We start from the raw sequence: 144,179 nt of genomic DNA, 5'->3' as shown, positions 1-144,179 counted from the left end.
AGGACTGAGAAACGGTCATAGATCTGAGGAAACTAAGCAGCCATGATAACTAAATGCAATATGGTATCCTGAATTGGCTCCTGGAACAGAAAAAGACATTATTGTAAAAACTAGTGAAATCTGAATCAAATTTGTAGGTTAGTTGACTGCATGTTCCAATGTTGGTTTCTTTTTTTTTTTTTTTTTGGCGGTACACGGGCCTCTCACTGTTGTGGTCTCTCCCGTTGTGGAGCACAGGCTCCAGATGCGCAGGCTCAGTGTCCATGGCTCACGGACCCAGCCGCTCCGCAGCATGTGGGATCTTCCTGGACCGGGACGTGAACCCATGACCCCTGCATCGGCAGGCGGACTCTCAACCACTGCACAACCAGGGAAGCCCCAATGTTGGTTTCTTGATCTTGATAAATCTATGATGGTTATGTAAGATGTTATTATTGAGGGAAGCTGGATGAAAGATATACAGAAACTCTGTATCATATTTGCAACTTTTCTGAAAGTACAAAATCGTTTCAATATAAAAAGGTATAAAAATTGGCTATGTGTAGCATAATGAGCATATGTTAAAGGTAAATACAAAAACAGTAGCCTTAACAATAAAAAATATGATCCATGAGAGAAAAATAAGTTAGACTTCATTACAGTTAAAAAAAAAAAAAAAAGCTAAACTAAAATCTGCTCTGTAAAAAGAAAAGTGTTAAGAGAATGAAAATACAAGCCACAAAATAGGAGAAAAGAATCACAAAACACATATCTGATAAAGCATTGGTATCCAAAATATACAGTTCTTTTAAATATTAACCATAAGAAAACAACTCAATTAAAAAAATAGACCAAAGTTATCAACAGACATCTCACCAAAGAAGATATATAGATCACAAAAAGGCTATAAAATGTGTTCAACATCATATGTATTAAGGGATTGAAAATTAGAACACACCTATGAGAATGGCCAAAATTCAAAACACTGATGACATTAAATTATGTTGAACACTTGGAAAAATAGAAACTCTCATTCCCAGATGTAGGGAATGCAAACTGGTACAGCCACTTCAGAAGACAGTTTAACAGTTTCGTATGAAGTTAAAGATAGATGTTAGAGAGGAAAAAATTTTCCTCTACCCTTCTAGGTTCTTCTAGCTGGTCTAAGAATTAAATTGACATGAGACAGGTTAACAGGAGGAAATCAAACAAAGGTTTAATAACATGTATACAGGAGAAAGACTCAGGAGAATTGAGTAACTTGCCAAAACGGCCAAAGCCCTCACCTTAAATACCGTCTTCAGCTAAAGACAAAAAAGGATATTGGGGGGGGCGTGGTTTAGAAACTCAAAGCATAGGAAGGCAATTGACATGAAGATGGAAAAGCAAATGTTTGGTAAATAAAAGGTTGGTGGGCCATGCAGAGACAATGGGACACAGAGAGGAATTTTATAGAACAGACTTTGCTGGGTTCCTCCCTGTCTACAAACCTAGTTCATACTGTAGTTATCCATGGTGATAACTCCCTTCCTGGAACAGGTCCTCTATCTAAATTATTTTTAGACAATTAGGAGGTAGGTCAATGCTTGTTTCTGAGTCTTTTGGGCCTTGATTGTTTCTGGCTCAAAATAATCAGCATACTAAAGAGACATTTTGGCATTTTGAAATTTTGTTCCCCTACAGTTAATAATAATGAAGTTAAATTTCATCAGTTTTAACAAATGTACCATACTACTGAAAGATGTTAATGATAGAAGAGACAGAGTATGGGGTGAGGGAATTCATGGGAACTATCTATATTTTCTGGTCAATTTTTATGTAAATCTAAAGCTTTTCTAAGCTTTTGCACAGCAAAGAAAACCATGAACAAGATGAAAAGACAACCCTCAGAATAGGAGAAAATCTTTGCAAATGAAGAAACTGACAAAGGATTAATCTCCAAAATATACAAGCAGCTCATACAGCTCAATATCAAAAAAAACAAACAACCCAATCCAAAAATGGGGAGAAGACCTAAATAGATATTTCTCCAAAGAAGACATACAGATTGCCAACAACACATGAAAAGATGCTTAACATCATTAATTATTAGGGAAATACAAATCAAAACCACAATGAGGTATCACCTCACACCAGTCAGAATGGCCATCATCAAAACATCTACAAACAATAAATGCTGTAGAGGGTGTGGAGAAAATGGAACCCTTCTGCACTGTTGGTGGGAATGTAAATTGATACAGCCACTAAAGAGAACAGTATGAAGGTTCCTTAAAAAACTAAAAATAGAACTACCATATGATCCAGCAATCCCACTACTGGGCATATACCCTGAGAAAACCATAAGTCAAAAAGATACATGTACCACAATGTTCATTGCAGCACTATTTACAATTGCCAGGCCATGGAAGCAACCTAAATGTCCATCAACATATGTATGGATAAAGAAGATATGGCACATATATACAATGGAATATTACTCAGCCATAAAAAGAAATGAAATTGAGTTATTTGTAGTGACATGGATGGACATAGAGGCTGTCATACAGAGTGAAGTAAGTCAGAAAGCAAAAAACAAATACTCTATGCTAACACACATATATGAAATCTAAGAAATGGTATTGATGAACCTAGTGGCAGGGCAGGAATAAAGATGCAGATGCAGAGAACAGTCTTGAAGACACAGTGGGGGAAGGGGAAGATGGGACAAAGAGAGAGAGTAGCATTGACATGTATACACTACCAAATGTAAAGTGGATGGTTAGTGGGAAGGTGCTGCATAGCACCAGGACATCAGCTCGATGCCTTGTGATGACCTAGAGGGAGGGGATAGGGAGGATGAGAGGAACATTCAAGAGAGAGGAGATATGGTGATATATGTATACTTATAGTTGATTCACTTTGTTGTACAACAGAAAATAACACAACATTATAAAGCAATTATACTTCAACAAAGATATGAAAAAAGAAAAAAAAGAAATACATTGAAGTATTGTAGACTTACAGTATTACATTAGTTTCAGGTGTACATCATAGTGATTCAATATTTTTACATATGATCACCATTATAAGCCTAGGTACCCTCTGTCACCAGAAGAAGTTATGATGAGAACTGTAGTCAATATCTTATAATAACCTGTAATGGAAAAGAATCTGAAAAAGAATATATATAACTGAATCACGTTGCTGTACACCTGAAACGTTGTAAATCAACTATATTTCAATAAAAACTTTACAAATTAAAAAAAATAAAGGTTTTCTAAAAAATAAAGCCTCAAGAATAATAATCTTTAAACAAGAAGTAGAGTAATTACAATGGTTATTATTTCCCCTTGATCTTCTCAGGGATGGAGAGTGAGAGATTAAATAAGGTAGAGATAACATTCCTGGTAGCACTGAGAACAAGATGTGGGATTAGTGTAGTTCATTGTGGAGAGGAGTTTACAGGAGGACTTAAATGACAAATAAGGGTATAGTTTTATTGGGAACAAAATGTCATGAGTAGTGTTGCCTTTGGTGATGCTATTTTCCTGTGTCTTAAACAGCACTTGTCAAAGGTTATGAACAAAACCAGGTATAATATCTTGATTTAACTTTTATTTGAAAATTCAATGATCATTAAAGTATGGGACAGGACAGGTCCACCCAATAAAGAATTAGCAATATCCTACTGAATATACATGTAATTGAAAAAAATACTTTTTAGATTGCTCTCACCCCAAAATCAACTCCATCATTTATTTTATGCCAGTTTTGCATGGGTTTATGGTAAAGCTTTTGCTCTCTACAAAAGAACACACTTCTACTGAGCTATCGTTTACCACCTAGAATTACAAGAGTACACTTTCCCTCATCAGAGAAAAGTTCAAATTAAGCGCCATTGTGTGCTGTATTCCATTTCCAGTGACCCCCTAGAATCATGGTCATTGATACTGAGTTGGTAGCTTGAAATCTGGCATGGTGGGGGTATTTACACCATAGAAAATGACAAATATTATAAATTAGAGCATTATTATTAGTAATATTAGTATTTTGGAAAGCAAATTTTTAAGCATTTACTAGAATAACAATGTTTAAGGCTAGCACTAAAATCCAATCAAAAAACTCTTGTTTTTTTTTTTCTTAACTCTTTAAATGTTACAATTCCTTTAGCAATGAAAGGTGAGCCTCAAGCAAAGAAGTAAAGCTAAAAGGGTAATAGAAGATCATTACATACTCCTCTAATAAATTATGATCCCACTAGTAGCCCAGTTGCATTACCTCCTTGGATTTAATGCATCCACACCAGCCTCCTCCTTCCAGCAGATGAAGTAAGCAGAGAGGAAAACGGAGAAAAATGATGAGCTCCAGCTGGAAGCCAAATGCCTCTGTTTTTGACACCTGTTGTGACTGCCCAATGACTCATCAATATAATGTTACTGTGTTTTAAGGAGATTTCATCTGTGTTTTATGCAGGTATCCTCAGAGTTACAGATTAGAAAAGATATACCAATGCATACATAGAAATTTATTTACTTGTCAACTGTACTATCTCTTTTTGACTAAAAGTATGCTTGGTTCATTCCTTACATTTTCCAAAGAGACATATATCACCTAAACAGTAGTTTTCTCTCATTATCATAGCAATTACTGCAAAGCAGTATATGAATTTTAATAAGGCCACATTAATAGGAACATTTCCTTTCCTTCCAAATTAGTCATAAATATATACCTTAAATGGATTGAAGTATTTTTAAAGCTTAATTTTGAGGGGTTCTTAGGTTGTATCTGAATATGTCATTTGTGACCAATGATTTCTCTAAGCTGCTCTAGTGGCTGTACATCTCAGGAATGCAGCGAGCTTCCTGGTGAATCAATTTGTGTTAGCTGTGCAGTACAGATTTGCAACAGCATAATTCAGACTGACTTCTCCAAATAATAATTCCTCTGACAACACTTTTAAAGTGGCAAGATAGCTTGGAAAAGTACAGAAGTGTCTTGAGATATCACATCCCACAGCAAAATTCAAAATACTGTTGAAAGACTGACAAAATAGAACCTAAATTGTAATGTGATATAGTAAAGCAGCTGATAGATTGCACTCTGCACCAAAAATTGCTAACACAATGCCCAATAGGGAAATCGCAGGAGTGTAGCAACTGTAAAAGTCCTGACGCTACAGGGTAAAAAAAGCCAAATGAATATAAAATTAGTAAGTAGTATTTTCCAACTTTGTTAGACACATAATGATTCTCTTTTTAAAATTACAAACGTGACACAGAACATTGGAGAAAGTGTATGGATTACCAGTTGAAAATTTGAAAATGCTTTTCAAATTGTTTACCATTTGTTAAATATTTTGTGCAGTGCTAGGTTAAGCTTAAGGGAAAAGTGGTTTTAGCATGTGAATATTTAAATGTTGTATTTACTGTTAGTTGAAACCTATTGAGAATTTACACTAGATTAAAAAACCTCCTGCTTACTTTTGTAAATAACATTTTTTTCATAGTTAAGAATTCTCATGATAAGAGGTGTTAAGTGATCACAGAGACTTTTAAAAATATTTGAGTTTTTCCATATGTGTGATGGGAGAATGATTGCATTTTTGAATAATTTGGGAAGCAAATAAATAGTCCCATGAGATGGCACATCATAAATAAATGTTTTGCCCTTCAGCTAATTTTAGATTTATTGCAATCTAACACTCTACATATAAAGGCTTAATTTGAGTTTTACTCAATATGCTATTTATTTAGTTATTATTGACAAATATTTTATTGCTGTACAACTGAAGACGCTTTGGTTGCTGATGTAGACATGCTTTAAGATGGATGTTCCTGTAGTTGCTAAAAATAATGTTAGACACATAGTAGATCTTTAATATTGTTGATTGAGTCATTGATTGGCTTCTTAAATCAGGACATGGAAAAGAAAGTGAATTGTGAATCTCTAGAGGCTTGGCTTGTTTTGTAGAAGAGGCTAATGACCTTTACATCTCTCATTCTCATCTGTATTTCTTGAAGTTTTGAAAGTGGGTATTGACCACTGTTTTTAAATTCCATCATATATAGAGAGAATCAGAGGGATGAGAACGCTTGTGTTATGAAACGTGCTTGACAATTACTCTGCTGTTTCCATCTAAAACAAAGATTTTATTCTATCTTCTCTTGCTGCCCTCAAACCAGATCATCATAAAAATCAGGCTATCAAAATATAGCTGAATTATTTTTTTCCTTTTTATTTAAAACTCACTATCTCCTACTTTGAACAATGAGTGGTGAGACTTTATTCCTTATCATAAGGGATTTTAAAATTGAGAGGAAAAAACTCAGTGTCAGAAAGAGGAAAATCATGTTTTTGCTGACAGAAAAAGAGCTAAGTATTCTTATTTCTGCATTTTTAGCTTTCAGTATAGAGAACTTACTATATTTTTCAATAATATGCACAGAGTTGTGTTACACAAGGAAAACAAAGTTAAGAGGGATACACTCAAAAACGTAAATGAGTTGCAGACAATAAGAGAAACAGTCAGAGGCAAAAAATATCCAGATTGTCAAGGTAAAATAATTCCTGGGATGTGATTTGTTGTAATTATCAATAAAGTATGCTTTTTTTTTTCTTCAACTGGGCACTGTCCACACTGAGCTGGATGAAACTAAATTCAGTGCCATCCTACAAACTGGAAATTACCTTCTCTTGACTTAGACTTAAATCCATAATAATAATGGGCAGTCTAGGTATGTAATATTTTTAATGTGTTACCAATTTAAACAATAAACAACAAATAGAAAGTATATTCATTTTAACATTCTTATCGAGCCTTCTCAGAAAACTCCCTGTGGCCTTTTGCAAAGTTCGGCTATACATATCTGCAGATTCATTATTGTTGCAGTTGATACGTTTCCTTTCTGTTTTATCCCATATTTTTCATTTTAAGTCCATTATTCCCTCCAAAATTTATTCGTATAGAGACTCTGCAACATTATGAACACTTGCTGAAATCTATGATCAAGCATTTGTAATATTGTGTTTTTGTTAAATCATACAAATACCAATGTCTTCCTAAAGTAGTCAGATTTTCTAAGGTATCTCACTGAAAACTGGAAAGATAAAAGTTATCTGACTTTTTTTCCAGATGACCACTTTATTATAAACTGTATAAAACTTTATAGACTTACTTGCTGCAAGGACACATAAGTCAATACCTATTGAACTGTACCTGGGCACATCAGTTAAAAGAAGATGAATAGCATGGGTTAATTTCAGCTGGTCTGGACTGAACACGTGCTGATCTCCAGATCTGCCTGAAGCATGGTGGTGACCCTTGGCCAAGGCTAGAGAATCCACAAGCTAAAGTGAAATGTTCTGTAATCATGAACCTGTGAGTTGTTTTGATGGCAGGATGCATTCTCATGTCAGCATTGTTTGGTAATAACAACAGGATCTGTACCTGGATTTGGTAGAACTACTTTTAAGCCCGTGTGACAAGTTTACGCCAAGTAACCTCCCCAGCAAGGGATGACTTTGCTGTTAGTGAGGTGCTTCAAAATCTGGAGGCACAGTGTTCCCTGTGCAACCCAGTGGTAGGAGGAAAAAGTTTACACTTGACACCTCCAGACTATTTTCAATGCATGTCATTTTCTCACTGTTGCTGTTTTTTTTTTTTTTTTTCTTGCCTGTAATAAAGCTCTTCTGTGAGTAAAACCTGAATCCTGTGAGCCTTTTCAATAATCTAACACTTAAGGCAATTACTGCATAATTAATGCAGATGTAAACAAAAAAAGCTTAGTAAACAGCAAAAAGAAAAGGCAGCAGAGTATTAAAGTGGACCAATAATATGATTAAAGAAACTAGTGTGGATTGGCTTCAGGGCACTTAAAAGGATATGAATATTAACTGAGGTATATAAATTGAGGAAAGAAAATTAATTATTATAAGAAAAAAAGGTGTTACTTGAAACATTATGCTAGAAACCTTGAAGAAACAACTTGGTTGTATATCTCGGCAATGTGGTATAAATGCAACTGACAGAATAGTTTCATTTCTGGAATGAAACTAAGAGGTGCTACAGGTTAACGGTGGGTTTTCTAGAGCAATTGAACTAAAACAAATTTGACTATGTCGGAGGGGGTGAATAAGAACTAATTGGCCTTTTAGAACTCCTTCCAGCTAGTCTTCTGTAGCTCCTTTATTTTATTAGTGTGTTTTCATGTTTACCACTTTATGTACTCTTAATACCAGAATTACATATGTTCAAGGAAACCAAAGTGTTATTTAGTAACTGATAGTGCCATATGAAATTCAGTTTGGAGGACTCATTCTTTATTTATCATAGAATTATTAGAGTGTAACTTCTTCAACTAGGACATTTCCATGTTCAACCCTCACTGATAAAACCAGTTCCTTTGAATGAAGAGGATAGAGAGACTGCCTGGCTTACTGTGTCCAACTATGAATTTGGTCCTTGTTGGAAACTAAATGTGTCACCCCACAATTTTATATGTTAAAGCCTTAACACCAATGTGGTGATATTTAGAGATGGGGCTTTGGGGGCATTATTCGTTCAGCTTCATCCTGACAGCATATTTAAGGAGTGGACAAGGCAGTAGTGTATAATAATAATACCAATGAGAGAGGGTTTTGAAAACTAGTTTTCTAATCCACACTTACTGATACCTAAGAATCAGATTTTCTGGGAATGCAAAACATGAAACTCTTAATCAGGAACAGAGACATCTGAAATTAACATTGTAAAGTTGCATGAAAAGTGACCAAGTTACTTAGCATCTTTGTGGCTCAGTTTGTGCAACTGTACCTATTTCAGAGTGTTAATCTATATAAAGCACTGAATAAAGGTTAACTATAATTATGTCCCCTCATAATAACTATTTATTTCACCTGCACAATTATGCTTTTTGTGTGTGCTAGAATTTGTACCACATAAGGTCAATTTTCTAAACCTATTTGTATGACATTGTATTTTAAATGAAATAGAAGAAATCAATTTATTTTTCCTTCAATATTTTTTCCTGATTTTTATTGGAGTATAGTTGATTCACAATGTTGTGTTAGTTTCAGGTGTACAGCAAAATGAATCAGTTATACATATACATATATCCACAGTTTTGGGGTTTTTTTTTAGATTCTTTTCCCATATAGGCCATTACACAGTATTGAGTAGAGTTCCCAGTGCTACACAGCAGGTTCTTATTAGTTATCTATTTTCTGCATTGTAGTGTGTATATGTCAATCCCAGTCTCCCAATTTATCCCTCCCCCTGTCCTTATCCCCTGGTAACCATAAGTTTGTTTTCTACATCTGACAGAACAACAAGTACTCTTGCAGCTGGGATGGGTCTGACTTTATTTTTTCTTCAGTATTCTTAATGGTTCCTTTCTACATTTGTATTATATGTCATGAACACTCTACTCACTTATGTTCTGATACTACCTATTTTACATTATGCTACTCCCATTGCCTCTGAGAAAGGAGGCAAACAGGGGTTCCCCTCTGATTCTCCATGATATAAATTTTACCTGGGCAAGCTCCCCATATGGGAAATGCTCACCCCATTCTAGAACTGTGCAGCTGGGTAGATATCTCTGGCTAATCCTGGAATTTGTATGAGATAGCTCATTTAATTCTCAGACTAAATTGCCTAGAACTTTGACTTTTTCAAAAATAAAAGTGGTTTGCATTTGACATTCCTATCACTTCCCCCTTAATTTTGGATAGAGAAAAATGGGGGCTCTTTATTTTACTCACTTAGAGATCCAACTTTCTAATTTTGCCAATTTGATGATTGCAAGATGCATTCAATATTATATTAGCTCGCATTTCACTAATGTCTGGAGGGATCAAGACACTCTTCATTGTTTCATTTTTTTAGTACTTTTGAGTTGTCCTTCTGTAAATTAACTATCCTAACATTTGCACATTTATGTATCATTTTCTCTTCATGATTTGCACAAAATTCTTGTGTATGGTAGTTATTTTGTTCCGTCCCTGTTAGGCATTAAAACTATAAACTTCTACTCTTTTTTTATGTGCTAACTTTAAATTTTCCTTCTTTCTTTCCTGAAAAAAGAATCTTAATTTTCACTTAGTCAAGATCATCAAATTTTTGACTAATATTTTGTTTTGTTTGTGTATTATAATACACCCTTTGCTACTTCCAAACCACAAAGATATATTCCTATATTTTCTTCTATTAAATTTTTTTAATTGACCTCATTTTACACTTTTTTCTATAGGAATCTAATACACATAACTCACTTTTCTATGTAATGTTTATAAAGGAAGTTATGATACAGTTTTATTATTTAACATATAATAAGCTGTTATTTGCAACACCATCCATTAAATATTTTATTTCCCTGTTGATTTGTGATGTCATCTATATCATATCTTATATTCCTATATAGATGAATCATATCTTAGCTCTTTTATATCACTGTATTCTACCTGTGTTTTCCTCCACAGTAGCACACTTTTTGCTTTGCTTTAATTTTTGTAACAAGTTATCATTCCTGACATAACAAATTTCCCAAATTTGATCTTTTCCTTCAAAACTCACTTAGCAATTAATTAAAATGTATTATTTTATATAATCCTAGGATATGGCTTTATATATTATTTTAAAAATCCAGGAGGCATTTTGATTTGGATTGATTTTCATGAATGAGTTAATTGGTAATGTTACATAATCATGTTCATGAACATAGTTGATCATGTCCATTTTATTCAGTGCGTTTGCCCCACGTGTGAAAGAGTGCTTGACATGTAGTAGGCACTAAATACATGTTGCTTAAATGCATTTATTTTTTACATTTACTCACCCTGTTGCTATTAACATTCTTTTTTTCATAAAGTTCTTAGATGGTTAAATCTAGGAAAATTTAAAATTTTGGTTGCAAATATAAACATTATTTTCTATGCTGTTTTGTAGTATGCTGTTGAGGTAGAAAAAGTGTTGATATTTACTGGTTGACCTTATATTTGGCAGCCTCAGTTCTTTTATTTATTCTGAGAGTTTATTGACTCCATGGGTTAGCTACTTTTTGCAACATTTTCCCTTCCAGTCTTGATTCCTTTTATTTCTTTACTTTGACTACAAATTTTGCTACTTTTGATAATTGGTGACCTTGTCTTTTATACAATGTTTAGGAGATTATACCTAAAATTAAACATAAATGTCAGCTGTAGGTCCTCTTTTATTTTTCCCTTTCTCTTCTTTTCTTTCTTCATTTTTTACTTTATTAAAAGTAATTCCATTATAATCCAATGTGTTGTTTTAGTCATAACAGGAATTACATTTATCAAGTGTTTATTTTGACTCTATTGAGATAACTATTTTGCTTTTAATTCATTAATATAAATTAATTGTCCATTTCCATACTACATTTATCCTTGCATTTCTTTAATAATGTCTTCCTGAATTTATCTAGTGTATAATTATATAAATGTTTTATAATTATATAATGGATTGCTAGTTACTGTTGACTTATATTTTAGCTAAGTGTACTTTTTTTTTATTTTAATTTGTGAATTGAGTCTTTATTTTATCTACTCTTAATGTGTGGTTTCAAAACCAAGATTTTAGTAGATTCTAAACATGAAATAGGACAATTTCTTTTTTCTACTTTTATTATAAAGTATATAAAATAGAGATTTTATGGGTTTTGAAATTTTGAACAAAGTGATTCCTAAATCTGCCTAGTGTGGGGATTTTTAAGAAAATTTAACTTGTATTTAAATATTACTAATTATTATTGTTTTAATCAAAATTTTGTCATATTATTATGACAGCTAATATTTTTTCCAGAAATGTGTGTATTTTACCAGGTTTTATAATTTATCAATGTAGAGTGACTTATAAAATAATTACCTTTCAGATGCATATTTTCCTTGGTATTTTCCCTTTGTTATTCTATATTTTGTTTGTTTCCATAACCTCTTAATTTTTTTTCTGTCTTGTCATAAAACATCCTTACTAAAACATTCAAAAATCATCTTTTATTTAATCCTGATCCATCTTTTGTTTGTTTGCTTTAGACTTCTTTGATTTCTGGTCTTATTTTTTTATTGTCTATGGGGTTTTGTGCCATTTAATTAAAATCTCTTCTCTTTGTCTAAAGTTTTGAGTAAAATATTTGTCTTATTTCTCCTTTTGTATTTTCTGGGATATGGTACAAATAGTAGCTTCTCATCTGGGAGAGAGATATTCTATCTTTTCTGCCATATTATTAGCAACTTTTAAAAAAAATATGTCTTTACTTATGATATCATAACTTACTTGTTAGCTCTGAAGTAAACACATTTACTGAAATATAAATAGTTGATTAAGTAAAAAAATAAGCAGAGAGATGGACCCTAGGTAAATGATTAAATATCATATATCACCCCCCCCCATTGTTTGGTAATGGAATTTAAAATAAACTTATTTTTGTGTGTGTGGTGGTTTTTAAAATAGTGCTTGCATATTTTTAATAATTCTGCCATTCAGACATAACATCTAATTCCCAACCTGTGAATCTGGGTTGTATGTTTGACTCGCAACTAATAGAATGCAACATTAGTACAGTGAGTGACTGTAAAGTTCTATGAGAAAAATACAGGAAATTTTCATTTGGTACTCTTCAGATTCTCACTCTGGTGAAATCCGGTCCTCTAGTAAAAACTTTGATTACCCTAAAACCATTAATTTGTAGAGTCCACATAATAAAGCTTCAATTAACATTGTCAGATGATCTCAGCCTTCCAGCCATCCTTTCCAAACACTAAACATGTGAATGATGATGTTAAATTTGACCAGTGCATCTGTCAGTTAAGTACCAGTCAAGTCCATGAAGAGAAAAAGAAGCACCTAGCTTAGCCCTGTCCATATTCCTGACATACAGAATCCATGAGTTAAAATTAAATGGTTGTTTTTTAAGCCATTGAGTTTTGGAATAGTTTATTATTCAGCAATAGATACACTGAAACATAACTTGTTACTGGGAATGGCACAATAAAAACTTAAAATATGTGACATTAGCTTTGGGCCTGAGCAATGAGCAGAAACTTGAAGGGCTTTCAGGAGAATTTTAGAAGAAGCCTCACTGTTCTCAAGGTATCTTTTGGTAAAAGTTTAAGAGAAAGTTAAAAAAAAAAAAAGCAATTAATTGGAATCTGAAGGAAAAGAAACAGTGTTACACAGTGGCAGAAAATTTAACATTTTCACCTTTGATAACATGAAAAATAGAAAATGTACCTAATGAACAGATGGATCTGACTGAGGACATTTCCAAGCAGTATGCAGACAGTTTCATTAGTTTCTTTTAGATGAGCTTCATAAGCTACAGATAGAGATCTGTAGTTATCTGTAGTTATCCAGCAGAATGCAAAGTATTTAGTTCTATAACTATCACTCTAGCATAGATTTCAAAAATTTGATAAGTTTTATTTTTAAAAATTTTCATTGAATGAAAATATTTTCTAATATCCTTTGTGATTTTTTACCTATTATATAAATTCATGTTTTAAAAATGTACAATATTTGATCATTTTGCCAAATATCTATACATTATTAATTCCAAATTTAATTAATTTTGTCTGAGAGTGTGTTCTGCATGACTTCAATTATTTTACATTTATTGAGAATCGTTTTAAGGTACTGAAGATGTTCTATCTTGTAGAATATTCCTTCTACACTTAAAAATAAATGTGTATTTTAGTGGTTTAGGGTGGAGTTATCTATAATTATCAGTTGGGTCAGGTTGCTTGACAGTTTTTTTTTTTTCATGAATTGTATATCCTGACTGAATTTCTCAGTGAGAGATATTAATCTATTGAGAGAGAAGTGTTGAAATCTCTAATTATAATTGGGATAGGTTTATTTCTCCTTTAAGTCTCTCATTTTTTCTTTAGATTATATGAAGCTCTATTATTATTAGGTACAGACAAATTTAGGTTTGTTTATTGGAACTGAATTATTTTCAATAACATTAAATGTTTGAATCCACCTGCACCTTTATTTTGCTAAAAATAAACTTAGTTATTTTAAACTGCAGAAAAAAGAGATATAAATTGATCCCCTTTATCACTATGAAAACTACTGCTGTACACCTGGACTATTCCTTGTTTTCTAATCTAATTTGCCTAATATTAATATTGTCATTCCAATTTGTGTATGTGTGTATTGTATGTCTTTTCCATTCTTTTGCACTTAACACACAAATGTCTTTATATTTAAATTGGTTTCTTGTAAACAACACATAGCTGACATCTGTCTTTTAATTGAGTTGATTTGAAAATTTTACATTTATGCACTATATTTACCAGTGGGGTAAGTTTAACATTGCATTTTTGCTAGTCATTTTCTCTGTGTCCTATATGTTCTCAGCACTTTTTTTTCTCTTACCCTTCCTCCTTTTTTTGTCTTTAATGTTTATTTTTATTTCTACTGCTGTCTTATTAGCTAGATTGCATTGTTTTATATTTTTAGTGTTTTTGTTTTGCTTTGTTTGTTTGTTTTTGAGCTGGGAGTTTTAAAAATTTTAACAGTTTGGGGGCCATGAGAGTTGGTTCTCAAACTTCAGAATGTCTAAGAATCACCTAGCTGCTTGTTAGAAATGCAGATTCCTAGTGTTAAATTCTGAGGATTATTTAATCTACCCTCTATTTTATGCAGAAATGGGGCAGGGAGGATTAGAATCCGGATGTGAGTCACCATAGAATCTCAGTGTCCTTCACACTGCCTCTCAGTTCACTTATGGCAGAAATGAACAGCCAGATGAAGAAGTCAAGAAGGGTCCCCAGCAAATCAAACTCTGTTTCTGTGGAGTTGGGGTATTCCACTCTCCCCAGATATGGCTGTGCTCACCAACTTGGAAGCTCCCTGAACTTTGTTGTTTAGGTGTTTTTATCGAGGTTTCATTATTAGATTTAATATATAAATATTTTTTACTGATCATTTATTTTTAAATTGTACAATTTCAATTACAACTAAAAAACTTGCAAGAATATCCTTCCTTTATTCCTCTCCTATCTTTCATGCTATTGTTGTCACATATTTCACTTTTTAAAATGTGGAAAACACATTATACTTGATTATTGTTTCTACTTTAAACATTCAGTTTTATTTTACAGAGATTACAAAAGATTAAATACATCTTTCACATTTTCCCTCAAATTTAACATTGCTGATGTTCATCATTCTTTTCTGTAGGTTCAATTGTTTTTTGGTAATATTTTCTTATTTCCTAAAAAACTTCTTTAACATTTTTTCATAATGTAGGTTCATATACCCCAGGACTTAACATAGATGAAAAGATTCTGGACTTTGAGCTGATGCTGAAGTTGAATGAGACTTTGAGGACCTGTGGAGGAAGTGAGGGTATTTTACATCTGGAATCAAAGTAAATCATTGATTGTCAGAAGGTGACTTATGATAAGCAGGCTCTAAAAGGGCTCCCAAACTTTTCTGCCTTCTGATATTTATGTCCTAATGTAACACCTCCCCCTTTAAGGATTTGACTTAGAGAATCACATGTTTTAAATAGAATATAGCAAATGAAATGAGATGTGACTTCTGAGAATGAGTTAACAAAAAACTGTGATTGTGTTATTTCCTTATCTCTATGTCTCAGAGCTCTTGCTCTGGTGGAAACAAGATGCCATGTTGTGAGTAGCTCTGATGAACATCCAGTGAGTACCTGAAGGGCTTCCAGGAGCTCTGTGAATGAATCTGGAAGTGATCTCCTAAAGCCTACCAACAGCCATGTGAAGAAACTTGGAAATGGATTTTTGAGGCCTTCTAAGAGCCATGCATGAGCTGGTAAGTATATTGAGCCTCATAGAACCTTGAGACAACTGCAGCTTCAGATACTGCCTTGGTTGCAGTCTTGTGATAGCCTCTTGGTCAGTGGTACCCAGCTAAGATATGCCCAGATGACTGATCCACAGAATCTGTGAGATTAAAAACAAAATGTTATTTTAAGCCACTATGTTCTAGATAATTTGTTACATGACAATAAATAACAAAAACACAGATTATCTCCCTTATATTTTATGATAGGATTTATTCAAGATGATGTAGAAATTGACTGAATACTCAAGACTAAAGACAAAAATAACAGTAGACGTTTATTTTATTCTAGTTGGTAATTTGTTTTTCACAAATATATGAATTAAAAATTCAAGAACCACTGTTGGAGAAAGAAGAATAAGGAAGAGGAGAATAAGGAAGGTGTATAGGCTATAATGCCACCTAGAATGACAGTGGTGCTGGAATGGAAGAGGTATCAACATGCACTCATGGTTTTAAAATATAAACATAAAAATTAGAATCATAAATAAGTATAGATATGTGCGCAAGCATGAGATACATGTGTGTATTCTCTAGGCAGAAGCAGTGACACCACAGTAGCAATGAGCACAATTACCACCAATAATATATTTCCTAAATACAATTCTCTAAAAAAAGAACTAAGTTTCCTTGGAGAACTGATCAATTCTAATCCTGGACAGGGAAAATACAAAGTGAACTTGAAGAATTTGTGGTACCAGAAGATAAGTGGGCACATGAAAAAATATATGTACCCCAGAGTTATCAAGGTTCAAAACTGGAATAACTTGAGCAAAAGATAGCTATAATGTTGGATTTTAACCCTTCAAATAAAGTAAACATTGTAAGCCTACACTGAAGTCAATCAATCAATCAATCAATAAATAAGAAGTAACAAGTCTTCCTTATGGAAGAATTACAGTTAATAAATATAAATGGAGTGAGGGAAATAGAAAATAACTCATTCTACCACAGTCAAAATTCCTGCAGGCAATATCTTCCAATAGATGTTAAAATGAATAGGTGAAATTCTAAACTGAAACAAAATATTTGCATAGTCTCAAATAATTTTCTCAAAATATTTAGTAATTATAATGATAAGAATAGTAAGATCATTCTTAACTAAGATAGGTAGTTCTGACAGACACCATTAAAAGCCAAATGATCAAGGTTAACATCATCAGTACCACAAATAGACATCATGCATTCCGTAATACAATGTTCTAAAAATAGTATATAACCTCTTTACCATCCTTTCCAACAATGCATTACTTCAATATAATTTTGCTAAAAACATTAGGCTAACCAAAATGGAAGAGAATTATGAAAAATTATAAAAAATAATTGACCAGTACCCTTCAAAATTGTAAAGACTAAAGAAGTGTTTCTGATTAGAGGAGTCTAGGGACACATGACAACTAAGAACAATCTGGAACCCTGGGTTGGAGCATAGAACAGGAGAAAAAAAAATAATGAGAAAAAATCACTGAAATTTGATTAAGTTTGTGTGTTAGTAAATAACATTGTGTCAATGGTAATTTCTTGCATTTTATAAATGTTTTATTGTTATATAGGATGTTAATCTAAGCAGAAGATAGGAGACATACCTATAGAAACTCTCTGCACTGTTTTACACCTTCTCTATAAATTCAAAATTATCCCAAACTTAAAACAAAATAGTTAAAATGCAGCAATAATTAAGCGAAAATAACCCCCCCAAAAACTTTAACAACTACAAAACATTCTTCAAAACTGCCCTTTATTTATCCAAAGTTTTCTAACAAAAATTGAAAGTTTTTTAGAAAAAAACAATAAAGTGATTTTTTTAGGAATATAAATTAAAATGAAGAGATTTGCAAACTTTTTTCGGCTGCTATAAAAACCTGTTGCAGTATAATTAACTAGAATAGTGCAGATTATTAATAAGGAAGGTGGCAAACAGACTAAAGGGCTTTCAAGTGTAAGTATGATAGATACACAGAAGAGTCATTGTGTCAATTGAAATTAGCATGGGTATACAGAACAGATTCTAGTAATTCTTTTATAGGGATATTTGGCAGATGGCTCATAGTGCATGTGTGTTAGTGCACAATATTCTGTTAATAGAACAATAGTGCTGACAGCCGACATGTTCTGGAGGCATCATGTCCATCATATCAATGATCAGTGACCTTAAAGGCCATAAATACACTGTAGCTGTCTTTGGTGTCAAGGATCTGCAAGCTAAAGGTGCCCAAGTACCATAACTTGCAGTGGTACAGTCTCTAACTATGACTCTATGTGATGGACTGTGACTGATGAGAATAAGCTGTCATCGTCTACTGGATCAGTAATCAGCATTGTTAAAATTCATAAGAGTTGCACAGCAAAATCCTCCATACCTGCCAATAAAGGAAAAATGCACATTTTGTCCTTCATTTATCCAGGTTAATTTCAAGAAATGTCAACCACCAGGACTTGAAACACTGTTATGGAAATTTATCAGTAACGTCTGCATTAAAGGAGGAAAAAAATAGAAACTCTTTATGTTGAGAAAAATCTTTCTTGCTTACTTGGATCATTCTCATAATATTTTATCATGCTAAGCTTGACAGTTTTCAGAATAGCACTTTTCATTTCCTGTCGAAATATGCACATTATCCTTTTATTTGCACATTTAGCTATAAAAATGGAAGAATACCTGTTAATCTTATTGAACAACAAACATCCACTTTTGTCTCAATTATTTGCTTATCTTTTTCTTTAATACCTAGAAAATCACCTCAGACTTGTCTTTCTATTTTCATACCAAAATATAGGTTTTTCTCATGGGTACGTTAACATTATTTCAGAATGCTATTTCATTTGTTATACTCATTATTTAATTTTTTCCCAGAGTTAGCTGGAAGGACCTAAAAGCATGTGAGTTTGGTAAAATAAAATTAGTGTAGGCCATTGTATTGAACTCCAAATATTTTATACATATACACACACCCACGCATACACACACCTGTGGTGAGTAGTCATGGAAACAAAGGAATAATACTTTCAGGAACTCTGAGATTAGTTGTGAAAGTGATCCTAAAAAAGAGGCATTGTGAAGTACCTGAATCTTGACTGAATGTATTAAAAGAAATACTCTTTTTCTTCTCTAATGGGCTCTTTAACTTGAATTATCCAAAAATCACTGTACCTTATTGATACCATAAAAATATATGAAGTGGTAGCACCTGCAAATACATATATGAAAACAAATAGATAAAATAATAGAATAGGCAATAACATAAAAACTAGGCAGGGAACAAAGTAGCTAGGATGTATGAAAATGATTTCAGGGTAAAAATGAGAGAAAAAATGATTTATTTTTAATGCAGTATTGCATTAAATAATTAATTTTTATAGAAGGAAAAATTACTTTCATTAGCTTACCCTTCTAAATGATTTAGTATAACATCATCATGTCATAAGCCTGCTTTTAGTAATATGGTAAAAGCCATTTGACCACCACACCCTGATAAATAATTTAATGATATGTACCTAAAAATATGTGCTGTGCATGCTAAATTAGATGTTAAAAGTTAAAGACATTTCTGAAGTCAATAGTACACAAACTGCTTCTTCTATTCAGAAGTGTATGTAGGAAAATATCAAACATTAGTCAATATAGCAAATACAAATGGCTTTTAAGTCATGGAAAAATACAAAAGAGAATTTAAAAATAAGAATTATACCATACAATATGTTATCTTTAAGGATATAAATTATTTTAACTTGGTGTAATAAAAAGAACACTGGATTCAGAATCAAGAACTGGATTTGAATGCCAATTCTAATAATTATTAACTAGATGTAGAGAGTATTAATTTGTTCTTTTAATATCTGTGTCTTCTCCTAGAGTAGAATTAAATTGTGTTTGTGAACACACATCCAATATACAAGACCTTACTAATACAATATACTATTATTCTCAATGAATTATTTTTTATTTACATAAAGTATAATTTAAACTCTGGCATGTACAGTTCTGTTGGTTTCAGCAAAAACATAGAGTCACATATCTACCACCACCATCTGGATACAGAACAGTCTCATCAACTCAAATATCCCCTTGTTTTGTCCCTTTGTAGTCAATCATTATCCCTACTTCTAGTCCCTGCTAACCGATAACCTGTTTCCATTTTATTGTTTGCCTTTCCAAGATGTCATGTAGATGCAATCAAACAATGCTAATTCTATATAGATGGAATCAAATATTTTGTGTCTGTCTTCTTCCACTTAGGAAAATGTGTTCATGATCCACCTGTTTTTTCATGAATCAATAGTTTGTTCTTGTTTATTGCCCTTGTGTAATGCTTGTTCCTGTGCATTCCAAGTCTTGAATAGCATGCATATACCATTTTGTTTATGAGTTTGTGTATCTATTCATTAGTTCAACAATGCCTGGGTTGTTTTCAGTATTGGTTGATTATAATTAAATATGCCATAAACATTAACATATAGATTTTGTGTAAATGTAAGTTTTTATTTCTTTGGGATAAGTATCTAGGCATGTGATAGTTTTATCATGTACATGTTTAATTTATAAAAAATTGTTAAGCAACTATATGCCAATAAAATGGACAACCTGGAAGAAATGGACAAAATCTTAGAAAAGCACAAGCTTCTGAGACTGAACCAGGAAGAAATAGAAAATATAAACAGACCAATCACAAGCACTGAAATTAAGACTGTGATTAAAAATCTTCCAACAAACAAATGCTCAGGACCAGATGCCTTCACAGGTGAATTCTATCAAACATTTAGAGAAGAGCTAACACCTATCCTTCTCAAACTCTTCCAAAATATAGCAGAGGGAGGAACACTCCCAAACTCATTCTATGAGGCCAACATCACCTTAATACCCAAACCAGACAAAGATGACACAAAGAAAGAAAACTACAGGCCAATATCACTGATGAACATAGAAGCAAAAATCCTCAAAAAATACTAGCAAACAGAATCCAAAAGCACATTAAAAGGATCATACACCATGATCAAGTGGGGTTTATCCCAGGAATGAAAGGATTCTTCAATGTATGTAAATTAATCAATGTGATACACCATATTAACAAATTGAAGGAGAAAAACCATATGATCATCTCAATAGATGTAGAAAAAGCTTTCGACAAAATTCAACACCTATTTATGATAAAAACCCTGCAGAAAGTAGGCATAGAGGGAACTTTCCTCAACATAATAGAGACCATATATGACAAACCCACAGTCAACATTGTTCTCAATGGTGAAAAACTTAAACTATTTCCCCTAAGATCAGGTAAAAGACAAGGTTGTCCACTGTTACCACTATTATTCAACATAGTTTTGGAAGTTTTAGACACAGCAATCAGTGAAGAAAAAGAATTAAAAGGAATCCAAATCGGGAAAGAAGAAGTAAAGCTGTCACTGTTTGCAGATGACATGATACTATACATAGAGAATCCTAAAGATGCTCCCAGAAAACTACTAGAGCTATTCAGTGAATTTGGTAAAGTAACAGGATACAAAATTAATGCACACAAATCTCTTGCATTCCTATACACTAATGATGAAAAATCTGAAAGTCAAATTAAAGAAGCACTCCCATTTACCATTGCAACAAAAGGAATTAAATACCTAGGAAAAAAACTACCTAAGGAGACAAAAGACCTATATGCAGAAAATTATAAGACACTGATGAAAGAAATTAAATATGATACAAACAAATGGAGAGATATACCTTGTTCTCAGATTGGAGGAATCAACATTGTGAAAATGACTCTACTACCCAAAGCAATCTACAGATTCAATGCAATCCCTATCAAACTACCACTGGCATTTTTCACAGAACAAGAAGAAAAAAATTCACAATTTGTATGGAAACAAAAAAGACTCCAAATAGCCAAATCAATCTTCAGAAAGAAAAACGGAGCTGGAGGAATCAGGCTTCCAGACTTCAGACTATAGTACAAATCCACAGTAATCAAGACAATATGGTACTGGCACACAAAGAGAAATATAGATCAATGGAACAGGAAAGAAAGCCCAGAAATAAACCCACACATCTTATGGTCAACTTCTTTTTGATAAAGGAGGGAAGAATATGCAATGGAAAAAAAGACAGCCTTTTCAATAAGTGATGCTGGGAAAACTGGACAGCTACATCTAAAAGAATGAAATTAGAACACTCCCTTACACCATACAAATAAACTCAAAATGGATTAAAGACCTAAATGTAAGACCAGACACTATAAATCTCTTAGAGGAAAACATAGACAGAACACTCCATGACATAAATCACAGCAAGATCCTTTTTGACCCACCTCCTAGAGAAATGGAAATAAAAATAAAAAAATGGGACCTAATGAAACTTAAAAGCTTTTGCACAGCAAAGGAAACCATAAACAATACCAAAAGACAACCCTCAGAGAAAATATTTGCAAATGAAGCAACTTATAAAGGATTATTCTCCAAAATTTACAATCAGCTCATGCAGCTCAATATCATAAAAACAAGCCAATCCAAAAATGGGCAGAAGATCTAAGCAGATATTTCTCCAAACAAGACATACAGATTTCCAACAAACATGTGAAAGGATGCTCAACATCACTAATCATTAGAGAAATGAAAATCAAAACTACAATGAAGTATCACCTCACACTAGTCAAAATGGCCATCATCAAAAAATTTACAAACAATAAATGCTGGAGAGGGTATGGGGAAAAGGGGACCCTCTTGCATTGTTGGTATCTAGGACATGGAAGCAACCTAAGTGTCCATTGACAGATGAATTGATAAAGAAGATGTGGCACATATACACAATGGAATATTACTCAGCCACAAAAAGAAACAAAATTCAGTTATTTGTAGTTAAGTGGATAGACCTAGAGTCTGTCATACAGAGTGAAGTCAGAAAGAGAAAAACATATACCGTATGTTAACACATATATATGGAATCTAAAAAACAAAATTGGTTCTTAAGTCAAGGCAGGAATAAAGATGTAGACTTAGAGAATGGACTTGAGGACACGCAGAGGGGGAATGGTAAGCTGGGATGAAGTGGGAGAGTGGTATGGACATATTTACACTACCAAATGTAAAATAGATAGTTAGCAGGAAGCAGCCACATAACACAGGGAGATCAGTTGGGTGTTTTTTGACCACATAGAGTGGTGGGATACGGATGGTGGGAGGGAGATGCAAGAGGGAGGAGATATGGTGATATATGTATATGTATAGCTAATTCACTTTATTATAAAGCAGAAACTAACACACCACTGTAAAGCAATTATACTCCAATAAAGATGTTAAAAAAAAAAGAAAAAAAAAATTGTTAAACTGTTTTCCAAAATGGCTTCACCAGTTTGCACTCCCAATAGCAATGTATGAGTGTTGCTCTGTATCCTCACCAGCACTCCAAATTGTCAGTGTTTTTTGAAGGTTTGGGAGCAGGGGTTGTGGGAGGAATTAAATTTAATAGGTGTTCAGTGTATTTCATTGTGATTTTGATTTGTATTTCTTTAAAGATTAATGATGTTGAATATCTTTCCATATGCTCTTTTGCCATTGAGATGTGAAGTTTATATGTAAATCTTTTGCCCATATATTTAGTCCATTTTGTTTTTTATTGTTAAATTTTGAGAGTTCCTTATATATCCTGGACACAAGTACTTTTCCAAGAATATGACTTGCCAGTACATTCATTCTCTCAACTGTGTTTTTGTTGTTTTTCATAGCAAAATTTTAAAATTTTGTTAAAGTGTAATTTTCTTTGCTTTTATGGATACTAGTCTTGATATTGTATCTAAAAATTCTTTATTTATCCTGAGTTTGTGAAATTTTTTCTATGTTGTTTATTTCCAGAATTTAAAATTTTGTAATTAGGGCTATGATTCATTTTTAAATAATTTTAAGTGTGAGCTCTAGGTCAAGCATATACATTTTTGCATATGAATTTTGAATTGTTCCGGTAATATTCATTGAAAGACTATCATTTTGCTACTGGATTTTTTTTGATGACTCTCTTGTAAATCTGTTGACTCTATTCTTGTGGTTATATTTATGGAAGATTCCATAAATAGAGTGATGTATATGTTTATCCTTCCATCAATATCACACTGCCCTGATTACTTTAATGGTAAGTCTTGATTTGGAAAATGGTGAGTTCTCTAACTTTGATCTTCTATACTAAAATTGGTTATTCTCAAACCTTTGCCAATTCTAGCTCTTCTGCCTTTCTGTATAAAGTTTTGAAAAAATGTTTAGTGTTAAAAATATTTATTGGAAACACTATAAAACTTTCACTGGGATTTTAATAAACATAAAATCAAATTTAGAATTGGCATCTTAAGATTGAATTTTCCAATTTATCAATATTGTATATATCCCTATGAATTAGGATTTTTGTAGATTGCTTCCATCAATGTTTTATAGTTTTTCAACAGATTGATCATATATTTATATTGTTAGATTTATATCTATATATTTCATATGTTTGGTGCTATTGTATATGGTATAGCTTTTTTTAAAAAAATTTCAGATTCCAACTGTTTACTGCTGGTATATAGAAATATAATTGATTTTTTATATTGACACATTATGTGATCTTGCTAAATTACTAACTATAAAATACTGTTTGTGCATTCCTTAAGAGTTTCTATACAATCATGTCACTTGCAAATATAAGAGGTTTAATTTCTTCCTTTTCAATTATTTTGAGTTTATATAAATGGTGTTAAATTTTTTTCAAATGATTTTCTGCATCTATTGAGATACTATTTGGATTTTTTCTTTTAGTTTCTTAACATGGTAAATTACATAGATTCACTTTTGAATATTGAACTAGCTGTGCATTCTTGGAATGAACTTCTCTTCATCGGGGTGTGTTACCCTCTTTATACTGTACTGGATTTGAGTTGCTAAAACTTTGCTGAGAATGTTTGCATATGTGTTAAGGGTTGTTGGTCTGTAGTTTTATTTTCTCATATTTTCTGGTGTTAAGTTAATGTAGGCCCCACACCATAAGTTGGGAAGCATTCTCTCCACTTACAATTTTTAGAAAGAGATTGTGTAGAATTGGTATTTTTTTTCTTTCTTAAATATTTGTAAGAATTCACCAGTGAAACTTTCTGGACCTAGAGGTTTTTTTTTTTTTGTGGGATGGTTTTAAACTATGAATTATATTACTTTAATAAATTTTGCACTGGTAAGATTATTTTGTGTGTGTGTGTTGGTCCTGATAGTTTAAGAAAATATTTCATTTTATTAATTTTTTAAAACCATTAGAATAGAGTTCCTTGTATCATTCCCTTATTATCCATTTAATATTTATGGTATCCATAGTGATATCCAGTATTTCATTATGTTATAAGTAATGTGTGCTTTACCTCTTTCTACTAATTAGTCTGTCTAGAGATTTATCAGTTTTATTTATCTTTTGCAAAAACCAGCTTTTGGTTTGTTAATTTACCCTATTTTTTCAGTTGTATTGATTTCTACTCTTTATCATTTCTTTCCTCTTGCTTATTTTAAGTTTAGTCATTTTCTCTCATTTTTCTAGTTTTTAAAATTGAATCTTTGAATACTGATTTGAGACCTTTCTGTTTACTAAATTTTTTTCCTGCTATAAATTTCTGTTTAAGCATTGTTTTACTTATATCTTTCATATTTTGATATATTTTTGTTTTCTTACATTTCAAATAATAATTTCCCATGTGACTTCCTGAGTTATTAAGATTATGTATTTTACTTTAAAAATATTTGAGATTTTCAAGTTATCTTTCGATATTGATATCTGGTTTTAATTCTAGACATCACTCAAGAACATACTTTGCATGAATTCTTTTAAATTTGTTAAGTTTAAATTTGCTTTATGGCTCAGAATATTATATATCTTGGTGACTGTATATTGTTCAGTTTTAGAAAATACTTTTTTTTTTCTTGACTGCAGGCTCTATGATGTCAATTAGGTTGATAGTGTTGTTAAGATCATCTATTTCCTTACTGATTTTCTGTCTACTTGTTTTATAAATAATTGAGAGAATAGTGTGGAAGACTCCAATTTTATGTAGATTTGCTTATTTATCTTTTTACTTCTATTAATTTTTACTATATTCTGAGGCCCTGTTTTTAGGTAATGGATCTTTAGAATTATTATATCTTTCTTGAGAATTGACTGGTTTATTGTTATATAATGTCTTTCCTCATTCCTGATATTTCTTGTTCTGAAGTCTACTTTAATTAATATTAATATAAATGATCCAGATTATTTTTACTAGCCTTTACATGTTATGTGTATATATATTCCTTTTTCTATTATTTTACTAAGTGATCTATATCCTTAACATCCTCTGCCTTAATTTCCCTCCCATTTTGAAAATTGAAGTGTATTTGATCTACAATATTATATTAGTTTCAGGTGCATAGCATAGTGTTTCAGCATTTTTATAGATTATACTCCATTTAAAGTTATTACAAAAAATGATTTAATTCCATGTGTTGTACAATGTATCTTGTTGCTTACCTATTTTATACACAGTAATTTCTATCTCTTAATCCCATACCCCTATCTTGCCACTCCCCTCTCTGCCTTAATTTCTTGATGGTGTTAAGCCATCAAGATGGGGTTAAACCAAACCAGCATTATTACTCACTTTATGGTTTTTGTGAAAGTCAAATAAGGTAATCTATGTAAAGTTATTACGTTGGTGCCTGGCATATAGATTAATATTGCTAATACAACAATGTTATCACTCTTCAATATATGAAAGTGTAACTCATATATCAGTTAATGTTAATTACTTTAAAATTATTTATTCTGAAAAATCCTAGAGAGGCTGTGCTCTTAGAGGCATCTCTAGCTTCAGTCTTAAATTTTCTAAACATTTTCTTGTGTCTGTCCTTTATTTCTCTCTAGTACTATTCCAAATCTCAGACTCAGTCTCTCTTAACTACTGCTTAATTGCCTATTTATTCATGCCCTAGCTACTCCTCATAGGAGAAATGGCTTACATGTAATAGAATTTTACTAAATATTTGTGTGCAGTGGAAGAGAAGTTTCATATCTGTGTTGATTAGGGTGGCTTTATTTGCTCATTAAATATTTGCCCTCTTGAAAATCTTTCTGACCATTCTATCTTCAGGATTTCTCACAGACCAAGCTATTTCAAAGTACATATTCAGGATTTTCCTGGTGGTCCATTGATTAAAACTCCACGCCCCAATGCAGGGGTCCCGTGTTCCATCCCTGGTCAGGGACCAGGATCCCGCATGCTGTAACTAAAATTCCTGCACACTGCAACGAAGATCCCCACATACCACAACGAAGACCCAGCACAGCCAAATAAATAAATAAATATTTTTAAACCCCCAGAGTACCATATTCATCTCCTAACAATTTGCTCTTTCTCTTTGACTTCTCACCTATAATGAATTTTTCATTGTTTTCTTTTTAGATTTCTTATAAACTCCAAGCCCTGTATCCATCCATTTTGTAGAGTTAATTTTCTGACATCTACCCTCAGGTAAGCACCACTTATTCCATATGTATAATCATTCCTGTTACATTAAAAAATATCACTCTCTTAGTAGCACAAACTGCTTATGGGCATGCTAAATTTCTAGGAAGAAGCTGTGGTTTGACTATACTGCTTTAACATCGTTTCAATATGTTGGTTTTTCATTGATAATTACATATATATCAATTTTAGAATTTGGGTTTGGAGGTCACATGGAGGCAGACCCTTATGTGAAATTTGTCTTCATTACTCATTCAGGTTAAACATATTTAGATAATTCTTCAGTTGGAGAATTTTCTCTCCTGATTACTTTTCTTGTTTTCAATGTTTCATATTTTTTGTTTGCTTTTATTTTATTTTCTTTTATTTATTTTTTAACACCTTTATTGGAGTATAATTGCTTTACATTGTTGTGTTAGTTTCTTCTGTATAACAAACTGAATCAGCTATATGTATACACATATCCCCATATACCCTCCCTCTTGCATCTTCCTCCCACCCTCTGTACCCCACCCCTTTAGGTGGTCACAAAGCACCAAGCTGATCTACCTGTGCTATGCAGCTGCTTCCCACTAGCTATCCACCTTACGTTTGGTAGTGTATATATGTCCATGCCACTCCTGATCACTTTTAAACTACTAATAATTAACTCTTGTGGAGAGTGAAAAAAAAATCGTTTCGTTATTTCTATGAGTTGAATCGAATACTAACTTATTTTTAGTCTTCTCCATAAGTGTAATACACAGTCTTTTTGAAATCTAACCAGTTGCCTTTTTGCTATATTGTAATTGAGTGTTGGGTTTTTGCAAGTTGAATTCCCTCACACCCACGTATATTCACAATGGACTTTCCATGTTGTTAGCACTCTATTTAATTACCCATTTGTAAATTAGGAAATTATCTGGAAATTTAAAGAATACCTCTCAAGCTAAAATTTGAAATGTAAGTTAATTGTAAATTAGCATTAATTTCTAACATCATACATATGTGTTCCCACATAATGCTTCATTAGGGCAGTAGTTGAGATGTCCATCACCTACTATTTTATCTTTACTTTTAGGTTTAGTTTTTCTCCTCATCTCTGAGATCATTAAAGCCAAATAAGAACAAATATGCCAGCCTGTTTGGTCTTGGGTTTATAAGGGTTTTTGTCTCCAGTGAACTGTAGGTGTAGAAATGAGTAATTGAATCTTCAGGGGAAGTATGAGAACATTATGCCAAAAGATGCAATTTCCAAGTAATTGCTATGTTACAGTGTGAAAACATTTACAGTAACTAGGGACTTATTCCTTTCCAAAGTAAGTTTATATTCTTGCTCTTATGAGCTTTTCTTATTTATTTCTCTTGAATCAAAGGGATTTCAGTTGTGTTACTCTGTGAAGGAAACATAATACAGCAATTCATTTTCATTAAACTCAACTTTGAGAGTGGCTTATGGAGCCTAACAACAAGGAATAAAGAAAGAATTAACCAGAAGCTTTTCTATCACTGAATTTTGCAAGCCAAGTATCATGGTGGTTCACTCTGGAGAAAACCAATAATATATTTTATTCCTTTCCATCAGAATCACTTAGTGCTTAAAATAAACCTGAGAGGCATGGTATGGGTAAAGGAAAAATATCTAAGACAATATATGTTCTTGAAGTAATATCATTTTAAATAATAATAAATAATTCAGTGTGCAGCTATAACTCCCAAAAATGTCTAAGAGAAACACATTTTTAATGTACAAGAAATGTGGATGGCTGCCATTTTGTGTTGATTTTACACTCTTGGTAACCATGCAGTCACTTCCTTCTCTGAAATATTCAGGTCAAAAATTTTGTTAAAATAAAAAAAAAATCATTTGTTTTTGGAAATCAAAATATTTAGCTATTTTTTTGATGTTTTGTTCTCATTTCCTGACTGGTCTCTCTGTTTCTCTCTGATCTGTTGTAGTTTATTATCAAAAGACACCCAGAGTGGTCTTTGAAAACAAAATCAGATCATATGGCTCTTCAGCTTAAAGAAACCTCAAAGACTTCCCTTCACCTGCAGAATAAAACTCCAAACTTGTCCTCAACCATACGCCATGCCAAAACTCTCAGACATTACCTTAGCTTACCTCTCTGATCTCTAGCCTAATGATTTTCTGCTTGGCTCACTTCACTTAATTACCATTCATTTTGCTATTCGTACATGCATATCACAGAATTATGACTTTCTGCTTGCTTTCCCTCTTCTTAAAATGCTTTCTCTCCTATCTTGGTCTATTTATTTTTTACCAAACGTGTTCTAGCATATAAATCAACTCAGAAGTACTTTTTGTTACTCAGTTACTATGTATCATGTCACTGTTTAAATTTCTTGACAGTACTTTTCACAATACAAATATATATTGTTTTTTTACTTATTTATTTTCTTCTTCCCATCACTGGAATATAAAGTCTAGAGAGTGAATGTACCAGGATGAGAAATATTTTGTAAAGATGAGGGGGAGCCCTGTTGGTGTGGGACTTATAGAAACTGATTGGCCAGAACCACAAGTGAACTTGGACTTAAAAAAGTGGCTTACTCCATTAAATGTCTTTATCAGCATGTATGAAAAGAGTCACATAACTATGGATAATAGAGACAAAAAACAGTAATCGAGCTGGTTAGAACAATATCCAAAGGCCTTGAAAGTGGTTGGAAATAATGTGTGGCCACAATTAATATCTCTGCAGAGTGAGTGTCTTTAGATATTCAAAGCCCAGTAGTCATCAGAATATACTCTTATTCTTTTGTGTAAGATATTGCAGAAAATGTTTTAAGGCAAATGAAAATATACTTGAGAAATATGTGACAAATATATATTGATCAAGGTCAGAGTATAGAGGAAGGCATTCAAGAGGTGGGCCTGTAATCATTTCTCTCTAGATCATAGATCATAGGAGTGGGAGATGTTCATGAGAAGGAAACACTACATCTAGTCTTCTTGTAACTATATTTTTAACTGACTTCTTGATAAGTTTTAGACTAATGATATTTGTTAGAAGGCAAGTTCTTATTTATGGGATATTCTTAGCAAGAAGTCCCTGGATTAAAATTCCTTATGGATCATGAAGATAAGTTCCATAGATTTATAGGACATGTCTCCCAGGGAGAAGTCTAGTAATCTAGGTGATTATCTCTAGTATAAAATGAAGATATTTCATAAGCTACATGATTCTAACATTGTGAGGTGAGAAGATTCACATAGGATGTTTTAGATTTCTCTTCCTCTGCCTGGCTTTCTTTATGCTTATATCCTGGGATTTATTAGTAAAGCTCAATACAGGGTTAGATTTCTGTGAGTCTGATTTAATCATTTTCTCATCTGTGTTCAACCTTCTACTGTATATATATATATATATATATATATATATATATATATATAAAAGAGATCGCTCTAATTAGAGTGCTCTTGTCTAGGTAAAACCTCATCACAGAAGGCTTTTTAAGCTTCTGTGACCCCATATAACATATGTTGGTGACATTTCAAGTTCATACCTTATACATTATTAAGAACATGCAATTACAAATGAAGGAACTAAAACATACTGAATTTCAACTACATGTTTGAGGTTTTAAATATATATGTTATTAGAAACTTATTTGAGTAGGAATTATTAGTTCCAGTATTAGGTGAATCAAATGAAGTTCAGCTTGCTCACTGACTTACTCAAACCAGAGGAAATAAAAGCTAGACGTGTAAATTAGGCACACTCTATTTATAAACCTATACTCAAATGCAATTTTATATAGATGATTCAGTCCATGGGTAAATAAATAAAGGTGAAGTCATTTTATTCTTAGAGTCAAAGTTCAAGACTGTTACATCTTGATCAAATTGGAAAGTTTCATATGATTATATTTTTAAGGTCTGGGTAGCTAAAACCTGGCAAAAGAAACCCAACCAGCTCAATCTACATTATTTCTTACTGTTATCAAATGTAACTAGAGAAAGTGATTTTAAAAGTGGTAGTAAAGGACATTGAGACAGCAATAATCAGACCTGCCAATACGTTCAGTTTGGTATAAATACACATGGCCATTATCTCATTCAAGCATGTATCCTGGACATAGAGGAGAAGGAGGAGAATTCAAGTGTGAAAGAAAGCTTGAATTTTAGCTAAATTAAAAAAAATACTTAGAGCATTTGGAATAATATTTTAAAGAGCTAAATTCAAAAATCTGAAACATTTTATATATTAGTTACAGTAAATCTCATATTGTTCCTCACAAATATCACAAAAAACTAAAAATGGAAAGAAAATTTGTATAAATTCAGACATACTAGGACACTTTTTTAAAATAAAAAGACAGACTTCCCTGGTGGTGCAGTGGTTAAGAATCAACCTGCCAATGCAGGGAACACGGGTTTAAGCCCTAATCTGGGAAGATCCCATATGCCGCAGTGCAACTGAGCCTGCGAGCCACAACTACTGAACCCAGGTCCCGCAACTACTGAAGCCCATGCACCTAGAGCCCGTGCTTTGCAACAAGAGAAGCCACCACAATAAGAAACACGTGCACCACAAAGAAGAGTAGCCCCCGCTCACCACAACTAGAGAAAGCCCACGTGCAACAACGAAGACCCAATGCAGCCAAAAACAAAATAAAACAAATAAGTAAATAATTAATTAAAAATAAATTAATTAAATAAGAAGAACGTTTTCATCTCAGTGTAAATTTACATTTTGATTAACATATAATGTTCTTCAGTCAATGTATACTGTTCTGTTACAGGTGAAAAATAGTTAAAATACTTACGAAGAAATTAAATGGAAGCAAATAGCAGGAAACCCTCTTAAAAGATTAAGAAAAAGGTTAATGCTTTGTTTCTCATAGGACTCATCAGCAACAAGAATAATAACGTGAAAAAATGATTTTTGTTCATAGGGAAAATCTCCCCAGAAGAACCTATTTAAAAATTTTTATTTTTGCTGAAACTATACAGTTAAACTCTTAATTCTTCATTTCCTCTGCATACATATATACTTTGGACTATTCTATCAATACTTCCCTTGAGGATTATCACCATTTTGTGTGCTGCTTTGTACTCAATTCTGTGAAAATTCTCAATTCTGGGGCTTATAAGATGGTGCTTATCTATGTGGAGCCAAAAGTAACATGAATATAGTCTAGAGAAAGTGTAAAATGAAGTTAAGTCTTCATGAAAGTCACAGCAATATCACATGAAATAAATAGTTGCTGACCTCATTCCTCTTTGGTCTAAGGTTTCAAGAGTAAATTCTCAGCTGGCAGAAATGTATATATATATATATATATATATATATATATATATATACATATGTTTATTCTTTCCAAGCATGATATAGTTGAGAAGAATGAAAGCTGAACTGGAACTTGGTTTCAAAGTTTGTTTATTTGCTGTTTAAATTTGTTTTAATTGGATAAATTTAAATGGCAACACTGGAAGGAGAATATGTAATGCAAAATTGTAGAAGATGAAATGATCTTACTATTAAACCTAAAGTTAATTTAAAAAATAAATTAATGCTGTTTGGGAGGATGGAAAAAAAATGTTTTAGGCTATTACATTCACAAATAGTTTCTTCTCTACATGAGAAATACTGAGTACACTGGGTAAGTCTTATATTTTAAGCTTTTTAAAAATGCAGAATTACAAATAACTTTAAACCACACCACAATGATAATTTTGTCATTAAAATGCTTACCTCTAATAATCACTTTAAGTAAAATGTTACTTAAAAGTCTTTAGATTTCACTTGTCACGAGGAGTGGTTAAAGCATTATTTTAGCAAAGTTCATTATATTGTTTAAATAGATGGCTTTATATATCATTAATTATAGTTTATTGCAAATCTTATGCATCGGTCATCATTATTTTGTGTAAACCAAATATGTCTAAATGACAAAGTCAATAAGTATGCATTTTTACTCCAGGAAAACCATCTGTTCCCAAAGTGTAGACCAATCTACCTCAGAACAGAAGTAGATGTTTGGAGTTGTGTTTTCATCTTGCCTAGAGCACTTTCCATAAATTATGTCTTCTGTTTCATTGTTTGCCTTTTGGTATACAGACTTTGCTTAAAGCAAAGGTTGAGTTCCAGAGCTGTTACTATTTCTGATTCTCTATATTTTCCAGTTATCAGAAAATAAAAATAAATAGGTGTACAAATACTTTATCAGTTATTTTTCTGGAATTATTGGAAATATAAACCAACAATGATAGTTGGATCTTTAGTATTTTTATTTCCACTGAAGAAAAAAATCTTATCCTCCAAGGAAAAAAATATAACTGCATATACTGATGGAAAAAAATGCCTACTTAGTTATTTCTCTGCATATACCTAAATCTCTGTTAGGTCATTAAGTCAGATAAAGGGTAGTATGAACTCAAGATTTAGATTAGGGGTATGGATGGGGATAAGCCATAAAATATAACATATTTTTTCAGAGATCTAATTTGACAGTTGCAAGAATATTAGATTTTAACAAAGATTCTATGAAATGGTATTGATATTTGCTTCTGAGTAAGTGAATATATCTTGTGTTTACTATCTGAAGAAATGTCATAGTGGAAAGGAGGCTGTTGATGTGGCAGGATTCAGGCATATGTAGATTCCTCAGGCAAACACTATAAAAGTGCTAGAAAAACGCTATCCTTAGCATTTGGATCTGCCCTTGCACCCGGCAGTAGCTTGTGAAAAGGAAACTGAGACTTTTCCTAGGTCTCTGAATGTCGGTGGTAACTGAATAACCAGATATAGCTGATGTCTTTGAAACCTTGAGTCTTTTTACATGACTGTATGTTTCTGTTTGGGTACTATGATAGACAGTATAGGTGAGCATAATTCAAGATGGAAAATGGAATCAAGAGTGAAACTTGGAAAGAATAAAATAATTTTTGTAAATTTATTTGTTTCACACTAACCAGTTTCACATATTTCTAGGATCAATATTATATCAACAAGTGTAAGGGTGTCTTTCAATTCAACCTTAAAACTTTTTTAAAAGATGGATTGACCTAAAAATGATTTTGTCATCTCCAACAGAAATGAACCCAAACCCAGTCTAATGGATAGCCGTAGCTTAACTACATACAAGCCATATTAACAATTTAATCATAAGATTTTTTTTGGCATATGTTTATTTCATTAATTCATGTGTACACTACTTTGAAACCACTTTCTTAGCCCTACTTGGTAAGAAGAGATACTAGAAGTATTTAATTTATAACTCTTTCTACTATATGCATGGAATGAATACAGGCATAACTGAGATATTGTGGGTTTAGTTCCAGAACACTTCAATAAAAGGCATATCAAAAATATTTTGCATTTCCCAATGCATATGAAAGTTATGTTTACAGTATACTGTAGCCTATTATGTGTGCAATAACATTATGCCTAAAACACAATGTACATACCTTAATTAAAAAATACTTCATTGCTAAAAAACATTAACTTTCATCTGAGTCTTCAGCAAGTTTTAGTATCACACATTACTGTAAAAAATATGGTATAATGAAAAAGTTAGAAATATTGCAAGAATTACCAAAATGTGGTATAGAAACAGAAAGTGAGCAAATGCTGTTCAAAAAGTGGCACCCATAGATTTGGTCCATGCAAGGTTACCACCAAACCTTCAATTTGTAAAAAGCACAGTATCAGTGAAGAGTAATAAAGTGAAGCACAATGAAACAAGGTATGCCAATACTTTTTTGTAAAATCATAGGGAAAATGGAAAAACATAATGCTGAAAATTAAAGCTCACATATGTTTTGTATATTCAGTTTAAATAAGTATAGTTGTTTTCCCTATTTTAACAAAATTATTATGCTATACAGAATATCTTGCTTTGTTGTTTGAGTGTCATATTGTTGCCATAATGTCTCATATTATTATAGTATTGGAACAGGTGATTTTAATGATTACATAAATGTTTATAACATAAAATATTGTAATTTATTTTATAATTTCTCTGATGTGGGATATTTGTTAGTCTTTAATTTTTTCATATTATAAATAATTCCCTAAAGAACAGCTTTGTATATGAATTTTGCTGTTTTTTTTCTGTAATTTCCTTCATTTATTATATTTTCCTTAATATAAGCATATGATCTAGTGCTTCTAAATTTCAACTGATCTTGGTTTAGTTTTATTTATGACTATGAGAATGTACAGTTGAATCTTGTTTTTTATACAGTCTGAAAATTTTGCCTTTTAATCAAATTGTATAAGTTATTTACATTTAATGTAATGAATGGTATGGTTGGAAGTCTACCATCTTGGCATTTGTTTTCTTTTTTTCCCATTTCTTTTTTTTTTAACATCTGTATTAGAGTATAATTGCTTTACAATGGTGTGCTAGTTTTTTTCTGTATAACAAAGTGAATCAGCGATACATATACATGTATCTCCATATCTCCTCCCTGTTGCGTCTTCCTCCCACCCTCCCTATCCCACCTCTCTAGGTGTACACAAAGCACCAAGCTGATCTCCCTGTGCTACGCAGCTGCTTCCCACTAGCTTCTATTTTACATTTGGTATTATATATATATGCCCCTGTCACTCTCTCAATTTGTCCCAGCTTATCCTTCCCCATCCCTGAGTCCTCATTGGCATTTGTTTTCTACTTGTATATTATCTGCTTTTTTTAGTTGTTTTTTTGTTGCTGCCTTATATCCTCCCCTTTTCACTTTCTTTTGGTGCATCATTTTTTTAAATATTTGATTTTAACTATTTCATCGAAATTTTAGATATATCCCTTTGTACAATTTTTAGAGGTTTCTCAAAAGTTTAAAATATGAATCCTTTAACATATCACATTATAATCTGATAATACTATACTACTTCAGACACAAAAAAATATAAGAATCTTATAATAGTGAAACTTTATTTAGTCTCCATGACAGCTCAAATTAATAAATTTGCATGTCCACATATCAACCACCCCTCGGGACCCTTGCACTGAAGAATATATAAATTGTATATTTACCTTAATACTAGTTGAGATATAGTGTCACTCCTTTCTCAGTGTAACATATGTTTACCAACATCTAAAATGTTATATAATGATGACTGTGTTAAAGATGGCAATAGTTATTCTAGAGAGGGAAGAAGAGGGCCAGAAAAAAATTAGACATTATTTTACATTCATGTAATGTAGCTTGATGTAGCTTGGTTCACCTTTTCATCTCTGAACCAAATGTCATGACCAGAGGGATTCAGAAATATGATTCCTAAGGCCTGTGTCATTGGCCCACTTTCACTAAAGACATAGATAGATTTGGTCCTGCCTGAATTCCATGGAATGATTCTCCCTTGAGAGAGCAGCTTTCTGTTGCTGAAAGAACATGGCAGAGAGGCAATGAGCAGGTGAATTTCACAGATAAGTTTCATCACTGATAAGCATAAAATTGGCAAAGGGAAGTAATAATTTTGAGGGCTAATTCTACCTTTCTAGAGGCAGATTGAGGAACTTAATCTTTTTTCTCTACTCTTCTCACTCTGTTGAAGCCCGTTAATCCATCTTTTTAGTTTTAAATGAACACTAATATTTTACCCACAATTGTGCACCACCACCACATACCTCTTTTCAGATCTCTAGATACATAGGTCCACTGAAATTTTCCACTTGTTACATTCTATAGGCACCTCAAACCCAGACATTTTAAAAGAAAACTCATTATAAATCTCTACTCTATCCTCTCATCTTAGAATGTTGTCACAACACTTAATAAGTTTCTATATTCAGCAGCTTCCAAAGTCATGATGATTATTAAAACCATCTACTTCACATCCATATCATATATCAGTTCATACCTGTATTAATATAATAGGCATCTAAGTTATTTCCCTTTTCCTATTATAGCTCACCTTTAAAATACTGCTCTTAGAATACTTTTTGTAAAACATAAATAAGAGTAAATATTTCTTGTTGTTTTGGAATAAAGTACAAAGATATAAGAATCTTTTAGTTTCTTACCCTTTTTTATCCCCTCAGACTTACCTGTGCCTCTTCTTCATCATGTGTTATCACCATGTCCATCTCCTCACAGTTTTCCCACCAAAACATCCTTTGACACATTTACTCTTCTCTTAAACTTGCTCTTGCTTCTTTGCTTAAAATCCCTTTCTCCAAACTTTTCAGTGAATCATCCATGTTTTCCCATTTGCAATATAATTCTGAATATCCTTTTCACCTGGAAGACTTTCTTTGCCTTCAAATGCAAAATCTAGAACATCATACAATTATGAATGTTACATGAATAAAACAAATGAAAGTTGTGTGTTTATATCTACCTGTATTAGAAAAAAAGTTTAAACACATCTAATCTGGCAACAGGGTTATTATCTTTCTAGGCATGGATTCTTTCATTTGATTTGAAGTCAGATTTTAAAAATTATATTAGTAAGCATACAGATATACTCAAAAATGGCAAAAATATAAAGTACGGACTTATTAATAATTGATATCAGGAATCACACTCTGGGTCTGGTGTATGTGATCTTACTATACACTACCAAATGAGTATTACTCTAATGTAATTATTCTCCAATAAGCTATAGATTCCTTAAAGTACATACAGAACCTTGTTCATTGTTTGTATTCACAATTCCTACCATATCAGAGGCTCTTAATAGCATTCATTGAATAACTGAATGAATATGGATACATTAATGAAGAAACTCAGATCAAAGGCTAACTCAGTGCAATTGCCACTTTATATCTTTCTGTAGATTATATTATTTAAGATGAACTATCAAAGCTACTTGTTGTTGCTGTTGCTGTTGTTTTTAATCACTGTAAATTCAGCCATGCTTTTGATTGTCAGAGGGTTTTCAATATTGGCTGGTATAGTATGAGAACAGCTGTATAACTGCCTTCAAATATGAAAAAAGAGAGTGTTTCTTGGGCAGAAATGATAGAATATGTCAAAACAATCTCTTACACTAATACTTATTCATTAGAAATCCTGGTTGTTTTCTCCACTAAACGCATGCTTGGATAAGTTTATAGTTTTGGTAATAAAGTCAGTACTTTTGTTTTCAACTTTGTCAAATTCTGTATTTATCATTTCATACAGGTTATGTTTGTTCAACTGACCCAACTGCTGTCAGATTACTTTAACACACCAGAGCGTTTTTCTTCCTGGAATTAAGTATCTCATCTAATTATTCTCCCTGTATTCGAAAAGTGGTGTTATATTTTATGTATGGATAATAATATATGATAGGTTTCCAAACTCCTGCAGGAAACCTGCCTTCATACACTGTCATTAAAAAGATGTTGTCTAAGAAACAGACTCACAGACATGGAAAACAGACTTGTGGTTGCTGGGAGGGGGTGGGGGGTAGGGGAGGGATGGATTGGGAGTTTGGAACTAGCAGATGTAAGGTATTATATATAAAATAGACAGACAATAAGGTCCTATTGTATAACAAAGGGAACTATATTCAATATCTTGTAATAATCCATAAAGGAAAAGAATATATTCATATATATATATTCAGTTATATAATGATATATAACTGAATCATTGTTTTGTACACCAGAAACTAACATAACATTGTAAATCAACTATGCTTCAATTTAAAACAATTAAAAAAAATAATACCCATAAAAATAAACAACAACAAAACAAAGAAAATTTACCTTGTCTATATTAGTACATGAATTTGCTCCTCAACACTGTATTCATCAATATAGAAAAACATATTTTCCTTACTAAGGTAACTGCCACCCTCTCCACTATACACTACATAATCTTTATTCCATTGTATATTAGGTAATTGCAACCCTGAAGTTTTACCCAAGCAGATATGTGCAAAGCAATCTACACTCCCACCATGTTACAACCTTCTCACTCTTCTTCCTATACTGAAGATTTGACATAAACATAAAATGCAGATTTAAAATGTTTTTTCTTTTAGTTTATCTGAATCAAATTGTACCAAGAAAAGTCCATTCTATGAGGAAAAAAATTAACTAAATAACTTCAGTGGTTTAGCAGTTCAATTAACTGTTGGTTATTTTCCATTTTTTTAATAAAAGAAAATGAAATTACTTATATGTAGCTTTATTGTCTTTCTCAACAATTAAATATTCATTATGTTAAGTATTACTAATATGAGCCAAAATCTAATAGATTTCTTATGGTAATTAGGGAATATATAATTAATAAATAAGAAAATTTTGTTATTTAACTTATAAAATTATTAATATTATTTTATATTAAATATATAAATGTGTATTTTAAATACATATGTATATAGTATTTTATATTAATTTTTATATGAACTGTATAAGGTCATAACACATTTAGCTAGTAATTATTATACATCTATTTAGAAGAGAAGAAAAGTAAAATTTAAGTATCTGCTTGATTATTCAAATAAAAAATCCTATATACTCACAGCCTTAATGGGTTTGTCTTTTTCATTGTTTTGGTTTTGCAGTACTTAACACCCTTCCTATACTGGGGACATTTCCTATCCTTGTTGGGGAGGGGAGTTCACCTACTAAATATAGCTGATGAAATTGCCATTTATTTGATTTCCCATCTCCTCTTGCACCCAGAGTGAAGGCAATTAACCTGGTCCCAGCCTACAGAACACATCCACAATATTAGCAGTTGGCAATACAAAGAAGAATATAGGAATATCCACTCTGAGAAAAGACAGTAACAGTTACACAGCAACATCTGGAGTGCAGACACCAGAAAGAGTAGAAACAGTTTATAGCACCTTCTATTTGTTGTGTTGGCAGCCATAATGGTAACTAGAGTTCTGCAAAGACAGCAGAAATGATTTCAAGAGACAAATTTTGGGGTGCCATTTTGGTTGAGCCTCTAGCAGTCCTGCACCTGACTTTAGTTCTTTAATTTGGACACACCTAAATTCCTTTTCCATTTCATTAGCTAGAATTTCCTTCTTTTAGTTGCAGACTAAGAACCAGAGTCTATAGTCAACAGGGCTACATTTTTTCAATGGGTAAAGTCTTTGATTTCATATGAATATGGAGATTCTACTTTATTTATATTGGTTTACAGTTGAGACAGAGTGTACTTCAACTATTTTCACATACTTTTGTTTTTTTCCTAAAGTTCTTTCTTTATGGCAAAGTTGCATCAAATGCTTTCTTTCATATTACATTGTAAAAATGTACATACACATAAAAATGTATACATATGTACCGTGTGTGTCTCTTTCAACTTTTGAACTGTCTATAATCTAAATTCAAGTAAATAATGAACTAAAAAGAAATCAATTATACATTTTTATATTATAGTTTCTCCTCAAAACACTTCATACAATTCACTTTGTAGTAATTCATTTTCTTTTATAGTAATTTTATTATTTTTTTTAACTGAAGAGATATTGTATCCTGCCATTGGCAAGTTGAAATGGAAAAGGCAATTACCAAAGCAAATATTGTTGATTCAAAGAAGTAGAAAGTAGCTTTTAAAGTAATGTACAACATGATAAATATAATTAGCACTGCTGTATGTTATCTATGAAAGTTGTTAAGAGAGTAAATCCTAGGAGTTCTCATCACAAGGAAAGAATATTTTTCTCTATTTCCTTAATTTTGTGTCTATATGAGATGATGGATTTCACTAAACTTATTGTGATAATCGTTTCATGATGTATGTAAGCCAAATTATTATGCTGTACACCTTAAACTTATACAGTCCTTTATCTCAAATATATCTCAATAAAACTGGAAGAAAAAATTAAAAATTTGAAAAAATAAAGTAAGCATACTTTTAAAATATTTTGTTTTATTTAGCTGTTAAATCAATACCCTTGTTTTCATTTTAAAAGCTAGTAACCTCTTAAAGACCTAATATTAGACATTTATATGACGCTAAAGTGTTGGTTAAACATAAAAAAAAAAATCGAATCAACAAAAAAATTGAAGTGGTTTTGACAAATTAAAATTATTTTAAAATTATAGTTTTATTCAAATAGAAAACAGAATGTTAGTTAACAAATTCATTTGAAATAGGTATATATTTGGTAAAATATGGGGAAGAGGAAGTAGTTTAAATGGATTAAGGGAAAGAAATATGTTTCCTAATTCAACATAAAAATTTACCTGGGAAACATGAAACTACCTTGTCAAGATTTCTACCAGTGTATATGCTGTAGCCATTCTCATCTTCCTCTGTGTTCACTTAACAGTTAGCTGCTTGTTTTAGAAATGTTATATTTTCCTTTCTAGTCACCTGCTTACCTTCTTCACCCTGCTCTTCATCTGGAGAGGCTGACTTTTAAGGATTACATAAACAGAGTCCTTTGCCCTTTTTCTTCTGATTTGTTTGGGCAAGGGGAAAATACCAGCAACAGATGAACTGAGCAAGAAGAGAATGAGGTTGTGGTATTTCTTTCTTTCTTTCTTTCTTTCTTTTAATTTAAATAATAGATTTTATTTAACCCAGTTATCTACAATCTTGCCACTTCAATACGTAATCACTCTAAAAGTTATCAATGAGATATTTACATCCTTATTTTCATGCTAAATCATCAAAGTTTGGTGTGCACTTTATGCTTACAGCACACCTCAGTTTGGATGCACCACATTCCCAGTGCCCAACAGCCACTTGTGGCTGTTGGCTACTATATTGGACCACGAGGATAGAGCAATCATTGGAATGCAGCTGTGTTCTCAGGGACTTTATTTCCTGGCTACTTGGCATCTAGGAAGGGCCAGGGGACTAGGTATTGCCAACAGTTTGGGATTAGAAGTTATATATGTCACTTCTAAACCAAGGTGGTTAAGAAGCAGGTGTGGCTTCTTCACTCTCTGTCCCCTTTCACCAGCTTGATGCAAATGGACATGCAGCCTGTTAAAGATAGCACAAGAAGGGAGGAGTATGGGTCTTTGAATCATCACTTTGAGGAAAGCCTGCCATCAATCAAAAATATTTGCTTTGGATATTACATAAATAAGAAATACACTACTTTTTTTGTTTGAACAGCTGTAAATATTGGGGTTTATTTGTTTAGCCATTAGCTTACCCTATCTAATATACCCATATTTTCCGGTACTGGTGTTAAATGCATTTTCTATTTCTTTTTTAATTTTTATTGGAGTATAGTTGATTTACAATATTGTGTTAGTTTCTGCTGTACAGAAAAGTGAATCAGTTATACATATGCATATATCCATTTTTTAAAAATTATTTTCCCATACACGTCATTACAGAGTATTGAGAAGACTTCCCTGTGCTATACAGTAGGTCCTTGGTATTGATTTCTAAGCTTCCTCCTTGGGCATTCATGTTGGGTGGCTACATCCTTTTACCAAAGGCCACAGCTCTTACCAGGTTGTTGACTCAATACGTTACCCTGTTGGGCTATGTTGACTTCTCTCTCTTCTTGCTTTTTGAGATCTACAGTGAAAACAGTTTCTAGCTACTGCTAGTTCTGAGGTCCTACACTTTCATTTGCTGGTTGCCCTGAACTCTGCTTACAACTTTGTAAATAGTTCCTCAAATTACCAGTTTGAATGTGCTTTATGCTTTATTATCAAGACCCTGACTGATGTAACACTGTTGTTTCCAAGGGAAATGTATTATCATTAAAGTATATTGAGAAAGAAGAACAGTTGAGATTCATTACTATAAAGGCTCAGGTAATTGAATCCAATGAACTTTATATGGCATTATTATTTTCATCATTGTCTTACCATTATTGAGAAATTAGCAAACTTTTACTTTTTATTGAGGTATAGTTGATGTACAGTATTACATAAGTTTCAAGTGTACAACATAGTGATTCACAAATTTTAAAGGTTACACTTCATTTATAGCTATTATAAAATATTGGCTATATTCTTTGTGTTGTACAATATATCCTTGTAGCTTTTGTTCTTTTTAATCCCCTTCCCCTATCTTGCCTCTCCCTCCTTCTCTCTCCTCACTGGTAATCACTAGTTTCTTCTCTATAATGTGAGTCTGTTTCTTTTTTTGTTATATTTACTAGCTTGTTGTATTTTTTAGATTCCACATGTAAGTGATATAATACAGTATGTGTCTTTCTTTGTCTGACTTATTTCACAAAGTATAATACGCTTCAAGTCCATCCATGCTGTTGCAAATGGCAAAATTTCATTTTTTATGGCTGAATAGCATTCCATTGTTTATATACACCATATCTTCATCCATTCACATGTTGATGGACACTTAATTTGCTTCTATATCTTGGCTATTGTAAATAATGCTGCTATGAACATTGGGATGCATATAGCTTTTCAAATTAGTATTTTTGCTTTCTTTGGATATATACCTAGGAGTGGAATTGCTGGATCATATGGTAGTTTTATATTTAGTTTTTTGAGGAATCTCCATACTGTTTTCCACAGTGGTTGCACCAATTTACATTCCCACCAAAAGTGTACAAAAATATAACTATTTAATTGCACTAAGAATTATAATACCAAAATTGTTGATTCCCATACAGCTCACACTATCTCTGTGTATAAAGATCTACATGAAAAGTCAAATTATCATCCTGTCAAATTACTCAACAGGGAATAAGAATAGAAGGCATTAATAACAATAATGTGTGACTAGTAATAATAAACACACTTCAGAATTGATAGTCTGAAGTGAACTTAAATTTATGAATATTTCCAAATAATTAAATAAATTTAATGAAGTTCATTGGTAGGATAATAGAGGATTTTGTAAAGAAAAGAGAGAAATATTTCTCTCTTATTTCCTAATCCTGCCACACTCTTCTCCCTCATTCTCTCTCCTTATTTGATGGTTTATAACCTTCCTAGTTTTAGAAATAATTAATAAGAAAAATCTAGCAGTGCTAACTATGAAAACATCAGCTCTATGTTTCAGCAATGTAGCTTGAGTTTCTGAGGCAAAATATTTTCTTTTAGGAGGAGAAAATTGTTTTACCCTTATATATACTCTTACTTACATTGATTATATTCTTAAAAATTGTGTCTTTGGCCAAGAAATCATAAAAAGTTGGGCAAAGTTTCTATAAATGAATCTTTTGGATATCTCTTGTAACTGACACTGATTAATTGAAGCAGGTAAATGAATTTACAGGAATGGTCCTGAATAGCTCACCAGTCACAGTGGGAATTGAAAAATAGGGCCTCCAGAAAAACAGGAATAAGGAAATCTCCAGAGATCTAAGAAATGGCAACTTGAAGACATTTTCTCAAGGACACTGGCATCAAAAAATCCCCTGATAGAGCTGATGCAAACTCCAACCACCTCCATGCTAAAGTGATTTAACTCATGAAAACAATTCCGGTAGCGATTACATGCTCACCACCACCCTGCTTATGGTGGAAAGAGACTATGCTTTCCCAGGGGTGGTAATTTCACCATAATTATAAGGATGGGTAAGGGACAGTTTTTGAAGAGAGGGCAAAAATAACAGGTTTTCAGGAAAATAAATATTAATGCCAGAGGAAAATGCCTCTTTTTTCGAGCGATAATCATTTCACAAGAAAATTCTTACATTTTCTGTGTTAATTTCCCTACACATAACAATTGACTTTTTTAAAAAAGTACTTCACATAATTATAAAGGTCATATTTTTATTACTACCATGTTTGATTTTTATCATATTGGCAGCTAATGCTAATACTAAATTTTATAGTGGGTTAAAGTAGATGAAAGATAAGTAATAAAATCTTTCTTGATAGAGTTTTCAAAATGATCTTTTAATAAATTTTGGATGCTGAGTAATTTTATCAAATTTATTGAAGACACCATAAAATAAAAGATACATTAGTGGAGACCACATGTAAATTTCCTAAAGCTTATAATGATAATAATTTGGTTAATTACCTGCACTAGTCACTTTCTCAAGAACTTTACATATGTTGAGAAATGAAAATTAATTGTAAAAATAATCTTATGAAGAAAGTGCTACTATATCTTCTTCACTATATGAGGAAACTCAGGCATGGAGATAGTATACACATTCCCCAGGATCCTACAGATTCCTAAGCCTGCATTCTTAGATACCATCACCTGTACATCCTTTCTCTTGGATAAAATATTTCCAATATAAATGTCTAAATACTAAATGCAAAAGCAATTTAGGCTGAAACTTAGAAAAATGGAGAAAAATATTACTATTTTACTCAAATATATAAAAATATAAATATATATTATTTGATGCTCATATTTTATATAATTATATTTATTATTATTAATGTCATTGGTAGTAGTAGTGTGGTCATAGTGGGACTATTAAGAGTAATCATGAGAGTAGTAGTAGTAGCAATAGAAATAATGGTACTGGTAGTATTAAGAGTAGTAGCAGTGATAATTCATAGACAGGATCCAGTTGATGTTGTTCTGAGTACTTACATATGTTAAGCTGTAAGAATTCAACCTTCTTTGATTAGCAGACTCCTATGACAGTTTTGCCTGGGCTCTCTCACATATCTGGGACTGGTATTGTACTACCATGCTAACTCTGTCCCTGATTTTCTCTCATCACTGCACAAACTAGTAATTTTTTGTTCACTTGATAGATGGGCAGATTCCAAGAAAGGGAGGCTAGATATGGCACTGGAAAGTACTGCTGCCACATTTGGCAAAGGATGGTCACAAGTCCAATCCAAATATAAAAGGAGAAGAGGATTTCAATTATTGATGGTAAGTAGTCAAAAGTCAGGCATATACAGTGGGTCCTTGGCATCTGCGTATTCACCCAGCCATGTTGAATCCGCAGGTGCTGAGCTCAGATACAGAGGGACAACTGTACTATGCCATTTTGTATAAAGGGTTTGCATGGATTTTTGAGCATGAGCAGATTTTGGTGTGGTAGGGAGCCCTAGAATCAATCCCCTCATTGGATACTGAAGGATGACTGTAATAGAGCTAAGCTGAGACCAGAATTGCCCAGTTAAACCCAACCCAAATGCAAACTGTAGTGAAATTTAAAGGTGGTTGTTATTTTAAGCCACAAAGTTTTAAGGTTGTTTATTATGCAGCAAAAACTGTTCTCATGCCTGAACTTAATTTCAGTAGAGGTTGGGAAGTACAATCCAGCTGTGTGATCCAAGAAGGAAAATAAATTAATTTTGGATGAACAGTTTTCAGTCTACTGTCTTAGGATAGGCACTAAAGTAGTCAGTTATGTTATTCATGAAGTTTTTATCCTAATCCTTACAAATATGCTATAATTTAGACACAATTATCTTCTTTTTATGACTGGAAAAGTGTGATTCAGAAGTTTAAACTCGGACTTCCCTGGTGGCGCAGTGGTTGAGGGTCCGCCTGCCAATGCAGGGGACATGGGTTTGTGCCCCGGTCTGGGAAGATCCCACATGACGTGGAGCGGCTGGGCCCGTGAGCCATGGCCGCTGAGCCTGCGCGTCCGGTTTAAACTCACTGAAAAATATTAATTTGGGGGGCAAATTTTCACAATAGGCCATGGGCAGACCCAGCTTCAAGTTCTGGCTGTGTTACCTGTTTTCCCAGCATCCTGCCTTCACCCTTCACAGTTTACTTATATTTTATTGCTCTGTTTTCCATATAAAAGTAATTTTGGAAAATAAAACCCCTAAAATAAGCTCATACCCACGTCATGCAGAGAAAATTGTGGTTAACGTTTTGACATGCTCCCTTATAGTAATTTCTCTAGGTATGTGTATTTACCTCACATAGTTTGATCATACAATGAGTAAAGTTTTGTGCCCTGTTGTTGTTTTTTTCCAGTTAAGTCTGGCTAATAGTATTTTTATTACATCACTAAAATACTTATTTAAAAAAGAATGCTGTTAATTCCTTTCTATTCATCATTGTCTTAATTTTGACCTAACATGTTTTACATTTTATTATTATATATATTTTTACCATATTAATCTGAATTTATTTTTCATGTGTATACCAACTCCTTTTATTTTTTTAAAATTAATTAATTATTTATTTTTATTTTTTGCTGCATTGGGTTTTCATTGTTGCATGCGAGCTTTCTCTAGTTGCAGCGGTGGGGGGGGGCTCTTCTTCCCTGCGGTGTGCGGGCTTCTCATGGCGGTGGCTTCTCTTTGTTGCGGAACACAGGCTCTAGGCCCGAGGGCTTCAGTAATTGTGGCTCGTGGGCTCTAGAGCGTTGGCTCTGTAGTGGTGGCACATGGACTTAGTTGCTCTGCGGCATGTTGGTTCTCCTGGACCAGGGATCGAACCCGTGTCGCCTGCTTTGGCAGGCAGATTCTTAAGCACTGCACCACCAAGGAAACCCTTAACCTGAATTTAGAGTTGTTATTGCATATTGATTACTTCCTGTATGACAAACCTGTATGATAAATGTTCCCTATACATTATTTCAATTAATCTTGAACAAAATCTTGAAAAAATCTTGAAAAAAAATCTTGAAAAAAACCACCCTGTGCAGTAGGAATTATAATTCTTACTCATAAAAGAGATAAAATCTCTGTGGAGCATCCAAGTCCCTTTATTCTAAAACTCAAGTGATTCTTGTTTCTTTCTTGGAGCAGACATATCTAAATAATGTATTTAATATTTATTCTCAGATATGACATTTCTGGATCAGATTTCTATAAAATTTTAAGGCTTAGATAATATTATTTAAATATTTATGAGAAGTTACTATAAAATTTCTGGCCTCCCATGGATCCAAAACTTTTATTATAAAATTTACTTTAAAATTTCTGAATAAAATATGGCCTGGCCATGTTAAGTAGCTGATAAGTTAGGCTTCCCAGAATGACATAGGACTATGTGAAATTTTTAGTAATCACAAATGTCCTGGGAATTTACCATATATTGAAGAAAGTAACCAATATACTATAGCTTGTTGGTTCAACACTTTTATTTCCTATTTCTTTAGGTCTATTGTGTATTTAATATTATTGAACTCTTTTTTTTTTTAACTTCAGAATATTTAACTTTAGTTCATGGAAATATATGCATTTGAATAATCTTTTAGTTTTAATTTATTTCCTAGGTTCACCACAGATCATGTAATACTTTATTGATTTATTTTTTTAACATCTTTATTACAGTATAATTGTTTTACAATGGTGTGTCAGTTTCTGCTTTATAACAAAGTGAATCAGTTATACATATACCTATGTCCCCATATCTCTTCCCTCTTGCGTCTCCCTCCCTCCCACCCTCCCTAACCCACCCCTCAAGGTGGTCACAAAGCACTAAGCTGATCTCTCTGTGCTATGTGGCTGCTTCCCACTAGCTATCCATTTTATATTTGGTAGTGTATACATGTCCATGCCAGTCTCTCACTTTGTCCCAGCTTACTGCTCCCCCTCCCCATATCCCCAAGTCCATTCTTCAGTAGGTCTGCATCTTTATTCCCATCTCGCCCCTAGGTTCTTCTGACCATTTTCTTTTTTTTTTTCTTTTTTTTTAGATTCTATATATATATGTGTTAGCATATGGTATTTGTTTTTCTCTTTCTGACTTACTTCACTCTGTATGACATACTCTAGATCCATCCACCTCACTACAAATAATTCAGTTTCCTTCCTTTTTATGGTGAGTAATATTCCACTGTATGTATGTGCCACATCTTCTTTATCCATTCATCTGTTGATGGACACTTAGTTTGCTTCCATGTCTTGGCTATTGTAAATAGAGATGCAATGAACATTTTGGTACATGACTCTTTTTGAATTATGGTTTTTCTCAGGATATATGCCCAGTAGTGGGATTGCTGGGTCATACGGTAGTTGTATGTTTAGTTTTTTAAGGAACCTCCATACTGTTCTCCATAGTGACTATATCAATCTACATTCCCACTAACAGTGCAAGAGGGTTCCCTTTTCTCCACACACTCTCCAGCATTTATTGTTTGTAGATTTTTTGATGATGGCTATTCTGACTGGTGTGAGATGATATCTCATTGTAGTTTTGATTTGCATTTCTCAAATTACTAATGATGTTGAGCATTCTTTCATGTGTTTGTTGGCAATCTGTGTATCTTCTATGGAGAAATGTCTATTTAGGCCTTCTGCCCATTTTTGGATTGGGTTTTTTGTTTTTTTGATATTGAGCTGCATGAGCTGATTGAATGTTTTGGAGATTAATCCTTTGTCAGTTGCTTCATTTGCAAATATTTTCTCCCATTCTGAGGGTTGTGTTTTTGTCTTGTTTAGGGTTTCCTTTGCTCTGCAAAAGCTTTTAAGTTTCATTAGATCCCATTTGTTTATTTTTGTTTTTAGTTCTGTTTCCCTAGGAGGTGGGTCAAAAAGGATCTTGCTGTGTTTTATGTCATAGAGGGTTTTGCCTATGTTTTCCTCTAAGAGTTTGATGGTGTCTGGTCTTACATTTAGGTCTTTAATCCATTTTGAGTTTATTTTTGTGTATGGTGTTAGGGAGTGTTCTAATTTCATTCTTTTACATATAGCTGTCCAGTTTTCCCAGAACCACATATTGAAAACACTGTCTTTTCTCCATTGTATATTCTTGCCTCCTTTATCAAAGAAGAGGTGACCATATGTGTGTGGGTTTATCTCTGGGCTTTCTATCCTGTTCCATTGATCTTTAGTTCTGTTTTTGTGCCAATACCATACTGTCTTGATTACTGTAGCTGTGTACTATAGTCTGAAGTCAGGGAGCCTGATTCCTCCAGCTCCATTTTTCTTTCTCAAGATTGCTTTGGCTATTTGGAGTCTTTTTTGTTTCCATGCAAATTGTGAAATTTTTTGTTATAGTTCTGTGAAAAAGGCCAGTGATAGTTTGATAGGGATTGCATTGAATCTGTAGATTGCTTTGGGTAGTAGTGTCATTTTCACAGTGGTGCTTCTTCCAATCCAAGAACATGGTATATCTCTCTGTCTATTTGTATCATCTTTAAGGTCTTTCATCAGTGTCTTATAATCTTCTGCATACACGTCTTTTGTCTCCTTAGGTAGGTTTATTCCTAGGTATTTTGAACTTTTTCTTGCAATGGTAAATGGGAGTGTTTTCTTAATTTCACTTTCAGATTTTTCATCATTAGTGTATAGGAATGCAAGAGATTTCTGTACATTAATTTTGTATCCTGCTACTTTACCAAATTCGTTGATTAGCTCTAGTAGTTTTCTGGTAGCATCTTTAGGACTCTATGTATAGTAACATGTCATCTGCAAACAATGACAGCTTTACTTCTTTTCTGATTTAGATTCCTTTATTTCTTTTTATTCTCTGATTGCTGTGTCTAAAACTTCCAAAACTATGTTGAATAATAGTGGTGAGAGTGGGCACCCTTGTCTTGTTCCTGATCGTAGTGGAAATGGTTTCAATTTTTCACCATTGAGGATGATGTTGGCTGTGGGTGTCTCATAAATGGCCTTCATTATGTTGAGGAAAGTTCCCTCTATGCCACTTTCTGCAGGGTTTTTATCATAAAAGGGTGTTGAATTTTGTCAAAAGCTTTCTCTGCATCTATTGAGATGATCATATGTTTTTTCTAGTTCAATTTGTTAATATGGTGTATCATGTTGATTGATTTGCGTATATTGAAGAATCCTTGCATTCCTGGGATAAACCCCACTTGATCATAGTGTATGATCCTTTAATTGTGCTGTTGGATTCTGTTTGCTAGTATTTTGTTGAGGATTTTTGTATCTATGTTCATCAGTGATGTTGACCTGTAGTTTTCTTTCTTTGTGACATCCTTGTCTGGTTTTGGTATCAGAGTGATGGAGACCTCATAGAATGAGTTTGGGAGTCTTCCTCCCTCTATTATATTTTGGAAGAGTTTGAGGAAGATAGGTGTTAGCTCTTCTCCAAATATTTGATGGAATTCGCCTGTGAAGCCATCTGCCTCTGGGCTTTTGTTTGTTGGAAGATTGTTTTTTTTTTTTTTTTGCTGTACGTGGGCCTCTCACTGTTGTGGCCAATCCCATTGCAGAGCAAAAGCTCCAGACGTGCAGGCTCAGCAGACATGGCTCACGGGCCCAGCTGCCCTGCGGCATGTGGGATCTTCCCAGACTGGGGCACGAACCCACATCCCCTGCATCGGCAGGTGAACTCTCAACCACTGTACCACCAGGGAAGATCTGCTGGAAAATTTTTAATCACCGTTTCAATTTCAGTACTTGTGATTGGTCTGTTCATATTTTCTATTTCTTCCTGGTTCAGTCTTGGCAGGTTGTACATTTTGAAGAATTTGTCCATTTCTTCCAGGTTGTCCATTTTATTGGCATAGAGTTGCTTGTAGTAATCTCTCATGATCCTTTGTATTTTTGCAGCATCAGTTGTTACTTCTCCTTTTTCATTTCTAATTCTATTGATTTGAGTCTTCCCCCTTTTGTTCTTGATGAGTCTGGCTAATGGTTTATCAGTTTTGTTTATCTTCTCAAAAAACCAGATTTTAGTTTTATTGAACTTTGCTATCCTTTCCTTCATTTCTTTTTCCTTTAATTTGCACATGATCTTTATGATTTCTTTCCTTTGCTAATTTGGGCTTTTTTGTTCTTCTTTCTCTAATTGCTTTAGGTGTAAGGTAAGGTTGTTTATTTGAGAAGTTTCTTGTGTCTTAAGGTAGGTTTGTATAGCTATAAACTTCCCTCTTAGAACTGTCTTTGCTGTATCCCATAGGTTTTGGGTCATTGTGTTTTAATTGTCATTTGTTTCTAGGTATTTTTTGATTTCCTCTTTGATTTCTTCAGTGATCTCTTGGTTATTAAGTAGTGTGTTCTTTAGCCTCCATGTGTTTGTATTTCTTTCTGATTTTTTCCTGTAATTGATATCTAGTCTCATAGCGTTGTTGTTGGAAAAGATACTTGATACAATTTCAATTTTCTTAAATATACCAAGGCTTGATTCTTGACCCAAGATATGACCTATCCTGGAGAATGTTCCATGAGCACTGGAGAAGAAAGTGTATTCTGTTGTTTTTTGATGGAATGTTCTATAAATATCAATTAAGTCCATCTTGTTTAATGTATCATTTAAAGCTTGTGTTTGCTTAATTATTTTTATTTTGGATGATCTGTCCATTGGTGAAGGTGGGGTGTTAAAGTCCCCTACTATGATTGTGTTAGTGTCGATTTCCCCTTTTGTGGCTGTTAGTATTTGTCTTATGTGTTGATGTGCTCCTATGTTGGGTCCATAAATATTTACAATTCTTATATCAGCTTCTTGGATTGATCCCTTGACCATTATATAGTGTCCATCTTTGCTTCTTGTAATAGTTTCTGTTTTAAAGTCTATTTTGTCTGATATGAGAGCTGCTACTCCAGCTTTCTTTTGATTTCCATTTGCATGGAATATCTTTTTCCATCCCCTCACTTTCAGTCTGTATGTGTCCCTAGGTCTGAAGTGGGTCTCTTGTAGACAGCATATATATGGGTCTTGTCTTTGTATCCATTCAACCAGTCTATGTCTTTTGGTTGGAGAATTTAATCCATTTACATTTAAGGTAATTATGATATGTATGTTCCTATTAGCATTTTCTTAATTGTTTTTGGTTTGTTTTTGTTGGTCTTTTCCTTCTCTTGTGTTTCCTGCCTAGAGAAGTTCCTTGAGCATTTGTTTTAAAGCTGGTTTGGTGGTGCTGAACCCTCTCAGCTTTTGCTTGTCTGTAAAGGTTTTAATTTCTCCATCAAATCTGAATGAGATCCTTGCTGGGTAGAGTAATCTTGGCTGTAGGGTTTTCTTTTTCATCACTTTAAATATGTCCTGCCACTCTCTTCTGGCTTTCAGAGTTTCTGCTGAAAAATCAGCTGTTAACCTTATGGGGATTCCCTTATGTGTTACTTGTTGTTTTTCCCTTGCCACTTTTAATATTTGTTCTTTGTATTTAATTTTTGATAGTTTGATTAATATGTGACTTGGTATGTTTCTCCTTAGATTTATCCTGTATGGGACTCTCTGTGCTTCCTGGGCTTGATTAACTATTTCCTTTCCCATAGTAGGGAAGTTTTCAACTATAATCTCTTCAAATATTTTCTCAGTCCCTTTCTTTTTCTTTTCTTCTTCTGGGACCCCTATAATTCAAATGTTGGTGTGCTTAATTTTGTCCCAGAGGTCTCTAAGACTGTCCTCAATTCTTTTCACTCTTGTTTCTTTATTCTGCTCTGCAGCAATTATTTCCACTATTTTATCTTCCAGGTCACTTATCTGTTCTTCTGCCTCAGTTTTTCTGCTATTGATCCCTAATAAGGAATTTTTGATTTCATTTATTGTGTTCATCTCTGTTGGTTTGCTCTTTCGTTCTTCTAGGTCTTTGTTTAAAGTTTCATGTATTTTCTCAATTCTATTTCCAAGATTTTGGATTATATTTACTATCATTATTCTGAAATCTTTTTCAAGTAGACTGCCTATTTCCTCCTCATTTATTATGTCTGGTGGGTTTTTACCTTGCTCCTTCATCTGCTGTGTGTTTCTCCGTCTTCTCATTTTGCTTAACTTACTGTGTTTGGGGTCTCCTTTTAGTAGGCTGCACGTTTGTAGTTTCTGTTGTTTTTGATGTCTGTCCCCAGTGGCTAGGTTTGGTTCAGTGGGTTGTGTAGGCTTGCTGGTGGAGAGGCTAGTGCCTATGTTCTGGTGGATGAGGCTGGATCTTGTCTTTCTGGTGGGCAGTTCCATGTCTGTTGGTGGGATTTTCGTGGCTGTGGCCTTATTGTGATTTTGGGCAGCCTCTGTGCAAATGGATGGGTTTGTGTTCCTGTCTTGCTAGTTGTTTGGTGTAGGGTATCCTGCACTGTAACTTGCTGGTCGTTGAGTGGAACTGGGTCTTGGAGTTGAGATGCAGATCTCTGGGTGACTTTCACTGTTTGATATTACATAGAGCTGGGAGGTCTCTTGTGGACCAGTATCCTGAACTTGGCTCTCCCACCTCAGTGGCACAGCCGTGATGCCTGTCTGGACCACCAAGAGCCTGTCCTCTACATGGCTCAGAACAAATGGGAGAAAAAAAGAAAGAAAGAAGAAGATAAAATAAAATAATTTTATTGAAATAAAAAATAATTATTAAGAAAAAAAAATTACGTAATAAAAAATAAAGAACAGACAGAACCCTAAGACAAATGGTAAAAGCAAAGCTATATAGACAAAATCACACACAGAAGCATACAAATACACACTCACAAAAAGAGAAAAAGATAAAATAACATATATATATCATTGCTCCCAAAGCCCGCCTCCTCAATTTGGGATGATTCATGGTCTATTCAGATATTCCACAGAGGTAAGGTTCAAGTTGATTGTGAAGATTTAATCTGCTGCTCCTGAGACTGCCTGGAGAAGTTTCCATTTCTCTTCTTTGTTCGCACAGCTCCCAGGGTTCAGCTTTGGATTTGGGCCCTCCTCTGCGTGTAGGTCGCCTGAAAGCGTCTGTTCTTCACTCAGACAGGACAGGATTAAAGGAGCAGCTGATTTGGGGGCTCTGCCTCACTGAGGCCGGGGGGATGGAAAGGTACGGATGTGGGTCGAGCAGCGGCAGAGGCCAGCGTGACGTTGCAGCAGCCTGAGGCGTGCTGTGCGTTCTCCTGGGGAAGTTGTCCCTGTATCGCGGGACCCTTGCAGTGGCAAGTTGCACAGGCTCCTGGGAGGGGAGGTGTGGACAGGCCCATCTCTGGGGTCCGCACTGATAGCTGCGGCTCACGCCCATCTCTGGAGCTCCTTTAAGTGGCACTCTTAATCTCCTCTCCTTGCGCACCAGGAAACAAAGAGGCAAGAAAACGTCTCTTGTCTCTTTGGCAGCTCCAGACATTTTTCCAGACTCCCTCCTGGGAAGCTGTGGTGCACTAGCCCTCTTCAGGCTGTGTTCACGCAGCCAACTCCAGTCCTCTCCCTGAGATACGACCTTTGAAGCCCGAGCCTCAGCTCCCAGCCCCGCCCGCCCCGGGGGGTGAGCAGACAAGCCTCTTGGGCTGGTGAGTGCTGGTCGGCACCGCTCCTAAGTGCGGGAATCTTTCCGCTCTGCCCTCCGCACCCTTGTTGCTGGGTTCTCCTCCATGGTTCTGAAGCTTTTCCTGCCTCCATTACCGGCAGTCTCCACCCGCGAAGGGTCTCCCTAGTGTGTGGGAACCTTTCCTCCCTCACAGCTCCCTCCCACTGGGGCAGGTCCCATCCTTATCCTTTTGTCTCTGTTTATTCTTTTTCCTTTTGCCCTACCCAGGTACGTGGGGGAGTTTATTGCCTTTTGGGAGGTCTGAGGTGTTCTGCCAGCATTCAGTAGGTGTTTTGCTGGAGTTGTTCCACGTGTAGATGTATTTCTGATGTATTTGTGGGGAGGAAGTTGATCTCCGCGTCTTACTCTCTACCATCTTGAAGCTCTGCCTATTGAACTCTTTAACTTTTAAAAATCTAAGGATTTTTCTCCAGAATTCTTGTCACTTCCAATTACTCTAAATTGATATAAATGGATTGGTTTGTCTCTCAGATGAGCAATTTATTAGATATAATGCTATTGCAGGATAAGAATTCCAGAAGAATATGTATATGTATGTATATTTCAGTATTTTGTGTTCCTGTGTTAGGTTTTTTATCTGTTTCTGGGCTGAATTATATGCATTCTCCTTTTTTCAGCCAATGTGTAATGTTATCATACAACTATATTGCTTCTTTCCCTCTCATCTTTCTTCACCAGTATATCTCTTACAGAGATTTCATCCCTAGGATAATAGAATTCCAGACAGGTTTATTATATCTTCTTAATGTAAAATGAAACTCCACTTTACCTAAAAGCTTGTTAGTGATTTTGAACAGGATTTCTTTTTCCACATAGTAAACAGAGGCATGAGAACGATATTGCCACATCTATGGATTCTTATCCTGTTAAAATAGCAAGGTAACTTTATTTTCCATTTTCATGTTTGCTGCTGAATCATTAAATAACCTTTATCATCTTTCTCTTTTTTGAATTAATACAAAACTTATGTATTAATCTAATTTCTATAGTAGAGGAAATGGCTTCTATAATATTAATTTGTACATTTTTACATGTTTTTTTTTTCCTTTGGAATCAGTTTTACATGGGTTCTTCCAATTTCAGTTTCAGTTCTCTTTGATCAGGTCAGCAAACCTTCGACAAAAATTGTCCTTTCTTCTTTTTGCATGATGAATTCCATCCACATGTAACATTTAATACATAAATATAAAATATGCTATTGATCATATCAGTATAATCAGTTACACATATATGCCTAACTTTTCCAAAGTAAAATCTCGCAAATTGAAAAAAATAAAACTCTAATTTAACTTCAACTTCTGTGGTTTTAACTGTTTATTTTGTTCTTCCATGTATTCATTCCTGCATGTATGAATGAATGCATTTCAAATTCACTAATGCACTAGCTTAGTAACTCAATTTTTTTTCAACATGTTAAGTATCAATGTCTTGCTATGTGAAAAATTTCATCATGTTCTTTCTAACTTTTTTTTGCAGAATATTTCATTCACATATTAATTATCATATTTATACATTATTTGTGGTATAATTTTTTAATTACAAATATTTTTTAATTAAAAAAACTGATTTTCTGTAATTGATTTTGTCTCTCCATTCATAAATTGTCAGTTATTTTTTCCAATACTATAATTTTAAAAGAGTTGATGATGTTTAGAGAACAAGAGTCTGGGAATAGTTTAGCAGAATATGGGATCATGAGATTGAATTTTCTGGCTAAGAATTGTATGTACAATGGTAAAAGTTCACAACTTAAAGATTCTCTTTAGTATATATATATATATATATATATATACACACACACACACACACACACATTCCCCATAAGCAGAGTTATATAGAAATACATGTCAAAAAGATAAAAAAAAGGAAGTGGGTTCTTGGGAAATATGCAATGAGCAGCATTCAATAGTAAAAGCACATGAATAAAAAAACTTAATAGTTCATTAAGGTTATTTATAGAATATGAAGTAATTACAAGTTATATTTTGAACATATTTATAAAAATACCAAATATAAAATAAAACACATAGACATGCTAATGTTAACATTTTGCTTTATAGTAGTATGGGAATTAGATATTGACATCAATAATACAACCATATGGTTGATGAACTTTATATTATGGTAATTACAAACTGACAGAGATAAAATGAGAACCAAAATTTGTAGCAATATATGTTGTCAAAAGAAAAGTATGATCTGTTTTGAAGCACTAAATCATAATAAATTTTGTTTTCTTTCACATTACCTTGTTGAACCTGATAGCAACAATTGTTTTCTTATGTCATTTTTTAATTTTATTTGCTATAGCTATGAGTTTCAGCAGTCCTCCAATATGTGTATTGATTCTGAAGCTTTGCCAGTGCTTTTGGCTTTTGTTACTATGCAAAGAAGTACATGTTAACATTTCAGATTATTGATCATTTGAAGAAAGCAAGAGAGAAACATGTTTTTATTTAGTGTTAATGTAAGATTATCATAACATTTTTCTGACATTTGTTCACAGTTTAAAGTCAGTATACAAGCATTAGGCAAAATCATCAAAAATGTGGATATGTTAGGTTCCCATAAATGTATTTCCTCTATGTCTCTGTTACTCATGTGTTTGCAAGACGTACTCATTTTTAACAAATTCTATAGTAAATGAACTCTGAGTTCTTCAAATATTCATATTGTAAATGTCATTCAATTGAATCAAACCAATAATTTATTGAGCACAAATATTTACCAGGCATTATGCTTAGAGATGATAAGAAAATCCTACTTAAATGCACATAGTCCTTGACTTAACAGACCTTAATAGTAATCCATTACTATAGATCTATATACTTGTGTTTTTATGCTTAAAATCCTTCACAAAAGCATTGTCCTGAGAGTGCAAATGCAAGATGATTTTAAACAGGCATACAATAAGAAAAGATTAGAAAAATATTAAGAAATTATGTCAATTAAAACTCTGGTTGCAAATAATAGAAAGCTTTTGCAAATTTGCTTCTGGAAAAAAGAAAAACTGGGTTAATAGAACACCAGAACAATAACAGTTGATTCTTACTGGGACCATAAAGTACAAGGTAGAAGCCATTAATAATCATGTCAGATATAATTTTCATCACATGATCTCTTGTAGCTACATTATTTTTCTGCATGTCTGCTTCATTTTCTTTCTCTGTAGCATGTCTTTTCCCCTCCTTACAGTTGGTTGTTTCAGAGCACTAGTGTTGCAATCTGGGCTGAATTCTCCTCTCCCTAAACTACCCTGAAGCATTGGCTTTCCCCTTGGGCTTGTCATCATCTGTTATGATTGTGAATACTTAGGGTTGGGGGAAAGGATGTAAAGTAGAGGCAGGGAGTATTTGGAGGATGACCAATCAGCCTGCATTAGTTATTTCCTATCTAGGTCTCCTTAATTGCATGATACAATCAAGAAAGTGTTCATTAATATTGTCTTTATTTTACAGAATAATAAATTGATGTTTCCATAGATTAAGTGATTTTCAAAAACTGTGCCATTAGGAAGTGGCAGAGCCTAGTTGATCTGACTCCATTATTAACCACTGTACTCTGCCAGCTCCCTAGAAATAGAGGCACGAAGTAAGTGCTAGAGCTTAATTCTGGAGGTGAAACCCTGGACAGTGAGGATGAAGAGGGAGAGCAAAGTCAGAGAGTTTGAGGAAAATGCAAGATACCAAGTTAGAGAGCTGGTCACTTCTTCACAATGAGCCAGAAAGGGGATGACTCAGCAGGTGCAATTTTACAAGTCTCTGGACAAATGCCATAGAGAATCTCTTCCTTGGAACACTTCAAGGAAAAAATGTAACTTCCTTTTCTGCTCTTTTCCATTTTCTGTCTCCTATAGGACAATGTTCCTTAACTCCAAACTTTTGGAAGATCCTTAGGAAGGCAGATATAAGACGCTGTGATATGGATTCTCCATGGAGTTGGGAAGTGAAAGGAGAATGTAAGAGATAAAATATGTTTTTGTAACATTTAATGTTGAGGGAACATGTGGGCCTGTCCAGAGGAGATCTGCTGTGGTAGTGACTAAGGTAAAGAAACAGACTTTAGTCTAATAAAGATACTAAATCAGTGTTCCAATAAAGAAAACTCCAGAACTCGATGGATGCACTGGTGAATTCTACCAGACATTTAAAGAAGAGTTAATATATATCTTTCTCAAACTCCTCCAAGAGACAGAATAGGAGGAAACACTTCCAAACTCATTTTACAAGCCTAGCAGTACCCTGATATCAAAAAGTCAGACAAAGTTAAGTACAAGAAAAGAAAATTATGGGCTGGTATCATGAAAAAAAGTGATATAAATACCCTCAAAAATACTAGCAAACTACACACATTACAACACAATAATCAGTAGCACATTAAAAGGATCATACACCATGATTAAGTGATATTCATTCCAGTTAGGCAAGAATGACTGAAGATCCAGTAATCAAAATGGGACATACCACATTAACAAAATGAAGGAAAAAAATCATATGATCACTTCAATAGATACAGGAAAATAATTTGCAGGATTCAATATCCAGTCATGATAAAAATTCTCAACTAAGTAAGGGTAGAGGGATGTACCTCAACAAAATAAAAGCCACGTATGACAAGCCCATAGCTAACATCATACTCAATGGTAAAAAGCTGAAAGCTTTTCCTCCAAGATCAGAAAAAAGACAAGGGTGCCCACTCTCATCACTTTTATTCAATAGTGCTGAAAGTCCTAGCCAGAGCAATTAGGCAAGAAAAATAAATAAAATTCATCCAAACTAGAAAGGAAGAAGTAAAATTAGTTCTATCTGCAGATAACACAAAAGCATAAATAAAAAATAAAATCTAATTATTCCACAAAACTACTGGTTAGAACTAAAAAACAAGATCAGTAAAGTTTCAGGATACAAATCAATATAGCAAAAATCAGTCATGTTTTTATACACTAATAACTATCAGAAAAAGAAACTGAAGTGGAGAAGGATAAATTGAGAATTTGGGAGTAACAGATATATACTATTATATATAAAATGGACAAGCAACAAGGGCCTACTTCATAGCACAGGGAACTATATTTAATATCTAGTAATAACCTATAATGGAAAAGAATCTGAAGAGAATATATATATATATATTGATATAAATATCCATACCTATATATAACTGAATCACTTTGCTGTACACCTAAAACATTGTAAATCAACTATATTTCAATTTAAAAATAAATAAAATTTTAAAAAAGAGAAATTTAGAAAACATTCCCATTTACAATAGCAACAATAAGAATAAAATACTTAGGAATAAATTTAACTGAGGTGGTCAGAGGTTTATACATTGAACACTATAAAACACTGATGCAAAATTGAAAACATGTAAAAAATGGAAAGATATTCTATGTTCACGGATTGGAAAAAATAATACTGCTGAAATGTCCATACTACCCAAAGTGATCTACGGGTTAAATGTAATCTCTATCAAAATCCCGGTGACATTTTTCACAGAAATGGAAAAATAATTCTAAAATTTATATGTATCCACAAAAGACTCTGAATTGCCAAAGCAATCTTGAGGAAGAAGAATAAAGTTGGAAGCATCACACTTCCTGTTTTCAAACTGTATCACAAAGCTAAAGCAATCAAAGCAATATGGTATTGGCATAAAAATAGACATGTTATTCAATTAAAGAAAATAGGGAGCCCAGAAATAAGCCCAGATATATAGGGTCAATTAATTTTCAACAAAGCAGCCAAGAATACACAACAGGGAAAGGATAGTCTCTTCAGTACATGGTGTTAGGAAAAGTGAATAGTCATATTTAAAAAATAAAACTGGACCCCTCTCTTTCACCATAACAAACATCAACTCAAAATGCATTAGAATGAACATAAGATCTGAAACCATAAAAGTCCTAGAAGAAAATATAAAAGGGAAACTCCTTGACATTAGTCTTGGCAATGATTTTTTTGTTTTTTTCAATTCAATACTAAAAGCAAAGGCAACAAAAGCAAAAATAAATAAGCAGAGATACATCAAACTAAAAATATACTGCTCATCAAATAAAACCATCAACAAAACGCAAGGACAAGCTCTGTAATGTGAGACGGTATTGGTAAACCACATATCTATTACAGGGTTACAGGGTTAGTGTCCACAATATATAAGGTACTCATACACCATAAGAGCAAAAAGAAAACAAACAAATAAGACAATTAAAAAACAAATGACCTAAATTGACATTTTCCACGAGAAGACACACACACATGACCAATAGGTATATGAAAAGTTGCTCAACATCAGTAATTATCAGGGAAATGCAAATCAAAACCACAATGAGATATCACCTGTTAGTATGGCTATTCTCAAAAAGACAAGAGATAACAAATCCTGGTGGGGATGTGGAAAAGGGAGCCCTTGTGCACTGTTTTGTGAGAATGTAAATTGGTATAAAACTATGGAAAACAGTATGGAAGTTCCTCAAGAAATTAAAAAAATAGAAATACTATATGATCCAGCAATCCCAATTTTGGCTATATATCCAAAAAAAATTAAACCATTATTTCAAAGAGATATCCATGCTCCCATGTTCATTGACGTATTAATCACAAATGCACAGATATAAAAACAACCTATATTTCTGTCAGCAGATGAATGGATCAAGAACTTGTGATATATAAATACAATGGCATATTATTCAGCCTTACAAAAAAGTAAAAAAGCAAACTCTGCCATTTGCTAATACATGGATGAATCTGGAAGGCATTATACTAAGTGAAATCAGCCAGAAGAGAAAGGCAAATACTGTATCACTTATATGTGGACCCTAAGACAAAACAAAACAAAAGAAAAGTTGAACTCATAGAAACAGAGAATAGGAAAGTGGTTGCTTGGGGCTGGTGGTTGACAGAAATCGGGAGAGGTTGGTAAAGTGTATAAACTTTCAATTATAAGATGAATAAAATCTGAGAATCTAATGTATAACAGAGTGACTCTACATGATAACACTGTTTTATGTAATAGAAATTTGCTAAGAGTAGAACTTAAACAGTCTCACCAAAAAGAAAAAAGGTAAATATGTGAGGAGATGGCTTTGCTAATTAACTTTATGGAGGGAATCCTGTCACAATGAATACATATATCAAATAATCACATTGTACACTTTAAATATCTTACAGTTTTATTTGACAAATAATACCTCAGTAAATAGGAAAGAAAGAAAGAAGAAAGAAAGAAAGAAAGAAAGAAAGAGAGAGAGAGAGAGGAAGGAAGGAAGGGAGGAAGGAAGGGAGGAAGGAAGGGAGGGAGGAATGAAGAAAGAAAATGTAAGGGAGGGCCAGTTCATTTGAAGATTGACTGCTTGGCAAGGTTGAATGACTGAGAGTACATCTGATGTGTTCAAAACTAATTCAGAACATGGGAAAATACATTTTAAATTTAAAAAAATGATTTTGATCTTTAAGATATTTGAGTGTGATATGTGTGCAGGGCATTTGCAGGAATATTTGAACTAACAATTTTTTAGAGATATGGAAATGGACTTTGGGGGAAATCCCAGATTCAAGAATTGGAATGAATTGGAATAAGGAAAAAAAAGCCCATAGAATAAATTTATGTAACAGACTCACTCCTTCCCTACTGACCAGGACATTAGAGAAGGGAATGAATAGCCTTGATCAGACCTCCTTGTAAATGTCCTAACTTTATTACTAATGGAAAATTAACTAAATGCCTTTCTAAGAAATACTTTTTATTAGTATATATATAATCCACCTGGAATACCCCTTGTTATTCTAATTACGAATTTATGGGGCTTGGCTGGCTGAGGAAAAGGGATTTTCTCTATGAGTATTAAATTGGGGAGCTCAAAACCGAAACAATTTTCTTTGCGAAAAATGCAGTAGTCCCCCCTTATCTTCTGGATGGAGAGTGTATATCAATAAATTCTAAGAGCCTCAGTGGATGCCTGAAACCACAGATAATAGCAAACCTTATATATACTATGTTTTTTCCTATACATACATACTTATGATGAAATATAATTTATAAATTAGACACAGTAAGGGGTTAACAACAATCTCTTGAATGCAATGCTTGAAGGCAAGCGCTGCAATACTGCAAAAATTGACCTGATAACCAAGACAGCTACTAAGTGACTAAGAATGGGTAACACATATACAGCATGGATACACTGGACAAAGGAATGATTCATGTCCTAGGGAGGAAGGAACTTTATGGTGCAAGATTTCATCACACTACTTAGAATGGCTAGCAATTTAAAACTAATGAATTTTCTCTTTCAAACCATGGTTGACCACTGATAACTGAAATCATGAAAAGTAAAACCTTGGATAAAGGGGGCATCTACTGTAGTTTTGAACACATTGTTCAGAACTCTTCCATTGTTCTGAAACCAATCTGGAAGCTGTGCCTAATAGATATGAACCTCTACAGAAGGAAAATCTGCATTTGGAGTTTTACATTATTGATATAGTTTGATATTCAGTATTATCTATGATTTGCGTGATTCTGCCATGACAATCCAACACTTTTGGCAAAACTATAACATATTTAGGTCACTAGAGTTCCACTGAATATGAGGGAAGAGTGATAAAGATCTGAAGATATTGATGAAGTGGAAGAAAGTTGGAGGATGGGCAGATCTTGGAGGAAAAAATTAAGGGTTAAAATGTCAATTGTCAAATTCTGGAGTGATTTCTGAGGAAGAAGACCGAGAAAAGGTTAAACATGGTAAAAATATTCTATATACTTATGCTAACTAACACTTATTTGCCAGCCAATATATTTTACTTGGATTATCTCATTACACTGCTTTCACCAGCTTTATATAGTAACTACTGTAATTAATCCATTTTCAAAGTTCAAGAAATTGTTTCAAAAATCATATAACTGCCCAAGATTACAAACATTACATATTTTAGAGCTAGACTCAAAACCCAGACATTCTGTCTACAAAGTCTTCAGTCTCACACCTGATGCAATATAGGCAGAACACCACTGAAATTTTGTTTGTCATTTGGACTTACAAAGAAGGGAAGATAAATCAGAAGACTGCTTATCAACAGAGAAGATAAGTTGATAAAGTGCAAATAATCTGCTAGATGGGAGTTAGGAGTGAGAAAAATAAAAATATACATGATTTTGATCAGAAAATAAATTTCACAACTCAAGTCACAGAATCTTTTGAAAAGTTTAAGCAATAACTAGGTTGGGTTGATTATTGAGGAGGAGTCAGTGCAAATTCATAAACCTTGTTTTAACCAGTTCAAATACTGCATACACTTGAGAAATACATCAACCAAGTGAGGCTAACTGTAGTAACAAGTGGTTGGGCATAGAAGTTTATACCCAATTGTTTTAAAGATTGTATAAAAAAGGAAAGGAAAATAATATTAAAATGGGTTTATCAGTTGGCTTCCTTATAAGTATGGATTTTGGAAATATTCTCTGGCACAACTGCACTGAAAGTCACTACTAAAGAAAGATTTGGATGCATTAGATTGGAGTTTGTCTTAGCTGTGAATTGCTATTAAAAAATACCACAGACTGGGTAGCTATTAAACTGTAGGAATTACTTCTCACAGTTTTGGAGGCTGGAAGTCCAGGATCATGGTGCCAACATGGTTAGATAAGGACCCTCTTCCTGGTTCATTGCTGATACCTTGCTGTGTCTCCACATGGTAGAAGTGGCTAGGGATCTATCTGGAGCCTATTTTATACGGCACTAATCTCATTCATGAGAACCCAACCCTCATGGCTTAAGTACCTTCCAAAGGCTCTACCTCCTACCATCTTTGGGAGTTAGAATTTCAACATAGGAATTTTGTAGGGACACAGTCAGACCCTCTCAGCAATTAAGAGTAATTCATACAGGCTGGGCTCTTTTGTCCCTGCATTTCCTGTAACTTGCTGTGATGTTGGTTATTAACCTCTTATAGCATTATTTCCTTAAATATTAAACATTGGGATTAAAAAAAAAAACTATGACCAAAGACTTGTGAGTATTAAAAGAAAAATTATATACAACTTTATCGCACATTGCCTGATACATTCTATCTTTAGTACACTGTAGTATTAATATTATTTTTGAAGATATTTTAAATAAAATATTATATCTAACTTCTCATTAACTTTTAAAAAACCTTTGTTTTTAAAATAATTTTTATGCTATCATGCCTGAATTCAAAGCACAGAAAAGCATTTGTTCACAATAATTTTATCCTATTATATTAGATTTCCCTATACTATCCATCCCTTTCTCCTTTACTTTTCTTAAGGGGCAATGACCATATCAGGAGCCATTAAGATGTCAATACACCTGCTTTAACCTTGTTTTGATTGTTTCATATACGGTAGCTATTAGTACTAACTGCTCAACAATTGAAATGACTTGTTATTTTTAAATGCAGTTGTTTGTTTAAAAAAATGTAACACAAGTAAAAGAACTGAATTTGAAAGGCGGAGAACAGAATGTGAAAATATTACTTTCATATTGAGGCAAATTTAAAAAGAGAGTGCATCTACTTATTGTACCTGGAATTCTCTATATAATTGCATTGTATTTCCTGCCTCTTATTTGTGTATGAATAATGTCTCATGCTCACTCCACAGACCCTCCTCTCTCCTATTAGAACTAGGCTTTGAGTTATAATAGAGTAAGTTTTAACTGCAGACATAAAGCTGCCTCCTATCTGAAAGTGTAGCTTTATTCATCCACAGTTTCACCCTGCAGCCTTCAGTACCTCTTTATGCTTCAATTTTCCCTTTTTCTAGAGGTGCTTGAATGTGATTGTATGAGGTATATTTGGTCAGTGAGGCATGTAACGCTTTTATAAATTACATAGTCAAGATTTTGCATAGAAAAACTCTAGGCTTTATTCACAGTACTTCAAAAAACCACACTGTTTGTCATAAAATAAGATCTGGATAAAATTACAAAATAGAAGAAATAGCATTGAAACTAGTTGAAAACCATGGATTTTTGTATTCTATTCTCTTAGTTATCTCTGATAGCAGTACCTAACCTTAAGCCTGATTATGTATGTTCTTTGTGCCATTGAGAAAAACATAAAAAGTCGCTTAAGAAATCTTTGTGGTGGGTGGATGTGTGGAGAGTATAATAATAACAAACACAGTTAAGTGCTTTATGTTATTTCACTTGATTCTTACAACAACCTGGTAGGATAAATACTAGTATTATTACCCCTATTTTATAGATAAGAAAAGTGATGTTTAAGGAACTTGACAAAATATGTTTATTCAGTAAGTAGCTATCTAGATACAAACTCAGGTAGTCAGATCTGGAGCTCACGCACTTAACCAACAAGTGTGGTGCTACATTTCCAGTAGAAGTAATGATAATATGTATTTCAGAGTCTACTGTGTGCCAATCAGTTATATTATTTTACTTAATCTTTACAATTATCTTAGAGTGGATATATCATCTACAAATAAAATCCTCAGAGGGCTTAACTAGTCACATGGTTACAAACAGACAGAACTCCCATTTAAGTCTCATTATTTTCCACTCCAAAGAGAGTAGCCTATTTATGCCTTTTGTAATGAATGGAAAACCCTTGGATATGTATGTGCTTGACCAGTAAAGGAGATCTCTTTGGGACATGTGGTGTAAAGAAGGTAAGAATACAGATATGAGAAAATCAACAAAAAAGTGCTTTTAGTCATGCCCAGCTGTTCCAATTCTCTTTATTTTTTTTAAACCAGAAATGGCTTTTTTTGTACATTACACTTCAGTGTACAGAAATACCTTTCCTTGTCTGCCAAGCATGGCTGGGTCAGGGAAAAGTTCTTGAGAATGGATTGATTTTATGTTAAGCCAACTCAGATAAATTGACAGTGAGTTTGAGAAAGGATTTTCTTTGCTGGAGAGTTCCAGAAAGCTAGTTATTTTATCTTGGAGAGTGTATATGGTGATTAAAGAGTAAAACTTGCAATAAAGGAACAAAATTATATTTAATATAAACAAACATAACAATGTGAATTCAAGGTCTGTATTACAGTCCTGCTGTATCTCTGAGTAATCCTGTGAATGAAAGGAGAACTTAAACTCTCTGAACCTCCATTTTCTCATCCATAACATGGGATAATGAAATGCTGGTCTCTAAGAAAACTATCAGCTCTATAATCTATACAATCATGGTAGCAGATGAAACTAAGCATACTATTTTTAGAAGAAAATATTGAATATGAAATTAGACATAAGAAACTAATGAATATATTTATTAAATCAAGTCAGCAAAATTCCTTCAGTTGACATTCATAATTGCTGAGGAGCAAAGGTGTCAAGTGTTCAGAAAATACAACAAAAAAGAAGACAAAAATCCAAGTCTTTAATTTGGGAGTGTTTTTCTGGAAAATAAATTCTCTGTCATCCAGTCAGAAAACTTCAGCATGAAAAACACATTAAAATAAGTGTCACTGTCCAAGGTAAGTTTTCAATATTTATCACGCCAACAGGCGTCATTTCTATGATTTTATATTTTATAAGCATATACAGTCATCAGCATATACAGTCACTTCTGCTATAAAGCTTGTTTTGCAAAAAATAAAACTTTCCATTTCATGCAATTGATATATTAGTGAGCAATTTGAATATAATGGAAATTTTATATCTGCTTATGCATAATTTTGTTCCTGAGAAACATGAGGTGAACACAGATAACCACATCCAGCTGAATTGTGCTTTGTAGGAATACACAAAACACACACATGCATAGACCTCAAACATCTACCAGCAGCCTTGGTCTGCTTCACTGTGTGTTATTCAACTAGGTTGTATTTTGCTATTTTCTCACATTTTTCAGAATATATATATATATATCACACCATTAAACATTCCAAACATGAATAATCCTTCTCACCCCAAAACACCAAAAAGGAAATCTTTAGGTATTGAGAAGATAAAAATAATAAAGTGTTTTGGAAGAAACTATAGAATATTTGATATCTCTTCAGATATAAAGACATCTATATTGTAGAACATCATAAACAATGACAAAAACTAAAAGAAAAACTTCAAGTTCTTCAAAGTCATAAAACATGGTCTTAAGAAAAAATGAGAAGAATTATTGAGCATTTAGATTGAAGAATAAATGGCAAAATTTCAAAAAACAACCTGTTGTATAATCAAAAAGAAAGCATTATTTGTATGTGAAGATGTTATTTCCATATCTTGTAGAAGTGGCTCATTTTAATGCTTCAGTGGCTGGTTTAGTGATTTCAAATGTTGCAATTTCTAGTCTTCAGCTATTGGGGGAAGCCACTAGTGCATATTAGAAATTTGAGGGGAAATTTTTTCCCAGCCAGGACATAGAAACTATTTGAAATAGAATATTATACATTAGATGGATTTTTCAATTTTGATTAAAAAGGTATCTATTGGAAACACATCCTTCAAAGCATTTACACTTCAAATGATGAAAAAATATCTCAGAATTAAGTATGAGATTGATTTGTAACTCTTATGTTTGGTGCCGACGTGGTGAGGAAGACACTGAGCCACACCCATTCACATCTGGCATTATAGCTTTACATCCAACTTCAGATATTGCTCCTTCTAACACTTGACAAGCTGCCTGATGCTGACACTCATCCTAGAAGTAAATGTCAAGTCTTTTTCAGGATAAGCTGACATTTATTATAATATGTATGTATTTCTTAACCATTTGCCATATGTAAAAGTGTGCTAGCATTTTTATTAGGTTTCTATCTGTTTTAGAAGTGTGTCAGTGTGGAAATTTTTGAGGGTTGTTTCCCCATATTTTCATAACCCCCGTGGTTTTTATTGTGAAATTTTGCATAGTGAGGCAATTTAAAACATGCATATATCACATTATGGCAGAACTGACTGTATATTCAATCAAGGGTAAGATGGCTCAGCTGCTCTTTTGTTTTTTTCTTTCTACTTTTTCTCTTCATTTATCTTCTTCCTCAATTATAAAATTAATTTGCTTGTTAAAATTTTTTTTAAATAATAGAAAATTGTGTAAAGTTAAAGAATAAAGAAAAATTTAAAGAAAGAAATTCACCACAACAACATTTTCACCCCTTAGTCAGGCCTTTGGACTGTTATCACAAAACTGGATTAAATTATAAAAGTCAAAGTACATTAATTGTTAGTTCAGGTTTAACCCCATTGTACATGCAAGCAAAATCAGCTATAATGTCATAAGTAGCTAAAGAAATAAGCTGCTCAACACCACCTGAAAAATTGATAGACATACTAATTCTCTGGCCAAATTGACTGATTGAAAATCTCTGGGAGTGGGCCCAACAATCTGTGTTTTAATAAGCTTTCCATACGAATCCAATACATGTTTATGCTCATATGTGATAACCAACCACTGGATTAAACACTGTCAATGGTAATTTAGGAATAGAAACTCTGAGACCAGATTATCTGGATTCAGAATCTAGTTCTGGTACTTTCTGATAATCATATAACCTGTTCAAGTTACTTTAAATGCCATATGTCTCTTTGCTCAACTCTTTGAGGACTACATGGAATAATTAGTACCAACAGAACACTTAGAACAAAGCCTAGACCATAATAAGGACTAAATAAATGTAACATAACATTTTAATCTCATTCTAAGCATCTTATCTTGTGAGCATTTAATAGGCTAAATAAAGAAATGCTCATTTTATATGATTATGATCTTAATCATATTAATAGTATTTGAGTCATAAGTGGTCTTGAATAATAAAATAGAATTCAGTGATTGAGAATGCAAAAGGAACAAAAAAATCTTACCAAGTATCACAAGTTGGGTTTGCTGGAAAAAATACTGAGATAGATTCTGTGATTTATCAACACTTGTGGAAGGGAGAGGCAGGAAGTAGCATCTGACAATAGGAGTAGTTATATCCTGATATTGACCTGATGACAACCTCAACCAACTTCATGCAAAAGTTCAAGCTAAAACAACCTGTTAAATTGTCCTCCCTGTGCCAAAATGATCTGACATTTACACACCTTCCTCCATCAGTTGTTTGATATGAGCTCCCTGAAAGGCATGACCTCTCAGTTCTCTGATTTAACTTATTCTTTGGCTAAAGTTTTTCTACAGACAAAAAGCAGGCTGAGGACATGGGAGAAGAAGGACCATGGGGTCCTGCTCCATTCATTACCATAAATGGAATTCATCCCAATAGGTCAAACACTGTAGTAAATATTTACACTATCTCTTTCTATTTCAAGAAAATGAGCTATTTCTCAGAAGTGACATTTTGATTACATGAAGAGAGGGAAATCAGGATAATATTTTACTAGATATTAAACAGTATAAAATACAGAAAAATATAAAATTTCTTCCAAAATACAGTTCTTTAATTAAAAGAAAAGTTTAAATGTCTATGGCTTAGTAAGTTTAGGTTTATGTAATAAAATTTAAAGTTAGGGAATATCATATTTATGTATTCTAGGCACTTAGCTGTCAGCTGTCTTATAGATTATGGTCTTTATCAACATCTTGACCCAGAGCTTAAAGGTCAGAGGGTTACATATTACGTTTGTATTCCCAATTCCCAGAGAACAATTCTCTGACCATTATGATCTAACCCATATAGAACCTAGACATGAATTTCTGAATAATTCCACTATAAGTTAATCTTGGTGCTTTTGATTAGATGTTGCTGTGAAAAGGTTATCTTATCAAACTAATAAATGAACTGCTGAACAAGCTGACAGATTGTGGCTGGAAATGGCTTTTGTCCCATGGCTCAATTATAAACCAGCCAACAGGAAGGCAGAAAAGAGCACTAAAGGTGGTTAATTGATTTCAATGTCACAGTGAACAAGTTAACTCTCACTACCCTAAATGTAACTTGACACTATAAATGAGAATAGGGGAGAAACAAAACAGGATGAAATCTATCAGAGTACAACAGAGAACCATTGAGAAACAAGTAGGGGCTCAATTAAAGAGAATAAGGACATGCTTCCAAAGGAATACATTTTTCTGTATTGATCCCTCCATTTCTCTGTATTTTCTATTTATAGAATTTCTAGCATACTAAGAAATAGATTTCCCAAAGAAAATTATTTGAAAAATAAATCCAGAAACGTTTGAGTTATTGAATGAATTTTAATGGGTCTCAAAATATCTTATGGGCAAAATTATAACTGTCAGGTTATGAAGAGGTAGCTCTTTCTCATCAAGTCCAAAAAGGAAGAAGGATCTGGAAGCAGTAGTCCAAAAAGGAAGGAGGATCTGGAAGCAGCAGCCTTTTGTTCTATAAAAGGTGTCCTTCTTCAGACATTCTTATTTCTCTACTTAAAATGAAATCTGCTTTCCAAACAGTAGCCAGATCAATGCAATGTGAACTGCTTACTGAGTAATCTGGTGTCAGTGTAAGGAGACATTTGGAATGAAAACCTAAAGTGAAAAAATAAAAGGAAGAGAAATGAGAAGAAAGGGGAAGAAAAGGGATCAAAGCAAGGTTAGAACGCTGTGAAAAGCAAAATGGAGAGGGGATGTGTTAAAAGCCGTTTATAATAGGAAGATTTTTTCTACAACCTGAACAGAATGAGAAGGAAGCTGCCAAAGAAAATACAAAAGCTGGTGACAATGACAAAAAAGAAAAAGAGAAAGATTTAAAGCCTCTTCAAAATACAAAGACAAGGAGGACAACCTGAGTACAAAAATTCAAGCTTGTATTATATGAATTGCATGGAACACATGTTGTTCCTTCTTCCGATATCCATATATCAGCTCAGGTTATGACAATGGGAAGTAGAACAAAAAAAAGGAAATAAACTATCCACATTGTGATAAATATATACAGACCTAAGTTCCCGAGAGCATTAGACTCTCTGCAAACATTTATCAGGCACCAGCTTTGTTAGGAAGTGAAAAAGAATCAAACCACTTCTTTAATCCAGAGCCAGTGAAAAATTAAGGAGACTCTTGGGTAGGAAGACTAAGGAAGAAAGAAATTTGGTTTGGATGTAACTTCGTTTAAAGGTTCAGTGGAAAAGTAACCTTATCTATAATTAATACCAGACATACTTTAAACCCTTTTGTGAACCCACAGCTGGTTATCTATTTTAAAACCAATATAATTTAAACTAGCCATATTATTCATATTAATCTAAACTATGTAAAATATTGGGGAACAATAAGATACTGATGTAATGTGTTTCTTACCTAATGCTGAGGATTACCATTTATTGTGCATAGTCTGAACAATCAGGATTTTATTTTGTCCATCTTCCATTCAGTTAGTACATAAACATGCTTTTGTCAAAAGGCATTTTTCAAGCAAATTTTCATTTTATTGCAATGTGGTTATTAATTTAGTAAGATGTGATGTTTAGAATAATATACAATGATGAAAATTATTCTAAAGATTGAGGAATATGAACAAATGCTTGTACCATATGTTATTATATTAATATGTTGAACACATTATAATTTTTAAGTGAATATTTTCATATTATTTATATGTAATCTGCCCTAAACTATTGCAGAAAAAGAAGATGGAGTTTTAAATTAAGCAAAGGAATTAACCATTTTATCTCAGAAACCTTTTATTGTACTAAATAAGGACAATGAACTGTGTGGAATTCATGTACAATGTAGTTTTATGAATAACCACTTTTCAAGATAATTTATCTATTCATTACATAGTGCAAGAAGAAAAACCACATATAGAATCATTAGTGACTTTTTTGATAATATGTTGCATATATAAGATTTTTATTTACCAAAGAAAATTTAAATTTGCCATATGTAGTGCTACATTTATAAATGTTTTAACAAAACAGAAAAGCAACAACTACTAGATTATTTTAAGATTACTGTTTAAGGTCAATTCATAATATAGTTATTCAATCAAAGATAGTGTACATAAAAGTGGAAAAGTCAACGTGTCTTCCTTTGCTTCTCCATCTTATTAATAATTTTTTAAGGTGTCAGTGAATAATCGCAAATAAAGAATTATCATGAAGTAAAAAAAAAATGAAAGCATTCAAATGCCCTAGTCAATATATATATAGATAGAGAGATAGATAGATAGATAGATAGATATCGCAAAACATATATCTGATAAGGAGTTAATATCTAAATTATATAGGGAACTCAATAACAAAAATACAAGTAAATCAATTAAAAAATTGGCAAAGGACCTAAATAAGCATTTTTTCAAAGAAGACATACAACTGGCCAACAGGTATGTGAAAAGGTGCTCAACATCACTAACAACCAGGGAAATGCAAATCAAAACTACAATGAACTATCACCTCATAAGTGTGAGGATGACCATTATCAAAAGACAAGAGATGAAAAGTGTTGGTGAAGATGAGGAGAAAAGGGAACTTTGTGCACTGTTGGTGGCAATGTAAATTGTTGTAGCAGCTATGGAAAATGGTATTGAGGTTCCTCAAAAATTTAAAAATTGAACTACTGTATGATCCAGCAGTCCCACATCTGGGTATACAGCAAAGGAAACAAAATAAGTATCTCAAATAGATAACTGCCCTTCTATGTTCATTTTAACATTCATTTTACAACAGCCAAGATATGGAAAGCAGCTAAGAGTCCATTAAATGGATGAATGGATAAAGAAAATGTGGTGTATAAATATTATATATATAGTATAATATTATATATATGTTATATAAATATATATAATGGAATATTATTCAGTCATAAAAAGAAGGAAACCCTGCCACTTGTGACAACATGGATGAACACAGATGGCATTATACTAAGTTTAATTAAGTCTCCAGACAGAGAAAGACAAATAGTGTATGATCTAACTTATATGTGGAATTTCAAAAAGTCGAAGTCAAAGAAACAGAGTAGAATTATACTTGCCAGTAGCTGGAAGGTGGGGTAAATGGAGAAATGTTGGTCAAAGGGCACAAATTTTCACTAGTAAAATGAGTAAGTTCCAGAATCCAATGTACAGCATACTTAATAACACTGTATTGTATACTTGATATCTGCTAAGAGAGATCTTAAATGTTCTCACCACACACACACACACACACACACACACAGACACACACAAGGTAACTGTGTGAAGTGATATATGTGTTAATTAACTTGACTGGCATAATCATTTTGCAAGTATATATATATATATCACATCATCACATTGAACAACCTAAATCAATACAATTTTATTTGTCAGTTATCCCTGAATAAAGTTGGATAATTTTTTTAATAGTATCATTTGATAGCATGACAACAAGAAAATTGGATCTTTAAAAATTCAGTAGAGGATAAAGAGAAGCTAAAGAAGCTTGCCATGATCATATAGGCATAAGTTATAAAATTAGAAACTTTAAGATATGTTTTTAACTCAGCCCATTCAATTTCTTATTTTAAAGCAAATTTATATGTATTACATGTAATCACAACAGAAACAATTTTTCTAATTATGTTCTAATAGAATAATACAATATTTTTATCAATGTAAGCCTCCATATTCTCAATGCATGTTTGACTTATTTATTTAACATGACCTAATAATATCAAAATAAAGTCAGAAATAGAAAGAATAGATAATTCTTTAAATTAATGTTAGAAATAGGTCTGATAGGATTTTTAAACTAAATACTCTGTTTTTGCCTCATTCAGAAATAGTTAACCCTTACTCTTATTCTAGTGTGGAATAAACAAAAGAACATATTTACCTAATAATAACAATGTTTGTCCAGCCTCAAACTTAAAAAGTGACAAGCACTTTTTTAGGCCCTGAGATAGAGACCAAAATAAATATAAATGTTATTAAGATAGTCAATTCAACTTCAATAAAATGTAATTAGCACTCCAATACAGTAAGCATCAGATATTCTCAGGATATATAATTGTGCACACGAAACTCAGTTTTATATGATTAGAAAAACTTTTCTAGAAGTAATAATGGGGATTTTGGGAAATGAATAGGAGTTAGCAAAGTAATTTGTATGAAAACAAAAGAAACTCTGGTTCAAAGACCAGCAACATAGGAGAGTATGATACATTCCAAATGAAAATACCTTTCCACCAGACACTCAGCTCTCCACTAGGATCTAAGTTCCATGGGCAGAGATATTTTTTTCTGTATTGCCATCTACCAGGCATTTATTTAATACTCGGTAATTTGCTGAATACAGTTTGAAGTCAGATATCATTTGAAAGTAGATATACTGTTGAGAAACAAGAAATATCTTATATTTAAAGTTTGTATTTATCTAAATATGACCAACTTCCCTTTTAGTCCCTCCAGAAGACTAAATATAATAATCAGATTTTTTTATTCCCCCTTCTCCACATACTGCTAGGTCTATAGGCAATATTGTCTTTAGAGCCATTGGAAAAAAATACATAACACAAAGCCGAGTTATTGGGAAAGTTTTCCTCTATTCTTATTTTGCAGACTTATTTTTCAACTCAGCCTAGTCAACTGTCACTTTGAGACTAAAATGATTGTCAGCTTCTGTTAACAGTACAAGGAACAAGGTAGTATCACATTGGCTGTCTATCTTTCTCTGGGTACTATCTCATGTCAGTCACTGGGCTTTCCATTTGCTCTTTCACAGCTGGAATTCTGTACCTAAGCTTATCTATTTCATCCCTGAGCCATCCTTTGTTGTCTTAATGTAGCATTATGGTATGTCTTTATTCCTTTTTCCTGTTTTAATGTTATCTAGACAGCCTGCCTATAAAATGCAATGGTGAAAATATTAGTTAACATACATACTAAACTTATTATATTTGTATTTTAAATATGTTATTATGAGCATGCTGCTACAGAGATAAAAATATTAAACAATATTTATTGGTAGCATAAGGGCAGTTATACTAGCTCAAAAGGGACCTAACAATATCATTTATCACCATCAAAGTCACTTGTCTATCCAATAAAAAGCAAATCTCTAAGGCACTTTCTACCTGATAAAACTCCCTCTTGAGAATAGAGCTGAATTGCCAGTGCTTCATTATAGTTTCTAATTCCAGAACTGATTTTAGTAGGCAGAGGACGGTATAGGGAATGGATCAGTTTTTCATTGCATCATTGCTTTGATGTGAGATTGACCAGAACACTGAGGATGGTGTAGGTGTGAGCTCAAATTATGTTATGGGACAGAGTGTGAGGTTTAATTTCTTTATGAAAACTTATATAAATATACATATATAAGTATTTTAAAATATAAATATTTAACATATAAATGTATAATACACACACACACATATACATATATACTTAGCCTTATAGAAATGTTGATGGTGGTCACCCTTTCAATTTCTCTATATTGCCAATATGGTAATGTTCAGCCTCACTTGGAATTTATTATCTGCTTTAATTTGTTTTCCCTAATTCTCAGACTCTTAGAAGAACTAGGCCTGTATCTGAATATATATTACTGATTTCACAATCTATAGGCCATAACTGGATAAAGGCTTAGGGACCTCACTAGTGATATGAAGTAAAAGTTTGGCCCAAGCCAATTAGCTATAGTTTGCAAAACTTGACTGCCTTTTTTTGGCATTTTAATGTTTGTGTTACACAAATGTAGATGAATATTTAAGAAAACACTGTCACAGTAAGGCTTATGCTTATTAGTCCTTCATCATTGTATTCCAAGGATTTTTTTTGAATTTTTATCAACTACAGCTCACAAAACAAAGGCAATAAGTTGTCAATAATTAACTGATTGTCGAAGTCTTTGTTGAATTTCAAGAAAAGTAATTACTAAGTCTCAAGTGGACTCCTAGATGGAGACAACATCGCTTGCCTATTAATTCGATTCACATTAAAATCTGATATCAAATGCATAGATTCTACAAGAAATATTATCCCTATTATTGGAATCTGGGGAAAATGTACTTCCCTACAGCCCTTTCATTGCTTTATTAAAAGCTTATAATTCATTGACTTAAATTGAGTCACATTGCTCTTTTTTAGTTAATCTCTGAAAACAGACTAGTTGGGACCATTCTTAAAACGGAAGGTGGAACAAATTCCCCTGAGATCTAGGGGTGACACCAGGAAAGAGGGTCCATTAGGAAGGAGGAGAATGAATGTTAGGTGGGCAATCAGTAAGGTTTATTAATGTTTGATGTGGCTCAGACAATATTATATACTATGTTTTTTTAGTTCAGCATTGGAAATGGCTCCAATTATTTATATATTGACTACAACTATTTTAAGCAGGTAGTATAGAAAATTAAAATACCTGCTGGTCATAGAATGCTGAAGTGTAAAATATATTTACTGATAGATTGTTTAATGACAATTATAATGAAAATTGCTCCATATTATATACATTAAAATAATGCATAAATATGAACCATTAAAATATAAACTATTTTATATTTTAAATAGTAGATACATTTTATGTTCAAATGCAATATTACATATTTTTATATAAACAAAAATATTTTTTAAAACTTATTAACAGCTTCATATGCAGATTACTTATTATAGCTGAATGTAGACAAAAGAATTATATTGTCACATTTATGAGAAGACACAGCAAGCAGAGGGATATTTTATTAAAATATTAGAAAATAAGCCATTTTGAGGATAGTGCATTTTAAATAAATTTGGAATGAAAGCTATTATAATGTTATTAGTTTTCCTAAATAGCTAGATTTATAAAAACTTTGTATCCAAAACATTACAGATTCTGGCATTAAGAAATAATGGTTGGGCTTCCCTGGTGGCGCAGTGGTTGAGGGTCCACCTGCTGATGCAGGGGACACGGGTTCGTGCCCTGGTCTGGGAAGATCCCACATGCCACGGAGCGGCTGGGCCCGTGAGCCACGGCCGCTGAGCCTGCGCATCCGGAGCCTGTGCTCCGCAACGGGAGAGGCCACAACAGTGAGAGGCCCGTGTACCACAAAAAAAAAAAAAGAAAAAAAAAAAGAAATAATGGTTGATATGCTGAAGCTATGCTAAATCTAAAGTGTTGTTTAGTTCTCTACAAACAGGATGCATTTATATTGACACATAGATAATTGACATATTTAATAGATTGTTTCACTTCATTGTACAACAGAAACCAGAACAACATTGTAAAGCAATTACAGTCTAATAAAAAACAATAAAAAATCAACAAAAGGGAGGGGATATGGGGATATATGTATACATAAAGCTGGTTCACTTTGTTGTACAGCAGAAACTAACACAACATTGTAAAGCAATTATGCTCCAATAAAGGTATTTTAAGAAAAAGTAAGAAGTAGGAAGAATGCAATATAAGCAAAAAATTGCTTTTATCAAAGTTTAGGAAGTAGTTAAAACTGACACACTTTAAATAAGTACAAAAACACAAGAGAAGTTTTGGAAAGCAGCTACATCAATACCATTTATACATACAAATTGGAGAAGATTATTTCTTTAGCACCAAGGTGGTAGGCATTTATTAATGGACACCCAAGCAACTATTTAGTCTTTTGTTTTCGAAATTCATACCTATATTATTATGCTAGAGTCTGAACATGCACAGTTGTCATAGTTGAACATACCTATTGATACTTAACATTCCTATGTACCTACATCTAATTGCTTCCAACTGCAAGCACCTATGTTTTTGACTGAGGCCTTTCCTTAATTGCCTGACTCCACTCTACCCTCCCATCAACTAAGTGGGAAGTGTTAAGGTGTTACCCCTCTTTTGAAGTATCCATCAGCCAGCAATTAATAGGTCTTGTCTATAATTTGGGTCACCCGGTCTTCCAAAATATCACACTGAGATTAAGCACCAGTTGTCTACGTGGAAAACATCTTCAAACTTCACCTTTTATAGACTTATTTCTTCATCCCTGTAGCTGAGGTTAACAACCAGATACCAACTTGTATTCACATTGTTGTCTTAAAGTCCACTTCTGGGGGAACCCAACCAAAGATATCTACTCTTACTTTTATTTGGATAATATCCCTTTGCATTCTCTGCCTGTGATTTGGGTGGGAATAACCTTACTATCAAGTCCCAGGGTAGGTCTTCATTCAAGCAAATAGAAGTAGCACATTTTCCTGTTCACAGTAAATGGTGCAGGAATGGTCAAGGATTTTGGATAATAGGAAAAAGTGAGCATGGGCATTAGCGTAAAGATATCGTAAGCAACTATCACTGATTTCTTCTCTAGTATGATCAGTATGTTTGCAGCTGCCAAAACAGTTTTATAACAAGAGAACACCCTGGAGATATCGGTAGAAATGGAGAGGAACATATGTAGCATCTGACGATAAGACTGAAAGAGTAGAAGACAGAGTGGTGGGATGGCATTTTGATGACATTGATCCACTGGATCAAACTTCTCCTGATAATTGCATCTTCTGGTATTTAACATTAATTTTTAAAATTTTCTTAGTCAATAATTACCCTATACTTTATGAAATTTGGAACTGGATTTCCTGTCTCTTGTAACTAAGGCAGTCAAGTCCAACATAGTTTATGAGAACCCTAAATAGAGTAACATAAATACTTAAACCAATAATATGAAACTAATAAATGAATTAGGTTTCCTCTAAGAGATGGTTTAATTTAGTGCTTGAAACTGAAGTTTCAAGTCTTGAAGTTGAAGTCTATGTTTCAAACTTCTCCCTCTTATTATGTTCACAAACCATTATTTGGGTCTTTACTATGGGTGAGACATAAATTAGACATGATTCTCTATAATATAGAAAAGAAAAGAAACATATAATGAGTTAAATTATGTGCCAAACATTGAAAATCACTATCTTACTAAATTTCTGAGCAAATTCCATGAGGTTTCAGTTTGAACATCACCAATATATAAATAAGTTAAATGAGACTCAGAAAATCAAAAATGGCTTGTTTAAATTTTACCATTGTGAGAGCCCTCAGACCCTGGTAACCACCATTCTACACCCTTTTTGTTTATATATTTGGCTTTTTTAGATTTCACATATAAGTTAGGTCATACAGTACTATTTTTCTCTTTCTGATTTATCTCACTTAGCATAATGCCCTTAAGTTTCTTCCATGTTGTTACAAATGGCAGGACTTCCTTTCTTCTCACAGCTGAATAATATTCCATTATATATGTACATATACTTTACCCATTCATCCCCTGATGGACATTTATGGTTGTTTCCATATCTTGGTTATTGTAAATAATGCTGCAATAAACATGGGAGTCAGACATCTTTTCAATATTCTGTTTTCACTTCCTTTGTATATGTATACCCAGCAGGAGGACTGCTGGATCATATAGATCATAGTTTTAATTTTAACTTAATGAGAAACCAACATATTATTTCCCATCATGACTGAACAAATTTACTTTCCACCAAAATGCACAATCGTTCCCTTCTCTTCACATCTTCACCAGCACTTGCTGTGTCTTGTCTTCTTGATGATAGCCAATCTAACAGGTGTGAGGTGATATCCCATTGTGGTTTTGATTTGCATTTCTCTGATTATTAGTGATGTTGCACATCTTTTCATGTACTTATTGGCCAGTTGTATGTCTTCTTTGTAAAAATGTCTATTCAGCTCCTATTCCTATTTTCTAACCAGATTGTTTGTTTCTTTGTTATTGAGTTTATGAGTTTTCTTAATATATTTGGATTTTAATCTCTTATCTGATGGATGGTTTGCAAATATTTTTTCTCATCCTGTAGGTTGCCTTTTTATTTTGTTTATGGTTTCTTTTCCTGTGCAGAAGCTTTCTAGTTTGATGCTTTCTCACTTGTAAATTTGTGGGATTTTTGTTTATGTCATTTTGTCTATATCCAAAAAAATCATTGCCAAGAAAAATGTCAAGAAGCTTTTTCTCTATATTTTCTTATAAGATTTTTAGAGTGTCATGTCCAGTGTATATATCTTTAATTCATTCCAAGTTAATTTTTGTGAGTGATGTAAGATAGGGATCCAATATCTTTTTTCTGCATGTGGTATCCACGTTTTTCCAACACCATTTATTGAAGAGATTATTTTTTCCCTAATAAGTGTTCTTGGCTCTTGCCCAATATTAGTTGACTATATATGCTGGGGTTTATTTCTGGACTCTCTATTCTGTTCTATTGTTCTATGTGCCTATTTTAATGGTAGTGCCATAATGCTTTAATTACTATAGCTTTCTAGTATGGTTTGGAATAAAAAATTCTGATGTCACCTGTGTTGTTTCTCATGACTTTGGCTATTCAGGATCTTTTGTAGTTTCCTACAAATTTGGGTATTTTTTTTTCTATTTCTGTGAAAAATATCCTATTGGAATCTTGATAGGCATTTCACTGAATTTATCAATAGCTTTGGGTAATATGGACATCTTAATACTGACCCTTCTGATCTATAAACAGGGGATAGCTTTCCATTTGTTTGTGTCTTCTTCAATTTCTCTCATTAGACCTGTAGTTTTTATTGTATAGATCCTTCACTTATTTGGTTAAATTTATTTCTAAGTACTTCATTGTTTTTGATGCTATTGTCAATGGAATAATCTCCTTTATTTTTCAGAGATTTAACTGTTAGTGTATAGAAATGTTACTGATTGTTGAATATTAATTTTATATTTTGAAACTGTACTGAATTCATTGATTAGTTCCAACAGATTTTTGATTAAGCCTTCAGTATATTTATATATATAATATCATATCATCTGCAAATAATTAAAATTTTACTTTTTCCTTTCCAATTTGGGTAACTTATTTCTTTGTCTTGCCTAATTGCTCTAGCTAGGACTTCCAATACTATACTATGAATGAGAGTGGTGAGAGTGGGCACACTTGCCTTTTTCTTGATCATAGAGGAAAAACTTTCAGTGTTTCATCATTAAGTATGATGTTTGCTGTGGTTTCGCCTCATATGACTTTTATTATGTTAAGGTATTTTCCTCCTATACCCAGTTTGTCAAGGGTTTTTATCATGAAAAAAAGTGATATTTTGTAAGATGCTTTTTGACATCTACTGTGATGATCTTAAGATTTTAATCTTTCATTTTATGAATGTGGTTATCACACTTACTGAATTGTGTATGTTGAACTATCTTTGCATTCCAGGAATAAATCCCACTTGGTGATGGTTATGATCCTTTTAATATGCTGTTGAATTTGATTTGATAGTATGTTGTTGTATTTTTGTATCTATATTCATCATGGATATTGTTCTATAGTTATTTTTTTCTTGTAGTGTCCTTATCTGACTTTGGTATCAGGGTAATGCTGGCTCTGTAAAATGAGTTTGGAAGTGATCTTTCCTCTGAAGTTTTTTGGGAGAGCTTGAGAAGGACCAGTGCTAATTAGTCCTTAAATATTTGGCAGAATTTGCCAATGAAGCCATTTGGTCCTGGGATTTTATCTGTTGAGGGGTTTTTAATTACTGATTCAATCTCCTTACTAGTGTTTGATCTGTTCAGAATTTCTATTTCTTACTAATTCAGTCTTTGTATGTTCCTAGGAATTTATTTATTTCTTCTGGACTATCTAAATGTTGGCATACAATTGTTCACAGTACTCTTATGATCCTATGTATTTCTGTAGTAGCAGTTTTAATGTCTCTTCTTTCGTTTCTGATTTTATTTGAGTCTAGCTAAAGCTTTATCAATTTTGTTTACATTTTCAAAATGTCAGCTCTTGCTTATCATTTTCATTTTTTCCAAGACAGTTTTTGATTTTCCTTTTGATTTCTTCTTTGACCCATTGGTTGTTTGAAGTGTGTAGTTAAGTTTCCCTATGCTTGTAAAATTCCCAGCTTATCTCTTGTTAATTTCTAGTTTCATACCATTGTGTTTGGGAAAGATATTTGGTATGATTTCATTTTTCTTAAATTTGTTAAAACTTGTTTTGTTCTCTATAATAAGATCTATCCTGAAGAGTGTTTCATGTGCACTTGAGAGGAATGTCTATCCTGCTGCTACTAAATGGAATGTTCTATAAATGTCACTTAAGTCCATTTGGTCTAAAGTACGGTTCAAGTCCAACATTTTCTTGTTGATTTTCTGTCTGCATGATCTATCCATTGCAGAGAGTGGGCTATTGAAATTCCTTACTATTGTTGTGTTTCTATTTATCTCTTTAGATATACTAGTATATGCTTCATAGATTTATGTGCTCCAATGTTGGGTGCATATAAATAATGATTGTTATATATTCTTGATAAATCTATCTTTTTATCATCATATTTGTCTTTTGTTACCATTTTTGGCTTAAGTTTATTTTGTCTGATATAAGCATAGCTACCATCTTTTTCTTTGGTTTCTACTTGCATAGGATATATTTGTCCATTTCATCACTTTAAGCCTATGTTTGTCTTAAAATTGAAGGGAATCTCTAATAGGCAGCTATAGTTACGTCTTTTTCTTTTGTTTTAAGCCATCTAGCCATACTGTGCTATTTGATAGGTGAATTCAATTTATTTACATTTATAGTAATTATTAATATTTAAGAACTTACCAGTGGCATTTTGTCAATTACTTTCTGCCTCTTTTGTGGTTCCATTGTTTCCTTTTTTCTTATTTCTCTCTACCTTTGTAAATTGGCAATTTTCTATGGTTGTTTACTCTGATTCGCCTTTCTTTATCTTTTTTGAATCCTTGTTTGGCTTTTGCTTTGTGGTTACCATGAGGCTGACAAAAATATCTTACAGATAAAGAAGTCCATTTTAAATTGATAGCAACTTAACTTCAATTATACACAAAAACTCCACCTGTTTAACTTCCCTGTTTTTCATATTTTTGATGTCGTGACTTTTTTATATTGTATATTTATTAAAATTATATTATCTATAGTTATTTTTAATATTCTTTTCCTTTAACCTTTATACTATAATTTAGCAGTTAACCAGTGTCTTATTATAGAGTTAAAGTTTTCTAAATTTGATTGTATATTCACCTTTACCAGTAAATTTTATAGGTATATATAAACCTCTTAGGTAAATATTAAAGTTGTATTATTGTATTTTTCATTTATAACTCTTCTTTTTTTCCCATATGATTCAGAATATAACACATACATCAATAATTATGTATACATCTGATTAATAGACACACAATAAATAAAGATATAATTTGTAGCAATTACACAGTGGAGGTGAAGGGATGGAGCTGGATTTAGGAGCAGATTTAAGGTGTGCTATTGAAGTTAAGTTGGTATCAGTTCTAACTAGATTGTTAAAAATTTAGGATGCCTTTAAGATCTATGGTAACTAAGAAAATGACTAAAACATATACAGAAAAGGAACAAAGAAGGAATCAAATGGTACACTAGAAAAAGTCAATCAAACACAAAAGAAGGCAATATTAGAGAAACTGAGGAGTCAAAAAGTTACTAGACATACAAAAAATAAATAGCAAACTGGAAGAAATAACTTTCCTTATCAGTAACTACATTACTGTAAATTTATTAAACTCACCAATTAAAAGATTGGCAGAAGTATAATGAAAAAAACTCCATCCAACCCATTTTAGGTCCTAAGATAAAAACAGATTGGAAGTAAAAGGATGAAAAAGATATTTCACCCAATTAATAACCAAAATAGAGCCATGGTGGCCAAAATGACATCATACAAAATAGATTTTAAGTAAAAAATTATTACAGGAGGCAAAGAAGGGCATTATATATTGATAAAATGTTAAATCTATCAACAAGATACAGCAATTGTAAATACATATGCAGAGCCCAGAAAAAGCAATGATAGAGTTGAATGAGAAATAGATAGTTCTATAATAGTAGTTGGAGACTTAAATACATCACTTTGAGCAATGAATAGAACATATAGACAGAAGATCAAAAAGAAACAGAGATCTTGAACAACACTATAAATCAACTAAACCTAGCTGACATATATAGAACTTTTTATCCAACAATAGCGGAATATGATTTTCTCTCAAGTAATCAGGTACAGTTCTCCAAGATAGACTCTATGCTAAGCATAAAATAAATTCTCAAAAAAATTTAAAAAGAGCAAAATCATACAAAGTGTCTTCTCCAACTACAATGGAGTAACTAGAACTCTATAATAGAAGGAAAACTGAAAGATTTAAGCATCAGACTAAAATGATCATATGTACATTTAAAAATGGGTGTTTTGCTATGAAGCGTGTGGAAAGAATTAGAAAATATTTAAAGTAGACATTTTAAAGAGAAGATGGAAAAAGAAGATGGCTTGGGGAGAAATTTATGTAATTAAACAACTCTATTCTCAATCAGCTGTGGACAGCAAAAGAGTGGGATGATTAAAGATTAAATTTCTCACTTCAGAAACTAAGTAGATCGTGTCAACAATTGTTGGAGTTAATATGGAAAGAAGGATTTAATGAAAAATTTGAAAATTTTTTTTAATGTTGCATTTTAGGTATTTTTAGAGCATGTATGAAAATATCTACAATTATATATATTTGAACTAAAGTATGGCCAAGGCTGGATGGCTGCATCACTGACTGGCAGGGGAGGAAACAAAAATTATAGCACCTTTCTTTGTCAATGTTATCAATACCTTACTTTCCACTGCTAGATCTAGCACCTTTCATCCTAGTGTTAATGAATATCAAGTCCAAATATCACCTTATATTTACTGAAAAGTTGATGTTCTTGAAGATTCCTACTTCATAATCTCTTCTAGGTAAATTTCTGGATTGATTCATCCTAGCTATGGAGGATTTGGAGGATTAAAAATGTGGAAAAAGGTAAAAGTCTAGGGAACACAGACATTAAAAACCAATCCAAGAAAGCAAATTTGGTGATGGAGATTTCAAAATGATTGTCTGGGAAATAAGAAAAAACACAGAAGAGTGATTCATGTGTGGCAAAATAGTGAGAGATAGTTAGAACAATGACAGTACTCAAAATATATCAGCTGTAGCAATTGGCACAAGTAAATTAAGGTCTGGAACATGTCCTTTGGGTTGATAACTATGAGATCATTGTTCATGAGAGTTAATGGGGCTAAATATGTAGAAAAACTAAGCAGGAGCACAGGTTTGGTTGCAGAGATTTGACAGGTTAAGGTGAACAGCTTCCCAGACTATATTTGATGTAGAGTTTCCTATTGTCCACTCATTTTCCCATAGATTAGAGCTAGTTAGAGTTGTCCTGCTACATCTTGAGGCTCCTGCATCTGGCAACACCTCCAAAGGCAGCAAAGTTAAAGAATGTTTTTGGATATCCTGTTTCCTCTTTTCTTACTCAATCTCACAGTATATAGCTTGTATTGCCAAAAAAGGATATAAGAAATTATGGATAAACATAGTTTGGAGACATTTTAAGTCTTAGATCTTACTTCATCACTAACTAGTTTTAGGTTAAAGCCCTTTATATTAGAGAAAGTTTAGGACTCCTGGTTATGTTTTCAAAATTCCAACTCAATACAGCACTTCAGGAAATAAGCTTGGATTTGGGGCAAGGTAACAGGCCTTCAACTAGTCTGGTGTGTTAAACAGCTAAATCTAATCTCATAAACAGCAATGATAATAGTTGTGGAAGAAAGAGGATAGATAATGATGTAACATGAAATTTGCAATCACTTGGATACCAGGTTTACTGTTTTATGCAGTGACACCTCCAACATTTTTATATGAGTTAATTATTTTATGTGTTCTGATTGTCAGTTGAGTAATGTCTAGAATTTTATAGTATGTCCAGTGTTTTCACAAAGAATAAACAATTGTCTTGAAAAGATGCTAAAAGAAATAATATACATAAGCAATCTAATACACTTAAAATTATATCCAGGTTATCTTGTTTATTCTTATTCTGTTCTTCAGAATGTAAAATCTGAAAAGTTTTCTCAAACCTGGACTTGTGACAAATTAGTTGGGATGCAATTTATTTTTTGTTAAATTCTGAATGCCAAGAGGAAAAAATTGGCAAAATCTGATGATGATTTGGAAAAAAAAGTTGATAAAATTTATTGTGAAATAAAACTTGTAGGGAAAATTAAAAAGTATGAAATTATTTAACCTGAAGAATTAATATATGTATATGTAAAGGGTTATTATTAGAAATAATTCACCAGCTCATGTAATAAGTGAGTGTACACTACAGATTAAACTTCAAGGGAAGTTGGAAACCCTATTACTCTAGTACCTTAAAAATCCAAAACTCCAAATATCCGTATTTTGTTGTTAAATGTGGTTTTGCCTGAGTGACATAACAGGTAGATAGGTTATCAGTTTCACTTAGAACTCTTAGGATACAGTTGACAGGCCACACAGTATTACAGAAATTTGAAGGAGATAAAGACTGCTAACTGAGAGATAGATATATGTGCCTTTATGAATGAGGTTTTAGAAAAGAAAGTGGTTCTTAAATGTTGAAAAACCACTAAAATAAATTTTACAACATCACTGCCATTAAACTTGTCCAACTTATGTAAATATGGGACAACAGCAGGGTTCAGAACATGTTATAAATAAAATAAAAGAAGAAACAGTTTAATAAGCAAACTGATTTTCTTTTTAATTATTAAACCAAATATGAGTTCATTAAAATTAAAAAGAAAGGAAGAGATAAGAAATGAAAACACAGTTTGGGAAACTTTGCCTACCCATGGTTATCTTTTTAAATGGATACAATTAATTGGAATTAAGTAAAATTCTCTTCTTGTTTCTTAATAATATAATATGAAGCATATTCCAAGTTTCCTGTGGGGAGCTGATTAAGATCATTCCATGTTTGTTAATATACAGAGTAAATGTTCAGACAAATTTTAGACTTTATTCATACTGAGAGAGGAAAAGAAGTTGAAGGGGCTAAAGAAAACGGGAGGTGAGAGTGGAAAAGTAATTTCGTATATGTAAAAGTTTAATATAGATTATTAAAGAAAAAAGTTATGTTTTAGTAGTAACTTATAGTAAAAGAAAATTCCATCACTAGTCTGGTTTTCTGTCTTTAGAAAATTGAAACTTGAGAAGACAGTCACATGAAAGAGAAGAATAGAGAAATTTTTGACGTTTTCTTTATAAGAAAAAAAGTTTCTGCATTTTAAAATATTTAACTCTTTTTACCTAGCAAATCTTCTAAACTATAGTAGAAGTTTGGATCATTAGTTCAAGCTGGAAGGAAGGAAAGTGACTTACAACCCAGCTAGGGCTACAGACCATGACTTTAAAGTGATACCAATTTACTTAAGTGTGTTGTTTTCTGTATGAAGAAACAGAGAAGACAAATTATAGTGGTCCTGAAGGAATGTGAGGCTATTGCTTGTATGTTGCAAAAGCATAGTGTATTGGAAATGCTTTGGAAAGTTTGGTAGAGACAATTCATTTTGGGTTGAGCCAAAGTAGAGAAAAATAAATGGAGACAATAAGAGGGGATAGAGTATGAAAAAGGAGAAAAAACAAAGGACTGGGTATCTCAGTTATGTTTATCCACCCTGGGAGTTGGTATTTTCATTTAAAATTGGGTGGGTCAGTTATTCCAAATGATGACAAGATCCAGCATATTTTCATGGAAATAAATGTCTGATGAGTTGTAAAGACAGATAATCAAAGTGAGGATGTATATATAACTATAATGCTATGGTGTTGGGTAGATTACCCGAATAGATGTCTGAAATCACTCAGAATGGTGGCAGAACTCTAGTCTGCAACAACATCAGTAAGAAGCCAACATCTTTCAGAGTGTGGAGATGAAAAAATGGCAGTCAGAAGCTTACTTGTTTGAGCATCACTGAATCTTTAAATAATTTTTTTCCACTTATTTAAGGTGGAAGCATAATATTCTTGAATAGGCAACAGAAACTGAGAGAATGCTGACCAACTCTCAGTCAAAAGATGCATGTGAAATGGAAAAATAGTCTTAACTGACTTCAGAATGTGTAGTTCTAGAGAGGAAAGAAATAAGTCACATTTAATTAATCCTAGGGAAGTACACAGAAAATTAATAAATTAAGAGAGGAGGCGGAGAGGTTGTGGTTAACATATACCTTAAAAACGTGTTTCCAGAGAATGACGAACAAATCTGGTAAGATGTCAGTAGCAGTTGGGTGGGCAGGAAATATGACTTGACTCTGCAAATAGAATTTCTGCTCAGAAAAGTCAGTTTTTCACTTCTAAGAACATCTTCTCCCCAAAAAGGAATAGCAATAAGACAATTTTAAAACTTCAAAAACTGACTCATGTATATAACTAATTTAGAAGTTGGAAAGAAAATCCCTACAAGGGTAGTTAGTTAGACTAACCTGGAGCCTTGTCCTTTGAGTGATGCAGGCTTTGCTTGTATGGTCCAGAACTGAAGGAGAAAGTTAAATCACAGATTATCTTTGTCTAAGATTCCATTTGGATACATGTTCATGAAATAATGTCATTCTAAGATGCTGTGTTTCGACTACTTGAATTAATACCCCAATGGACTGACTGGATGGAGTCATTTTCAGTGTGAGGATAAGAATACGATGAGAAGATGTGCCACATCTTCAAAATTATGTTAATTTGCTTATCTAAAATTTAAATGACCCCAAATAACAATTATCCAAAGAAATACTATTGCTGTAGACAACAAAAATGAACTATGTCCTAGTTTTCATATACAGCTCAAGAAGAAAATTCTCAAGGGTCAAATTTAAGCAATTTAATATAAACATGTAGTCTTTGGAAACTATATTCTAATAGACATCTTTATTTTAGAATTAGAAAGCAGTGACTAGAAATATCCAGTATCAACCTTGAATGAGATTTATTCAATAAAAGATCTTTCCATTTTCCACAATGTATTCAATATTTTTTGTAGACAAATCAGTATGGATAAAACTGAAAGGCTTAATTCTTTATCACACAAAAAAGCAGCTGGATTAAAAAGAGAATAGCAATCTAAACAAGTCACTGTACAGCGTAAGTACAAGGAAAGCTTATGTTCTGACATTCATCTTTGGAATCTGAAGCTGCATAGACATTGCATTTAATTGAATCAAATATGAAAAAGCATATTCCTCAGGCTCAGATTTTAAGATAGAATGGTGCAATTTGAGGTGACTTGCTCTCTTCTCCACCCAAAAGAGTAAAACTATTTTCAAAAGGTGTATTTCTTTAAAAGAAAGAGAGAATATTACTTTTATGATTAAATAGAAAAACATTCATAACTTGCCAGAGACATTCAACTGAAAAGAAAGACACTAAAGAAACCTACCAACATTCATATTTCATAATTGCAGAGGCAAGCAATAAGCAATGAATCTGACTAAATTCCAGCACTCCATTTAGATATACAGCATGGCTGACAGTTTAAGAAAATTGATTTAAGCTTCTCACGGACTATATGCCAGATATGTGAATTCCTTGAATAATTTCATTTATTTATCATACCATTTTTAGGCTCCCAATTATTAAAATTCCACAGATAAGAGGAAAAGAGAAATAACAAGACACCACACCAGCTGCGCTGAGCTATTTAGGCTTACACTGCTTGAATATTAAATCATCCAGAAGGTGAAACTGTGCAGTAAACATGAAAAGTATGTTCTCTCAGAGACCCAAACCGTTCTCAGAACAAATAATGATATTTCTGCACATCTCTGTGGTTAATTGACAAATCCTTTCCTAGTGTAAACAACACATAGGGAGATCCATCTTTCATTGGACATGTATCACAAAAATGCTAGCTGAAGAACCAGATTCTCACAGAACTTTAACTAGACACTGCTGTAAATTAAGAAGCTTTTGGAAGTTGTTTTTGGATCATAATGATCATCAGGGTATCAGCTTATTTAATATAAGGAAGTAATAAATTGTATTATGCTCTGATTAAAGAATTGTTTTTGAAGATAGTGTGATGACCACCAGTGTGCTAAATAGGAATCTGGAGAATAGAACGAGTAAAAACATCTTCCAAAAATGTCTAATTTACAGCAAGGTAGTAGTTTAGGCACAGGAAGGATAACTGCAATTGTAAAAAGACAGTAGTGAAATGTCATTATGCAACTCCTTAATGGAGTGGCAGGGGTAGAATAAATAGCTCAATTAAGAACAAAATCTTTTAATAACCATGTTTGCTCACTTTAGGATGAGTCTTATTTTACATGTCACTTTACCCTTCTATTCATATTTGTGTTCTTGTAGTTTGTAGTGCTTTGTATTCATCCTCATACTCAGCGAGAGGAAAGACTGAGGCTGGTTTAGTAGGATACCAGTGCAGGTCAAAATGCTTCTCTCTAACCCAGTTGAAGGTGCTGACAAAAATAACAATTGGTGAAATTCTGGGTTTTCCTCAGGTGGGTCCTAAAAACAAAGAACATTAAGAAACAGAAGAATGAAGAAAAAAGGAGGAGGCTGGGGAGAATAAAGAGAAGATGAGGAAGAATCTGAATAGAACAGAGAAGGAAACAAAGAAAAGGTGAGAAAGACAAGGAAGACAAATTCAGAAAGAGGAGGAGGGAAGAGACGAAGGTTGCTAGGTAGCCTGAGTTACTTTTAGATCCAGAAACAGAAAACTTCAATGAAATGGAAGGGGACAGTAAGTAGAATGTTCATAAGTGTGTTATGTCCTTAGTTTGGACAGTCCTCCCACTGAGGTCCCTGGATCACAACTATTTCACCGTTTTACCTTGGTTAACTCTTGCATACTAGGTAAATATCAGCACATAAGTTTCTTCCTCTGGAAATATTTCCTCACCCTTCAAAGATAGGATAGATGATCTTATATTCTTATTTTTTGTGCCCCAACTATATTTTATTTCCCTAAGGAAAGGGATTATGTGATTTTTAATGTTACATCCCCAGAAATTTTATACATTTCCTGGATCATACTATTTATTCATAAATGCCATTAGAATAAACGATTAAATAGAGTCTCAGAAAATCCAAGTATTCTTGTAGGTCATTTGTTTTCCTGTGGATTTTGTAGAAAAATGGTCTTCTCTAGATTTTTTTTTTTTCATTTGAAATTGCTTAATAAACTTTTAATTCTAGAATTTTTTTAGATGTACAGAAAAGTTGGTAAGATATTATGGAAAAATCCGTTATACTTCAATCTTAATTGTGCCAAATATTAGAATCTTACATTAGTATGGTACATTTGTCACAAATATTGAACCAATATTGATACATTATTAACTAAACTACATACTTTATTCAGACTCCCTTAGATTTTATGTTGTCATTTATCTATTTCAATATTTCATTCAAGATACCACATTATAGTCATCATGTCTTCTTAGGCTCCTATAGACTGTGACAATTTCTGAGACTTTTCTTGTTTCTGATGACTTTGACAGTTTTAAAGAGAATTGGTCAGGTGCTTTCTACAATATAATGCCCATGGTTTGTGGTTTGTCTGATGTTTTTCTCAGATTAAACTAAGGTTATATGTTTAGGGGAGGAAGATCATAGAGATAAAATGTCATTTTTCTCATATATTATTAAAGGTGCATGCTATCAAAATGACTTATCACTGTTGATGTTGACCTTGAGCTCCTGGCTAAGGTAGAGTTTGTCATGTTTCTCCACTCTAAAGTTACCCCTCCCATTTCAATACTGTACTATTTGGAAGGAATTCACTATGTACAGCCCACACTTAAGGAGATCATTTTTGCTTTAGATTTTCAGGGTATTTCAATATAGTTAGTCCTGTGATAATGAATAAAGCCAATTTTATTTCTTTAATTTCCAATTTGTATAATTTTATATATTTTCCTTGTCTTTATGCACTAACTTGGATTTCCAGTGTGATGTTGAACAGGATAGATGAGAGAGGACATACTTGCATTGTTCCTGATGTTGCAGAAAATGAATTTAATCTCTCACCAGTAAGTACAATGTTAGGCACAGGTTTTCATAAGCTCACTTTATTAGATTAAGGGAATTCTCTTCTAATTCTAATTTTGCAAGGTTTTATCATGCAGTGGTATTGAGTTTTGTCAACTGCTTTTCTGCAGCTATTGATATGATCATTTTTTTCTGTATTTATGCTCCTGAAATGATGAATTACATTAACTGTTGTTGAGCTAACATTGTTTCATTTTTTAAAAAATTTTTATTGGAGTATAACTGCTTTACAGTGGTGTGTTAGTTTCTGCTTTATAAAAAAGTGAATCAGTTATACATATACATATGTCCCCATATCTCTTCCCTCTTGCATCTCCCTCCCTCCCACCCTCCCTATCCCACCCCTCTAGGTGGTCACAAAGCACCAAGCTGATCTCCCTGTGCTATGCGGCTGCTTCCCACTAGCTATCTATTTTATATTTGGTAGTGTATATATGTCTATGCTACTCTCACACTTTGTCCCAGCTTACCCTTCCCCTCTGCGTTTCCTCAAGCTCATTCTCTAGTAGATCTGCATCTTTATTCCCGTCTTGCCCCTGGTTCTTCTGACCATTTTCTTTTTTTTTTTCTTTTTTTTCTTTCTTTTTAAGATTCTCTATATATGTGTTAGCATACGGTATTTGTTTTTCTCTTTCTGACTTACTTTACTCAGTATGACAATCTCTAGGTCCATCCATGTTGCTGCAATGGCATTATTTTGTTCTATTTTATGGCTGAGTAATAATCCACTGTATTTATGGACCACATCTTCTTTATTCATTCCTCTATTGATGGACATTTAGGTGGCTTCCATGTCCTGGCTATTGTAAATAGAGATGCAATGAATATTTTGGTACATGACTCTGTTTGAATTATGGTTTTCTCAGGCTATATGCCCAGTAGTGGGATTGCTGCATCATAGGGGAGTTCTATTTTTCGTTTTTTAAGGAACCTCCATACTGTTCTCCATAGTGGCTGTATCATTTACATTCCCACCAACAGTGCAGGAGGGTTCTCTTTTCTCCGCACTGTCTCCAGCCTTTATTGTTTGTTGATATTTTGATGATGGCCATTCTGACTGGTGTGAGATGATATCTCACTGCAGGTTTGATTTGCATTTCTCTAATGATTAAAGGTGTTGAGCATTCTTTCATGTGACTTTTGGCAATCTGTATATCTTCTTTGGAGAAATGTCTATTTAGGTCTTCAGCCGATTTTTGGATTGGGTTGTTTATTATTTTGATATTGAGCTGCATGAGTTGCTTGTATGTTTTGGAGATTATGCTTTTGTTAGTTCCTTCTTTGGAAATATTTTTTCCATACTGAGAGTTGCCTTTTGGTCTTGTTCATGGTTTCCTTTGCTGTGCAAAAGCTTTTAAGTTTCATTAGGACCCATTTGTTTATTTTTGTTTTTATTTCCATTTCTCTAGGACGAGGGTCAAAAAGGGTCTTGCTGTGATTTATGTCATAGAGCATTTTGCCTATGCTTTCCACTAAGAGTTTTATAGTGTCCAGTCTTACATTTAGTTCTCTAATCAATTTTGAGTTTATTTTGTGTATGGTGTTAGTAAGTATTCTAATTTTATTCTTTTACATGTAGCTGTCCAGTTTTCTTAGCACCATTATTGAAGAGGCTGTCTTTTCTCCACTGTATATTCTTGCCTCCTTTAGCAAAGATAAGGTGACCATATGGGCATCAGTTTATCTCTCGGCTTTCTATCCTGTTCCATTGATGTATTTTTCTCTTTCTGGGCCAATACCATACTGTTTGGATTACTGTAGCTTTGTAGTATAGTCCGCAGTCAGGGAACCTGATTCCTCCAGCTCTGTTTTTCTTTCTAAAGATTGCTTTGGCTATTTGGGGTCTTTTGTGTTTCCATACAAATTGTGAAATTTTTTGTTCTAGTTCTGTGAAAACGGCCATTGGTAGTTTGTTAGGGATTGCATTGAATATGTAGATTGCTATGGGTAGTACAGTTATTTTCACAATGTTCATTCTTCCAATCCAAGAACATGGTATATCTCTCCATCTATTTGTATCATTTTTAATTTATTTCATCAGTGTCTTAAAACTTTCTGTATACAGATCTTTTGTCTCTTTAGGTAGGTTTATTCCTAGATATTTTATTCTTTTTGTTGCAGCGATAAATGGGAGTGTTTTCTTAATTTCACTTTCTGGTTTTTCATCATTAGTGAATAGGAACACAAGAGATTTCTATGCATTAATTTTGTATCCTGCTACTTTACCAAATTCATTGATTAGCTCTAGTAGTTTTCTGGTAGCATCTTTAGGATTCTCTATGTAGAGTATCATGTCATCTACAAACAGTGACAGCTTTACTTCTTCTTTTCCAATATGGATTCATTTTATTTCTTTTTCTTCTCTGATTGCTGAGGCTAAAACTTCCAAAATTATGTGGAATAATAGTGGTGAGACTGGGCAACCTTGTCTTGTTCCTGATCTTAGTGGAAATCTTTTCAGTCTTTTACCATTGAGGAAGATGTGGGATGTGGTTTGTCATATATGGCCTTATTATGTTGAGGAAAGTTCCCTCTATGCCTACTTTCCAGAGGGTTTGATCATAAAAGGGTGTTGAGTTTTTTCAAAAGATTTCTCTGTATCTATTGAGATGATCATGTGTTTTTTCTTCTTCAATTTGTTAATATGGTGTATCATGTTGATTGATTTGCGTATATTGAAGAATCTTTGCATTCCTGGGATAAACCCCACTTGATCATAGTGTATGACACTTTAATGTGCTGTTGGATTCTGTTTGCTAGTATTTTGTTGAGGATTTTTACATCTATGTTCATCAGTGATATTGGTCTGTAGTTTTCTTTCTTTGTGACATCTTTGTCTGGTTTTGGTATCAGAGTGATGGAGGCCTTGTAGAATGAGTTTGGGAGTATTTCTCCCTCTCTTATATTTTGGAAGAGTTTGAGAAGGATAAGTTTTAGGTCTTCCCTAAATGTTTGATAGAATTTGCCTGTGAAGCCATCTGGCCCTGGGCTTTTGTTTGTTGGAAAATTTTTAATCACAGTCTCAATTTCAGAGCTTGGGATTGGTCTGTTCATATTTTGAATTTTTCCTAGTTTAGTCTTGGAAGGTTGTGCATTTCTAAGAATTTGTCCATTTCTTCCAGGTTGTCTATTTTATTGGCATAGAGTTGCTTGTAGTAATCTCTCATGATCCTTTGTATTTATGCAGCATCAGTTATTACTTCTCCTTTTTCATTGCTAATTCTATTCATTTGAGTCCTCTCTCTCTTTTTCTTGATGAGTCTGGCTAATGGTTTATCAATTTTGTTTAGCTTCTCAAAGAATCAGCTTTTAGTTTTAGTGATCTTTGTTATTGTTTCCCTCACTTCTTTTTTGTTTATTCCCTATCTGATCTTTATGATTTCTTTCCTTATGCTAACTTTGTGGGATTTTTGTTCTTCTTTCTCTAATTGCTTTAGGTGTAAGGTTAGGTTGTTTATTTGAGATGCTTCTTGTTTCTTGAGGTAGGATTGTGTTGCTATAAACTTCCCTAATTAGAACTTCTTTTGCTGCATCCCATAGGTTTTAGGTTGTCGTGTTTTCATTGTCAATTTTTTCTACATATTTTTTGATTTCCTCTTTGATTTCTTTGGTGATCTCTTGGTTATTAAGTAGTGTATAGTTTAGCCTTCATGTGTTCGTATCTTTTACAGATTTTTTCCTGTAATTGATACCTAGTCTCATAGTGTTGCGGTCGGAAAAGATACTTGATATGATTTCAATTTTCTTCAATTTACCAAGCCTTGATTTGTGACCCAAGATATGATCTATCCTGGAGAATGTTCCATGATCACTTGAGAAGAATGTGTATTCTATTGTTTTTGGATGGAATGTCCTATAAATATCAATTAAGTCCATCTTGTTTAATGTATCATTTAAAGCTTGTGTTTCCTTATTTATTTTCATTTTGGATGATCTGTCCATTGGTGAGTGTGGTGTGTTAAAGTCCCCTACTATGATTGTGTTAGTGTCAATTCCTCCTTTTGTGGCTGTTAGTATTTGTCTTATGTGTTGAGGTGCTCCTATGTTAGGTGCATAAATATTTGTAATTGTTATATCTTCTTCGTGGATTGATCCCTTGATCATTATGTAGTATCCTTCTTTGTCTCTTGTAATAGGCTTTGTGTTAAAGTCTATTTTGTCTGATATGAGAATTACTACTTCAGCTTTCTTTTGATTTCCATGTGCATGGAATATCTTTTTCCATACCCTCACTTTCAGTCTGTATGTGTCCCTAGGTCTGAAGTGGGTCTCTCGTAGACAGCATATATACAGGTCTTGTTTTTGTATCCATTCATCCAGTCTGTGTCTTTTCATTGGAGCATTTAATCCATTTACATTTAAGGTAGTTATTGTTACGTATGTTCCTATTACCATTTTTTAATTGTTTTTCATTTGTTTTTGTAGGTCTTTTCCTTCTCTTGCGTTTCCTGCCTAGAGAAGTTCCTTTAGCATTTGTTGTAAAGCTGGATTGGTGGTGCTGAATTCTCTTAGCTTTTGCTTGTCTGTAAAGCTTTTAATTTCTCCATCAAATCTGAATGAGATCCATGCTGGTTAGAGTAATGTTGGTTGTAGGTTTTTCTCCTTCATCCCCTTAAATATGTCCTGCCACTCCCTTATGGCTTGCAGAGTTTCTGCTGAAATATCAGCTGTTAACCTTATGGGGAATCCCTTATGTATTATTTGTTGTTTTTCCCTTGTTTCTTTTAATATTTGTTCTTTCCATTTAATTTTTGATAGTTTGATTAATATGTGACTTGGCATGTTTCTCCTTAGATTTTCCTGTATTGGACTATCTGTGCTTCCTGGACTTGATTAACTATTTCCTTTCCCATATTAGGGAAGTTTTCAATTATAGTCTCTTCAAATATTTTCTCAGTCCCTTTCTTTTTCTCTTCTTCTTCTGGGACCCCTATAATTCGAATGTTGTTGCATTTAATGTTGTCCCAGAAGTCTCTGAGACTGTCCTGAATTCTTTTCATTCTTTTTTCTTTATTCTGTTCTGCAGTAGTTATTTCCACTATTTTAGCTTCCACGTCACTTATACGTTTTCTGCCTCAGTTATTTTGCTCTTGATCCCTTCTAGGGAATTTTTAATTTCATTTATTCTGTTCTTCATCACTGTTTGTTTGCTCTTTTGTTCTTCTAGGTCCTTTTTAAACTTTTCTTGTATTTTCTACATTCTAGTTCCAAGATTTCGGATCATCTTTACTATCATTATTCTGAATTGTTTTTCAAGAAGACTGCCTATTTTCTCTTCATTTGTTAGGTCTGGTGGGTTTTTGTCTTGCTCCTTCATCTGCTGTGTGTTTCTCTGTCTTCTCATTTTGCTTAACTTACTGTGTTTGAGGTCTCCTTTTCGCAGGCTGCAGGTTCGTAGTTTCCATTGTTTTTGGTATGTGTTCCCAGTGGCTAATGTTTGTTCAGTGTGTTATGTAGTCTTCCTGGTGGAGGGGACTAGTGCCTGTGTTCTGGTGGATGAGGCTTGATCTTGTCTTTCTGGTGGGCAGGTCTGGTGGGGTGTCTGTGGCCTTATTATAATTTTAGGCAGCCTCTGTGCTTATGGATGGGGTTGTGTTCCTGTTTTGCTAGTTGTTTGGCACAGGGTGTCCTGCACTGTAGCTTGCTGTCCATTGAGTGGAGCTGGGTCTTTGTGTTGAGATGGTGATCTCTTGGATATTTTCGCCATTTGATATTATGTGGAGCTGGGAGGTGTCTTGTGGACAACCACTGTCCTGAATTTGGCTCTCCCACCTCAGTGGCACTGCCCTGACACTTGGCTGGAGAACCAAGAGCCTCTCCTCCACATGGCTCAGAATAAAAGGGAGAGAAAAAGAAAGAAAGAATGAAAGAAAGATAAAATAAAATAAAGTAAAATAAAATAAAAGTTATTAAAATAAAAATTAAGAAATATTTATTAAGAAAAAAATTTTGTATGTAATAAGATAAAAAAAGGAACAGACAGAACCCTAGGACAAATGGTAAAAACAAACATACAGACAAAATCACACACAGAAGCATACAGATTCACAAAAAGAGAGAGAAAAAAAAATATATATATATCATTGCTCCAAAAGTCCACCTCCTCAATTTGGGATGATTCATTGTCTATTCAGGTATTCCACAGATGCAGGGTACATCAAGTTGATTATGGAGATTTAATCTGCAGTTCCTGAGGCTGCTGGGAGAAATTTCCCTTTCTCTTCTTTGTTCTCACAGTTCCTGGGATTCAGCTTTACATTGGGACCTCCCTCTGTGTGTGGGTCGCCTGAGGGCTTCTGTTCTTCACTCAGACAGGACGGGGTTAAAAGATCAACTGATTCAGGGGCTCTGGCTCAGTCAGGCCAGAGGGAGGGGTATGGATGCGGGGTAAGCCTGTGGTGGCAGAGACCAGCGTGATGTTGCACCAGCCTGAGGCACACCGTGCGTTCTCCCAGCGAAGTTGTCCCTGGATCATGGGACCCTGGCAATGGCGGGCTGCACAGGCTCCCTGGGGGAGTGGTGTGGATAGTGACCTGTGTTTGCTCACAGGCTTCTCAGTGGCTGCAGCAGCAGCCTTAGCATCTCATGCCCGTCTCTGGGGTCTGTGCTGATAACCACGGCTCATGCCTGTCTCTGGAGCTCCTTTAAGCAGTGGTCTTTATCCCCTCTCCTCGCACACCAGTAAACAAAGAGGCAAGAAAAATTCTCTTGTCTCTTCAGCAGTTCCATATTTTTTCCCGTATTCCTTCTGGCTAGCTGTGGAGCACTAGCACACTTCAGGCTCTGTTCATGCAGCCAACCCCAGTCCTCTCTCTGGGATACAACCTCAGAAGCCTGAGCCTCAGCTCCCAGCCCCCTTCCGCCCTGGCGGGTGAGCAGACAAGCTTCTCGGGCTGGTTGGCACCCATCCTCCATGCGGGAATCTCTCCACTTTGCCTTCCACACCCCTGTGGCTGTGCTCTCCTCCGCGACTCCGAAGCTTCCCCCCTCCACCACTCGCAGTCTCTGCCCGCGAAGGGGCTTCCTAGTGTTTGGAAACCTTTCCTCCTTCACAGTTCCCTCCCACTGGTGCAGGTCCCTTCCCTATTCTTTTGTCTCTGTTTATTCTTTTTTCTTTTACCCTACCCAGGTGCGTGGGGAGTTTCTTGCCTTTTAGGAGGTCTGAGGTCTTCTGCCAGCGTTCAGTACGTGTTCTGTAGGAGTTGTTCCACATGTAGATGTATTTATGATGTATTTCTGCGAAGGAAGATGATCTTTGTGTCTTACTCTTCCACCATCTTGAAGCTCCTCCAACATTGTTTCTTGAAATGAAATCCACTTGGCTGTAACGTACTATTCTTTATATATACTGCTGGATTCAATTTGGTATGGATTTTGGTTTCTATGTTAATGAAAAATTATGATGTGTAGCTTCCTTTCTTGTGATGTCCTTTTCGTCTTTATATTATTTAAGTATTAGAGCAATGCTGTTCTCATACATTTTCACATTATATTGTTAGGTGCTTACACATTTAGGATTGTTATGTCTTCTTGAAGAATTATATTACCTGTCCTTATCTCTGATTATCTTTCCTGTTCTGAAGTCTGTTTTTTTAGAAATTAAAAAGCTGAAACCCCTGCTTTCTTCTGAATAGTGTTAGCAAGGTACATCACTCTCCATCTGTTTTCTTTTAATCTATTTGAGCCCTTATAAAGTGCTTTTGTTATACACAATGTAAAATTGTTTCTTTTTATTTTAATCCATTCTGACAATCTCTGTTGTTATTTGGTGTATTTTGACTATTCACATTGAAAATGATTATTGTCATAGCTGGATTAATATTTATGCCCTTTGTAACTGTTTCCTATTCATTGCATTTGTTGTTAGTTTCTTTTTCCCACACTTTTATTTTTTTGGGAGGGGGCATCTCTGCTTTTAACTGCACATTTTATGTTTCCATTTTTTCCCCATCTACAGTGTTGAAAATTAGTGGCTATTTATTCTTATGTTCAAAGTATATATGGTAAATTATGTAATTTTACCTTCAAATAGTATGACATAATTTCACATGCAGTATAGGTTCCTTATAGCAAAATATTCCCAGTCCTCTTTTTGTGCCTGTGACATTCCTATCATTTGTTTCACTTACTTTTATATTATCACACTATACATAGCTATTAATCTGAAATTAGACAATTATCTTTCAGATTAAGAATAAGATTAATAAAATATTTTATTTTACTTTAGTTTATTCCTTCACTAACATTCTTTCCTTATGTAGTCTCACATTTTTTATCTACTTCATTGTTCTTTTGCCTGAAGAAAATTTTTTAACATTTCTTGATTGTGTAAGAGAAACATTTTACTTCAGTTTTTGTCTGTGAAAATCTTTTTTACTTCTTAATTTACGAAGGATGATTTTAGTGAATTTAGAATTTTATGTTGGTATTTTCTTTCTCTTTTTTTTTTTTCCTCACAGTACTTTAAGGTTTTACTTCACTCTCTTTTTCTTTGTAGAGCTTTTGAAAAGAATAAGTCTACTATAATTTTTGTTTTTGTTCCTGGATAGGTATGCTTATTTTTTTCCCTCTAAGGTGACTTTCTTTAAGATTTCATGTTTGTGCATTATTTTCTACAGTTTGAATATGATATGTCTTGATGTTTTGTTTTTGGGAATTTATGGTTCTTGGTGTTCTCTGGGCTTCTTGAATCTGTGGTTTGATGTCTGTTAATAAATGTGGGTAGTTCTCAGACATTATTATTAAAATATTTCTTCCTTGTGGTTTTCTCTTTCTTTTGTATCTGACATTCAAATTAGGTGTTTGCTACACCTTTTGATGCTGCCCCCTTGGATATTTTTCTCTTAACTTTAGAAATACAAAAAAACTTTGCATTAGAGTTTGAGGAGTTTCTATTGAACTATTTTTTTTTATTGAACTATTTTTCATGAGCCTGTTGAAGACATTCTTCATTTATGATATTATGCTTTTGATTTCTAGCATTTTCTTTTGACTCTTTCTTAGAGTTTCCATCTCTCAGTTTACTTTACCCATCTGTTATTGCATATTGTCTAATTTTCCCATTATAGCCTTTAATGTATATCATAGTTCATTTAAAATCCCTACCTATAATTACAACACTTCTGTCAGTCTCAGACTGAATCTGATGATTGTTTTCTCTCTTTGCATGCCTTGTAATTTTTTTTTTGAAAGCTTGACATGTTGAATTGAGTAATAGAAACTCAGGTAAATAGGGCTTTAATGTGGAGATTTATGTTAATCTGGGTAAAAATTGTGCTGTGAATATGTTGTAGCTACAAGTACCAGAGTCTTTCAGTTCCTCTCTCTCTCTTTTTTTTTTTTTTTTGGTATCCTTCTAGAATCTGTGCCTTGAAGCCCCTTTAGTTGTAATCCATATCTGTTATCCTGTAAATCTTTTGATGTTGTAGTAGTAAGATGTGTGAGAGAGAGAGCATTCTCTAATATTCCAATTAAATCTCCCCATTTTCGTGGACCAGTCTCAGGGCTGTGACCTTCTCAAATGTTTCCCTTTGGTTATACTTCCCCCTAACCACTACTACTTCCTTACCTGGCTACAGCATCTGCAGTCTTTTTTTTTTTTTTTTTTTGTGGTCCTGATTCCTCTTGACTATGTTTTTTGTTTTGTGTTGTTTTGCTTTTCCCCTTAGGTGTCACAAGAAGACTGGAGGAAACTAGAATGGGAGATATTCCCTTCTTCCAGTTGGGATATGATTTTAGAATTGCATTCTGTCAAAGTCCTTTCCTCTAGATAATAGACCTTTTGGTTTTAAATGCTGAAGGTTCTAGTCTTATTTCACAAAGGTTAGATTTCCCCTCTCTTCCCCAGAGCAATGCAGGGATCTTTCTCAGATCCTTAAAGGAGGAACCTGCTGGTGCTATTGGAGGAAAAGCCCATGAAAGTGAAAATACCTGCCTAAGACTTTAGTCCTTAGGAGTTATCAATCTCATACTGCTCTATGTTCAGCAGTTACTCCTCCACATATGTAGATCTCTGATGTTGTATCTATCTGGATGTGCCTACATCTCCACAATTCAGGGTGTCATCTGTCCTGTGAATTCAGTCTTTTGATGGGTGCAAGAAATCATTGCTTTTCAGTTTGTCCAGTTTTTTTTGTTGTTGTTGTTAGTTTTATTTTAAGGACAGCTTCAAGATTTTTACATTTTGGAGCTGAAAATGGAAATATCATAGATTTATTTTTAGAAGGAGAAAAACTCCCATTTTTCTTCATGAGTAATACCTCATTCATGTATGTTACTGTGGAATGAAACACTGTGTTCATGAACAATAACTGATTTTTCTACTAATAGACACAGGGCTGCTTACAGGTGATGCCATGTTATCCCCAGATAGAGAGTGGCTGAATCTGGGGCAAAGATTTAACACATTTTGTATTTCAAATGAAGCACAGAGTCCATTATATTTTTCTTATGGTATCACTAGTGTTCACAGGGTGAAGACATTTTTCCCAACTCCATCAAAATCTTCTCATTTGATCTTTCCTTTTATCTCCCCTTTGATGTCTGAATGAACTGTCCTGCTACTCATGAGAGAATTTCATAGGAGGGCTGAGGAGTAAGAAATTAACTGCTTTTCAGAAATTGTTCTTCATTGACAACTAATATAAAAAGTATGTTAAAAAAAGTTAGAATTCATCCCCTTCCCACATCCTACCACACTTATTAAATATTGTTTATTTAGTTAAGCTCAATTCAGGTACAACTGCATTCAAAGACCAGCAATGAATGCACTAATGTGTTTTTAATGGATTGCAGTGACTTTCTCTTACTAATAAAGATATAATAGATAGCAAGTCTGCTAAGATATAAAATGTTGAGTTAAGGGAAATGAGTAAAATTTAACTATATGAGAGGGTAAAGGCTAAAATAGTCTGTTTATAGATGAGTCAAAATTTGGCAAACATATGTAATATGCTCTCTATATCCTGAAAACCGGTATATTGTTGGTATATTTATTTTAAATGCTAGATTATTTTGCTTTAGACCATAACGTTTTAGGATACATAAATTGTTTTACACTGATTGTTATTATTTGTATATACACATACTAAACTAGATTAAATACATACACACCCATTATCAACTGTTGAGCATGTAAAGGTATGGATTCTGATCATGCTTAACACGTTGTCACCAATTATGTCTCCAAAGATCAATAATAACAAATATTGCACCTTTTAGTATTTTTAGCATGTGCTTTATTAATTTTTTATACTTATATATAGTTTCATTTTCATCCCATACTAGCCCTGTGAGGGAAGTAATATGATTTTCACTATTTTACATATGGGATAATTGAAACTTGAAATTTGAACATGTGTTAAGTTTACCAATCTAATAAGTAATAAAGTATAATCAGATTTAATAATAAACGTGACTGAAATCTGTATCCTCATCTTCTCAGAACTCAGAAGTAAGGCCAAATGTCAGTCATGTCAGTAAAGTAAATGGCTTAAATTCACCTACATAAAGAAAAACAGTGCTCTACATCATATGTTGTCAGGGAAATGCAAATGAAAACAATAATGAGAAACCACTACACAAGAATTAGTATGACCAATATCTGGAATACTGACAACACCAAATGCTGCCACAGATATGGAGAAACAAGTTTTCTCATTAATTACCAGTGGGACTGCAAAATGGTACAGACACTTTGGAAGTCTGTTTGGTGGTTTCTTAAAAGCTAAATATATTCTTACTATAGGATCCAGGATTCACACCTTTTGGTAAAAACCTGCACAAGAAAATTTATAGCAGCTCTATTCATAGTTAGCAAAACCAGAAAGCAACCAAAATGTCCTTCAAAAAGTGAATGGATATCCATCTAGGTCTTCTGCCCACTTTTTTGACTGTGTTGTTTGCTTTTTGATATGGAGCTGTATGAGCTGTTCATATGCTTTGGAAATTAATCCCTTGTTGGTCCCATCATTTGCAAATATTTTCTCCCATTCTGTAGGTTTTCATTTCATTTTGTTTATGGTTTCTTTTGTTGTGCAAAAGATTTTAAGTTTGATTAGGTCCCATTTGTTAATTCTTACTTTTATTTCAATTACTCTAGGAGACAGATCCAAAAAGAAATATTGAAGTGATTTATGTCAGGGCGTTCTGCCTATATTTTCCTCTAGGAGTTTTATTCTATCCATTGTTACAGTTAGGTCTTTAATTCATTTTGAGTTTTCTCTTTTCTTTTTTATTAATGTGATGTTATAGAATGTTCTAATTTCATTCATTTACAAGTAGCTGTCCAGTTTTCCCTGCACCACTTATTGAAGAGACTGTCTTTTCTTCATTGTATATTCTTGCCTCATTTGTCATAGATTAATTGACCATAAGTGTGTGCATTTATTTCTGGGCTTTCTATCTTATTCTATTGATCTACCAGTTTGTTTTTGTGCCAGTACCATACTGTCTGGATTACTGTAGCTTTGTAGTACAGTCTGAAGTCAGAGAGTGTGTTTCCTCCAAATCTGTTTTTCTTTCTCCAGATTGTTTAGGCTATTTGGGGTCTTTTGTGTTTGCATACAAATTTAAAAAAAAATTTGTTCTAGCTCTGTTAAAAATGCCATTGGTATTTAAATAGGGATTTCATTGAATTTGTTGCTTACCTTGTGTAGTATGGTGATTTTAACAATATTGATTCTTCCAGTCCAAGAACACATTATATCTTTCCATTTGTTTGTGTCATCTTCAATTTCTTTTGTCAGTGTCTTATAGTTTTCAAAGTACAGGTCTTTTACCTCCTTAAGTAGGTTTATTCCTAGGTATTTTATTCTTTCCAGAAATAGGCATAATGAAACAAATTAGAGTATCAGAAATAGAGCCCAGCATACAAGGAAACTTAATGTACCACAAAGGTAGAATTTCAATTTAGTAAAGAAAAGTAATTTATATACAGAAGTGACACAATAGGCTGGCCATCTGGAAGAAATGCATGTCATATACAAATATACATTCCAGAAGGATTCCAGATTTAAATGATACCAAAATAATAAAACTTTTAGAAAAACTTAGGAGAATAATCAACCTTGGGAAGAGAGAGACATTCTTAAATAAGACAGAAAACTCAGACACAATAAATGTAAAGGCAGACAAATTTGACAAAATACAATTTACTATTTTGTATAGCAAACATAATAAGCATAAATAAAATAAAAAGACAAATTATAGTTTGGGGAAATATTTGCAAGACATTAGTTCATTTAACAAATATTTGTTTGAACACCTTTTATGCTATAGGTGCTACTGGATGCCATGCTGAATAAAAAACATTTAGCAAATGATACAAGCCAGGGTTTGATTTATTATTTTTTTATTTGTCTGAATGATATTCCTGTATTCATGGAGTTTATGTTCTTGTGATAGATGGTAGATATGACAGATAACATACAAAGAGTTCTTGCAAATAAGAGAGAGAGAAAAATAGAAAAAAGAGAGAGAGAGAGAGAGCCCAATGGTAAAAAAATATAAAAAGGCAATTCAAAGAATGCCAAATAACCATAACACATGAAATTATATCTATCACATTTATGTGGTGGAAACCCTGCATATTTCTTCCCAACTCTGTGTTCAGTGACCTCATGCTGGTGGTTTGAACTTAACCATGATGAGAATAGTTACATCATGGAAATCAGCAAGTGCTACAGGTCAGAGTTTGATTTATTCTTTTGTTATTTGTCTAAACTTAAGAAAGTGATAGAGAAAAATGCAAAAAATGCAGGTTAAACTTATAAGTTTAAAGTTAAACTCAGAAGTGTAATGGCATGCCTGTGTCCATTACATTATGAATAGCACAGAACATTAAGGAAATATTCTTCCAATGCTTGAAAACTATTATCCAATTCAGTACAAAAGTCACTCACCTCATTGAAAGATGAGTGAGGTTTTGACACATGTAGTGCTAAAACTGAAAGAAATTTCAGTTTAATAAATATAGTTTATATGAGGATAAAAAACAGTTTAATAGTGGATCAGATTTAATGACAATAAATTTATTGGGGAAAGAGTGAATTTTAATGGAACTCCATTTGTCAAATCATGGTTGAACTGCAATCATAGTTTGCATACAGATATGAGAGTTCAGCAACAATTAACAAAAGTCCCTGTAATATTCAATTGGCAAAAAAGAACTTATGCTACAGTACTGAATACTCTATTATTATATATAAATTATGTCTTTAATATCAGTAAAATTAATGATAAACTTATGTGCTTATATGTTAAAAAAAATGCATGAATAAATAAAATGTACACCCAGGCAGTGGAATATTATTCAGTGTTAAAAAGAGATGAGCTCAAGTCATGAAGAGACATGTGGGAATAGTAAATGCATATTACTTAGTGAAAGAAGCTAATATGAAAAGAATACATACTGTATGATTCCAATTTTATGACATTCTGGAAAAGGCAAAGCTATGGGGATAGTAAAAAGATCAGTGGCCAAGGGCTGGGGGGTGGGGGAATAAGAAGGCAGAGCACAGAGGATTTTTAGGCCAGGGAAAATATGCTGTATGCTCCTATAATGAAGGCTACATGTAATTATATATTTGTCCAAACCCATAGAACAGTAATGTAAATTATGGACGTTTAGTGGTTATGATGTGTCAAGGTAGGTTTATCAACTTTATTGATATAAAGTATAATATGATAAACATCAATGAGCTCATTAGTCAGTTTAAACTAGAATGTATTATTATTTATGAAAATTCATATCAATTGAAAGCTTTATGCACCCAAAATGTTTAAAATGTACATTAATATTTAAAAATCTGTTTGGGAATTTTAACTTTGTTAAAAGGAAGTGAAAATAGGTTTTCAGTCTCATGACTTGTATAGACCTCTTTATACAAGGGACATATGCTAAATGTCAAATTGACTCTTCTTGTCAATTTAGGAAATGAATATTTGAAAATTTACTATTGACCATCTGTTTCATTGAAATAATGGCAGGTGTTCCTATTTTGCTTTACCAAATCTTAAAAATTTATTGGACAGTTTAATGACATTCATGGAGATATAAAGAATTCTTCTCGCTTTGGCTTGCTAGTTAGAGAACATAGCTGTTTTCACTGGGAAAACCTACCTAATACAATTCTAATATGATTATCTAACTTCAGTCAGCCTGTTCACATGCAGAAAAGTAGATTTAATCATTTTAAATGAAAGTCTAATATATTCCGTTTTTTTTTTTTTTTGCGGTATGCGGGCCTCTCACTGTTGTGGCCTCTCCCATTGGATGCGCAGGCTCAGCGGCCATGGCTCACGGGCCCAGCCACTCTGCGGCATGTGAGATCTTCCCAGACCAGGGCACGAACCCATGTCCCCTGTATCGGCAGGTGGACTCTCAACCACTGCACCACCAGGGAAGCCCTCCGGTTTTTAATTGGATATAAACTGAAAAAAAAAACATGATTTCTGGATGAATACATCTATAACTTCTCATATCTATATTTACATCTCTCAATATTTCTTAATTTAGTGATTTTTTGAGAATTTTATCACATATTTTACAATGTTTATAAATGTAGACTGTCATGTATGTAGCTCTCTGAAGAAAAAGTAGACACATAACAATGAGAATTTCTTTTCAGAGTACATTGAAATTTTACTTAATCACCAATGTTATTTTCAGGCAGTCATTAACATTAAAATTTGCACCATCTTTTTAAAATCCATAATTTAATTGAACCACCTACCTGCTGAAATTATGTATAACAGGATTTTTCAGTCCCATTAATTAGGATTAGAGTAATATTTCCAATAATACAAAGTAATTTTACAATTAAAATGCTACAAACATAGCGTCATCACAAAGGACTAACAAAAGGATATGCCATCATATACATATATATATATATATATATACTCCGTAGAAATATTACACATAAACCTCTTTTAAAAAGGTGTCCTTTCTAGATTGGGAAACATACTGGCTCCTTGAGAGAAAATTTTCATGCAGTTCAATTGGTATGTCTTTTATTTGACTCACAATAGCAGCCTTTGTTTAAAAAAAAAAAAATCACCCATGAAGACAGGTTAGATTTTGCCCCCTTTCTGAACCTTTTGAACTGGATGTTACAATGACCATAATGACAGCATTAACTACATTACCTAAGATAGGGAAAATATAAATCATGTACAATATGAATACATTAAAGCTTTATTTCAGGGATTGCTGTAATGTAAAATAAAAGGCAAAGATTACGTGACTCAAATCCACCTCTATTAATTTTCTCTTCTGTAAGCCTTCTAACAGAAAGAATGCTGCAATACTATTACCTGTGTATAAACTGACAAGATTGTATGGTAACAAAATACTTTAAGATGAAATAAAACTTTGCCATGACAGTGTCCAGAAAACTGGTCAACACAATATGGTGTGTCTTATCCCTGGAGTAGTTTTTTGTTTGCTTATTTGTTTCTTTGTTAACATTCATCAACCTTAAAATATCTTGGGAATCAGAGGGTGAGTTTTTAATTTATTTAGCATCCTCCACTGTTCTCGGTGCACATTGGTAAATGACACTGGCTGAGAGACTGACAATTACATAAACTTTGATATACATGAATTTACACAAAACTGTAGTTGCCATAATAGGGAGATTAGAAGTAACATAGCATTGAATGCCCCCATTAGACTTATAAAAATGAATATGTGTTTCGTATGTGTGGAAAGAGAATGATTTGAAGAACTTACAGTGCAAGGCCCCCATTTCCTGCACATCCTTGTTTCCCAGAGTCCCTGACACCAGTTCAGGCAGCTGGGGTGCTCCAGCCTTATGCCTTCGGAGTTGAAATGTTACTGCAGAGATGCAGAAAGTTACTGCTTAGGTTCAATGATTTTTTTTTCTCTTCATGTTATTGCTATGATCAATTAAATATGGGAGATAAAGAAATGTTTTTCTATTTAATTTTGTATCTATATGAGATGGATGTTCACTAAATTTATTGTGATAATCATTTCATGAAGTATGTGAGTCAAATCATTATGCTGTACACCTTAAACTTATACAATGCTGTATGACAATTATATCTCAATAAAACTGGAAGAAAAACTTAAAAGAAACACTGTAGCTGCCAAAGCATGAAGAAAGGGTGGTCGCCATTTAGAAAGATGATATATGCACATAGTATTTTAAAGAATATGACATTTTAAAATAATATTCTCTATCACAAAAAATAGATTAATCATCATTTTGTTACACTTGTTTTATTTGCCCCATCCCCTCTTATATTTGCTAAAACACTTTAAACCCTCATGTCATCTTAGTCCTAGATACTTAAATATCCATTAATGAAACATGTGGGTGTTTTATTCTTCTCTATAATTATTAATAAAATTAACAGTACATTTTGAATTATCTAATATCCAATCCATATTCAAAAAACTACACTGTTGGTAAAACGTCTTCTTACAATTTTTTTGTAGAAATCAGGTCCAAAACAATGTCAATATTGCATGTTGTTATTATTTTTCAAATCTTTTTTCATTCCCAGCTGACCTTTTATCTTTTTTCTATCCCATTATCTTGTTAAAGAGACTGGGCTTATGGTAGAAAAGCCTAGCTTTGGGATTAGTCTGCTGATGTCCTTGAAATGTCATTTCACTTGAATTGTTTCTCTATCTCTGTATTTATAGACAATTTAAAATCAGCTCTAAAAGTAAGAATAGATTCATGTTCAAGCTTTTTTTTTTTTTTAACAGGAATCCTTAAAGCTGGTGCTTCCTATTGCAGCACCTCAGGAGCCTTAAAAGTCTGGTTATCCCACTGTCAGGGCTACTAAGACTGTTCAGTGAGTCAGGGAGTGACTGTCTGATCCCTACTTTGTAAAGCCCCACACTAAAATTTTTTCCAAGGATTTGCCTTAGAATTGATCTTTACCTAAATAAAATATATTTTTTTAACTGAGATGTTTATTTCTCACAAACCAATACTCGAAACAGCTTGCAAAATCTCTGCATTAAGCACTAGTCAAGATTTCCCCTTTCTCGACTATTTGAGATAACATTCTAATTGTTAACACAGATCCTCACCATGCATTTCTTTCATCAAATAATCAGGCATGCATACATCTGATATCTGGCAGGGACAGAGTAATTTCAAATCTTTAAAATATGATAATGTTTATGCTCCTCTCCAAACATAGACTTATTACATTCTTAGATATCCCGTCCAGAATGTTCACATGCCATTTTATTATCTGCAAATTGCAATCTCACACACTGGACCATAGACAAGACTATACTGGCACTAACTATTTTGACACATTTTTATAACCCTATGGAGAAATCTGTAAGTAATAATAAATATTGACATTTCCTTTGCCTTTGATTCTCTGTATAGCAATAATTTATCAACTAAGCCACCTGATATAAACAGACACTCACCAGTAAGGGCTTTCAAATATCTTGCATCTCAATACATAGTAAAATTGGGAGTATTGATTAACTCATTCTTTAGTTGATTTAATTAATATCACTGAAGTATTTAGTGTACCAGGAACTGGAAATACAATGATGAACAAGGCATGGTCATTTTCCTATATTCAATGGAAGTGATTGTTTGGCAAGTAAAAAGGCAATTTAATATAAATATGATAAGCACTATAATAGGGGCAAGAGTAATCTGTATTATAACACCTAAAAGAAACACTTTACCTGCGTTTAAGAGATCATGAGTAGTTTTCCTAAAAAAGGTATTGTCTAAGCTAACTGTTGACTTAATTAACAAGTTGAAGGTGTTAGGGGTTGTGTTACAGGAAGAGAGGGTTGCAAATACAAATACATGATAGAAAGTAAGACATTGTGCTTTATGAAACAGAAAACAGTTTGTTTAGTCTTGCTGAACCCCGAATAAGAAAATGGGGCACAATGAGAAATGAGACTGAATGGGTTGAGTTAGTTATTTTACTTTTATGTGGCAACGTGACACATTAAAACATCAAACATTAGTCTAATTTTTATTTGAGGAAAAAATACACTATTTAGTATGTGAAGAATTAGTACAATTAGGAGCTAGAACTTATCTTAGTTGACAACTATATGTATTAAGTAAGTACTGCCAAAAAGTAGGTCTATAGATTAAATCTTTTCAAACAAAATAAATTTAGCTAATTATTATTTTTTTAATAATGCTATATAGTGAATTGGGACATTCAATCAACTAGACATATACTTCGTGTTGATGTCACTTGGAGAGTATATAAAATCACTACATAGATCAAAGTTAAAGTGTGTTGCACTATATTAACTTACTAATAGGAAATAGGATAGACGAAAAACATGTTTGTATACATCATTATAATGTCCAAATACTTCAAACTGTAGGCTTGTATTAAATAAGAAAAGACTGGAACTACATAGCTGAGTTTTCTTATTTTGAAAAGAGAAGAATTAATTTTGCTGAATTTACCTAAAACCTGATGCACTTGGCACTAAGGAATAGGCATTTCCAAGAATAGTTCTAGATGACTCGTTGCTATATTTATTGGAAGAAATTTTATGAGGACATTGTTCAGACATTTATACAATATTTAGCTTCAGTAAAAGCCCAAGGAGAAATGTCTTTCTCATCTTGTTGCCAGGAGTCTCTTGGCTTATACTGAGCAATTAAGCCGATTCTAGAAATCCTGTGAATGCTGATATGCCTTTCTTACATTTTTATTGTTAGAAACTTTACAATGTTTTTTTGTTTCAATCCTAAACATGATAGGAGAGTTTTACAAAGTTATTTTTGTCTTTTAACTTCATTCTTGACTTCATTTTCTATTTCTTACTTTTTTTTTTTTGCCTTTTTCATGCTTTGCCTTTCCTCATGTTTTTAGTTCTTATTTATTTTCATGTGTGTATGTGTGTGTGTGTGTGTGTGTGTGTATGGCCTTAATTTTTCCTAGAAGAAGGCAGAGTTTTATAAATAAATGCAAAATTGATAAATTTTAAATGCTTAAGAATTGTGATGCAGTCATTTTTCATATAACATGGGTTTTTATAACATATTGAAAAAAATTAAGTACTTATTATTTTTGAGGTATTTTTCCAGATATTGGGAAACTGACAGTGAACAACAAAGACACAAAAAATAATAAAAAGGTGACAGCAATTGGAGTTAATAATAGAAGAAATAAAATGAACTTTGTAGGAACAACTATATATATGTGGTTTTGTTTTAATTTTTGTAATAATGGATGCCAACTTGATAGAAATAGATACATATGTCTCTGTTATGGGACCTAAAGAAATTAAAATGCTGTGAAAGGAAAAGCTGTTACTTTTGTGCAAAAAATCCATTATTAACCAACAAAGGTGTGTTGAAAAATATTTAGTTTTATAAATAAAAATTATGCTCATATTAAAGGAATTACTAAATGTGAAATAACATTATTATGAGTATGAAGGTCTCTAGCTCTTGGTCTTTTCTTGGTTTACTTAATGGAACATTTTAAACACAATTTTTGATACAGTGCTACTTATTAGGAATGCAACCATCATATCACATGGTGAAAGAAAAATCTATGAAATACAGTGCCAACTTGGGGGAATTGCTACTCAGTATAAATATACCTATTGAGAAGGTAAAGGACTAAAATATTCAACTTGCCTTTTTAATTCAATAATTATCAAATCATCACCCCATTATGTTAGGTATACTTGGGTAATTTTTCCTGTTAATTTTAAAATAATTTTTGGAATAATTTTAGATTTTTTGTAAAGTTGCAAAGATAGTATGGGGAAATTTCACGTATCTGTCATTCAGTTTCCTTTAATGTTAACATCTTACATAATCATGGTACATTGCCAAAATTAAGAAATTAACATTGATATATTAACTGAACTACAGACATTATTCAGATTTCCATTAATATTCTTTGTTCCAGTAGCCAATCACATTCCACATAGACTTGAACCCTTTTGAGGAAGTAGAGTGAGCATTTGAGAGAATGGAATTCATATCAGATAAACCTTGAGTTCAAGTTCTGGTCATGGCGTTCATAATCTATACTTTTGGAGAAGTAGATTAAATACACTGAAATATGTCTTCTTCATTTGCAAAACAAATTAATATAGTATGTAATTGTATCATTGATAAATGTAAACAATTTATACATTGCCTGACACATAAGCTCTCAATAGATGTTCAATCCCTAGTGGGGTTATAAGTTTTCTTTTCCCAAACTATTGATTTTTAGCTCTTAGCTTCCTAAGAGATTCCCAGCTCCCCCAAAAGTTTAAATTCTGGCAGCATGTGCTAAGATGCAGAATGATGTTATTAAGACGTTGGTGGTGTGTGCAGCTTTGGCTGAAGTAGTCTGTGAAAATATTCACAATGGTGACATGGTAAATTGAGCAAAGCTTTTCAACTGTGCTATGGAGGATTTAATTGGTAATGTCTATTTTTATATGGGATGACATTCAGTGGACATGGAAGGATTACAAGGAAAATAGTCAAAGTCAGCCCACTGCATACTCTTATTTTGTTGTATAAAATTAGCAGTGTATGGTCCTGACCTATAATAGTGACTTTCTTTCTGATTTGGAATGAAATTAATAATTAAGGAATTTGTTCTCTGTCTCTTTTTAAAAATTTTATTTATATAATTTATTTATTTTTGGCTGCATTGGGTTTTCGTTGCTGCGTGTGGGCTTTCTCTAGTTGTGGTGAGTGGAGATTACTCTTGGTTGTGGTGTGCGGGCTTCTCATTGCGGTGGCTTCTCTTGTTGCATACCATGGGCTGTAGGCACATGGGCTTAAGTAGTTGTGGCATGTGGGCTCAGCAGTTCTGGTTCGTGGGCTCTAAAGCACATGCTCAGTACTTGTGGCACACAGGTTTGTTGCTCCACAGTATGCAGGATCTTCCTAGACCAGGGTTGAACTCGTGTTCCCAAGGACATTGCCTTCATCACTTCTACTCGTAATTGTACTTGAGGTTCTAGAAATTAAAATAATACAGATTAGAAATAAAGTAATACTGATTTATTAGCAAATGACTCAGTCTCATATGGAAAATCCATGGACCGCCTCCCCACACACATAATAAATGTTTTAGCAGTACCACAGTATGTAAGATACATATACAAAATCAACATATGTTTTTATATACTAGAAAAAATCTGACAATAAAATTTAGTAGACAATTATTTTAACAACAGCATGAAAAATCAAATCATACTGAGGTATGACTTTAACAAAAATTACAAAATGTTGGTGAGAGAAATTGAAAAGATATGAGTAAATATAAAAACATACCATGATGATGGATTAGAAGTTCAATATCAGCAAAAAGATGATTCTCTTTAAATTGGTCTATAGTTTAAATCAATCGATATCAAAATTCAAGTTGGCTTCTTTTTTTAAGCTGTATTATAATTTATATTGAAATGCAGAGAACTTAGAATTACCAAACAACTTGGGGAAGAAGAAAAGATGGGAGCCTGAACAAAGATGGTGGAGTAGAAGGACATGCTCTCACTCTCTCTTGTGAGAACACCAGAATCACAACTAGCTGATGTACAATCATCAATGAGAAGACACTGGGACTCACCAAAAATGATACCCCACATCCAAAGACAAAGGAGAAGGCACAATGAGATGGTAGGAGGGGTGTAATCACAGCAAAATCTAACCCCATAAGAGCTGGGTGGGTGACTCACACTCTGAGAACACTTATACTACAGAAGTCCACCCACTGGAGTGAAGGTTCTGAGTCCCACATCAGGCTTCCCAAACTGTGGGTCTGGCAACGGAAGGAGGAATTCCTAGAGAATCAGACTTTGAAGGCTAGTGGGATTTGATTTCAGGACTTTGACAGGACTGTGGGAAACAGAGACTCCACTCTTGGAGGGCACACTCAAAATAGTGTGTGCATGAGGACGTAGGGGAAGGAGCAGTGACCCCAGGGGAGACTGAACCAGATCAACCTGCTAGTGTTGGAGGGTCTCCTGCAGAGGCAGGGGGTGGCTGTGTCTCACTGTGGGGACAAGGACACTGGCAGCAGAAGTTCTGGGAAGTACTCCTTGGCATGAGCCCTCCCAGAGTCTGTCATTAACCCCACCAAAGAGCCCAGGAAAGCTCCAGTGTTGGGTTGCCTCAGGCCAAACAACCAACAGCGAGGGATCCCAGCCCCAGCATCAGCAGTCAAGTGGATTAAAGTTTTACAGAGCTCTGCCCACCAGAGCAACAGTCAGCTCTACCCACCACCAGTCCCTCCCATCAGGAAACTTACACAAGCCTCTTAGATAGCCTCATCCACCAGAGGGCAGGCAGCAGAAGCAAGAAGAACTACAATCCTGCAGCCTGTGGAACAAAAACCACATTCACAGAAAGATAGACAAGATGAAAAGGCAGAGGGCTATGTACCAGATGAAGGAACAAGATAAAACCCCAGAAAAACAACTAAATGAAGTGGAGATAGGCAACCTTCCATAAAAGAATTCAGAATAATGATAGTGAAGATGATCCAGGACCTCAGAAAAAGAATGGATGCAAAGACCGAGAAGATGCAAGAAATGTTTAACAAAGACCTAGAAGAATTAAAGAACAAACAGAGATGAACAATACAATAACTGAAATTAAAATTACACTAGAAGGAATCAATAGCAGAATAACTGAGGCAGAAGAACGAATAAGCAACTGGAAGACAGAATGGTGGAATTCACTGCTGTGGAACAGAATAAAGAAAAAAGGATGAAAAGAAATGAAGACAGCCTAAGAGACCTCTGAGACAACATTAAATGCAGCAACATTCACATTATAGGGGTCCCAGAAGGAGAAGAGAGAGAGAAAGGGCCAGATAAAATATTTGAAGAGATTATAGCAGAAAACTTCCCTAACATGGGAAAGGAAATAGCCACACAAGTCCAGGAAGTGCAGAGAGTCCCAGGCAGGATAAACCCAAGGAGAAACATGCCGAAACACATAGTAATCAAGTTGAAAAAAATTAAGACAAAGAAAAATTATTGAAAGCAACAAGAGAAAAAAGACAAATAAAATACAAGGGAACTCCCATAAGGTTAACAGCTGATTTCAAAGCAGAAACTCTACAAGCCAGAAGGGAGTGGCATGATATACTTAAAGGGATGAAAGGGAAGAACCTACAACCAAGATTACTCTACCAGCAAGGATCTCATTCAGATTAGATGGAGAAATCAAATGATTTACAGACAAGCAAAAGCTAAGAGAATTCCACACCATCATACCATCTCTACAACAAATGTGAAAGGAAATTCTCTAAGTGGGAAACACAAGAGAAGAAAAGGGCCTACAAAAACAAACCCAAAGCAATTAAGAAAATGGTCATAGGAGCATACATATTGATAATTACCTTAAATATAAATGGATTAAATGCTCCAACCAAAAGACATGGGCTTACTGAATGGATACAAAAACAAGACCCATATATATGCTGCCTACAAGAGTCCCACTTCAGACCTAGGGACACATACAGACTGAAAGTGAGGGGATGGAAAAAGATATTCCATGAAAATGGAAATCAGAAGAAAGCTGGGGGCTTCCCTGGTGGTGCAGTGGTTGAGAGTCCATCTACCAATGCAGGAGACACAGGTTTGTGTCCCGGTCCGGGAAGATCCCACATGCCATGGAGCAGCTAGGCCCATGAGCCATAGTGACTGAGCCTGTGCATCCGGAGACTGTGCTCTGCAATGGAAGAGGCCACAACAGTGAGAGGCCCGCGTACCACAAAAACAAACAAACAAACAAAAAAAACGAAAGAAAGCTGGAGTAGCAATACTCATATCAGATAAAATAGACTTTAAAATAAAGAATGTTACAAGAGACAAAGAAGGACACTACATAAAGATCAAGGGATTAACCCAAGAAGAAGATATAACAATTATAAATATATATGCAGCCAACATAGGAACACATCAATACATAAGGCAAATGCTAACAGCTGTAAAAGAGGAAATCGACAGTCACACAATAATAGTGGGGGACTTTAACACCTCACTTAAACCAATGGACAGATCATCCAAAATGAAAATAAACAAGGAAACAGAAGCTTTAAATGACACAATAGACAAGATAGATTTAACTGATATTTATAGGACATTCCATGCAAAAACAGCAGATTACACTTTCTTCTCAAGTGTGCATGGAACATTCTCCAGGATAGATCACATCTTTGGTCACAATCAAGCCTCAGCAAATTTAAGAAAATTGAAATCATATCAAGCATCTTTTCTGACCAAAACATTATGAGATTGGAAATCAATTATAGGGGAGAAAACATAAAAATACAAAAACACATGGAGGCTAAACACTATGTTACTAAATAACAAAGAGATCACTGAATAAAACAAAGAGGAAATCAAAAAAACCTAGAGACAAATGACAATGAAAACACAATCTAAAACCTATGGGATGCAGCAAAAGCCATTCTAAGAGGGAAGTTTATAGCTATACAAGCTTACCTCAAGAAAAAAGAAAAATCTCAAATAAGCAATCTAACCTTACACCAAAAGGGACTAGAGAAAGAAGAACAAACAAAACCCAAAGTTAGCAGAAGGAAAGAAATCATAAAGATCAGAGCAGAAAAAAATGAAATAGAAACAAAGAAAACAATAACAAAGATCAATAAAAGTAAAAGTTAATTCTTTGAAGAGATAAACAAAATTGATAAACCATTAGCAAGACTCATTAAGAAAAAGAGGGAGAGGATTCAAATCAATAAAATTAGAAACGATAAAGGAGAAGTTACAACAGACACGGCAGAAATACAAAGCATCCTAAGACACTACTACCAGCAACTATATGGCAATAAAATAGACAACCGGGAAGAAACGGACAAATTCTTAGAAAGGTATAACCTTCTAAGACTGAACCAGGAAGAAATAGAAAATATGAACAGACGAATCACAAGTAATGAAATTAAAACTGTGATTAAAAATCTCCCAAAAAACAAAAGTCCAGGACCAGATGGCTTCACAGGAGAATTCTATCAAACATTTAGAGAAGAGCTAACACCTGTCCTTCTCAAACTCCTCCAAAAAATTGGAAGGAAGGCACACTCCCAAACTCATTCTATGAGACCACCATCACCCTGATACCAAAACCAGACAAAGATACTACAAAAAAAGAAAATTACAGACCAATATCACTGATGAATATAGATACAAAAATCCTCAACAAAATACTAGAAAACAGATTCCAGCAACACATTAAAAGGATCATACACCATGATCAAGTGGGATTTATCCCAGGGATGCAGGATTCTTCAGTATACCAAATCAATCAATGTGATACACAATATCAACAAACTGAAGAATAAAAACCATATGATCATGTCAATAGATGCACAAAAATCTTTTGACAAAATTCAACACCCATTTATGATAAAAACTCTCCAGAAAGTGGGCATAGAGGGAACCTACCTCAACATAATAAAGGCCATATACGACAAACTCACAGAAAACATCATTCTCAATGGTGAAAAACTGAAAGCATTTCCTCTAAGATCAGGAACACAAGGATGTCCACTCTCACCACTATTATTCAACATAGTTTTGGAAGTCCTAGCCGCAGCAATCCAAGAAGAAAAAGAAATAAAAGGAATACAAATTGGAAAAGAAGAAGTAAAACTGTCACTCTTTGCAGATTACATGATATTATACATAGAGAATCCTAAAGATGCCACCAGAAAACTACTGGAGCTAATCAGTGAATTTGGTAAAGGTGCCGGATACAAAATTAATGCACAGAAATCTCTTGCATTCCTATACACTAATGATGAAAAATCTGAAAGTGAAATTAAGGAAACAGTCCCATTTACCATTGCAACAAAAAGAATAAAATACCTAGGAATAAACTCACCTAGGGAGACAAAAGACCTGTGTGCAGAAAACTATAAGACACTGATGAAAGAAATTAAAAATGATACCAAGAGATGGAGAGATATACCATGTTCTTGGATTGGAAGAATCAATATTGTGAAAATGACTATACTACTCAAAGCAATCTACAGATTCAATGTAACACCTATCAAATTACCAATGGCATTTTTTACGGAACTAGAACAAAAAAATCTTAAAATTTGTATGGAGACACAAACGACCCCGAATAGCCAAAGCAGTCTTGAGGGAAAAAAACGGAGCTGGAGGAATCAGACTGCCTTACTTCAGACTATACTACATAGCTACAGTAGTCAAGACAATACGGTACTGGCACAAAAACAGAAACATAGATTAATGGAACAAGATAGAAAGCCCAGAGGTAAACCCATGCACCTATGGTCAAGTAATCTATGACAAAGGAGGCAAGATATACAATGGAGAAAAGACAGTCTCTTCAACAAGCGGTGCTGGGCAAACTAGACAGCTACATGTGAAAGAATGAAATTAGAACAATGGTGAACTAAATGTTCACCTAAATGTAAGACCAGACACTATCAAACTCTTAGAGCAAAACATAGGAAGAACACTCTTTGACATAAATCACAGCAAGATCTTTTTTGATCCACCTCCTAGAGTAATGGAAATCAAAACAAAAATAAAAAAATGGGATATAATGAAATGTAAAAGCTTTTGCACAGCAAAGGAGACCATAAACTAGATGAAAAGACAACCCTTAGAATGAGAGAAAATATTTGCAAATGAATCAATGGACAAAGGATTAATCTCTAAAATATATAAACAGCTCATGCAGCTCAATATTAAAAAAACAAACAACCCAATCCAAAAATGGGCAGAAGACCTAAAAAGACATTTCTCCAAAGAAGACATACAGATGGCCAAGAAGCACATGAAAAGCTGCTCAACATCACTAACTATTAGAGAAATGCAAATCAAAACTACAATGAGGTATCACCCTACACCAGTTAGAATGGGCATCAGAAAATCTACAAACAACAAATGCTGGAGAGGGTGTGGAGAAAAGGAAACCCTCTTGCACTGTTGATGGGAATGTAAACTGATACAGCCTCTATGGAGAACAGTATGGAGGGTCCTTAAAAAACTAAAAATAAATTACCATATGATCCAGCAATCCCACTACTGAGCATGTACCCAGAGAAAACCACAATTCAAAAAGACACATGCACCACAATGTTCATTGTAGCACTATTTACAATAGCCAGGTCATGGAAGCAACCTAAATGCCCATCAACAGATGAATGGATAAAGAAGTTGTGGTACATATATGCAATGGAATATTATTCAGCCATAAACAGGAGCAAAATTCAGTCATTTGTTGAGACATGGATGGATCTAGAGACTGTCATACAGTGTGAAGTATGTCAGAAAGAGAAAAACAAGTATCGTATATTAATGCATATATATGGAACCTAGAAAAATTGTACAGATGCACCAGTTTGCAGGGCAGAAATTGAGACACAGATGTAGAGAACAAACGTATGGACACCAAGGGGGGAAACCTGTGGGGGGTGGTGGTGGTGGTGGTGATGGTGTGATGAATTGGGTGATTGGGATTGACAGGTATACACTGATGTTTATAAAATTGATGACTAATAAGAACTTGTATAAAAAAATAAATAAAATAAAATTTAATAATTATAAAAAAATTGGTTGGGGTTCGCCAGAGGCTTGGGAGCCATTGTTTCATGGGTACAGAGTTTCCATTTAGGGTGATGAAAATGTTTTGGAAATAGATAGACGTGGTGGTTTCACAGCATTGCAAATGGACTAAATGTCACTGAATAGTTCACTTTTAAATGGTTAGCTGTATGTTATGTGAATTTCACCCCAACATAAGTAAACAACATACAATGTTTCAGGAAAAACAAAACAAAACAATGGCTTACTTTAAAAAAGTAAAAACCCTAGCCAAGTATGGCTTATGTCAGAAAAAACCTATTTGTGTTAGCACTTGTCATAGTTGAATTGTGTTTTCCTGAATGATGTTTAAGTCTCAGTCCCCAGTACCTGTGAATGTGACCTTATTTGGAAGTAAGGTCTTCGTGGATGATCAAGTTGAAGCCATTAGGTGGCCCTAATGGTATCTGGTGTGCTTATAAAACGGGAAAATGTGTACCCAGAGAGAGACGTACACAAAGGGAAGACAATGTGAAGACACGGGAAAAACACATCTACAAGCCTAGGACACCTGAGGTCACAAGAAGCTAGGAGAGAGGACTGGAGCACTATTCCCCACAGCGTTCAGACAGAGCCAACCCTGCCGACACTGTGAACTTGGACTCTGGCCTCCGGACTGTGAGACAACACATTTGTGTTGTTGAGCTGAGGTGAATTGTTAGGGTGGCCCCAGGACACTGACACAGCACTGGTGTCTCTTTTATTTTTTTAAATTTAAAAAAAAAGAAAAGAAAAGATGGTATGATTTACAGATCTTATTTTAAAATTCATTATCAAGATACAGTAATGAGGTATGTTATTGGCCAAGAATAGAGATATTAAAATTAGGAATCTAAAAACAAGTCTTTGAAACAAGGGTACAGAACTAATTCAATTGGAAATTATTCTCGTCAACAAATATGTTGGAACATTTGGATATCCACATGAAAAAAAAAGACATGTGATCCTTATCTCAAATCATATCCCAAATTTATTCCAAATAGATGGTAATATGGTAATATTAAGTATAAGAACTAAAACCATAAATCTTCTACAATAAACATAGGAAAATATCTTTGCAACCAGTGATTTGGCAAAACAGTGTCACCAGACATGATCCAAAACTTTTTTTGAAAATTTGAGAATATTTACTAGAATATTGATAATAGATGAATATCACCCACCATTTTCCACTTTATTGTGAAAGAGTTATTATTCTTTTTTGTTTTTGAAATTTATTTTATTTATTTTTTTATACAGCAGTTTCTTATTATTCATCCATTTTATACATATTAGTGTATACATGTCAATCCCAATCTCCCAATTCATCCCACCAGCACACCCACCCCCACCACTTTCTCCCCTTGGTGTCCATACATTTGTTCTCTATATCTGCGTCTCTATTTCAAAACATTTAAAAATATAATTTGTGTGAGTTTATCAATATTAAAATTTGTTGTGCTTCAAAAACATCAATAAGATAATAAAAAGACAAGGCAATGACTGGGAGAAAATATTTGCAATCATTTATCTGATAAAGGAACTATATCCAGAATGTAGAACACTTATAAATTAATAAGTAGAAGACAAAAAACAATTAAAATAGACAAAAGAATAAAATAAACATTTTGCTAAAAATGATCTGAGTCATTAATAGCACATGAAAAGATGCTTGATAACCTTATTTATTAAGGAAATGCAAATTAAAATCACAATGAGATACTAGTACACATTCACTATATTGGAGTGATATGTGTGTGTATGTATGTATATATGTATATATGTATGTGTGTGTCTATATATATATTTTTTTTACATATACACACAAATAAGCATTTCATCTGTTTGTGAAGGTGTGGGAAAATTAAAACCATCATACATTGTAGTTTTAATGTAAAATGATAGTCAGTTTTGCGGAAAGTTTGGAAATTTCTTAAACATTAACATATGTTTATCATTTCACCCAGAAATTCCAGTGGTAAGACCTACCCATGAGAAATTATACGTATGTCCACACAATGCCTTGTACAAGAGTGTTCATAGCAGCATCATTCATGATAACTAAATAGTTGAAGGAAATCAAATGTCCATTAACTGTTGAATGGAAAAACAAACTGTATATGTAAACAATATAATATTATTTAGCAATACAAACTAGCAAAACACTGATACTTCGTCCAAAATGAAAGAACTTCAAAACTATTATGCTATGTAAAAAGTATCAGATGCGAAAGTCAATTTATTGTGATTCCATTTATATAAATTGCCTAGCAAAAACAAATTTATAGAATTAAAAAGTAGATCATTTGTTGCCTAGGGCTGAGGTGGTTCAAGATATTTGAAAATAGACAAAGAGGTACGATCATGAGACAACCTTTAGGGCTGATGAAAATCTTCTAAAACTAGATTGCGCTGAAGGTCATACAGACCTATACGTTTACCGAAAAATATTGAAGTCTACAGTTATAGGGGGTGAAATAACTCTCAATAAAGCTGTTAAAAATTTGGATAGGCATATTATAAATATTTAAAATCTGTTTTGTCACATAGCAAATATGTGTAAATCATCTATCTATCTTTATATATATATATTTAAATTCTCAGATAATAAAAAGTAAGACTTGTTAGAAAAGTAGAGAAAGGATATAGCAAGGAAACTACATTAGCCTCAAAGTGGATTTCTATCCAAAATATCAAGAACTATTGAAAAATATAAAGCTATATATATAATATTCCAACATGTCATCACTGCTTTCCTTGATACTAAATTTTTCTTAGCTATAGAATTAGTTTACTGTTGATTGTAAATATAAAAACATGACTTGTGTAAAATAGGAATGCAATATAGTGGTGCAGGTATATTCCACTAAATCATGGAATTCAAGAGCAGGAGCTCAAGGACTGGAGCACTGTGGAAGAACCAAAGGATTCTCCTCCTGCCCCATTTTTTTCTTTTTTTTTTCTTTTAATTTTTAACTCCACTTCACCATCAATGACTATTTTATTCTACTTCCTCACTATACAATGGCTTCATTGTTTACACACATGGCAAAAATTGTCTTCCAATAGCACCTGAGTTAATATGTGATGAGCCACCTAGATAACTCCTGAAATGACACCGCCTCTGTCAAAGTCCATACTCTCTGAGAAACTATGTAAGGATACACTTTTGGGTTAAACAACCAAACTAAAATGATAATCTGTGGCTCAGTGGAGTAGGAAGTGAAGTTTCCCATGTTTGAACAAGCCTGCTCTCAGTGAAACCACAGAGATAGAGATGGAAGCTCTGATCACAAAATAGAGGTACTAGACAGATTATCTGTTAAATATAATTAACATTGTGATACTTCTAGACATTTTTCTAAAAGATAGAATTTAATTTAATTGGATCATCTGTATATATAGAATACAGAGAACATTGAGGAGGATACTAAGAATATTCTAAAAATTAATAGAAAATACTGTTGAAATTCCCACAAAAGAGCACGATTATCTCAAGAAGAAAAGTTTCTGCTCACTTCCTTCTTCTACTTGTCTTTTACTTTAATTATCAAAGAAATTATAAAAATATTTACACAAGAGCAGTAATTTTCTACTAAAATGAGAACTGGTCCTACTAATGCACATTATTGGCATTATAATTGGCTTAAATAGTTTTGTACAATAGGTTTCTGTGAGGGGTCACTTGTATAACTTCATATTTAGTAAGAATTTGGAAATGAAGCTTCGCAATTAGGTTTTAAAGACAAAGATATGTGGGGGGACAAAATCAGAAAAGTCAGGAAAAAGTACAAATATCTGTAATATAAATAAATCCACAATACATCAGAGTTTTGTCAGAAGGTTCCAAGTAAAATATTTATTAAAGCCTTTTTTTTTTTTTTTTGGAGTTAAGTAATGTTACAGTTCCTGACACATCTAGGATAGTAATAAAAAAGCTTTTGGTGGTTCTCTTCAGAACTCTGGCAGCACCCTTAATAGAACTGTGAGCTCAGCAACTTTGAGTGGTTTAGTCTTTGCAATTTATACAAATGCTTAAGTCTCCATTTCAAAAGCAAGGGCTTCCTTGGGAAACTCAAAGATGCCAAGCCAAGCCATTTGGAATGGATAGATTACACTTTCATTCTGAAGAAGTCCAGAAACTCCTCTTCAACATGATTTCCATTTCCCAACCTTGACCCTTCCCTGGACGTAAGATATTTGTTAAAGGCATCCCCACTAATTAGCAGCCTTAAGTCAGCCATCAGAATAAGGTATGGGGGAGAAATAACAGTGCAGCTGTGAATGCTTTTTTCCAACAATAGTGGAACTTCTAACTGGGGAGTGGGGACTGCTTCAAAGATATCTATAGGAGACCTTGCTAGAAAATTGGATATACAACATGTTCATAAGATCTGTCTTAGGATTCACGTAGTCAAGATTTCTCAAATTTTGAAAACCAAAAGCTTTTAAAATTCATAAGTTCCAAAATTCAGGAATGATGTCCTGTCACTTTTACTATATTTTATTTGTTAGAAGCAATTCACTAAGTCCTATCTACACAGGAGCAAATGGAATTATAAAAAAGAAGTGAATACAAAGGGGTCTGGATTACTTGGAAACTCGTCTGCTCAGAACTATCCTTTTTCTTCCCTTTTTTCTGAAAATAAAATCCAAAATTCTAGCTCTGGCACACAGGAGGCTTCGTGACCTTGCCTCTTGCCACCTCTCTGATGATATCTTTTACCTCCTTTCCTTAGTAACACCACTCTAGCCATTCTGACCTCTTTATTCTTCAAATGTGCCAATGAAGGTACTGCCTCGAGAGTTCTTCCATTAATATCTTCTCTGCGAGTAAGTTCAAATGGCTCACTTCCTTAAGATTTTGCTCAAATGTCACTTTAGCAGAGAAATTTTCACTGACTGCTCAATAGAAAGTAAAAGTGAAAAGAAAGACCACAATCATTCTCTAAGTCACTTATACTGCTTAATTTTCTCGTTGAACCCAACACCATAAATGCATTCTGATTATATACTTCCTGGGAGTAATAACAACCTTCTAATCTTTAGCTATCATCCTGACTTCTTTCTTCCTCTAGTCTCACTTTCTTCATTTTTCTCTTATATACTTTGCAGCACTTCATTAATTATACTCTGCATTAAATCCTTTATCTACCTAAAATATCTAGAATGGTTTCTGTTTTCCTGTCTAGACACACTGACTAACAAAATCCTTGGTCTCAGGAATAGTTCCATTTAATAGACTGCCAATGATGGGGATTGCTGTTTCTGACCAGATATAGTTTGAATGTATTGATAACCACATTGCCATTAGAAAGTGAGATAATGGTAGCTCATGGCACATCGTGGTAAAGAATTGAATGGGTTATAAATTTTGTTTGCCTGAAATGAAGTGCTTATTGAAAGCAAGGTTTGTGGACACCAAATGGGTGCAGCAATTTCCACTTTTTTGGGAGTGAGGACTATGAAGACCTTGTCACTGTGCTGGTTCCTATGATAGCACCTGGGAGCTTTGAAAGAATTTATTAGCTAAGGGCTCCCAACTCTCTGCACAAGATGTGGTCAGGAGACTGGACATTTTGCACAATGACCCTTAAAAATGAGGATGATATAGATAAGACTTCAAATGTTTACCGTCTAATAGAATGTAAGAATGTATTTAATAACAGTAACACTTTGAAATATCTATTACATTATTCAACATTCCATTCATTACATTAAAAGAAAATTACCTCCTACATTGCAAGCATAGTGTAAGCCCTCTCAAATAAAAGCAGACAAATAAACAAAGCAAAATCATTCTTCTCAAATTATTCACTGTCCCGGGTGAAAACAGTTACAAAAACAAAAATTCCAATGTAAAATGTGCCAATGGTTTTCAAACTGGGTTATATGTAAGATATGAAACTTGTCTAAGGTTTTATAAGGAACATGTATAAGTGGAAAATGTTAAGGGAATTGATTTTTAAATCCTTAATTTCCACAATACTTAATCTTTTCTAGAATTGATCTTCCTGATAACACACTTGAAATAGAGATGTGGTGATATAACTTCCTGCTCACTTTCCCTTTCAAAATTCCTCAAACTTTTAACAGTGATACCCTTTTCTTCATAACAACCTAACTTGGTGCATAGCCCCAAAGCATAAAAACCTCATGGGCACTATACAAAAGAACAATTAGAGTTAACTTCATCTAATGTGAAAATAAAGGGAATGATGAAACCAAGAACTGAGAAAAAGGCTCTATAGTATTGCTTTCAACAAAATTAAATAAAACATGCGCCAGCTGATAGATCACTAAGATAATTTTTGAAGATAGGACATTGTGATTATTGGCATGTTACTCAAAAGATGTTTAAAAATTAGCTAAATTTCGATTACAAAAATACAGTCTCATTTGTTTATTTATATAAACAAAGTGTATGAACAATTACATTTATAAAAACAATAACAGAAAATGAGTGTAGTCCCCAACTTCATTCTAGAAATAAGTAATTTTGATTATGGGCATGCAAATTAACAGATAAAATAAATTGCCATTCTTCTCATTTTTGCTTTTTATGATTGTTTATTATTTACCAACATTTTAAAATCCATTTATGTTGTTTTGATCAAGTAAGAACTAATGATACTGTGATAATTAAAATGTAAATATGCAATCCTTAGAGCATACGTTCAATGAAATTTTAAAGAATTATGCAACTTTGTGTTGCAAAGAAATATGATAGGCTGATTGCTAAACTCTTTTTTATCATAAAATGTTACATGAGAAAAAATTATATAGAAAATTGGCATATATATATTCAAGAATCAAAAGGAGCAATGATTTTTTTTTAATTGTTAAAGAAGTTGTTCACAGGACTTCCTTGGTGGTCCAGTGGTTAAGAGTCTGCAATCCCAATGCAGGGAGCCCAGGTTCAATCCCTGGTCAGAGAATTAGATTCCACATGCTGCAACAAGAACCTGCATGCCACAACTTAAAAAAGCTCCTGCATGCTTCAGTTAAATACCCCATGTGCCACAACTAAAGACCCCGCATGCTGCAACTAAGACCCAGCGCAGCCAAATAAATAAATATTAAGAAAATAATTTGCTCACAAAAGTATTAATTGAACTGTGGGTATCAAATCTCTTTATCATTTCTATTCTATTGAATGTCTTAAAAGGTTTTTAAATTAATATTTTCCTTATACTTTAAGTTACATCCTTTGAAACTTTTAAGCACATAATAACTATTTTACTTGTTAACGTAAAAATAGTAAACAGATATATGTTATAAAAAAATATTTGAGATGTGTGTTATCAAGGATGATTGAAGAAAATTGATGCTTACTGTGTGCAATCTATTTGATGGTAATGTGGAAAAGAAGCTTGGTGATGCTTAATTTGAAGTCTGTCAAAAGTAGGAGGAGGCACTAGAATGACATGTAAACTGGAGGTGGAAGGAAGGAAACTATTTCTAAGAACCTTAGCATGTGGTAGTGTGTGAACAATTAGAACTTGAAATCCATGTGACTGAACAATTTTTCTTTTCCTTTTTTTTAAGCATGTATATGGAGACCCAAGTTTTATATGCAGACCCAAGAATGCCTACATTTAAAATCATTCTCTAAATAAAATCATTCTGATTAAAACAATATTTAAAAAATAAACTTACTGACTTCAGTTGAAAGTAAACTCTATTATAACCTACTAACTGTAAAACTTAAACTCATCTTTCTGTTGATCACGGGACAAACCACACATCATCATGTATATCATTTGCTAAAAACATCCCAATATGAATGTATTTTAATTTTACATAGAGAAACACCTCCCTGTATTGTAAGTGAATATCATATATTGTATGCGGTACCATAGTTGAAAGTGGTCATTATCACTGTTAGTATCTTCATGATGAAACAATTATAAAAATAAAACTCTGTGTATTCAAAAGGCAACAAAGAAACTATTTGAAAGAAATAGTAATGTGATGTTAAATTAGGGATAGGTCATGATCAAGAACAGGTAATGATAAAGAAAAATCATTATTTTGCAATTTTATTTGGAATAAAAGAGACGTTGCCCATGTGTTGGTTTAAAAATATACATGTCTATATTCTTTCAATTCATCAGACAAATAATTCTACATTCTAAGTAGTTTAGCATAAATTCTAGATATGCTGTTTATTAATTGGACATCATCTATTTAAAGTTTTAAATGCTCACTGATAAATACAAGATTTGATTAAAACATCCATGTAGACAAAATATGGATCAACTATCCCACAAATTTCAGGTTTGGTTAGAAATGGGAAGATTAACCTCATCAGGAAAGTGAGGTGCATGAAATAAGAAAGCCAAGAGAGCAAAATGGCAGATTGAAGTTGATAAACCACTTCTAGCAAAAGCAGCAAGTAGTCAAGGGATAGCTAAGTTAAGCAAAATCAGATAAGCTCAACCAAACTAAAACTGGGCATGATCAAGGACCATCAGCATGGGCCAATGTGGGAGTTTCGGTTTTTGTTTGTTTGTTTTTACCAGATCCTAACAGTTTTCTCGCTGGGAGCAAACAAAATGAAGAAGAGTGAAAACATTTCTGGTTGGTATATCATCATTGTGCAAGAGCTGGATCTGAAGAATGAAATAAGTGGGGAGATGAAGGGAAGGGCTAACAGGCAGAAGGACAATAAAGACTGGAATGTGGAGGGCAGCTCAAGATGAGTAAATGCACAAAACAAATTCCAAGCAATGGTCCAAGCATGCATGTGCGCACATGGGGATACAATTAGTGCAGGATAGTGCAGCAATTTACATTTTAACCTACATTGTATAGACTCAGTTCTAGAAATTCATTGCAGGCTTTTTATAGGAGATCAAGCAAAGAGACAGTGTATCTTCACAACCCTAAGAATAATTCCTCATCTCCTTCGCCCAAGTTACCCCACGTACAAAAGTCTCTATTTCATTGAAGCATCTGACAGATACACAAGTCTGCTTTTGAGTTTTCCAAATACATATTCACTAATTTCAAAGTGAGGCTAACTTTTCAAAATTGGTTCCAGAAGATAATAGAAGTAAGCCAGAAAGAGAAAAACAAATATTGTATATTAATGCATATATGTGGATTCTAGAAAAATGGACAGATGAACCTATTTGCAGGACAGGAATAGAAACGTAGATGTAAAGAACAGACATGTGGACACAGTGGGGGAAGGGGAGGGTGGGACAAATTTGGAGATTATGATTGACATATATACACTACCATGCATAAAATAGCTAGCTAGCAGGAATATGCTATAAAGCATAGGAAGCTCAGCTCAGTGCTCTGTGATGATCTAGATGGGTGGGATGAGGGGGAGGAGGGAGGTCCAAGAGGGAGGGGATATAGGTATACATACAGCTGGTTCACTTCATTGTACAGCAGAAACTGATACAATATTGTAAAGCAATTATACTCCAATAAAAGAAAATAAATATTCAAATCTACATAGAATAACGTTCAAACTGTTTTGTTGTTTTAGACATACTCTTGTATCACATACAGAAAATACAAGAAGTCAGTTTCTAAGTCCACACAAATATAGTATTTAACAAAATCACCATTATCACCAAGACAAAATATCTGTTAACTTCATTGTCTATTTTTTTAACGATAGCATCTTACTTCCACAAAAACTGAACCAGCTTGCTAATATATAATAAGTAAAGTAATTACATTGCAACTGACAAATTTATATTTTTGAAAATATAGTCTTATTCAAACTGGTGACTTGAGGTGAGAATTCTGTGTATTATATTACTGACCATAAGAGTTTTCTTGTTTCTTTTCAATCCTTATTTTTAACAAATGCCATGAAATAGTATAAATTTATCCTAACGCTATATACTATAACTACTACCATACCTTTCCCATGTTAATATAAATGAAACACAGCAGATGTTATATTATTAAAGTTTGTATTGCAAATACTCTCACTTATCTATCAGAAATGTTCACTCGGTACTCCATGAAGCAGACAATTCTGCCTGTCAGCTTACCTCACAGATCTAGGAATAATGAACACATCAGATGCTGACCTCAAGCAATATTCCTTCTGATTTGTTCCCTTTCACAGCACACTTGGGTTATGCCCCATTACATCCCATGCATTGTTTCATCTCATGGATTTCTCAAAAAATGGACAGGTGGGGAGAGGAAGACATAGAAAAAAAATGATGTATTTGTCAGTAATAGAAAAATTACTTTCAGTAAGAACCAAATATGTTGAAAAGCAAAATCCATAGAAACACTGAATAAGAGGCAGAGCCCATAGTTTTTCCGTACTTCTGTGATCCTAATATTCATTTACTCTGCTCCTTTCTAATCTAATCCCCAAGATTACAAAAGTTGGTGGCCCAGACTAATACTTTTTGTGTGTTTGTTTTAAATGTTTATATCTGCTGCTTCTTTCTCACACTGGGAAAGTCAACCTCACTATAAAAACAAATACACTATATAAAAATCATTTTGAGAATTATTAAGTCAATGACATTTCCTGTATCATGTTCTTGAAAATATTTTTAAAACCTTTAAGTAAAAGTGTATCTTTTTCATGATATATGTGTTTACTCTTTTTAAGGAGCTAAAATAATCTGTTGTGTCTTTCGCTTCTTGTTATCCTCTCTGTTTACCTTATGCATGTATTTTCCTTGCCTTATTGTTTGCCCCTATGATTCATGATTACCTTCCAGGAGTGGAGTGTATTAGAAGCCAATAAAATTAGATAATCCAACGCCTAAGTAGCATAAATTAGAGAAAAGAATATTGTGGCATCAATGAGGTTTTGCCTTTTGGTTTTATTTCTCAATTCTTCATGCTAAATTTCTTACCTGCTTTCAATTTTCAGTAGAAGATCCACAATACTGAATCCAGTGTTAGTCCTGGCCAATAAGAAAAAAACTTAGCTCATAAAAAGCAACTTCTTGTTTTCAAGCTCTATATCTTGAAGACACTATTATTACCATAATGCACAACTTGTTTGTTTTGGACTGTTTGTTGTTTCTTGACTTGTTAACCAGGTTTATGAATTTTATTCAGCTTTTTACCTTTAAGCATTGATTTTTATTTTTTAAAATTACCTAACCACATTGTTTTAAGTATAGGTATTATAGTCATGAACCTAAGTGGGAAAAATCCACATAAAACATATTGCAAGTGCATTCAAAAGTAGGTCCAACTCTCTTTACAGAAAAGATAGATCTGAAAGGTGAAAAAGCAATCAATCTAAGTGATTGAAAAAAAGCACTGGAAAATAATCTGTTGGATAACTTCTATTAGAAAGAAAGCCTTGGTTATGACATAATTTTATTATTTTAGAGAAAAGAAGAAAGAATATTGTAAGTTCCTTTTTTGTCATGAAACTAGTTCAAACCTGAAATATAAACCTGGCAATGTTAATAAGAAAACAAAAGGGAATAAATAGTGGAAAGATAGGAAAAATGATCCAAGAGCTAGAGCAATATTAAAAGTGTAACATATGTCTGAGTGGAGTCCCAGAAAGAATAGAGAGAGAACATGGCACCAAAATATGTGAAGAGACAATAGCTAAGAATTTACCAAAACTAATGAAAGACTATGAATGGTGGGGTCCATAATGGATGTGGAAACCCAAGGATGATAATTAAATGAAAAGCACAACTAGGCACAAAGAGCCAAAATCTTAAAGGGAGGCAGAGAATAATATATATTCATGGACATATTTTATAAAATAGATTATGCAGAGGTAGTGAAATCGTTTCTGTAATTTAAGTTCATGCTAGATCTTCATATGATTTGATTAACATCAAGAATGTGGACATATACCCATCAGTGTTTGCTACCAGCTATAGTGGAGAAATATGTGGATCTATCAGAAAATAATGCTATTAGACACTACTAATTTCTGTGAAATAAAAATAATATCTCTCATGCTGAGAGAGGTATATCATCCCATATATCATACATGTTATGAATATACATGGGACCGAGTCATAATATCTCTCTTATCGATCAGTATTAGAGCTTAGAAATAGACTCTGTACCTATAAGCTCCTGGATAATTCCACTCACAAAAAGCACCAGCTAAGGTTACATTTTTGACCTGTGTATCCCTTGCTGGTGGTGAGCTTATAGGGCTCAACCATGGCAGATATTTTCTCCTTTCTTCAATCAGAGCTGTTGTGTCTTCCTCTGTTCATTTTTGAAATAAGTCACTGGATTTTTGCCACATTTAAACATCATCTCTTCAGGAATAATTAGATATGATTGCACTTCTTGCCAAGGAAAGCACCACCTTGTGGGGGTATGGAGGGTGAGAGGGTTTTGGAGCCTCTAGGGCTGGAAACTGAAGCTGGGATGGAGATTGGCCGGCCTACGGAGATTGGAGGTCCTGGGGCTCTTGCTGTCTGGGGTCAGAGCATGTTTAGCTTGTCCAGATCTGTACCTTAGGCGAAGCCCAGTTTTTCTCCAACTATATGCCTTTTGTGGTGTCCAGGATTCTCCTCCTTGCATTCTTCTGTGTCCTGCTGCTCTGAAACTCAAGATCCCTCAGGACACACAGCTGCTCTCTCTTCACTGCCTGCCGGGACACCCATTCTTCATCTGGTCACTAAGATTCTTCCTACCAAAGCATCTGATGTTGACATCTACTAATTTTTTTTTTTTTTAAAGAAAACCACCTATGTTCTATAGGTAGTTGGAAAAATTAACTGCTACAGCAAAAGAAAAAGAAGAAAAAAGAGAAAAACAGTTTAGTTTGTTGGAAAGAAGAGAGAAATCAAGTGCCACAGAAGAGAATCAGTGGCTCCTCTGAGAGGTCACCTGGATACAGGGAAGAGAAAGGGCACTGTGAGTTGAGCTAGACCCTGCAACCCAGGCCAGACAGGTGAGGCACCTTCTGAAGTGTCTGAGCAGTTCAGATATGAAACCAGATTCCTATTTACTTAGCCCAGCTCTGGGGAGGAGGTACTGGAGTATATGGGGGCAGATTTTGTCTCCTTGCAGTTTTTCATTTTGATCTTTACAATCCAGTGAGACAGGATGGTACTAGGATTATTGTCTCTCTTTAGTAGAAGCAGCAGCTGAGGTTCAGAAGTTGAGGCTGTTTTCTGAAAGGCTCTTTTCCTGGTCCAAAATCACACAGGCTAGATTTAAATCCAGGTCTTCTGTCTGATTGATCCATTCATTCATTTATCTTTGTAAGCAGGCGTTCATCCAGGATGCATATCTTTGGCACATTCTCGATACCATGTCTTCTGCTCAGGCAATGGTGACAGCTGTCAACAAGGGAGACAGGGACCTCCCCTGGTGGGGTCATCCAATCACATTGTGAGCCATCTTATAGTCACCCCTATCAGACATGAGGGCAGAGGGCAGAGGTTATTGCAGCAGTGGCAGAGTAAAAAAAAAAAGTATATATATATATATATATATATATATATATAATTAAAATGCTTTAATTCAAAAATCAGGAGTTGATGATAAACTGGGTAGAAACTGAACTATTTAAAACCTGGAATCACTAATTGTTCAGAAACTAAACAGATGGATCATTGATGATGAAGAACAGCAGAAAGGGATTATGGATGAATCTGCACTGTTTTAGCTGCTCCCCATGTCACCTATCTCAGAGAAAAGCCTGACATTAGATACTGAGTCAGGCTAATGCTAGCAGCCTGTATAAGAATATAATCGTAATTAACTAAAAAACAAATGAACAAAACCTCAGCTTACAATGATTCCCCATAACTTTCAAGGTAAAGTCTTGAATTCTTAAAATTGGTAAAATATACATGTTGTATGATCTTTAGCTTTCTTCTTCGGTCCCTACTTTTATTGAACTGACCTTGAACACTGCATTTTCATCAATAAAGTGCTATTTGCAATTCACTGTGAGTGTCCAACTTCCTCTTATTTCCTGGCATGTTCATAGGCTTTTTTTTCTCCTCTGACCTTCCCCAGAGTTTGGTTATAACCTTCAGATATCTTCCCATGGAAATATATTTTATGTATATTTATTTATTGTATATCTTCTCCACTAGACATTTTTCATGGTGGAAGGGATCTTCATTCTATCCATCATTTTTCCCCCATTATTCAGTATAGTTCTGGAGTATTATAGGCACTTGGATATACATGAAATGGTGAATACTAAGTAGATAGGAAGTAGTAAAGTGTAGATCTCCTGAGCAGTTGTTTGACTACACACCATGTTAGAAATACTGAAAGGGTAACAGGAAATTAATGTGAATGGGGCAAAACATCACAAGATATTGACAGTAGAAGAGACTTCCTTCTTGAATGTTTGTCTCTGAAACCAAGTTTAATAGAAAAAGGACTGTGACAGTATGGTATTTCCACTAGAAGATAATTTTCAATATTGCAGAAAGACAACATGTTGATGAATTAATAACAAAGTTCCCATCTGGAATGTGACAGGAGTAGATTGCACAGAACCTCTGGCTTCCAGAGAAGACAGTGACCTGCTTTATTCAGCTATCCCACCCTTTGTTCCCAGCTTCCATGAATTTATGGTCATAAACAAACTCTCTTATGGTAGGAACTTTATAACACTTTTGGCAATAGATTCTGCAGATTTAATGTTTGTCCTATTAGCTATCTTATGTATTTGATGCTCAATACATTAATATTTTTTCAACAGTTTAGATCTTATTTAGCTATCAAATACATTAGGACATTCCCTGCGTGTTTCCATAGATAAAATAAAGCAAAACAAAACAAAACAACAATTCAACCAAATGGAAAAGCTATTTTTTGGAGTGTTGGGAGTTGGTGATATGATATGTGACTACAAAACTAATGTTAGTAAATACAGAATTCTAAGGGATCATAGAACAACAGTAAGTACTTTATAAAAGTTGGTTTAAACACAAGCCAAAAAATTACTTATAGATTTAAAACTTTAGCCTCATTTTTCCTTTCTTATACAAAAAAGCAAATGAAGTATAGTGATAAAACTCTTTTAAGGACAGATCAAGGATAGTATATTTTTAAGTGTGTAATTTAATAAGATGTAATTTAAAATCATAAATTCCATAGAATAAAATTTTGGTTATTCAAGTTGTTTTAATATTAATATTTATTTTGGGGGGAACTATTCTTAATATGAGGTGTAATAAAGACAGAAAAGAGTAAGTTAGGAATAGTAAATCCTTAGAACACACAATTTAATCCAGGTTTTGAGATAACTTTCTAGTCCAACACAGAGTATATGAAATAAGTAATTTCAGATTAGAAAATCTCATGATCTGCGTGATATATGACATTTTTATCAACTTAATCATTCTTCTAATTTGTAACTCATAAAACTAGCATAGGTCTAGTAAGTTTATGAAAAACTATAGCTTCACTTGTTACCATGCCCTTATTTTGTCAAATCAGAGAATTGATTCGATCCTTAGGTTATCACATTTTAAATGAGGTAATAAAATATGGCACATATGTATATGGGGGGAGAGGTGTAAACAATATAGAGAAGGATCTGAAAACTACATCAGTTAAAGCATGCTAGATATATAGCTTGGTGACAGAACACATGGAAAGAGGAAAATTGATGTCTTCTAATTACTGAAGGTCTGTATTATGGAAAGAAGAATAAATTGTTACAAGTAGCTCTGATATGGCAGGTCAGGTTAAGCTCCATATTAAAGGTAAATACAAAGAGCAATTCTTTAATAATTGATGTTACAGATTGGCTCAGTGACTAAAAATGTGGTCTCTGGAAATACACTACCTGGGATTGAATCCATGAATTCTGATTTATTAACTGTGGAACAGACAAGTATTTTCACATCTTTCCATATATAAAATTGACAATGGCAGTAAGTACCAAATGCAAGAGTTAGCATTTGGATAAATGAGAGAATGTAGTAAAACTTTTATAAAGCATTTATGACATGTAGAAAGAACTGTTAAATATTATTATTGTAACTGAACTGATGACCTTGTATTGTAATAAAATCTGTGTCACTGTAAGAAGAAAATAGATGTAGAATAGAGGAAATTACTACCAGACTTAAGAGAATTGAACCATGTGACTTCAAAGATAATCACAATTCAAGCATATAGTATTCTCTAGGTAAATGTTCAAAATGAAAGTACTCCTTTGGTTGGATAGAAAATATACAATATTTTTGGTTACATATGGACTTACATTAGTTACTGAGGTATACATGATTCAAAAAGTTTCCAGTTTAGTTGAATGAGTAGGATAAATATCAGTGGGTTTTACTAAATTGTCCTTAATTACACAGTGAGGGGGAAAACTCCATAATATTCTGACTTATAATATGTCCTTAATATACTTATTGAGTTATTAAATATTATAAGATAAATTGGGAGAGTCACAGCTTTGCAGTCACCTTCACTTTTTATCTCCAGTGGTGTAATATGTTCTTTTTTGTTCTCTCTCCCTGAATCCTGAAACAATAGACCAGTAGTGCTTGCAGTTAGAATCTAGACATTTTACACTGAAGTCAGTGTGAAGCTCTATAACCTTATTGAGATAAAACAACAACAAATAAATTGTTACAAAACCAATTTGCCAAAAGAAAAGCTATCAGGTTACTATGTAGCAAAGAAAACTCAAAATGCCAATGCAAAGTTCTATCCCCATTGTAAATTAAGTTTGCTGTTTCTATAAGTTGCTTATTCACCTTATTGAAAGCTTGCAAGCTAATACTTGATCCCAGTCCATTTTGTTCTTACCTGAGAAAATGAAATTCCACTTTATTTTTAATTCCATTTATAAAATCCACTATTCAAACATTTTTACAATTGGAAGTTCTGTCCAAAAAAGAAAAAAAAAAAAACTATTAAAAAATGAAAGTGTATGGGGCTTCCCTGGTGGCGCAGTGGTTGGGAGTCCGCCTGCCAATGCAGGGGATGTGAGTTCGTGCCCTGGCCCGGGAGGGTCCCGCATGCCACGGGGCGGCTGGGCCCGTGGGCCGTGGCCACTGGGCCTGTGTGTCCAGAGCTTGTGCTCCACAGCGGGAGGGGCCACAGCAGTGAGACGCCAGCGTACCGCAAAAAAAAAAAAAAAAAATGAAAGTGTGCAGTGAGTACTCTATAATTCTGAGATAAAGATTTAAATAAAAATGTAACTCTTCAGATCCTAAACATATTTATAAGCTGCCATTTTCACTTCATTCAAACTGATGAAAAGAGTGGAAACATTTCAGATTGGTATATATTATTAGACATTTGAATATCTAAACAAAACAAGATAATATCTGAACCTTGAATGCATGATCTCTTTTATTTTTCCCTCTCTATTGGACTTACTGGGGTCTCAAATACAATTACATTATTTCTTGCATAAGCTTTGGGAAAACAGTCCCACACAAACACTTGAGAAGCAACATAAAATGCAAATTTACCCGGGCTTTTCTTACCAGGGAAAGAATGAGCAAAATTACTGATTTATGTCCAGTGTTCTTACCTTTGCAGAACGTCAGTTGTTTCCATGCAGTATTAATGTGATCTATTGCAGAGCTTTTATTTCCACTTTAATAAATCTTTCCAATGGGAACATGTACATTTTAGGAGGTCAAACTGGCAAATGACAGTGTGTAAAATATTTTCTGATAAAAATATTTAAACCAAAAAAGCTATAATTGTTTAGATAATCATCTTTTACAATTAAAAAAAAATCAACGTTAATTATAGTCTAGACTGCTAGGCAATAAATGTGACATTTCCACTAATGTTAATGGGAATTTTATGTTTTAATTTTCACTGCTTTGAAAATATATTCTTTTATGAAGGCCATGTTTCATTTTATTATGTTCACTAAGTGTTATTTTTTACCTTCCATTTCATGAATCCAGAATATTTAGACCTTGGTAATATAATTCAACCAAGGAAATTAAAAGACATTTTCTATCATAACACTAGAAAATAAAGAAGAAAGAGAAAATGCTGGTAAAATAATCAATGCTTTTACAGACACGCATGCTCACTCATAATTTACAGAAGGCAAATTAATTTCAATTTTATTGTTCATACCCATAGGAAATGAGTTAGCACAGTTAAAAAGGGAGCTCAGATTATATACACATAATCTCTTTATACCTTTAAAAACAAAATAGTACATACATATATCCCACATACCATACATATGTACATATGTATATACCATATATATATACAAAACCCCTAATTCACTGATTTTTCAGATTGAATCAAATAAATCACTACACTGTTTCTGCATCATCTACTCCCAGACCTTTATTGATAATATTTTTCTTTTGAATTTCACAGGACACTAGCAGCATAGTTTCTTTTTTCATTTGTTTGTTTTTGTTTTTGCCTTTTGCGGTATGTGGGCCTCTCACTGTCGTGGCCTCTCCCGTTGCGGAGCACAGGCTCCGGACGCGCAGGCTCAGCGGCCGTGGCTCACGGGCCCAGCCGCTCTGGGGCATGTGGGATCTTCCCGGACCAAGGCACGAACTCGTGTGCCCTGCATCGGCAAGCAGACTCTCAACCACTGCGCCACCAGGGAAGCCCCATCATGGTTTCTTTTACATGGAGTTAGAAAGTCCTTGTTTCAACTGCTGCTGAAAAGGCTGATGGAGGTATGTTTTATCTTAGAAGAAAATAATTTATCAGAAATAACATGCTGTGCTATGAGCTCTGTAAGGGCAGGTACATTATGTTATTCCCAGTTTGTCTCAGTTTTCTTAAATTTACTTTCTTATTTTATTAACGCATTCTGAGCTAAAATTTCCATGGAAGCAAGGAGTATATCTTTCTCAGACATTCTGGCATCTCTATCCCATGGGTGCCAAGCTTTTATTCATCTATTCATTCAGCAAATATTTGAGTGCCTAGGAACACCAGGCACATTGTTTAAAGCAATGAACAAGACACGTTCTCTTCCCCATTATATTCTAGAAGGTAAAAAATGTATTTTTTTAATGAATCAATATAATTTCTGTTTGTGCAATCCAACAACCAGGTGAGGATGACATTATGATACTGTTGACACAAATACTCAACAAAAAAAATCTATATTAAGGATTAGACGATAGTTTATTTGAGCCAGACTGAGGACTATAGCTTGTGAGACACAGATTCAAGAAGCACCTGAATGGTGTTCCTCCAGACTACAAAATGGGGGAGGCTTATAAAGGCAAAACACACAAAGTTACATAAGTTATTTGTCAAGAATCAGGCTTGGACCTGGCAAGAAGGGTGCTTGTTAAGCAAGGATTGGTTGTAGTTTTAAGTGGTTGTATTTTTACAGGAGGAGACCTTGATACCATAGGGTTCCAGCTGGCAGCTTCTTTCGACTTTGTTTTGAGAATGACTGTTGGTGTCCTTGAGTCTGATACAGTTCAGAAAATTCAAGTTCTCAGGATGCAGGAACGTGTCTGAAATCACAACCACAATGGCCACCTGGCTCCATTTTGGGTACCTGAACTACAGTTTTACATCTTCTCATAACAAAGAAGAAACATCAACATGACAGGGGTACATTCCTTCAAGGTTTCAAAGAGGCAGATTTGCCCATACACAACTAGTCAGCATGACTTTGGTGGAAGGGAACATGATATTTGAAGGAGTACTAGCATTGGTGTCATAAGAAGGGGAGGAATTTATCTTTATCTTCAACGTGGACATTCTAAACAATCTGGTAAATGCATTTTTTTTTAATGGTTAGAGCAGATGTGCAATATATGCTTGAAAGGCCATAAGTCAGGCTGTTATAGTTAGCATAAAGCCCAAGTCAAATCATGTATAAGCCAGAATGACATCCCCATACCTTAATATGTGAAAATTCCTTCCATCAATACACATGCCATGGATGAGGAAACTGAAACAAAGGCAAGTTCCAAACCTCACTCAAGGTCACAGAGCAAGATGGTCGTGAATCACTGACGTCCAGGCATTAAAGGCATCCTATCTAATGATTTTTTGATAGTTAAATTTATTACACCCCAAGCATTACTTTATTTGAGGGCTATTTATGAACTTAAATTAAAGGTTTACTGGTACTTAATGCAAATTTATGAAATAATAATCCTGAAAGCTTCAGAAGGTTGGCAGTTTCCTGGACTTCAAGGGCCATGACAAGAGAAAGGAGAAAAGAACAGCACTCTTCAATTTCCAGTGATTTTATGGCCTCCATGACTTGCACCAAGTCAAAAAATTTTGCCTATTTTTATAATATGGATGTTACAATGTTCATTGCATCACTATTTACAATAGCCAGGGCATGGAAGTAACCTAAGCGTCTACTGACATATGAATGGGTAAAGAAGATGTGGGACATATATACAATGGAATAAAACTAAGCAAAATTGAGTTATTTGTAGTGAGGTGGATGGACTTAGAGTCTGTCATACAGAGTGAAGTAAGTTAGAAAGAGAAAAACAATACCGTATGCTAACACATACATATGGAATCTAAAAAAAAATAGTGGTTCTGATGAACCTAGGGGCAAGACAGGAAAAAAGACGCAGACGTAGAGAATGGACTTGAGGACACGGGAGCGGGAAGGGTAAGCTGGGACAAACTTGAGAGAGTAGCATGGACATATATACACTACCAAATGTAAAATAGATAGCTAGTGAGAAGCAGCTGCATAGCACAGGGAGATCAGCTCAGTGCTTTGTGACCACCTAGAGGGGTGGGATAGGGAGGGTGGGAGGGAGACACAAGAGGGAGGAGATATAAGGATATATGTATATGTATAGCTGATTCACTTTGTTATACAGCAGAAACTAACACAACATTGTAAAGCAATTATACTCCAGTAAAGATGTTAAAAAAAAAAAAAATATATATATATATAATATGGGTGTTGGATCAGAGGGTTTCTAAGGTCTTTTTCAACTCTATAGAAGTATCTAACTGCATTAAATGGTAATATATATGTATACATAATGTACATACAATCACACTTTTTTAGTGGCATCTGGGGAAGAGGTATTCTACATTAGAAGATTTTTGGATAGCTGAAATTCTCCTGAAAAATCATTAATACTTTAATTTATGGAAATCTTCAATGTGTTTCTTGTTATTTTGATTTTCTGTGATTTCTTAGATTCATTATTATAAACACATGTTATTGAAAACTAGCTAGAATAAGCTAAGTTTGCTTTGTTTTATTAGTGCTGTGATCATTTTTTAATTCTTTGGTATATTTTCAATATTAGGCTATTGCTTTTTTCCAACTGTCTGTCTTCTCTAGGAACACTTCTATCTTTATATTTTTCTCCTTTTCTTTTGATTTTGACTTGGAAAAAAAAAAAGAAAGCCTTATTTCTTGAATTGTACCTTTGCAGAACAGAATTAGATAAAATTCTGAATTATAGTCTATAGACCTTCTCTGTGGAAAAAAAATTTAAGAATATCCATGCATATCCTTCCTTAAGTCCTGGAATATTTCCCCTATGTTTTATACTATATTTTAGGAGATTGAGTCCTTTAATTCATTAGAATCTTTATTCAAAACTAGTTTATAAAATAGTACATTCGACAAACGTTTATTGACTCTTTGGATGTATTCATGTATACATAGGTTGTAAGGCACTGTACATAGCATTTTACTTATTTGCCTCTTAAAACTAAAACAAAAATTGAAAAAAGGAAACACTGACAACTATAAGATTGTAGGCCAATGTTATTATTGTATAGAAGCTACATAAAGAATCTCATATTTATTAACTTTTTCTCTCACAAGGCACTCAGTGCCATGGAGATAATCTATAGTTGCTTACTTCACATTCTTTATGTCACCGAATGCAAAGTGTAATTTTAAATTGTGAGAAATATTATACTGATTCTCTGTTTATGTTTCATAAGATAAACAGGGTTCATAAAATACAAAACTGAATAATTTTTAAGCATGATGGAAATAATCTCAGCTCTAGAGCTCGTTGAAATGCCTATTTCACATGCAATGAAGTCACATTTGCAAAAGATGATATATCTATGCATATGTGTGTGTGGTTATGAAACACAATGATGAATTTAAATAAATTTCAATTTTAGGTGTTTTTATATATGCATTCACTACTGCTCTTATTGATATCCATCAGATGTTTATTTTTACTGCTTTATTTTTATTTTTTTAAAAAGTTTTTTAAAAATCTGAACTTAAACTAAACATTTTTATATTTATCTTTATAAATTCTAAATCATTCAGGTTCCAACATTTTAAAGTTGTTCTGAAAAAAATTATATTTATTTTATAGGTTTGATAGAAACACTATAGCACCATAATTTCAGAATTCATCATGCTAGTTGTCCATAAAAAAAAAAAAACTAAGCAAACTAAAACAGAATTTTCTGAACCTATTTGTTTCTAAGAGAGCTATTTAATTGAATATGACAATATGGCATATTGAAATAAAATTCCTTCTTGACCTAATGCTATTAAAATGTCAACGCATAATATTTCATAGCCTTTGCCTTCCTTTCATTATGCCTAACTATAGGTTTTATTGACAATAAAACTCTGTAACCCTTCTTAAAAGCTAGCCATACAAACCCTTAATACAATTTCTTTCATTTCATCATTTAAACAATACATGTGATTTTACCTCTACTCAGAAATATTCTTAGAATAATAGGGAAAGTGAAGATTATTTCCTTTCAGTATCCACTTGATATTCATGCAAGTGTATTTGCATATAATTAATTAAAAACATTTTCATTTACTCATCTGCTTAACATATCTTCTTAATATCATAATGGGCATCAGTACTATCAATTATGCATATT

This window comes from Monodon monoceros, unplaced genomic scaffold (assembly GCF_005190385.1).
Source record: "Monodon monoceros isolate NGI ecotype Baffin Bay Population unplaced genomic scaffold, NGI_Narwhal_1 Super_Scaffold_14, whole genome shotgun sequence".
In the NCBI taxonomy this organism is placed as follows: Eukaryota; Metazoa; Chordata; class Mammalia; order Artiodactyla; family Monodontidae; genus Monodon; species Monodon monoceros.
This window is presented reverse-complemented; position numbering follows the sequence as displayed.